At 36.8% G+C, this 144,179-nt stretch overlaps 1 protein-coding gene across 1 annotated transcript; it reads right to left on the bottom strand.

Moving 5' to 3' along the window:
- Positions 1-25,885: 25,885 nt before the first annotated feature.
- Positions 25,886-116,972, bottom strand: LOC133520581 (RYamide receptor-like). Its single transcript, XM_061855088.1, has 7 exons — positions 116,247-116,972; positions 62,675-63,354; positions 62,384-62,582; positions 58,986-59,054; positions 57,298-57,456; positions 55,629-55,716; positions 25,886-26,374 (listed from the first exon to the last, which is right to left on the bottom strand). Exons 2-7 carry the CDS (start codon positions 63,316-63,318, stop codon positions 26,205-26,207), a joined length of 1,329 nt encoding a protein of 442 aa, XP_061711072.1. The 5' UTR covers positions 63,319-63,354; positions 116,247-116,972; the 3' UTR covers positions 25,886-26,204.
- Positions 116,973-144,179: the final 27,207 nt, after the last annotated feature.

Below are 144,179 nucleotides of genomic sequence, written 5' to 3'. Positions count from 1 at the left end.
TATTAAATACTTAAATACATAGAAAACACCCATGACTCAGGAACAAATATCCATGCTCATCACACGAATAAATGCCCTTACCGGGATTTGAACCCGGGACCATCGGCTTCGTAGGCGGGGTCACTACCTGCGGACGAAAAAATGCAAAGTGATGCAATACTTTTGCACGCGAGTGTACTATTTGCACAAGTTGATAAAATAGGAATAAACAAAAATGCACCTGTATTTGACCAATTTTAACAGGAATAATTGTGTATCAAAATAATCCCCAAAATGCGCGAAAAAGCTATAGAAACTAAAATATGGAAAGTCACTTGCGAACATCCACCCTTTTATGAAAATTACATGCTGTGTAACATGTCAAGGGGCGAATTACATTCAAAATTACTTCGTTTCTGAATTCAGGTATATATTTTATGTGAATGTAAATATATTAAGTAAAACGGGGCGGTGCGGCGTGGCGTGACGAAAGCAAACATTTATTTATTTCAAATTCCTATTAACGAAATCAATTTCGGTAAATGAAAGGGTTTTAAAATCGCGGGTGTATTTACTCTTACATTTTGCGAAATCTCGAAACAGCACCAGCGTTGGGATTTACGACTGATTTAGAGTCATAAAGGCTTGAGGCGTATAAACTCGTGAATCATTCGACTCAAGCATCATCGAGGTGACTTCTTGCAACACCACACATATAAGTGCGAGCGAGATGTATAGAAAGTAAATTACATTATCGATAGCGTATATGTCAGTTTTCACACTCTCAGTGACTCATGGTACGGGTACTTATGAAGTTTTTAGTTGATTAGCTCAGTTACATATCATGAATTATTTAAAATATTTACACTTATATTATTTAGACACAGAATCAGGTTTTGGAAATAACTTCTTTGTAGATAAAAATAAACGAAAGCATTGCAGCTGCTATTTTGAAAAAATACGGCAAAGTGACTAGCTATTGTAAGCGTTACATTTTTACACCCGTCATGGAAAACGGAAAGTTAATTCATGTATGTTAATTTAATTAGAAAAAGTTTACAGATACACTGAGAATAAGACACCTAAGTAGGTATATCAGAGTATCTTTTACCTTATGAATCTAATCTAAACTAATCTAATTTTTTACACCGAGGCAGCTGCTTGACCTTTACCAAGCACAAATCTGATTATGTGTGGAATACTGTTCACATTTGTGGGATGGTTTAGCAAAATACCAGCTTGAGGCGCTCGAGTCAGTCGAGAGGATGGCCAAGAAAATCATTAATGAAAACGAACTGACTGAACTGACGAATGCTCGACTCAAAAGTCTGAAGCATCGTCGCGAGGTTGCCAGCCTAACGATCTTTTACAGGATGCATTCCGGAGAGTGTGCCAAGAAAAAAACCTTATTCCTCCGTCTTCATTTCACCATCGGACTACCAGACAATCATCACTTCATGGTAGGTATTCCACAAATACGCACGGAGCGTACATTCCTTATGCGAACTACCAAGGAGTGGAATGCCCTGCTCGAGTCTGTGTTTCCACATGAGTACAATCTGGATCTCTTCAAGACTAAATAGGTATTTCATAGGTAAGCATGCTCCACCGTAGACTGCATCATCAATTTCCATCAGGTGAGATCGTGGTCAAACGCCTGCCTATCCTCCATATAAAAAAAAATCTGAAAATGCTAGGAAGTGGAAACTGTAAAATGTTTAAGCTATACCACTAGTATTAATAACTAATATAATATAATATCGGAGAAGACTCCGAGACCACGGGGACAACGCCGTCCCCGAAACGTCGGAGGTAAATTTAAAACTCAATACGCGATTAAGTCCCGTTTATATTAGTTAATAACGTGAAAAAATCGTGAAAGTTTAAATCAGTGTTGTACTTATATACACTAAAATTCTTCTAATGAGATTGACTCAATACTTACAAACGCCTTCATTCAGTAAGGGTCCGACGTAAATTAAGGTTCGAAAACAAATTGTATTTTAGTCAGACGCGAACTTAAATGGAATTTATTTAGGAAAGAAATACAATTTGTATGAATTATGTGTCATCGGGGTCCTTCTTCTTGTTGACAGGAATTTTTAATTTTTCCCTAGGCATTTTTCAAAGCTTTGCTTGTACTTATAATCATGGTAACCTTGGCTGTTGTATTAAATTTGCTTACAGAACGCAGGCGAATCAAAAATGTTTATAATATATTATAATTATTTTTCAAGGTTCTAACAAATTGGCTACCAATACTTTTACAGCTGATGGTACTCGGCTACTGCAGTATATTTATGTATGAAACATTATAGGTTTTATGATTATTTTTTTTAGAAATTTTTTAAAATTGTTACGAAAGAACACCCTTTTTTTTCTTTTTTTTTTCCGGCAGGATCACAACACTGTGAGTAGGGTCTAGTGTTATTTGGCTGCGGTTTTCTGTAACGTGGAGGTACTTCCCCAGTTGGGCTCTGCTCTAGATCGGGAATGACATACGCTGTGCTGTGCCCTACCACACAAAGCGAGATGACATTCACAATGCCCATATCTCTCTTGTGGACGTAGTTTAGGGACATACCCAGGTCCAAAAACCCAGGGTAAGGGGGTACCCTGTTAATAAGCTAATTAAATAAGACCTCATTGAACAGATTCTAGAACCTCTTTTATCTAACACTTTACTGGCCACTTTACGTTGATAGTGACATTTAACACAAACAATTGTTGACATGACAGAGAGTGTTTATGTTGTATCAGCACATGTTGATTATTTTTAGATTTAATTATAATTATTTTTTTGTTCGGTAATGAAAAAAAAAAAACATATGAAAAACTTGTTCATTTCAATTTTAAACTTAATTATGTTAATGTAAATAACCATGTCTTAAAATATCGGTAACTTTTTTTTTAATTTATTTAAGGTCGCTTTTATCGGTAACTATGTACAATTACATTTAACTATGTAATTGGTTAGCATCTTATATATCCATAATTTGGTCCCTACTGTTGCATTATATACCGTTATTATCTCAAAGGCTGGTTATCCAGGGTTTTTATTTATTTACCTATTTATTTTCTTCTGGGCTGATTGGAAAGATGATTGCGTTTCGTGTTGAAATTCTGTATAACGCGCCCGATATTTCTTTTTACTTATTTATATATTAATTATTGCTGCCTGCTGTGTTTTTGTATGACACAGGAGGCAAACGAGCAGACGGATCACCTGATGATAAGCGATTACCGCCGCCCATGGACACCTGCAACACCAGAGGGGTTGTAAGTGTGTTGCTGGCCTTTAAGATTGGAGAACGCTCTTAAGCTGTTTGTAGTATTCTCGGTCTTGTATCAACTGTAAAGTGTCCTTTGTAAGTTTATTGTTATTTTTTCGGGTCGGTTTGATGTTATTGCTAGCTGATTTAATACAATTTATTATGGTGTAATATTGTATTTGAATATCTGGATGACTATTTGTGTTATTATTAACCTTTTCGACGCTGTGTCAAACACAAAGCCTCTCACTCTGACGTAACGTCATTGAAGTATCAAAACTGAAATTGAACTTTATGCGTAGGTTTATGTTCCTCTATAGTCTGTGACGGATTAATCCGTCTTCGACGTTGGACCTACAGTCACGGATATATCCGTCATTGACGTCAAAAAGGTTAAATGCGTCAAAACTATTTGTGTAGTAGAGAAAACAAGGGGAAGCCTTTGCCCAGCAGCGGCAACAGCGACACTAAATTAGGCTAAGCAAAAATATGCAATATAATTATTATTTTTATTTTACAATATAGTTGTAACGATTATGAATCGTGTCATTCACGATGACGCATGCCTTGACTCTTATTGTCATGTTAAAGGTAAGATTTAACAAATCTGCACGTCATCGTGGATGATACGAACTAAACTAAGGTAATATTTTAGCGTGTAGAAGTAAAAATGTTGATGTAGGTAACATTATTTTTATTTTTTCAATAATATCGATACTTTCTCTTTCTTCTTTCTTTCTCCTGGCTATGTTCCCATATCACTTGGGGTCAGCCCTCCTCGTACGTTTTCACCACAACAATCTATTTTGTGTTGTCACTGCAGCCACATTATTCGCTTTAATGTCTTTTTCGATGGTGCTTTTCCAGTTGGCGGCTGGTCGGCCTTGTGCCTCGCTTCATTTCCTCCATTTGCATTACTGCTCTCGTCATATGGCCCTCGTCTCGCCTCATGACGTGCCCATACCACCGCAAGCGATTTACGCGATCAATAATATCGATACTAGTTAAATAAATACAAATACTGTTACCAAACATATTAGTCAAATGCAAATATTCCTATTGAGATACTCTAAAATATTCTTCACTCAAAAACATAACGCAATGTTGTTTTGCGTGTATGTATCATTTTTATCATAAATATTTCTATGCTTTCTCTAACACAACGAATCCAAATGCAATTTTAATTTGCCTCAACTAAAATCAAAATGCCCTGAAATCGGAGGCCTTTTTATAGGCCTCTGGGTAGCTAGAGGGTAATGGAGGTCATCTTTATTGAGTATATTTCCAATTTCACTTTAAAGGTACGCTAAAAACCACTTCAATGTTTAAATAAATTCCTGGCGGCTTAGAACTTTCTGTCTACAACTAATCCACCACCAGTGGTATTTCACTCAATGTATGGCTACTCGGAGCAGCTGAGCTTGTTAGAGTCTAGTGAACACGAACGCGAAAGATGGCGTCATCGGCGCCACGCGTTAGGGAAGAACAGCGTGATTCGTGTCCTTTCGCAGTCAACCACCGGTTTCGTTAGATAGAAATAATTATGTCCTTCGTACGTACTATTTACTTATTCAGATATTTTGTACGACCACTAATTAATGCGTATAATAAGTAATATTGTCCAAAAGGGAAGTTCGGGAAATATTACCGAAAACTTTATTCCTGCAGCTCATCACTAACTTGTCCATATCGAGGTCAAAGTTAAATTGGTTCCCTTGACCTACACGCGCTTGGGCTTGGTAATGGGTATGAAGGGCCTTGTAACGGTGCCCTGCAACGTTTATCGTAGCCCAGCCAAGTTTACGAGTAGCCGCCGTGAAAACTTTTGACAAATTTATTACTTTTATCGCTATATTCTCGTTGTATCTCCTCTGCCAGCTGATGCAGCAAACTGTTTTTTACATCGATAATATTTATACCAATGAATTATAAAAATGAAGGACGATTCAAACTTTATAATCTTGTTATGGATATGATCTGTCAACTGTCAACAGTGACATTTTTGGTTGAAGAAACATCACTTTGATCGTATCCATATCTGGAGTCTTCCGGTTCCACCGCCATCTTAATAGTTAGCCTCGTGATTAATTCCTTTGTTTTTTGCTAATTAATACCTACTGTTTAAAGTGTAATATTGATAGTTTATCATACAGTAAACGAATGTGGTAGTGTGCAGTGAATGAATCTTGTAGCGCGTTTAACGACCATTTTGGAGGCAACGGCTGGTAGTCCACGTGTTACTTGTAAAGTTCAGCTATCGCATTACAAGAGCTATAAAATCACCGTAGGTACACTGTCTTGTACTAACCCTACAATTTCAGTCGCATTTAAAACTCCTAATACCTTGATACTGGCGAAATAGTCCCAATGGACTGAAATTACTAACTGAATAGTCTCCATAATTTTTTCAACGTCTGGCCTTATTCAACGAGTTGAATACCTTTTGTAGTGGGACGAGCGCTTATAATCGTATTATGTAGAAAGTATCAGCAAGGCTACAATAATTAAACCGATTAAGGCCAACACACATAACCTCGATAGGACGTCGTCTTACGTTGCGGCGTCGTGCAACTTTACGGCGTCGTATCGCGGGGCCAACACACATACCCACGATACGACATCGTATCGTGGGTGTGTGTTGGCCTTTATTCTTTACAAGGCATGAATTTTCTGTTCAATTTTATTTTTGGACAATAATTGAGACACGATTACATTAATCGGAAATTTGATGTCGCATGAAGATTTGAAGAACACGTAACTAAATACTTTCCTCACTGTAACTTACTCGTAAAAACATTTTATGGCTACCATTGACAAATCAATTTATTTTTATTTTAAATAGGTAGCTTTTAACTCTGGCCCCTGGATAAAAATACTTTTAACGAAAAGCTTATGTCTTATAAATGAAATCACAGTAAGCATTAGTAGCAAATTAAGTTGTCTAGAAAATATCGCCTGCCTGTGAGACGGTAATTTCTTGTAGTTCTTTAATAAATCCACTTCCATTTCTCCTAATAGTATTTTACTGTGGGAAAGAAGGTACAATGTAACCACGAGTAAATATTAACTTAACTAAGCTTACGTTAACCTAAATGCCCGGAAATAAGCATTGTGGCATGGATACAACGTAGTAAATGTTTAGTTTTACTTATAAGTTTATGAAATTTATATGTATGTTACTCTGTGAGCTATTTAACTTTTCGTTCCACCATTTTGGTGGCTTAACTATCTAACTTTGTCTAAATTATTTTATTAGGTATTTGTTATACCAGTACCAATAAAAGCAACTCTTTGAAAATTTCAACAGTTTCTATGACACAATTTTACAGGAAATCAAGCAGAAATCCGCTACTTCAATCAAAGACTGCTTTGTAAAAGTTTACGCATGGACGAATCTGCTACAAATTAGATGGAGTTGTTTGTTCCATTAATTAGCTGAGTTTTCGACTTCGTGGAGCTTTTGCGGTATAAAATCAACCAATAGCGTATTGGGCCATGCCTAGTGAAGGGTTCAGTTGCGGATGCTACAAACGAAATTGAAAAAAAAAAACATTGGTGATTGTTAGGCATTTTAATTTATAATTTTGATCACCCGTGGCTCCACATGTAAAGTGTGTTTTTTAGACTTGTCGACTGTAATGGTTGAATTAAGATTTCGTTTACCAAACTATAATTGCTTACTTTTCATGTATGGGCTCACAACTCAACTATAATATTCATTTCGATACGCTGTAGTCAACTATAAAAAAATATTTACCAATCACGTACCGCCGCAGATACTTATCAAATTTCATTAATTATTTAGGTTTTATAGTAAAAAAATATTATTTTAGATGACACGTAGAAAAAGTATTGTATACAATAGTGATATAATCAAGCTTTTCAACCTCGTACTTAGGCAACTCAGCAAGCTTTGTTGCCTAAACAGGTCGGTACTCGACTGAAAACCTCTCTATTTTTTTTTTTTTTTTTTTTGAATCAAAGTAAGATTATAAAAAGCCTTAAACTACTAATCTGCCAAACTGCAGTACAGTTTGTTGGTACAATCAAATTTACTCCACCAACTAGTAGGTATTATAAACATTATTAATAAATGTATCTTGAAACCTTAATTTATTAACACTTAAACTTCCTAATGGTTATATCACGCTATCGCTAAAATACGAATAGGTGACTATCCCATTAGGCAGGTACGATTTTATGCTGTTTTATTTCATATAAATCCATATATTTTTTCGCAATTAAGTGGCCTTGCCCTTTGTAAAAGCCCCTTGCCATTTCCAATCCCATGTTAATACTCTGAATCTACGCGACTTATACGTCATACCCAATTAAAAATAGTAAGGGTTTCAACTCTATATATGTACCTACAAAGTATATATTCTTTATTGTACAAAAAACAAAATGTAAATATGGTACAGGCTAGGCAGTACAAAGGCGAACTTATAAGAAAAAGAGGAGAGGGGTGGGAGGAGGAGAGGGCTTAAGAGAATTCTTCCAGTTAACCTTTGAGTAGATGAGAATTGATGAAGAATGGTAGACAAATACAGCACTAAGTATAATATACTAGAGGAAAGTCAATAAAATTATAAAAGAGGGCGAAAATAAATAAAGTAAAATAAAAATTTGAAGTAACAGTATAACAAATATATAGAATACCGACGTAAGATTAATATATATTTACGGTCACAAACAAGTTAACTCTGGTCCGATTGCCACAGCTTCTGTAACTGTCCCTTAAGCGATGTTACGGTCTGCGATTGCCTTAAGGACCCGGCAACTGATTCCTAAGCTGAACCGCTCGTACCGCAAAAGATAGTACGTTGGGTTTATTCCGATATTGTAGGATATTGTGACAGGGCTAGACGTTGCACCGTTGCACTATTATTTCGTGAAATCTTGAAACTTTAAGCACGTGGACTTCACAGATGGATTATTCATTAAGCTGGAGCCCAATCCAAATTCAAAAACTTGTTACGGGTTTCATCTGGTTTCGATATGACCTTGACGATCGTCTTGGTGATTGGCGCACATCTCACGCACGACTTTCACTTAATTTCACATGCAAAAAATCAGCGTGAGCGATCTTCAAGGTCGTGTCGAAGCAAGACTAAAAACGTAACAAATTGTTAAAACAGAATCGGGTCTTGTTTGCATAGAGAGTTCACTATTAGCGCGCATGCACGTATGTTTGCGCTCTTATCCTTCTGCTGCAGGGTTTTACCGCTTCGCTCGTTAGCTTAGTCTAATGAATAAACACTAAGTGCATAAGTACATTTTGCAAGTTTAAAAGGTTGTTAAAATTATGCATGCATAAATCATAGTGGAATATAAAAGGTCAAGGTGACTGAAAATCAGCGCTGTGGCTTAACGTAGCATGACGCTGAGTGGGGGATCAAAGTCAAAGTCAAAATATTCTTTATTCAAATAGGCCTAGCAACAAGCACTTTTAAATCGTCAAATTTTACAAATATCATCTTAATCTAAATATCAGAGCAATTTATTGATGCAGTTATTATTGTTTTAAAAAAAAAGATCCTTTATACGACCGTTACTTCAGTTTTTTTTTTGCATATTTTCTTTCTTCTTTCAAATGTTAAAGAAAAATTGGATATGTATTGTATAATAGTAGTTTATGTGACTGCTATATAATGAAATGCATTAAACTACGAGTGTGTATAAAAACGAACGAAGTGAGTTTCATAAAAGGATTACACAAGTGTTTGGCATCGTTGTTCTCTCACGGAACTCGCGGATATGAGGTGGCGTCTCCGAAATATCTTTATTTCTTATTTCACACATTTTTTTGGTATAGTTAGTTTATAAACAATCGAACAAACTAATTTTTATGTCACGCATCCGTAGTTTTTTTTTTAATTCAGAGACCACTAGGGCGACGCCGGCCATAATATCATTCAATATCAAATAACATGCGAAATTTCTCAAAATTGTTTGCAATTGACTTCATTTCGAATAAAACGTCATCTAAACTGATATTAAAACAGAGGCTAAATCAAATTGCTTTTTTCTCAGAGATGTTCTAAAGCCGTTAGCCGCTTATCGTTTCTCATTAAATTATAGAGAGGTTTTGATTTGGATGTAGATAATGATATGATATGGTATCAAAGCCCAAGTTTCTACAACTGGCTGTATTTCGCCTCATTTAAACAACATCACTATTAATGATTCCCCACGGTAATCCAACAAAATGTTTACCTTCATAATTTATTCCAAAATTATTTTGATCCCTATATTTATCTCGAAATAGTTGATATGTCTGTTATTTCATCACCTCTAAGACCCGAAGAAAACTATGAGGTTGTAATCATGTAATGTATGTTTGTAAGTATGTAAAGAACTCTCTAAGTGTGGAATTTGTCTGGTGACTGTTTCGGCGTTGTCGCGGGTGGTGTCACTGTCAATTTCCTAGGAAAAAAGAGTGAAAGATTCAACGTTTCAATAGCGATTCATAATTCCGAATGTTATAGTGTCCTATAATACCATGACTTTGACACTGACATCGCTAGCGTGAGCGTAACTTTCTATGCATCTCACTTGTACAGGCATATTAGTGCGAGCGAGATGTATAGAAAGTAAGTTACGCAGACGTTTGCTAATGTGTCAGTTTGACACTGCTAAGGCAGTCGTGGTAAGGCTACTGATGTGGAAAAGTTCAGATAATAAGTAGGAATTAGGTATCTATTTGTTGACAAGTCCGGATGTTATCATTGCCCTAATATCAAAATATCTAGGTGTCACTATGACCAAACTTCCAAAAACCCGACATGCCCCTAATGTTAAATAGCAGTATCAAAATGACAGCAGTATCAATTAAGTATTTATAGATATTTATATATTATATATATCGTTGTCTAAGTACCCTCAACACAAGCCTTATTCAGCTTACTGTGGGACTTAGTCGATTTGTGTAATAATGTCCTATAATTTTATTTTATTTTTTATGTCCAGGTGTCCTATAATATTAATTTATTTATTACGTTAAGAACGAACGTTAAGTTTGAACGTAAAGTGAATAAGTTTTTGGCAAAAATTTCATTTTTGGTACAAGCTTTTATCGATGACTGTACTTTTCTTTCCACAGGCAACTAACACTCATCGAGCCAATTCTAAAAAGTGGCTGTGACAGAATCGGACAGACAGACGGACATGACGAATTTTAATAAGGGTTCCGTTTTTTGCCATTTGGCTACGGAACCCTAAAAACTCCAAACACAATTAGGTTGCGTTGTTTTATCACAGAGTTCCTATGTCCACCTCTTGTCTCCATCATCAGATCAGCTCGATGGTATGTATGCAAATTTTCAGCTCAATCGGAAACCGGGAAGTAGATCAAATTTAACTTGCAAGATTTGATTACAAACAGACAACGGTCAGGTGAAATTATAAATAAATGCTTGTAATAACAATTGAATATTTTAATCGCGGCGGTATTGCGGCAACGGTCGTCACTCAATTTACCAAGGAAATTGACAGTGGAATCGCCCACCTCAACGCCGCAACAGTAATTTATTTTATTCTGTCCTCCAAACGCATGGCCACACGTCCATCCCTACCCTTCCTTGTCATGAGCCCAATGATTATGAGCTTTTCCCGACTATCTGGCCCTGACTGCCTGCTCAGATGGTTGAAGAAACCAAGTACACGTTGGGCGCAAACAGTGGGGAGCCTCGTTTGAATGTTAAGTTCGTCGAGAAAATATAATATTCACATAAAACATCCATGACTCAGAAACAAATATCTTTACTCATCACACATAAATGCCCTTACCTGGATTCGAACTCAGGACCATCGGCTTCACGGCCAGGGCCCACCGACTAGGCTAGACTGGTCGTCAAACAACCTCGTTTTACTGTGGTGTTACAAATGAAACATGTTAATTGAAAGTAAGTTTATGTACTAAAATTGGGAACATATATTATCAAATAACTTATTTTATTTAATATTCTGAATTATGTTTTTTTAAGAAGTCACACTATTATATAAACTAAAAGTTTAAACAGATATCATATACGAAAAAAGTGACCATAGCCTTCAGTGGCCAATGCGGGAATTGAACCAGTGATATCTACCACTAGGCCACCACTATTTCAGTTCGATCAGAAGCTGTTTGTAAACAGCGCTTTAGGTCGAGCTTCGATAATAATTACAGTTGAGCACATTCGTGAGCAATTTATTACGTGATTAGAACAAGTTGTCTAGGACATGTATATTACGTAAACTAAGCGCTTTTCGCCTATGTGTTTTATATGTGGATAAGTACTAATTTCTTCTTACTTCAGTTACTGCTGCTGTATTGCGTTGCGACGTTGCTGCCGATCTCAATGCTGCAGCAAATGTCTAGAATCCAGGCATCAATATTAATAAGTATAACCCGGCCAAAAATTACAGTCTTAATCCGAATCCTACCTTAACTCCACATTTGGACGGCGACTGCAATAGCTAACTAACCATCTAACTACTTCGAAGAGAACTTCGGACTTCTCTTGACACGGCTAGCTTATAGAATTTAGCACTTTGTAATTTTGTAGGTATTCACTAGAAATCAAACTAGTTCATTTCATACACTTTTGATATCGGGTAGTAACTTGGCAAAATATTGAAAGAAGTTGGATGGCATGTTTTCCGCAACTTGGTTTGATATTAGCCCAGTATTTATCTAACAGCCATCGTTTTGGGCAATTTAAAAAACAACGCATTCTTAATCATTACACTGACTGAATTCAGATCAAATTTGGCAACAATCCAAATGTCCAAAACTATGTCGACGAGATGTGTTTTTTTGAAATGGTAAAATTCTTTTGTTTAAACATTGTGAAAATCAGTGTTTATTGTGCCCGTGGTCAGAAAAAATCTACCTTCTTACGCGCTCTGGCATATCGCAAGCCTCACAAAGACTTTCTAAGTAAACCAACTATTCCACTGAAGTAATTTACTAACCTTCAGGGGCACAAAATATATTATGTCAAAGTGTCAGAAAGACGTAACCAAGACGTAACGTTCTTTCCTTCTACCGTCAATAAGACCAATTTGTCATTAAGTCAAACCATTATAATATTGTCCCACTGCCAGAATGGCTAATCTGTCCAGTGTCAAAAAGTTCTAATTTGCAAAATTAATTTGCGAGCGCTTGTAGTTAGCACTCTGTGCCTTAGAACAAACTTTTTTTATGACAGACCATGGTGGGTAGCCGGCCGCCCCCGAAAAATCGGGCCAAGCAGGCCACTGTTATATTTATACCGAAGTTTAATAAAAAATTAAAAAATGTAAACAAATATGACAGCTTTTGGTGGTATTTAACCTCTAACATATATTTAAACAAATAATTGATACAAATAAAATATTTGAGTACATAAATTATTGATAAGATCATGATTGTCATCAAACAGTGCGTGATTACAAAGTATTGAAGGTAAATTGGTTTGTATACATTATTTGCGATTTCTATTGTACTCGACTTTAGTAACTTTGCCGGCAGGCCAAGTAGGTCGCCGGCGGCCCACGTTGATTCTATTGTGGCAGGCTTGTTCGATTTTTTATAACTTTATCAGCAGGCTACATGGATCACCAGCGTACCGAAAGCTTCTGCTTCTTCATAAACATGTGCAATTTTGCATTTCAAGCAAAATTCGATCACCCAATTTTTGGAGCCTGAGATTCAAAAATTGGTCACGCGCTTGTACTCGTGAACTAACTCCAGTCCATACTCGTAGTAGGTGTGTCCTGTAAATCCGTTTGTAATAATAAAATGCATTTATTGTATTTTCCGCCTCACCTCGTACTCGTAGCATGTAGGTACGTACAACGGGCACTCGATAAATTAGGCCCCTGAAAATCGTTTGGTGTAATGTAATCTTTTCCTGATAGCTTTCCGTGGCCATAAATATTTATATTAAAACTTATTTAGCCTTGATGACAGCTGGCAGAGAAAGATTTTAAAATTATTGCTTCGAAAATATCTGGCAGAGTATTATTACTATCAGTAATAGCAATAATTGTTTGAGGATATCATTAAACGGACAGACAGATGAACGGACAGGTGACGTGGAAATTCTGTAAATTTTCCTTTTCTGTCATTTTTGATAGAAAAGATTCTGCCCATATTAGTTAATTGATACTTTACTATGTTATTTCTTATTGATAAAACGGGGTCCGACAACTTTTGTGAAGTTTAATAAAACAACTCACATTTCGTCCTTAGGTATTGTAATATGAAGCTTATTTTACATTTCATTTACCCAACAATTTTTTGATAACATTCCAATTCCGACGGACAAATTGAAATTCAATATCAAAGCGTTTGATAAAATTTCAGTAATTGGCATGAATGCGGCAAGAAATGTAAAAATAAATGTTGGTGTTGATGTCCTCGACAATTGATATGGCCTGCAGCAATGCTGTCGACAGTAATACTGGTCTGCAATGCTGACGCAGTTAGAATGTAATTTTAATGACTGACATTTAAATAACAACTTTCAGATTTTTATATCTCACACTGAGTTACACATCGCTAATGATTGAAATGATATTTATGTGAAATCCACAAGCACGATCAGGATAAAAAGACTGCAAATCGCTTGTTGGGTATAAAATGAAAACAGTAAAACGAATTAATTTAACATCAGGATGACATAAATGAGTTTTTAATAAAATACAGCGCAGGAAAATTCATATGTAAAGAATATGTAATACATCCAATAATATAAATTAATCAGAACGCATTTGAAGGTATTTAAAAAATATAAATATAAATCAATATTATATGACATTATTACACTAATTGACTAAAATCACACACTTAGCTCAATAAGGCTTGTTATGTGGTTACTTAGACAACAATAAATATAATATACAAATACATAAATACCTAGAAAACACCCATGACTCAGGATAAAATATCCATGCTCATCAAGCGAATAAATACCCTTACCAGGATTTGAACCCGGGACCATCCGCTTCATAGGCAGGGTCACTACCCATACCCACTAGGCCAGACCGGTCGTCGGTGGGCGGTTGAAGTGTATTTTCACTATTTAAATATATTTTTCTCCCGAATTGTTGTCCACATTACCACAGTGTAAAAAGTAACAGTGGGCCGACGCCTTTGATGTTTGCGTAAATGCCGACACCGCTCAAGGCCACCGTACCTACCTAGGGTTGTCGCAGACTTACACAACTGACCAAAAAAGGAGGGTAATGTTTTTAGGTTTCATGTATGTATGTATGTATGTGTACTTATTTTACAAATGGCATCCATTTTGGAATTAAAGATGGCGGACGTAATTTTTTGAAAAAGTGGTCTTGGGTGTCGTTTTCTGGGTTTTTGGAGGTGGAAAATAATGGATTAAAAATAAGTAGGACAAAAACAGAATACATGGTCTGCCACTTTAACCGCGTACATCCAACCGATACTGATATCACATTAGACAATATTAAGCTACCACAAGTTAACAAATTTAAATATCTTGGATCGGTGATATCAGACGATGGTACGAAAGACGCGGATGTTACGCACAGAGTCACAGCAGGGTGGAACAAATAGCGCCAACTTACTGGAGTTATGTGTGATGCAAGGATGCCAGTAAGAACCAAGGGCAAAGTGTATAAGACTGCAATAAGACCGGCAATACTATATGGCACGGAAACTTGGGCTGCTAAGAATATACACACACAGAAGCTTCACACCGCCGAAATGCGAATGCTAAGATGGTCGAGTGGTGTCACGCTAAAAGACAAAGTTCGCAATGAATATATTCGAGGTAGTCTAAAGGTGGCTCCGATTGCTGATAAACTCGCAGAAACCAGACTCAGATGGTATGGCCATGTGATGCGTAGGCCAGACGATTATGTCGTGAAGAAGTGCCTTTCCATCGCAAGATGCAAAAGGGGTAGTGGTAAATTATTATGTCCGCCATCTTGGATTTCAAAATGGACGTCATTTTCGTCATTGTAATCCCGAGGACTCTCAAAAATAATTAAAAGATCAAATAATACATGATACATACACAGAAGCAAAAGAAACAATTTCTTGCTTTTTAAATAAAGTTTTAAGCTACTCGTAATTTTTTTAAATAAGCTCTTAACAAGTCCGCCATTTTGAATTTAAAAATTGATATCATATGATATATTTCTGTTTACACTGAAACAAACAATTAGCGATATTTTTGCGGTATTTAAATTTTTACTGGCAAGCGTAACGCTTTTACATCCGCCATTTTGCTTACGTTAGAATGACATGAGAAAATTTATAAACTGAGCACTATACAATGAAATAATATTAACAATATCGATATATACCTTTCCATTGAGCGTGGAAATTGATGAAATCGCAGTTCTTTATTTATGGAAAAAGACGACATGCATTGTCGCACAGCACATGTCGTATATACACCATTTTAATTGTGCACAAATTGATTGATAATTACAAGACACGCGTCAGCCCTCAAAATCATATCCCTGAATGCGAAGTAATACGAACCAAAGGCATACTCGTATAATCACTACGTTTTAAGAGACGGGTCTTCCATACTAGCGAGTGGAATCAGTTTGTTTCGCAAATCATTACCAAAATATACGACAAAGAACTGTCAAAAAACCATAGTACCAACATAAGCGATTTAAATAGTGTAGTACGCTACACGATTGCGATTCTTATCGATATCGATAAAATGGGGAGGGTTGAAACATAAGCTCCTGTCTACAAATTTTGTACTCGAACTCACCTGAGTTCACATTTAGGTTGTATGTTACATAGTGGATAGTTCTTTGAGTGGACTAATATCTGGTCGGGCTTAATGTAGACCCGAATTATCTTAATACAGTTTTTAAGTCGTGTTTTTTTTTATTAAAAGCTTTATTTTCAAAATGATCTGCACATACATGTTTCAATAAATGTAACTTTTCTATGGGAAGATGTATCAGGTCTTCGTTCCCAACAAATTTGACCCACTGCCTGCATCTGAAAACATACAGCCTTGGACAAACATGACATTATCTACAGTTTATATTCCAAGTGTTTGCTAATGAGATGATCAACTGATTATTTAGCGCTAATATGCATCTATAAATCATGTTTGTCGGCATCCAGTTATCAACAACCCTTTATCAATGCTCTAACTTTTTATGTATTTATGTCTGTTAATCATGAGAACCGGTCTGGCCTAGTTAGCAGTGACCCTGCCTATGAAGCCGATGGTCCCAGGTTCAAATCCTGGAACGCGCATTTATTAGTGTGATGAGCATGAATATTTGTTCCTGAGACATGGGTGTTTTCTATGTATTTATAAATACTTATATATTAGGTATATGTAAATATATATACATATCGTTGTCTAAGTACCCATAACACATGCCATGCTTACTTTAGTACTAAGTCAATTTGTGTAAATTAATGTCCTATAATACTTTTTTATTTATCATAAAAACAGAGATTAATTTTCATACATTTTAGGTTAATATATTAAATAATTATTATTATGAGCCCATACTGTCCGACTGCTGGGCAAAGGCCTCCCTCTTATTCTTCCACGTGTCCCTATCCTCGGAAGTCTCCCACCAGTATCTGTCGAAGGTGTATTAAATAATGACTACATAAAAAAATATTTTAACCAATTACCATTAATGCATAAGTACTCCCACAAAACTGTGCTACAAAAAAAACAATATCCTATCCTGCGTTGGCTGTCAACAGGGCGACCCTCTAGGGCCAGCCATTTTCAGCCTAGCTATTCATCCTATTATTTCGGCTCTAAACTCTAAATTCAACGTTTGGTACCTCGACGATGGCAGCTTGGGAGGCAACGCGAGTTCCGTCCTTAATGATCTTTCATTAATCATCAACCAATTCAAATCTATAGGACTAGAACTTAACACAAATAAATGCGAACTGTATATCAATGCAGACACCTCAGATAAACTGCAAATCCAACAAAATTTCGAAAATATCTGCCCGGGCATCAAAATCCAGCAAAAAAACTCGCTCTGCCTCCTGGGTGCACCTGTTTTCGAGGAATCAATCTCAGATTTCATCAACTCAAAAGTACATAGTTTTACAGAATTCTCGGACCGTCTACTGAAAATTAATTCCCACATGGCGCTCTGTATTCTTCGTTCCTGCCTTTTTGTTCCCAAATTTACATATTCTCTGCGCTGCAGTCCTTTATGGAAGTTTCCAAACATTACCGCATCAATAGATTCAATCCTCCACATTCAACTGGAAAAAATTTTAAATGTCAAAATAAATGATCGCCAATTTCTTCATGCTACCCTACCGATCAGATTCGGAGGTCTCGGTACCCGTCAAATATCAAGTGTCGCTTTACCCGCGTTTCTGTCCTCAGTACATAGTACGCTCCCCCTCGTAGGCAAAATCCTTACGCCATCACTCCGTGGTTTCGAGGTAGCGTACATGTCTGAGGCTGAAGACGCATGGAAAATGGCTTGCCCAGGAAGAGATCTACCCATTAACAAATCCATCCAGAGAATCTGGGATCAACCCATCTGTTCACAAGTACATACACACCTCTTAAATTCTTGCTCCACCAGCCAGGAAAAAGCACGCATCCTGGCTGTGGCGGAAAGAGAATCTGGCTCCTGGTTGCACGCTCTCCCCTCATCAAACTTTGGAACATTGCTAGACAACAATACCCTCAGGCTGGCTGTCGGTCTTCGCTTGGGATCCAATATAGTCACACCCCATCGTTGCCCCTGCGGAACTTCTGTGGACAGCCTTGGACACCACGGGCTGTCGTGTTCTAAGAGTGCCGGCCGCCTATCACGCCACGCCTGCCTCAATGACATCCTCCGTCGTGCCTTTGTCAGTGCCAACGTCCCAGCCATTCTCGAGCCACCTGGCCTCGCACGTGACGATGGTAAGAGGCCCGACGGAATGACTCTTGTGCCCTGGAGTGTTGGACGGCCCCTTATTTGGGACGCAACGTGTGTGGACACCCTGGCACCGTCTCATCTCGGCTCAACATCATTGAGAGCGGGCGGGGCGGCCATAGCTGCCGAGGCTGCAAAATGCCGCAAATATATAGCTCTCACTGACCGGCATATATTTGTGGCTTTTGCAGTCGAAACTCTAGGACCGTGGTGCCCAAGCGCTCATAAATTAATTCGGCAACTTTCAACAAAAATTATTGATGTCACGGGGGACCGTAGGGCTGGCTCCTTCCTCGCCCAACGGATCGGCATAGCGATCCAAAGGGGGAATGCAGCCAGCCTTATGGGAACCCTTCCACAGAGTTCTGACCTGGGTGATCTAGCTTAATATAAACATATTGGGCTAGGTCACTCATGTTACCCTTTTTTTTAGGTTTTAATTTTAGTTTTGTAGGTAGTTTTAATTTTAGGTTACATTTTATACTAAGTTTGTTATTATTTAAATATAGTTGCATAAGTTATAGATAATTTATGCATTATTAATCTTCGACGAATTAATTATGGTCATATTGCATGCAAGTTCTCAGGAAATTTCACATATTTAATTTAATTATTTACACTGATATACAAATAAAACTACAGTTATCGATAGTCATAGTACATCCCTAGTTGACAACGAAAAAGAATATAAAATATCTAATTTTCCATGTGTTTATAGCCTGCTGACCCAAAATAAGGTCAAAAGTATCTAAAGCAATACTTACCGGTCTTCATCCAAGGGAAATTTAGCCATAAAATCCCGTTTTTCGTGATTTTCTCGAGTGGCTCGCTTGACACATATTTCACACTTAGTAAACCGTTGTCTCGCTGGCATTGTAACAGACTTGCTCTTTACTCTGATCACGGTTGACTATTTTCTATTTTTTCACTAAATAATAAACAAATTAAATAATGGGATAAGGGCAAGCGAATGATGATGAATAAAGAAATTACACGAAATACTCGAACAAAACATTGAAGCCTTCATAACAAAACAATTAGGCTGACAGTTACCTTGATGTAAACTTGACAGAATAAATAGCACTGACGTTTTCTTTTTCTTCGTTGGCAATGATTTGCGAAACAAACTCCATACAAAACTTTTTTTGTTCCTAGTTGCGTCAGCCTGATACGAACAATGGCGCGTATGAAACTCAGGGACCGCCCCTCCCGCCCCCTGCCCCTCGCATCCCACACGGTTGCCATGTCTAGACGCCTTCGTCAACCGACTGTATTATTTCTCAGTCTGTGACATTAGCATGCATTACATTAAATTAATTCATATTTACGTCAAGAGGCTTCGAAATGGGTAATCTTTTTTGGGCAATATGTGACTAGTAACCAAAGGTTTCGCGCTCAACTCTTCAACTATACGCCTATAATTGCCAACCACATATTGCAGTAAAAAAGTAGCCCGACTATATAAGCCCCTTTAAAGCGATGTTTATTTATAAATGCACACGCAGCTATAAAAGGGGTCGTTGGGTAAATTCCCCTTACCCTGCTTATATTTAGTCTGTAGCATCATGCAGACGCACCACATATTCAAAAAATATATTTACGGTGGCTCTTGTCATTACATTTTTCGTACGTATACTTTAAACCATAGGTATAAAAAAAAAAACAACAAACGACCCCTACCTATATGAAACGACGTGCCTAATCAGTTAATTTTAAATTTGATATTTATTTATGTAGGTGTGAAGGTTACAGAGAGATTAATGTCAGAACATTTTTGTTCCGAAAATATCTCCTAAATTGGACGGGAAAAATATTACCAACAGTCTAAAACAGGCTAGATGACACGTTTTTAATAATTGTTTCAGGCAATCCGGTTTGTCTTGAGGATCAAATGTCTATATGGAACTCACTGAATTAAAGCAAAAAAGTTATTAATGCTTCTCTACGCACGAAAAGCCACTTACTAAACGATACTAAGGCGTGACGTCACAAATGAGTTGAAGCCATCTTGAAGTACGAAAACACGAAAACTGCTATTTTGACGGTGAACGGTCTGCACAATCTACTTTTCAATAAAATGTACGTAATCGAATGGTACCATTTTATTCATTTTGTAAGCTAAAAAAAACTTAAAATTTGAAACTTTGAAAGGTCTTGTATTTTTTATCATTTTCATATATATTTTTGGTGTTCAATTTATTTTGATAAATTGTTCATTACCTATCTATATAACTAGATTTTGTTATAAAACTAAAAATGTGACATCATCATGATAGTTGAATGAAGAAGTCTTATAATCACATTGGACTACTACTTATTTTTACCCCAATTGATTTGTGAAGGTAAGTAAGAGAGTAGGCTGCATTACAACACACTAAAATAATATAATCTCAACCAGAATTTTTTTTTTTCTGAGAATATCGCATCCTTACATGATGTGATTCAATTACAAATCGGTGTGTTGGCATTATATATTATGTTGGAATTTTTTTTTCTATAATGGATATTATTATAAAATAATTGTTTGTACGATAAAGATTGGAGAATATCATTTTATGTGTGTATTTTAGGGAATTTTGAATGAAATTCATTATAAGATTCTGCCATTTTATTTTTCAAATAAAATAATTAAAAATTTAACCATTATGGCTTGTGGGAAATAAATTAATAAGATACAAAAATAAAAAAAAATATACGTAATATAAAATTTAGGTGCAATGAAATTCAAGGAAAAGAGCATCCAGCTAAGGAATAACTCTAATATGATGTCTGTACCTTATAATGGAAACACGTTTTATGACCTACAAGTCTTTTATTCAGAAATATGTAATAATTATAATCTCATAACGACAAGAAGTTCTTTATCTTTATACACTTTTTACAAAAGTTACCTTTGTAAGGTAACAATAGACAATTCAAAAAGGTATTTTTATTTATTTACACGAACATTAGCTTAGACTAACTTAACTATACACATAGATACCCGTATAGATTGTTAATGTAATAATTAGAAACACAAGGAAAGAAGGAATAGGATGATGAGTGACCTTACGTATTTGAAACCATGACAACAGGCAAAATGACTCACAAAACTCAATTTTCACCTTGGAGATATACAACGTATTAAATGAAAAGTTCTAGGATACGAATTCAGAGTTTGATTATTATTCACTAACGGTGTACAGTTCCATTTGGCTATGATAGATGTTCAATATATGTCAATATTAACCTCCAGGGCGAAGTTAATGGTTATTTACGATACAAGTGCAAAAAATAGGAAATTTGTAACAAGTGGTGATAAATTAAAACACGACCGAAGGGAGTGCTTTAAACCGACACGAGTCGCGAATTATCTATTCGCACATGAATCGTACAACGTTTTACAGTACATATGACCCTTTAAATTTTCGACATAATGTCCTAATTTACGCACTAGTGCGGAAAAGTAGCGCCATATGTACTGTAAACGGTTTTTCAACACACTTGCTCAAAACGACGTTTTTATTCCACGGATTGTTGACTCATAATCCTAGATATTAAACACGCGTGCTTTTTCAGTATATTATAACACTCGTGCTTTTTCATTATATTATCCGACTGCGTTAAGAAGGTAACTGATTATAATGCTAAGAATATGCATCGAAACGGAGCCTTCTTAATTTGGTCGAGTAATACATTTTTTTAACCAACTATAAGGTTTCAAATGTTAGTTCAAAGAGGTTTTATCACACCAAACATAATTTATAAATAAAATTATCTCGTAAATTACATTAATGAATAAACATAACATTTTATTGATTTGATCTCCATCCGTCGAATAGAAATACGAAAATATTAGCTTTTTCAATTTTTTTTTCAATGGCTCTTTGTCGATTTCGTCGCGCCTTTGCCTTGCGCGTGCATTGGAATCGTGCGTAAAAAAAATAACACGCCAGTCATTTTCCGTATTTGTCATAAAATTGGAATAGTTTTGCATGTTTTTAGTTTATATATTGACGAAAATGTCATTTTCAAGCATTGAAAATGAAGAACACATAAAATGGGTGCCGCCAGTAATACTAATAAAGGCAAGAGCCGAGAACTGATAGCCTTTAACCATCAAAATCGGGTGATAAATAATTGGCGGCATATGAAACTTTTATTCAATGGAAAATCAGCAAAAACGTCCAGTCTTTCTTGGAAAATGAGTTGGTAGCTTACTTCAATGAACTGGCGAATAAGTGCCTACAAGCCCAGCATGCTTTGGTGCAATTATTCGATGTTAAAACTGTAGGTAAGCCACCATTTTGAAAATTGTACTTTTACTGTTTTGACAAAAAAAAATCTAATTTATAAGTTTTGTTTTTTCCTCGCAAGTGTGTTGAAAAACGTCATATGAAACGCGTCTACTATTGTCATTACACACATCGGCTTTCTTATTGCGCGCTCGCTTACAGCTCGCGCGCACAATATCGCCTCGTGTGTAATAACCAACTTAGCACAGCCGTTTATTTTATTTTTTTTACATATTTTTCAATCGTGGCTGATTGCCGAATAGGTCTTTGATGCCTAACCTGTCAAGAAATTACAAAATGGCGGACGAATGTTTGATATGTCACCGTATTCAAAAATTATTTCGCTTAAAATTTAGTTTTTTCTTCACAAGTGTAATGAAAAACAATGTGTGTAACTCCGGGGGTACGAATATTGCAAACTCGGGTATTTAATCCCCTCCAACCTGCGGCTGTCGGGAATTACCACCCTCGTATCCAAAATTTCACTTACCCCCCTCGTTGCACAATGTACTATAATTTCATTTGAAATATACACTGTGGGTAGATTTATGTACGATATGTGGGTAAGACAGATTATGAATAATAGTCTTAACAATGCACTCGTTGTCTTTATACATCATCCTGCCCAAATAAGTACTATACATGGCGCAGTCGGTACGTATGTTTTTTGTAATAAATTATTTTATTACCTATTTCATAGGTGGGTCAGGCCAAATTTTTTGTTATGTATTTGACGTTTTTTTGTTTTGCCTGTGAAACTTATACACTTCAAGCAAAACATTATTTATGAATATTTATAATTAATACACACAAACTGCTTGATGGGTTCTCGTTACTTTTTCCATTGAAATTATACCTAATACACTGACACTTGTGTACTTATATATTGCACTTAAATTATTTCATTATATTTGTATACAATTTATGGTACGTCACGTTACAATAATTATTATAATATGTTACAAACACGTTCCATATAAAATAATTCCACTTTACCAGTATCTCGTACGTGTATCATTAACAGTGTTCTAATTCTAAGTCATAATTATAGATAAACACTTATATTTAAGTAACGTAAATATTATTTACATCTCTTGTGTACACAAGGCAAAAAATAAACCTTGTCGTTGGAAAATAACCTAACCGTGCGAGTATTAACTCAAACTACTTTACATTCGGCGTCAATAAAAAGGGGATAACTAATAGCTAGACGTCTTGTCATAAGTACAACTGCATGTTCGAAATTTTTTCTCTTTTTACGTCTTTCGAATCAATCGGGAGCTATCGTTTGGTGCCGTAAAATTCGAAATTCTACTACTCTTGTGAATTATCTTGTGGTTATGTCTAGTTGTGTTATGTTAAATAAAGTAATAAAAATGAATTTGAATGCAATACAATAAATAATAGGAATCTGCAACATATCGGAACTCAAGTAACTCGTTAGCAATAAGGACTTGATTGAAACTAGGTACATTTATTAAATGTTTCATTATTTTTTTGTTCAGATGTAAACAGGCTTCTTTAAGTAATATGTGTCAATAAACCTGTTTAAAATGCAAATTAAAAAAAACTGATTTTAAACTCCTACTCAAAGCACTAATTAAAGAGCCATTAGGTTTTTTGAGACTTGTCTTGAGACTCATCTTGGCGCATATTAATGATGGCAGTTATACGGCGTCTAACTTTGCAGACGAAAAAATATTTTCTCTCCTGCCAAGCTGGAGGCCTTATAACCGACATCTTCAAATTTTTCGATGTAATTAAATTTTGAAAAGTTATTAAAGTAAAAAAAATCTTGAGTACACGTGATGTACCGATATAACTTTTTATGAAAAATTGAAGAATAATTTATCTTCTACTTTTTTCTAATCAGAAAACAATACCAAATATGCCTTGAAACGGATCCCGACTATTTTTGTTACACATTGTATACATACATAGCATCGCCGTAACTAACTTTCTTATATTCATTTCATATACCAAGTTACGTTCAATCCAAAGAGAAGTAGTAAACTCTTATGCCACTTTATTATAGGGAAGGGTTCACACAATAACGACAAGCCGTGGAAATCTCAGGATCCACTAACCGTTCTCGAATTGCCTCGAGACATACCCATATTGAATTTTATTATTGCATGCAATTTTGTATCATTTTCTTTTATTTAATAAAAATAACTTCTACTTTTTTGACATAAGGCTATATTTTGAGTGGCGCAAGAGATACCTACGGTATTAGCGGAATTACGATTTAGTTTTATTGGAATCTGCACAGGTTTTATTAAACGTGATATTTCATTGTAACGTCAGAAACGCAGCTGCTGTTATGGGTGTCGTTCGAATTCCATAAGGCGTGACGGCCGCCAACTTTCAAAGTCTAAATGGCATTACTAACGCCGATTGTGTTGCAATTCCCGTATTTGCCCTGCTGACATTTTGCCGAAAACCGCTTGGGGATTGGGGTCGTTTTCATTGTAAATGTGTGCTAACATATTTTGGTAAAAACAAAAATGAAGGTTAGCATAATATGTGGTATCAAATCTTTTTTTACTTAATATAAGCAACTGTTTTTAAATGTACCAAGGAATCCAATGATGAAAAAATACGAGAATGTCAAGGCAATATCCAAGTTAATACTGGATGTCTTTATGCAATATGCTGAAAATTATATATACTGTAGGTATATTCACGTAGTTGTTAATAATGAAATCGATACCTTAGTAGTCGGGTACTAATTATTCGTTTACCACAACTAAGATTTCCTGCACCGCTGTTATCGGAAGATAGGGTTCTATGAAGGCTACAGGTAGCTTGAAGGCAATACTGTATTAGTTGAGTTCCCTGTGAAGGATCAAACCAAGTAAAAATGTGGAATACAAATATAACAGTACAAAAGATCGTGAATCTTTATAGCCCTTTTGAACGCCATATTTTTTTCCTCAGTTAACAGCCAGTTTTATTAACCGTCTCATATTCTCCTTTAATTAATTAACCGCCTTATAAATAAAAATCTGTGTTGACTTTTATTAACGCATCAAAACATTAAATATCATAAATAAAGACACAGTATTATACTGTATAAATATATTCTGTACAAAATAAAAGAAACAAGAGTAGAGATTATCGTAAAGTGAGAGGGATGAGCAAGCTTTTTCAAGAGCTAATGTTTTTTTTTTCTTAAAAAATAAATACTGACGCTGGGAACAGGCGGCAACAAGCGATGAATACAAGTAGGTATAGATGTACACGGGATCTGTAGGTATACACGTACGGTTCTTGCACGAGAAAATAATCGATCAGCACATACGTTTACAGTCGAACACGATCTTTATGTTTTGGCTTATTTATATTATCAGTGTATATTTACATTGTAGATCACTTTACACTATAGTTCTAATCTTAACATACTAATGACATATTTAAATAGCCAACTTAAAAATATTAAGTATTTATTATGTTCGTTGCAAAGCTAGTGAATGCTTCCTACCTACTTAGCTTCCTTTCCTGAATACCATCAGGCAGTCTAATAGCCAATTAGGTTGCCAGTGCATCGTATAATGTATCAGCCTTACTTTACAATTAAGCCGTGTTTACTCTTTCGGGGTCTTGTGACTACCTCATAATACAAAAATAAAGCCCACTTCATAAGTAGGTAAACGTGTAGCTTATTACATAGCAGTAAGTCTGAGATTAATATGTTAATAAGCCGTAGCTATTTTACTGCCGCCCAGTTTTTGAAAAGTCAGATTTTTGTAACGTTTATGCAGTTCCTTTCCTCAGTCTAATTAAAGTGCGTGCGCACGGAGAGCGCGCGCACCGGCGGGGGCGCAGCACGAGAGGCTGGCGCGCGACGTGTGGAGGCGCACGACGAGCACGTCGGCGCTCGCTGCAGGCGGCTCACGCAGCTCGTCATGGTGCCGCGACGTGTTATGCCATTCATGCCGATCATTTCTGAGACAATAAAAACATCTGACGTCAATCGTTGTGTTAGAACATTACATACCAAACTCGTCACTATCAAAGCAACATAGGTAATTAAACTTCAAGCCCTCAATAAAGTACGCCAGTGTCAGGTTTATTCCTATTAAATGTGATTTTGCATGGATTTAACTGATTTTAATTTGTAGCGATGCATTTAAAAGGTTATAATTCATAATGGCGCCTCAAGACACTTGAATGCACGTGAAGTAATCATTTACTCTACCATTTTTTAAGCACGTCGCACGTCATTTTTGAGTTGTTGGAATGATAAATTTATTTTAATTAATTAAATAATAATTCACTTTACTTAATCAACCGACCGAAATCTTGTCACGCTAAGGGTTAATTACCTTATGCAATGTTACTCGTACTTTCCGCTATGATGTTTAATTTGCTTTAAAGCCTGATTAAAAGTTACCTACGAATTATTTATTAAGTAACTGCTGTCTTTATTCTAATAAAGCTCTTAAACAATCTATATTGACTAACTAAACTAAAATATAATATTACAAAGGGTCTAGCAGGCTAAGCGAACAAGAAGTGCCCCCAACGACGGATTTTGTCGATATTTCTGGTAGTGTACTGTTAGGTCCTAAGGATCCTCCATGCTTAACATCAGACCTCGATTCTCTTTTGTTTGCGAGTTATTCAGGATAACATAAAATAATTAGGGTATCATTGAAAGTGTCATATTTTATAAACGATTCAAGTTACGTGAACCAAACGAAATTATATTTGATAACAATAAAAAAAACTACAAAATGCATATTTTTTACCAGCATCCTGTCCTTAAACTTCATTGCAAAAAATAAAAATATTTTTTTCCTTCCAATTTTTTTTTTACTTTTCGCGGAGGTACACCTCCAAAAAAAATATGCATGAGTAGCCACTAATTCCCACTACATACACATATAAAAATATTTGCACAAATGTTCGTGCTTCATGTCAAAAAAAAAACGATTCTCCAATAAGTAGTCACTGGCATTATATGTACAGATAGAAGTACCGGTATCAGCGTAATTCGTCCCATTCGTTTTTCGTTCATTTCTTATGTCCGTCTCATTCTGTGTTCGTCACTCATTCTTTATTCGTCTCTATCGCTATACGTCCCTATCGTCTTAAGTCCAATTATGTAACCTGTCTCTTTCTTAATAAGTCTTTTTCGTTTTTCGTCACGGTCTTCCTATGACTCATTCTTAATTATTCCCTTTCGATTTTGGTCTCATTCACTTATTCGTCTCATTTTTTTTCATGCATTCGTTATTGGTCACATTCGTGATTAGTCTCATTCATTTTCAGTCTAATTCTAAGATCGTTACATTCGTTTTGCGTCTCGGTCGCTATGATTGCAGTTATTTTTTTCAAATGAAATAATGTTTATCTTGAGAAAAATTAGCTATCTTAGGTATCTAAGTCCCAGACCCTTCAGGGCCCTCATTTTTTTTCCGTTCTGTATATGTCCCCTAAACTTCAATTTGTTTATCAATTCCGATCCGGAGGAGATATGAATAGCAACTAAGACCTACGTAGTACCGGACGATTAGCGAACGTGCCCAAAAAAGAACGTAACGAGTTACCACTAAAGACAAAAAAAGAGTGAGACGAATAACGAAAGTGACTAAAGATAAAGTGCGAATGATACCAAAAACGAGAGACACAAACAAAGACATAGTCCTAGGAAGACCGTGACGAAAAACGAAAAAGACTTATTAAGAAAGAGACAGGTTACATAATTGGACTTAAGACGATAGGGACGTATAGCGATCGAGACGAATAAAGAATGAGTGACGAACACAGAATGAGACGGACATAAGAAATGAACGAAAAACGAATGGGACGAATTACGCTGATACCGGTACTTCTATCTGTACATATAATGCCAGTGACTACTTATTGGAGAATCGTTTTTTTTTTGATATGAAGCACGAACATTTGTGCAAATATTTTTATATGTGTATGTAGTGGGAATTAGTGGCTACTCATGCATATTTTTTTTGGAGGTGTACCTCCGCGAAAAGTAAAAAAAAAAATTGGAAGGAAAAAAATATTTTTATTTTTTGCAATGAAGTTTAAGGACAGGATGCTGGTAAAAAATATTCATTTTGTAGTTTTTTTTTATTGTTATCAAATATAATTTTGTTTGGTTCACGTAACTTGAATCGTTTATAAAATATGACACTTTCAATGATACCCTAATTATTTTACGTTATCCTGAATAACTCGCAAACAAAAGAGAATCGAGGTCTGATGTTAAGCATGGAGGGTCCTTAGGACCTAACAGTACACTACCAGAAATATCGACAAAATCCGTCGTTGGGGGCACTTCTTGTTCGCTTAGCCTGCTAGACCCTTAAAACTAAAATTAAACCTAGAAATAAAATAAAATCATCTACTAAAAAATATACTATACATAATATAATATACTATACATTATAATACATAGTAATAGAAAAACAGGCATCACGTAATTGTAATTAAAATATGTATACATATCTATGTCAAAATGTCTAATGTGGGGTTGATTATTAAATTGATCATTGTTTTGTCTAATTATACGACAATGAAACCTGCCAGAATCGAAAATATGTATGTGGTAATGTAATGAAACAAAACGTGAAAAGCCAATTTCAGGAACAATTTCCATTGGTAAATATCGCTAACATTCATTTATTCCAACGATCGTTCGTATTGCCGTGACGTCGTAATATTATTACATTGTAATATGTGTTTAGTAGCTTACGTTACGTACTCGTAGCTGTTCGCGTTTACATTATCTTTTTTTCTGGCCTAGTTGAGATGCTCATTCATGTTTTATGACCTTTTTACTATTTGCTGTTTGTTGCTTTATAACGTAGAATCTGTTTTTCAGCTATTACCAAATTATTTGGGGGCACGGTAGTGCCCTGGCTAAGACATCCTATTCGAAGTGCAAGGGCACTGCCTACCTTTTCTCGAAGCGCTTCGTTGTTTTTTTAATCCTCATTACTTCGGTTTGAATTATTCCAGATAAACAAATTTCTTGGGATATGATGTCGATGACTTATTAAAATACAAAAAGTTTCAATTGCATAGCTCTTACAATTTAGATTTATTTCTAAAAAACCGATTTCGTCACTGACTCATTCACTGATGATCATCAAAATTCTTAGAAAGCTAAAATTAGGTATGTAGATACGCTAGTTTTAGCATGCAAACAAAAAAAAATCCTAAAACATGGAACTCTTAATAGCCCAAAAATAGCCCCCAGCCGCTTAAACTAGAGAATGGAAGTTTGTATGAGACTTTGTTTGATAAGGACTCCTTGTAATAATCTATAAAATACATATTTCAGGACCCACCCTTTAAATTAGGGGGTGGAAGTTTGAATTGTTTTCTCATACAAACATAATTTCATGCTAGATCAAATAAAAGATTTGAGTCTGAGATGCAAAGATAGAAAGAGGGCTATGAAAAAAGAATCCACTGATGTGTAAGAAATATGCCCCAAAAAAAAGAAAGAAAACGGAATGAAATAAAAAAAAATCTTATCATAAGCAACTTACAAAATTAAGTCAATACCACCAAAATCAGTTTCATGTAAAATGTTGCCAAGACGATACCGTATGGCTCCCATGCACTGTCAAAAAGTTATCAGATCTCATGTAGAGCCAAGCTTCTAACTCTACAAGTCCTAACTTCACAAACTATATCTTACTCAAATATGTGGCTTGGCCGTTTCATTACTATAAGAACTATTGCATAATATGCACATTGCGAAATAGCCATTAAAACATGGCAAAGAATGAGCAAGCCGTGTATAGTCTTGCTCATTCTTGAAAAAATGCTTCTTAACCCTTTACCAGGCTAAGGGATATATATTTCCCACATGTAGCACTTCAAACATGTGTTCTATTTTCGATGAGTAAGACTGACATTCCATTGTCATTTTTGAACTGTCAGCCTGGTAACTTTAGACAGGGTTAACTTTAAACAAAATCACAACTTAATATCCTAATGCTTCGACCACGAAAAACTCACAGATTCGTTTTTCAGACAGTGTGTGGCAGTCGACGTGATCATTTACAGGATCCATAGGTCGACAGAGTTGGAGGGCGCACTAGTTTTTACGGATGAGTCTGTCATCTGATATTCCAAGTATTCCGACCAGCCAGCCAAAATCTCGACTTAGTTGACGTTCTCGTGAATATATTTGACAAAAATAATTAAAATACCTAACAATATTTTCCTTTGTCATTTTTGCTGAACAATATATTTTAGACAATGGGTCATGCTGCAATTCAAACAAAACTAAAACACGATTCTATTTATTTTACCAAAAATAAAAGCTAAACCTCCGCTTTCATGTTATTCGAAAAATGTTGACAATGAAACCTTCATAGAGTGATGCTATGGTAGTATGGTATCGTTGCTGAATATTAATAATTCACCTCAGAATAGTAAGAATTGGTGTAGTCAGCATTTCCTAGCCATTTTCGTCCTTAAATTACGACGAGAATTATAGACGAGATAGCATGACATATAACAGGGAATACCAAAATACTGTGATATAATATAATTACACAATTTTAAAGTAAAATTAATAAGAGGCTGGCGATATTGTTAAAATGTTTCTATTGGGGTCATTGCAAGATGTTTGACTGGCTTGATTTTTTATCCTCGTTTGATATGGTAGCAAAAAACATATTTTCATGATTTCCTTTTCAAAAAGTAATAACACTGAGGTGGCAACTATTAATATTTTTTTACACACTTTTAGTATACAATTTTGGGAAAAAATCAAATTATTTTATTACATATTTTGTGTCAAATCGAATTATTTTATTGTTTTTTAAAGTAGCCACACTACAATATATCAATATTAAATAGAAATAGATGTCATATATTAAAGAAAAAGTGACATAAACATATGACATCTACTTCAGTTATATATAACCTCAAACTTAAACTAGACGTAGGTTTTAGTGCTATAAAACTATTCGGAAAGATTTTATTAGTTTAGTCTTCACTACCAGAGTATAATTAATTTTTGAATCTTTTTCGAGCGGCAATGTATTTCGTACATCATGATTACTTGTGACAGTTGTGACGTCGCGTCATTAATGGGACGTTTTAAGTTAAAACAAAGTAGTATACATTGCTTGCTGAATTATTTTGTATAAAAAAATAAAAGTCGTCCATTTTTTATAAAACCTATGAAAGTGTGTTAATTACAGACTAAACTAACTGCCCTTTGATTATGTGGTCGTAACAAAATTACACGCTGTATATGTTTAATGTGTATACGTGTTAAATATTGTAACTTAAATTTGAACCACTTCTCGGTGTCTGCTTTAGATAAAATTTAGCCTACCTCTGTATTTTCGATGACAATGCAATATGCTAACATGGAACTGATCCGATGATGCAGACCTTTCGACTGCAAAGCCAAAGGAACTCTTCGATGGGAAACCGTAAACACATTAAGTTTAGGATCATTTGAAAGGTCTCGAGGAGTTCTTGATAAACATACAAAAGAGAGAAAGCATAGTTGGCAAAAAATATTTTTGTTGGTTACTTGTTTATTTAAACTTCTACCTGAAACGATAGCGCTAAATCTATGTAGTACTAACTTACAAGCTATTCCAATTCATAAGTCACATTTATTTTTTTATATGGTTCGTCATTAGGTAGATGTTATCAAATAACACTATAGTTAGCAAGCTAAGCTAAGTAGGTAAAGGCAGGTGTTTGCGTACTCCCACTATATGGAGCGCAAAGCGCAACTAAATACCAATTGATGTAGGTTGACATTTTATATTGATCAATTACCTGGTAGCTAGTCCTAGTATAAATACCAACTATTCAGGTATAAATAGCGAAAAGCGCTTACGCACAGTGGATCGAAATGAATAAAAAATGGACATTCGCATTTTTTTCCAAAAATCCTATTTTAAAAATTGCTCTTCGGTTGAAAATGATATAAGAAATAAAAAATGTTATATAATTTTTTTCAAAATAAGGCTTATTTTAAGCAGAAAAAAATAAAATGTATTTTTTTTGTATGAAACTGAAAAATAGGTATCTTATTGTAAGAAAACCGTAACCGATCCCGCTTTTAAACCTTTAGAATGTCATTGTCCTACTTTAGAACAGTAGAAAATAGTAAAAACCTTATCTGAGTAGGTGCCCGTTTTTTTTGTAGTCTTATATTAGCTAGTAGAATGGACTTTGAAATGATGATTTTTAATGATTATTTTGTTAGTAGGTTCATTTGGATTTGATTTAAAAAAATCCTGGTATTTCTCAGTTAGTAGTTTCCTCGCGTTGGTGTAGGGAATTTTTTTGTGTTTCACTCGGAGGCAAAGTTTGTTTCACCCTCGTACCTTGAACCCTCACAACGCTCAAGATTCCACTTTTCGAACCACTCTCTATGCTCGTGGTTCAATTTTGGAATCTTTCGCTTGCTCGGGTAACAATATTAGCACGAGTGGTTAACAACAACTTTGACCCCTGTAACATTTTGAAATTCAAAGAGTACTTTCAAGCCGGGCGTTTCTAGCAGAGACGGAAAAATGAAAAAAGGAATGTGATATTATTCCGAGATCAGATAAGGGGCAATTTTCACCTGTGAATTTAAGCTGAACAATGTTACTATCTACCAAACACCTTTAGCAATCCCCGCGTAGGAAGCATTTTAGCCGGTCCATTAGGTCTTTTATGTTAGGTTGTGCATTTAATCCTTCTACAAAGAGAAAGGTTGTTTAAAGGTCCACCAATTCGATAAAAAATAATGTCTATATTATTTTTACATTAAGCTCAGCTCAGTGTAAAAAGCGCTTCGAGGTGTTTTGTAACATATATACGAAAATTTATTTGCGTATATTTTTTTTTAAATAAAAGTAGACAATCCGACACAGCGGGCTGAAACGTCCAAACAGCAAACTCTTACGAAAAGTTACGAAAAAACCTATTCCAAAATCGATTCAATGGTAAACGGTTTTTTCTACTTGTCGACTGTAATAGTTAAATTAAGATTTCGTATACCAAACCATAATTGCGTACTTTTCATGTATGGGCTCCCAACTCATATTTTTTTTCATACTACGTCGGTGGCAAACAAGCATACGGCCCGCCTGATGGTAAGCAGTCTCCGTAACCTATGTACGCCTGCAACTCCAGAGGAGTTACATGCGCGTTGCCGACCCTAACAACCCTCCCTCCCCTCGTTGAGCTCTGGCAACCTTACTCACCGGCAGGACCACAACACTATGAGTAGGGTTATTTGGCTACGGTTTTCTGTAAGGTGGAGGTACTTTCCTAGTTGGGCTCTGCTCTAGATCTGGAATAACATCCGCTGTGCTGTGCCCTACCACACAAAGCGAGATGACATTCACAATGCCCATACCTCTCTTGTGGACATAGCTTAAGGATGTACCTTGGTCCCGGTCAAGTATTATATTCCTTTCGATATACTGCAGTCAATTATAAAAAAAATTACCATTTACATGCCGCCGTGCTCCCATAGGAAAGACTAAACGGGTTTGACTTTGTGCGTCTTTTGTATTACATTTTTGTCTACTGAGATACTTAGCAATTATCATTAATTATTTAGGGTTTATAGTAAAAAAAAAAGTATTCTTTTAGATGACTCGTAGAAAAAGTATTGTATACAATAGTGATATAATCAAGCTTTTCAATCTCGTAACTTACTAAGGTAACTCAGCAAGCTTCATTGCCTAAACACGGTACTCGACTGAAAAACTCTCTATTATCATTTTATTAAGAATAAATAAATAAATATTATAGGACTATAGCAGCCCGCGGCGCTATATCTGCCGACGATAGCTCAATGGAGAAGGCACCGGGCTGTCGCCACCACTCCTACTGCCAAAACCGTGACCACGGCCCTCTACGTCGCCGCGTGAAGAGGAGCGAATACGATGCGCGAGGAGATAGCTAAATAAACTACTGTTTCGCACAAACTGACTTTTATTACACGCGATACAAAGGTATAAAAATACTCCTACAATCCCTACTACGCGATTGAACCGCTTCTGGTTCTCTTCCGGTTGGCTTCTTCTTGGTTTTCTTGAGGCTTCTTGTTGCTGGATCACTCGACGACTGACTACGATTTCTCTCCGTTCCTTCCTCGCTTATATACGAATTTCGTAGAAAAGGAACACCCTTACGATAAGGAGATAAGACGCGTTTCGATTCGTTCTGAATCAAGCCCTCTGATTGGTCGGTTACTTGATTCGGCTTTGTTCGGGTTAAATCGTGTTATCTCGTTATCGTTTACATAACTATAATTCTCACAAATATCTAATTATTGACTTAAATATTGCATAACACGCTAACTCGGTTACTAGGTCAGTGAAACAAAACAATAACACCTGTCCGACTTGCTTACTCCACGAATACAAAGCCTATTGTTCGTCCGCACTCGGAACAATAGCCCGTTTCTCGACGGTTTACGGCATGCTATTATCTAATAGCTAGGATTACGATAATATGACCTATATTAGGGTGTTAAGCAATTCACGCTCTACGATTATATGTAACATTCATTAGTCTAATTAAAGTAATTACTGCGATAATAACCTAAATATATGCGTCTCATAGTACAACTGAGCGTAATCGAATTCTGTACGGGAAATTGACTGACCAATCACGATCGAGATTTTCTGTCTCGCTGTTTTTTACCTTTCCTTGTCTTTATTTGCATGTGATTGGCTATAATTATGAACCAATGAATAAGTTTTCTTTATTTTCTTATTCCTTCGTTCATCTCGCTCTTCGAATAAGGAATTGGGATTTAGGGTTTGCGTGACCTAAATATCGAATAATACCTGATATAACGAACGATTACATAATTCTTATGTCTAATAACAATCTAATTATATCTTTGCCCTACCTAACGGATAAAATCTTTATTTCGAATACAGCCTTAATCGTATTTCAACTTAATTAATCTTAGCGTCATCTAAGTTTCTGGTCGCGTCGCTAACATTTTGTCCCCGCAGTCGAAGACTCCTGGTGCATGGGTTGCGACGCGATGACCGCCAGTCTGCAGCTCGGCCTGCGTAGCGTCCCGTGCCTCGTCCTGACGTCTGCGGAGCGGACCCGTCCATCGGGGCCTGGATAGACGACCTCGACGACTCCTTTGGGCCATACGCTGCGAGGTCCATTGGGTTCAGCGATGATGACCACGTCTCCCGGCTGGATCTGTCGTCCTCCTTGTAGGCTTGCCTCGTGTAGCACGGTCTGCCGGATTAAGATCGGTCGGTACATATCTCCATGCTTGACGATTCGATTTCTCGGTGATCTCGGCTAATCGATGTGATACGAATGGCTTATAATTTCGTGCGTCGTCTTTGATCCATCCTAGTAGGACTCTTGAATCCGTCCAATAAATCACTTCGTCGATGTCGTATCGTTGCTCGTTGCAAATCGTTTCTGCTAACCGTACTCCGATGACTGCCGCTGTTAGCTCCAATTTCGGTACGGATAGTACCTTCAGTGGACAAACTCTGCTTTTGCCCGCTGCTAAACTTACTCGAACCTCTTGCTCTGAGTTTTCTATGCGCCAATATGCTGCAGCGCAATATGCTTCCGTTGACGCGTCGGTGAAAATATGCAGAGTATATTTCGTAGCAGCTCTCGGTGTCTCGTACTGTCGCGGTATGCGTAGCGTAGCTACATGTTTCAGTGCATTCAGCCACTGAAAAAAGTCTTCAGCTTCTTGGTATGGTAGCGGTGCGTCCCAATCCGTTCCTTTTGACCAAACTCGCTGAAATATTATCTTCGCGCTTATCACGAATTGAGCGATAAGTCCCATCGGGTCGTAAATTGACATAATCGCGCTGAGTAACTCTCGTTTCGTCGGTGATCGCTCGTGATTCTTTACTGCGTCCGGTACGCGCAGCATCTTCGTATTGTATCCTAGAGTATCGGTGCTAGGATCCCAAGTCATTCCTAGAACGGTCTGTTGCTTCTCGCCTAGATGCGTCGGTTCTTGTGCGTGAAGCTCTGGCTCGATGCTCGCTAACAGTCGCTCGCTGTTGCTCGCGTAGCCTCGTAGGTGAAAGTTTCCCTCGGCGTGAGAGTCTCGTACCTGCGATGACACTCTCAGTAGCTCATCTTCAGTCTTGTAGGACGCCACATAATCATCCATGTAATGATTATTGTGTATATCGTAGACCGCCTCTGGATACTTGTCCTCGTTGTCGGTTGCGTTACGATTGCGCACTGAATGCGCGAGAAACGGTGATGATACGTTTCCGAAACAAACTCTGTTTAGCTTGTAGACTTGCGGCTCCATGTCTCTTCTCGTACCTCGCCACAAGAATAGCTGGCTCTGCTGGTCTTCGGCTCGAATCTGGATTTGCAGAAACATCTCCTGTATATCTGCTACTACTGCGAAGCTCCATTCGCGAAACCTCAGTAGTATACCCAGTAGGCTTTTTAGCAGGTCTGGTCCCGCTAAAATATAGTCGTTCAGACTATTTCCTTGACTTTTCGCGGCACAATCGAATACGGCTCTTCCTTTGCCTTTATTCAAATTAAAAACACTAAAGTGCGGCAAAAACCAAGTCTTATCGGTTTGCGGTGGTTCCATAATACGCTCGGCATATCCTTTTTTCAGCAACTTCTGAATCTGGGCTTCGTAGTCCTCTGCGAAGTCCTTGTCGCGACGCATTCTCGTTTCCAAGCTATGTAATCTTGAACGCGCCATAGCGTAGCTCGGTGGTAGCTTCACGTCGTCTGACGCCCATAGCTGGCCAACCTCGTAGCGATTTCCAACTTTTCTCACGGTTTTATTAAATATATCGATGGCTCGTTGATCGCTCGGACTCACGTTCTCCTTTTGCGTTACGCCTAACGCCTCGATCGACCAATGTTTCTTCACTTGCTCGTTGAGATCTTCATCCCCCATACGGCAGTGTAACACGGTTTGCTCGTTCGTACGAATGATGCGTGGCATTCTACCGAAAAACGCCCAACCTAGTGGTGTTTTCATAGCGCACGGCTCGTTCTCGCCGCCCTGCCTGATTTCCGTCGGTGTAATCAAGTGACTATAATCACCTCCGATTAACATCTGTGGTACGCCTGTTCCGACGTAGCATTCGTCGCCTAAGTCCGCCAGATGTTTATATTTGAGTAGTTGCTCCTTATTGAGCGACTGTGACCTGATTCCTAGGCCATCTACGGTCTTGACGGTAATCTCGTGTTCGGTACCTCCTTTCGCCGGTCTCACGGTGGCCTTAACAGTCTGTGTTATCGACGTGTGCTTGAGATTCCTTATTCCTCGAATACATAACGGCTCGTCTTGACCCACTGCACCTATCTCATCAGCAACATCTTGATCGATCATCGACAATGTCGATCCGTCGTCGATAAAAGCGAAAATATGCGCTGTTCCTTGCGGGCCTGTTACCGTTACAGGCAACACTTTCAACAACACGTTGTAGTTCGGGGTCGATGACACGTAGACTCGTGGTTCGTTGTCCTCTCGTGGCGTAACTTGCGTAGATTGCGGCTCTTGTGCCGCCGTCGGCTCGATCGATGCTGTAGTAACTCGCGCTACGGCCGCTCGTTGCGTAGCATGAGTCATCGCCATCGCGGTATTATCACGGAGCTCCTGCGTCGTCTCCGCGTGGAGCAGACGATGATGCACGTGCGGACAGCCTGCCACACCGCACCCTTTCGCCTTGCACTGTATTTTGAGGTGCTTCGCGTCCATGCACCTATAGCATATTCGGTTGAGTTTTGCCCACTCCCATCTTGCGCCTATGCTCTGTGCGGCTAGCTTGCGACATTCCGGCGTTGAATGATTGCCGCCGCAATACAGGCACGTCGACTTCGATGTACTGGCTTGACGCGTCGCATACGTCACCTTCTGTGCTGTGGCGTATCGACCTCCGGTTGTGGTAGCGGGAATCGGATAACGCGGCGCGGATGTATTCGTACGAGTGCCGGTCGCGCGCGCGTTCGGTGCTGCTGACGGTACCTGCGCACGCCTCGGGGCTGCGCGGGCATGACAAAACGCCATTTCTTGTTCACTTTCCTCCATCAGAAAGTCAGCAAGTTGCAGGATCTCGGGTTCGTCGGTATCACGATGATTGCGTGCGTAGTCGCACCACCTGCTTCGAATATGGGGCGATAACCGGTCCGTTACTTCGCGAATCAGCAACGGGTTGTCGGCGTAGTGTCTCCGATCTATATCCATAATAGTGGACACTATGTTCATAATTTTGATTGCGAAGCTGTTGAGATCGTTCGCTGTAGGTCCCAACGCTGGCAGCTTGCGCAAATCTTCGATTGCTCTGTCTAGCAATACTTCGCTCCGACCAAACTGCTTTTTCAGTATTCGAATAATCATATCTGGACGAGTTGCGGTCGATAGGACGTGTGACACACATGTCTTCGCGTCCCCGCGTAGCGCCATACGCAGTCGAGCGACGTTCTCGTAGTCGGTAAACTTATATCTTCTCGACGTCTCGGTGTACGTGTTGTAGAAACTTCGCCACTCACTCACATCTCCGTAGAAGTGAGGTAGTTCGAAGATATCCTTCGGTGCCGGTCGAGCCGCCATTTGCATCTTCTCGAATAACTGCAACATAGACTCCGCTACGGTTCCTTCCTGAGTGAGCTGTGTACGCTCCGTGTGCGGCGTACGTGGCTCGATCGGTGGCGATAACGATCGCCGACGGTCCTCGCGGCTCGGTGAGCGACGTCGAATATGCCTCTCTTCCCGCGTGGAGCGCCTTGGAGTCTCGTAATCCGGTGGGGGCTCGTTGGCTAACCTCTTCTTGGACTTGACGGGCTCGGTTAGCGTCTTGTCCTGCGATTCGTCGATCCATGTCAGGATGCGCTGGTGTTGCGGTCCGATTTCGCTCCTATCGGATGCCGCGTCGGATTCACTGGCTTCTGCACGAATTTGCAGCTTCTGGGCTTCCAGCCTCTTCTTCACTAACTCGGCTTCTAACTGCAGCTCCTTCTTCTGAATCTCCGCTAGCCGCTCGCTCGCCTCCAGCTCGGCTTGCGAGAGTCTGGCCTCGATGACGGTACTCGCTTGTGAGCACACGGACTGCGCACGGGTGTGCCTACCCGGAGTGCTCGCCTCCTTTGGAGTATCCTTCGGTCGTTGCGATGTGGTAACGTCTTTAACCACTGTCTTCGAATGACGTAACGGGATCGGTGTAGGTCTCGCAAGACGTCGCAGGCGTTTGTTCAGGTCCCTTCGCCATAGCAACATCGTATCTTGCGAGGGAGACCTCGGTGGCCTCTGGTAGACGTCGTCGATCGATAATGTAGCCGCTGCGCCTAACGGTTCCGCGCTAGCAGCTCGATGGGTGACCGCTGCCGCGTCGGCCGACTCGCCAGGGGGGAGGGGAGGGCGCTCCGCGTCGGCGTCCTCAGTCCTCTCAGCGTGTTCGCGGGCAACCTCACGATGTTGGGCCGCCGCCGCGCCTTCTTCTAGGAAACGCTGCCTGTCTTCGTCGCTCTGTACCGACGTAGCCTTCTTGGTCCGAATTATCGGCATCTTGACGATGTGAAACGATGGGGTTCTTCACGCAGAGTAGAAGCTGATCTCGACGGTCTTGATGGGCTGACAGTTGATCCGGTGCTCGAAGGACCAGGAAAATATAGCAGCCCGCGGCGCTATATCTGCCGACGATAGCTCAATGGAGAAGGCACCGGGCTGTCGCCACCACTCCTACTGCCAAAACCGTGACCACGGCCCTCTACGTCGCCGCGTGAAGAGGAGCGAATACGATGCGCGAGGAGATAGCTAAATAAACTACTGTTTCGCACAAACTGACTTTTATTACACGCGATACAAAGGTATAAAAATACTCCTACAATCCCTACTACGCGATTGAACCGCTTCTGGTTCTCTTCCGGTTGGCTTCTTCTTGGTTTTCTTGAGGCTTCTTGTTGCTGGATCACTCGACGACTGACTACGATTTCTCTCCGTTCCTTCCTCGCTTATATACGAATTTCGTAGAAAAGGAACACCCTTACGATAAGGAGATAAGACGCGTTTCGATTCGTTCTGAATCAAGCCCTCTGATTGGTCGGTTACTTGATTCGGCTTTGTTCGGGTTAAATCGTGTTATCTCGTTATCGTTTACATAACTATAATTCTCACAAATATCTAATTATTGACTTAAATATTGCATAACACGCTAACTCGGTTACTAGGTCAGTGAAACAAAACAATAACACCTGTCCGACTTGCTTACTTCACGAATACAAAGCCTATTGTTCGTCCGCACTCGGAACAATAGCCCGTTTCTCGACGGTTTACGGCATGCTATTATCTAATAGCTAGGATTACGATAATATGACCTATATTAGGGTGTTAAGCAATTCACGCTCTACGATTATATGTAACATTCATTAGTCTAATTAAAGTAATTACTGCGATAATAACCTAAATATATGCGTCTCATAGTACAACTGAGCGTAATCGAATTCTGTACGGGAAATTGACTGACCAATCACGATCGAGATTTTCTGTCTCGCTGTTTTTTACCTTTCCTTGTCTTTATTTGCATGTGATTGGCTATAATTATGAACCAATGAATAAGTTTTCTTTATTTTCTTATTCCTTCGTTCATCTCGCTCTTCGAATAAGGAATTGGGATTTAGGGTTTGCGTGACCTAAATATCGAATAATACCTGATATAACGAACGATTACATAATTCTTATGTCTAATAACAATCTAATTATATCTTTGCCCTACCTAACGGATAAAATCTTTATTTCGAATACAGCCTTAATCGTATTTCAACTTAATTAATCTTAGCGTCATCTAAGTTTCTGGTCGCGTCGCTAACAAGGACATTATTACATAAATTGACTAAGTCCCACACTATTAAGCTCAATTAGGCTTGTTATGTGGGTACTTAGACAACGATAAATATAATATACAGATACATAAATACATAGAAAACACCCATGACTCAGGAACAAATATCCATGCTGATCACACGAATAAATGCCCTTACCAGGATTTGAACCCGGGACCATCATGCAGCTTCGTAGGCAGGGTCACTATCCACTAGGCCAAACCGGTCGTCAAAGAATAATTATTGTCTATTATTAACTAACACAAACGGGACTTAATCGCGTATTAAATTTTAAATTTACCTCCGACGTTTCAAAGGACGGCGTTCTCACAGCAGATCCCCAGCAGAACGCCGTCCTCGACGTACAAACTCAACATTTCATCCACTACGTTTTCATGTATCTATTTGCACCTTATCCGAAAGAACAACTACGATTATCACCAAACTGAAATTAATTTAAATATTGCTCCGGGTTCAAGTTAAACTATACCCACGTTGAACGGGGACGATCAATTAGCGAACTTCGTCCTACGAACTTAGCAGGACGGTAATTCTGCGCGTATTTTGAGAACTCGTGGCGATTTTTAAGGGCTTTTCAACGTTTGTAAAAAATTGTTCCTACTTAGGTACTATTAAATAAATCAATATTATAGAGACATTCTTACACAAATTGAATAAGTCCCACGGTAAGCCAAGAAGGCTTGTGTTGTGGGTACCCAGACAACGTTATATATAATATACAAATACTTAAATACATAGACAACATCCATGACTCAGGAACTAATATCTGTGCTCATCACACAAATAAATGCCCTTACCGGGATTTGAACCCAGGACCATCGGCTTCATAGTCACTATCCACTAGGTCAGACCAGTCGTCATTCAAAAATAATAAAGTCATACATTCAAGACAAACAATGTCTATTGTGCTAAGACTTGATGTGGAAAAACATCATCACACTACACCTTATAAAACAAAGTCCCCCGCCGCGACTGTCTGTATGTATGTATGTTCGCGATAAACTCAAAAACATGAAATTTACATGCGGTTTTCACATATCAATAGAGTGATTCTTGAGGAAGGTTTAGGTGTATAATTTGTTAAGGTTTTATGTAACCCTTGCGAAGCTGAGGCGGGTCGCTAGTTTTGTGATAAGACGGTCATGTTACTTAAGTACAGGTTTAAAGGTAAGACCACCTGATTTTTGTATAACTAGTACTTATAAAAAAAAGACATATTCATGATAGTACAGCTTTTTCTGCGTAAACTAAAATGCCTCTACTCATCTTTTAATTATTTTTCTCTCATATCCAAGGATCATGTATTAAATCTAAAATATTGACAATGTTGTTTCCCTCGGCAATGAAGCCGGTAACAATCTGGCGCAGTAATACTGCCGGTTTTATTCTAAAACATCTTACTTAGGGTTTGGAATATTGGACGGATTCCAATTCTGGAACTGATTTTCGATATTGGGTCTTATTCCGGAATTCCGGAACTGGTTCCGGAATTAGGGTTCATCATATGATTATTCAATTTTTTGGTAAAAATACGACAAAAAATTTGAAATTCTGATACTTACGTATATTAAAGAGAAATATCAATAAATTGAATACTGCCATCTTTGCACCTCTTATTTTAGCACCTTATTACTATGGTCACATTTAATTATAGTCGTTAGATTTGTAGCTGGCCCCTAACGGCTTATCCTTTGTCTATTGTTAACTAAAACCGCGCGTGCCACTACCTTGATTGGAATCCCGAGTTTTTGACTTACGCTCAATAGGAAAAAAATCACGCGCATAGGTCTAAAATGTACTTTAAAAATGTGTAACAAATGATGCACAAAAGTTTTAAATATATAAATTTCTTCCAAAAAACGGCAATAAAATGTCTGAGGGAACGAATTGATTACTCGTTCTTTCTTGTATTTAATCGTACGAATAATTAAAATTAAATAAATATGATATCATTGCTCCCGAGCACGCACTTCCTTCTCGCTCACGCTTACGCTCAGTAAGAGTGAGAGAAGAACACGAACTTACTGGGCCTTAAGATGAATTTGAAATTTTTGAAATTTGCTTGGCGTCCCGAGAACATGCGAAAAGGAATTTAATTCTGCAGGAAAGAAGCAGATGATAACCTGTGAGCCATTTTTCTGGTAGAATAGTATGTGTTTGCTAGGCATAAAAAAAAATTGAACACAATAACTTTAAATCCATGATCAAAATAAGCTCAGATGGCGATGAAACGAGTCAATCCCAGTTCGGAAGTTTGACATTCAGCAACGTTTAAAAGTTTAAGCCAGGCAAAAGCTACAGCTGCTGACTTTCCCGCAGAGTGAAATCGTAAAATAAATTTGTTTCCCAGCGTTACTTGGATCCAGCGAGCAAATGGCTTCGATAGGTAACCTCTGTACGCAAATGTGCCTTATCTAGTAAAGGTGCAACCTACTCCGCTTGAAACACCATTACCGGTGCTGTGAGACTATATATAATCTCGAGAGAGCTTTTCACGTAACGAGATTTGAGAACGTATTAGTTTTACGCGATAATACTACCTACAACGATCAGTGATTAACGTGACGCACGGATTAAACAGATTTAACAAAGAAGAATCTTATTCCAGTACAATTCAGTTACCTTTCAATACACGTTGTATGTTAATACGAATACAAGAACGATTGAGAGTAAATAAAAATGGAATAGTTTTAATTTAAATTATTATACAAAGAAATCATTACTATACCAGTGTCAGTACCTATCTGCAAAAAATACTTAAAACCACAGCAATTACACAAAGAAGAATTTTTAATAATTTAATTTTAACTAAAGATAATTTTATATATATATTTTTTAATTTAAGTAAAATATTTGCATGAGCGATTTAATGCGATTAAATTATTTTCGTTTATATTGACCGAATAAAGTAACTTGGAAAATGTCTATGTCACAGTAAAATTGTAAGAATCCGCCTTTTACAAACGGCATGAAAACGTTTGTAAAATGAGGACGCCGTTTGTAAAATTTCCGCAGGCAAAGTGTAAAAAGTCCGCATTTTGTACTTATAAACTACCTTATGACATTAACAGCGCCGTTTACAGTTTTTGGTCGAATTTGTTGTTTAATTTACCAAGCGTGGCGCTGCTCCATCCATCCATTCATCCCTCCGTCAAATCTGGAGTTCGTCGGACTTATTAGGGTCGCGTGGGGCGGGGGAGTCTTTTGGATCTGGGTAGCTCCGGCGCTGCGGAAGAGCAGCCCTTCGGCCCTAGCGTGACGAAGCAGCTCTCCCTTCGCGCCTTCAATTTGCTCTCTAGCGCAATTTGCTCTCTAGGGGTAAGACAGACAAGGCCACGTAGATAAGGTGCCCTGATCTGGTTTTGGGGGACCTTGATATTTTGGTAGCCGTGAGGATGTGGTATGGTGTAAAAGTTATTATAAATTGATGAAACAGCAAAACATGATCACATCATCATGATCACTCAGACAATCATCACGTTTACGTTGACTCTATTGAGCGCACTAACAATATACCTTCGGTAATTTGCAAAACGTTTGAAGTTTGTAAAATGACGACACCGTTTGTAAAATGCCGAATTTTACAATTTGACTGAGACATATGTACAAAATCTCTTTCCTCCAATATTGAAGTTGTTGCCAGATGGCGTCACTAACATGTCAGGTCTACATTCCATCCTTTTTGTTCAGAGTTCGTTCAAAATAACTTCGTTTCAATAGATGGCATGGTATATTGGAGAAACGGGATTTTATATAAACATTGTCCACTTTCTTGATTTATTTCCCCGTGGTTGTATTGCAATGAGTAGGTAAATAATATTATTTAATACCTATATGAAATGATTCCTTGAATTAAGAATATATGATGATCTAAGTACTTAATACAATATAATTTGGTGAAATATTCATTTGGCTGCCCAAAGCCCTCATAACGGTAATGTCCTGGCCACGACATTATAGATATTAACAAGCATTTCAGCGAGGACTCTCAATTAATGTAATAATCTGAATGAGGACAAGTGGCTCCGGAGCCCAGACATATACCTAAATACACAGACACCTAACTAGGCAAGTCTACTGATCTGGTTTCCTGTGTATATTTTTTCCAATTGTATGACTACGTTCATTTTTAACCAATATCAATATTTAAAAAAAACCAGCCAAATGCGAGTGGGACTCGCGCACGAAGGGTCCCGTATCATTATCTAAAAATCTCTTTTTTGTATGGGAGCCCCCTTAAATATTTATTTTATTCTGTTTTTATTATTTGTTATTATAGCGGCAACAGAAATACATAATCTGTAGAAATTTCAACTGGCTAACTATCACAATTCATGAGATACAGCCTGGTGACAGACGGACGGACGGACGGACGGACAGCGGAGTCTCAGTAATAGGGTCCCGTTTGAACCTTTGGGTACGGAACCTTGAAAATAATATATCAAGGTTACTTAAATACAATTTATTGCATGGTACTCTCGTTTGCGTCTTCTCTGACAATATCTCAATGTTAATCAAAAGCTATTTTTTTAACGCTGCACCCTTAATTACAGCCGGGATACATTTTTTTCATTACTTGATAGTCTTGGTACACACTCAAATAAGAAACGCATGGTTTATATTTTATTTATGCACCCGGGTCGTCAACTTTGATCATATTATCTACCTACGCCTTTATCTGATATGTATTATCCCTGAATCTTGTTGCGTGCTAACCCAAGCTGCGTTTTCCGGCAGGTACACTGTCTTTCAACTATTATATAACTTGTTAGGCCTTCCTGAATTTTGTAATACGTGATGCACGATGGAGATGTCTACATCTCATGTCTACGTATTGCTGCATCCCTGTCGTCCGTTACGAAATTCAGATTGATGTTAACAAGCTCTTATGCCCCAGCGGCCAGAATGTACCATGTCCTACTTCAAACATATACCCCGCCCTTGAGCAACTAAAGAGCAAACGCCTAACGTGTGTATGTCGTCAATTTTGGATATTCTGTAGATCTCATCTGTAATTATACTACAGCCTTTTTAGTTGTTACAAATGTTAGAAAGTCTAAATCGATCAACACGTTTATTTTTGCCGGTCACAAAAAAGTGTGCCGTACACAATTTCGCTCAGAAATGGACATGCTTATAAAATATTATATCAGTGGTTTATATAACAGATTAATACGATTTCATAAAACGCCCAAACCACCCAGACTCCATGGGTCTAGAGAAGGAATAACATCCGTAAATACCTGCTAATAAATATTTCCTAGAATACAAAATTAAACCCAATATCTGGAAGACGAAACCATAAATATGATTGCTAAATTATAATTGTATAAATAGACTGCCAATACTGTTGTGTGGTTTAATTATAGTTTTACTGTAATTTAGTTATAGTTTACTTTGATTGAACGGAAGGCCCAGCCGTACCATGTGTTGACACTTGACGTTTAGGACTGGGTAAACTCGATCGTGGTAGCCGTGCAGAAAATTCCACTCTCTTCCCCATCGTTAAAGTGACATCAAAATCAAATGGGTTGTTCGATGACACCGCAATATTGGTTTATCGTACCCATTTCTTACGGCTACTCGTTGCCTTTTCATGTGCGAAAAAAATGTCAGGAGTCTCGCATCTTTAAATAATGTTTTTGCATTCTGGCAAGGACCAAGGTCAAAGCTTATGGTAATTATAGTATTTTTCAAACAGAAAGCGAACGCTGAGAGATGTCATCTGCATACAATTTATAAGCAAAAACGCCAAATCTCGTAAAATTGTATTAAGATAACATTAATCAGCGAACCCTTCCTGTTTGAAAAATCCTATAGGTAAAAGCCATATTTGAAACTGTCAAAGAGTAGGTATCTATTTTCTTTAATATATAAATTTTCATTGAGTCTCGTACATGCTTTGCTGTTTTTCTCGGGAATTTGTGTTCCTGTCGAAGATTCCAGTTATAAATAAAAATAATTTGAGCAAATCATGAATAATATAAGGCATTAGAATACACGATTGTGGGTTTAAAAAACGAATGAAGTGAGTTTTAATTGGATCACACGAGTGTTTTAAAGCCTAATTATATACTGTTACATACACTATTTTATCTATACACATATTATAAACTTTCTATGGTATATTCACTAACCCAAATTACAACCAACGTTGGGGCATCGTTGCTCTCTTGGCGTTACCGAAATATTTTTATCGCTCATTTTAGTTTCGTGTAAAGTTTGCCAGTGTTTTTTTAAAAACAGAAAACGAATTTATTTTATAATTAAAACTAATTAAAAGATAAACTGTACGTCAAATGGCGGTAAATGAAAGTTTCCACGCATGTCACGAATCCGTAGTTTTTTTTTTCAGAGACAAACTAGAGTGCGAGTTTTGTCAAAATTGTATGCAACTGACATTATATTTTGAATAAAACGGCATCTCGACTGATATTAGAATAGAGGTCAAATCGATTTTGATGTAGTTATGAAGTAATTACAACATTATCACAGATAAGAAATGTGTTGTAACAAAACAGTTTAACGAATTTTGAAGGCATCATAGACGGCTTATGATATCTGTGTAGATATACATAGTATATTGCATTTATAATTCTGCCATAATAACAACCAAATATAATAATGAAATTAAAGGTTCCCCCATACATTTTAATGTTGTCGTTGAATAGTTTAGTAAAGGAATAGAGCGTGCATAAACCATAGAGGGCAGCACCGGAGACGTCAGTTTTTGTTTCCAATTCCAATGTAGCCCACAAGATGGCAAAACCTACTGCACAAAAAAACGGAAGTACGAGAACGGTAGATTGCAGCACTTGCTTTGGCGGGAATTGTCAATGTAGGGGAAACTGGGGAGGGTTGATCACCCCTTTTGATTTTAGACTAAATTTTTTAAACTATTAGCAGTATTGAAAAGCTTTATAGACCATACGATTCAGAATTTATCTATTTATGAATACTTTGAATTAGAACAGAATTGTGCAACAATTTAGACCATTATTTAAAGAAATGCCATAATGTAGACTTTTACCATGTGTCCCCTGTATAAGGGAGACATGTTTACCCCTGGTTGGGAGCCTTGATCCTGGGGGATCAAGTCTCCCAGGTTCTGGGGACACATGGTAAACAGATTTTTACCGTCTCACCATACCAGATTCTCACAGATTATATAGCCCGAATCGGAACTAGCAATGCATCTAGAATTAGGTAAACACACAACGAACATATATATACTGTATCTTCCATACTTAGCAGTTATATTTCCGCCAATAAGATGTCTTGATGCGAAAGGGATCAAGTCTCCCATGCTTGGGGACACATGGTAAATATATAGATTTTAAGTGACAATGCCATACTTTGAGGGTTGATTTCACGTTAATTTATTGAGTTGATCAACAGGAATTTAATCTATTAAGAAATCAAACACATAATGATCCGTATCTTTCAATTTTTAAGAAGAAACTAAAGAACACCAAACTGGTAATCAATTTTACAGTACATATGGTGCTACTTTTCCCCCATAGTGCGTAAATTAGCACATTATGTAGCTATGTTGAAAATTTGAAGGGTTATATGTACTGTAAAACGTTGTAGGATACATGTGCGAATAGGTAATTCGTAACTCGTGTAAAATATCCTATTTTTCGCACTTGTATCGTAAATAACTATTGCGCCATCAAAAAATCAAAAAGAAGTAGCAAACATAAAATTTCTTCTAACAAGTACACTAATTGTCTGTAGAATAATAATTAAAAAAAGTTTAATTGTTTATAAACAAACTTCCAAACAATCATAATGATTACTGTAAATTGATCTTATTTATCATTACCACATTTGGAGACTCAAGTAACAAGCTAACTATAATCTCAGAAGTTTTAACAGTCTAGAAATACCTAAATTGCGAAATTAAACATCTAAGTAATGATCAACAACAATAGCTAATACTTAGCTATATTATATTAATCAGTCTTCATCAAAAATAAGTTACTATTTGGCTTTAAACACTTTAATGGTAATACCAGCTAATACTTCTGATACAGCATTTTTTAATCTTTCCTTATCTATCAGTATTCTTTGTTTTTAACCTTCTCTGGTCGTATATTTTCGACGCATGATTTCCTAAAACAATAAAAAATTACAGCATTATGAAACGTTTTGTTCATTACTAAGTAGACTTGATCCCTTTAGGGGTGACATGATCCCGGGATCATGTCTCCCCCAAAGAAAAAGTCGAAGTCTCCCCATACATACTCAGGTTATAAAACATGGCGTGATCGAAACTTACGTTCGCGTATTTCAATGAAATCAAAGTTAATTAACACTTCAATAAACAACAAATAGAATAATCATACTCACTAAGAGCTTTTCTATTACATTTTACTTAATAAATCCAGTTAAAATTTACCGAAAATTAAATACAGCACGCAGCAAATTTTTCATAGTCCGCCACTTGCAAACCACTGACTTGTTCCAAACGGCGCCATGACAGAACGTGAAGTTAGGAGCGAATTAATGAGTGTTGCTAGCGTAAAAAACTGTATGACGTCTGGTTAAACTTGAAATGAAGATTACCAAGTGTCCCCTAGGGATCGACCCTCCCCACCTTCCCCTACATGTTTATTTTTCCGATTCAGGCCACAAGATGGAAGATCCTCCAACGCGCCCGCGGTCCCTATATGACGTGACGTGGAACTAGTGTCAAATTTTGTTTTGTGTAATAATTTAATTTCCCGTCAAACTGTCACACCAACTAACATCATCACAGCTGCTAAGACAACCTGACATAAAATGTCAAATAACTCACGATGTGTGTACCTATTCGTTGCCAAGTATTATCATTTTGTTTTCGTTTCAAACGTGCCATATGCTTTTTTGTTTATTCTGAGTTTTATTATCATGTAAGGTGAGATAGGATAAGTAAGACGAACACCGGAGCAAGAATAACACCTTATGTAATCGTCATAGTGTTTGTCTTGCCTCTAGCAAAATAAAATTCAACTTAATAATTTACTTGTAAGAGCAGCATTTCCAGCCATACGTACTCCGTGTAAAAAAGTAGGTACATTAGGAGTGTGGTAATTACAAAACTTTTTCATTTTTACCTTTCTGATAATGTTTATTTAATGGCCGTTAAAATAGGGCAACATAACCACGTAAGAGTAAAACTCATCAAATATAAGTTAGTATATTAAACAAAAAACTATCACACAAAAAGCCCGTGGCACTCATTTATTTACGCTGAATTACAGTCTAATGAAAATTTTTAAGATCACATAAAGGGCCTTGTGTCAACTGAACTCTCATTTTTAACCAACAGCGCAAGGCACATTTGCGGTAATGTGTTTATCAGTCTGTTATAATGTATGTCTGTTCCGTAGTGACACTCTAGAGGCCAAACGCGTTGGCCGATTTTGATGATTATTACGTTAATCGAGTTGTCTTAATTTTGTTCTAGTGTCACTAATTATAGGTATAAAAATATAACAGTTAATTATACCTATTTATATTATATTAATATAACAGTATACGTTAAAAGAACTACACAATATCGCGAATTCGCGACAATTAGACGCCATATTGTAAACATTGAATATCGACGTACGTTTTTAAAAGAGAAAATATAAAAATGATTGCCAACTAAATTTTATGTATAACATATCGAACGAAAGGGCTTGTTCTGAGAATTTCAAATACATATTTTTATTGTAATTTAATTTAAATATTTTTGAAGTTATTTAAATACCAAAGGCAAAATCGTGAGTACTTTCTTTTTCAGAAGGTTACTCGTAAACGTGAGTCGATCTTACAATAAAAACCGGCCAAGAGCATGTCGGGCCACGCTCAGTGTAGGGGTCCGTAGTTACTCTTCTGTCACAATAAGCTAAACTGGAGCTAAAAGTATAGTAAATTGTTAACCAAGGGATGAAACGGTACCTTTCACCCGAGTTAAACAAATAGGCAAATTTGCATAATCAGTACCTAAATAAAGTCTTTTTACTATGAAGGGAAAACTTTTTGCGATAACTCAAAAACAGCTAAACTGATCATGTCCGCTATAGTTTTCATTTAATGTCTTTCTTAAGCTCTACTTCCACGATTTTTTTCATATTTTTTGGACCTATGGTTCAAAAGTTTGAGGGGGGGGGGGGGGGGGGCACATTTGTTTTTCTTTCGGAGCGTTTATCTCCGAATATATTCACTTTATCAAAAAATGTTTCTTGAAAACCCTTATTAGTTTTGAAAGACCTTTCCAACAATACCCCACACTCTAGGGTTGAAGCGAAAAAAAATTTCACCCCAACTTTACGTGTAGGGGAGGTACCCTAAAAAAAAAAATTTTTAGATTTTATTGTACGACTTTGTCGGCTTTATTGATTTATATATCCATTCCAAATTTCAGCTTTCTAGCACTAACGACCACGGAGCAAAGCCTCGGACAGACAGACAGACAGACAGACAGACGGACATGGCGGAACTATAAGGGTTCCTAGTTGACTACGGAACCCTAAAAAGTAAAAAATAATATGTGATATTTGGAACCTTTGGGGCGTCTTTTATACGTCGATATCGATAAACTTTGATATATCGTACCATAATTATGTAATGAAATATTATAATCGTCGAAAAAATATTTAATGTTAAAATTTTATTGGAATGATTAAAAATGAAATGAAAAAACCATGTCGTTTAATAATATAATAATAAATAGCTACCTGCTACAGCAGCATCCTATCACCATATTACATTAACAAAATAAGGTGCAAAAACATGGCTCTTTTCGCGTATTACTTTTTGTTATAAATAAATTAGTAAATAAAATAGTCAAAATAAATTAGTGCCACTGAAAATCCGCAACATGGTGAAGTATAAAATATTCTCGAAGGGCTTTACTTGTTGTATGTCGTATTACACCCTTTTAATTATTTTATGATGTACCATCAGCCGTAAAAGTGCATGGAGACTTTATCAATGAATGCATTCATAATTTTTCCGTGCAATTTTGCAGCTCACTGTACGAGTAGGTATATGGAAATGAGCATGTAAGTATTAGTCCCAGAAAACGAGTAAAACGTAATTGCAAAGACGACATAAAGGCACATTAGCACAGTCGTAAAAGATGACAGTCTCACGGAAAGTACTCAGCAGACGCAATTTTGATGCTATTAAACTCACATTGTCTGCCGTAAGTAGTGGAACACCTCGTCTTGCTAACGAAATTTGCAAACACCTAATGGTCATACTCATACTTAATATTGATCAAAGGCGTATAGATGCGTACCTTAGATTCAAGGATTAGGTTAGGTTTTAGGATTGGAATCAGACGGACAGATAATTTTGGCCGTTTTTGCTTAGTGTTAGAAAGCTGCAATTTGGCATGGATATATAAATATAAATACACACCTAAATCAATAAAGCCGACAAAATGGTAAAATAAATATATATTTGTATATATGGTAACTACACGAATTTTTTTCTTTTTAGCTTCAACCGTATGGCGTAGCGTGTCGTTGGATAAAGAGTCATCAACAAACATTTTTATATAAAGTAAATATTTTCGGAAATAATCCAATAATATTATATAACTAATAGTTAGGTTAGACGCATATGTAACGAGCACAAAAAAACTTCCATATTTATTTCTATACCTACGAAGAAACCTGTTATTTTTGATAAATTTTCGCATTCTATTCATCTTTGTCATACTCGTTGTAAAACATGAACTTGTCTCTTTCTCTTTCGGTGAGTGGGAGCTCGTTAGCATGTGCGCATCCCTCGCTTGCTCAGATGCGATTGGCGACTAAAGGCAACTTGTACAATTGGTCACAACTTCACAAGGTAAGTGCTTCAATTTTGGAACGCCTATAACCTATCTTGAGTTATGAAATCATTGAATTATATTAGCTCCCCCCTAAGACTTTTGAACCATAACTCCAAAAATTATAATAAAAATCGTGAAAATAAAGCTTAAAAAATAAAGACATTCAATATACAACCATTGCAAACGTGATCAATTACGCTATTTTTGAATTATAGCGAAAAGGTTTCCCTTCCTCATTGTAAAAATACGTACAAAGCGCTGTGAAGGTAAGTACAACCTTTTGCATGTTATTTACATGGTACTTACTAATAGCACCCATTCATGGAAGAAGAATGTGTTTTGATGTTTCCTCTTCTTCCATGCACGCTTTGCACATGGTGCTGTCTGTTTTACCCGTATTGTGTAGGTGTTTGTTTAGTGTGTTATGTCCTGTAATTAATCTTACTATTTTACGTACTTTTTAGGGTTCCGTAGCCAAATGGCAAAAAACGGAACCCTTATAGATTCGTCATGTCCGTCTGTCTGTCCGATTATGTCACCGCCAATTTTTTTCCGAAACTATAAGAGCTATACTGTTCAAACTTGGTAAGTAGATGTATTCCATGAACCGCATTAGGATTTTTACACAAAAATAGAAAAAAAAAAAACAATAAATTTTGGGAGTTCCCCATATTTAGAACTGAAACTCAAAAAATCTTTTTTCATCAAACCCATACGTGTGGGGTATCTATGGATAGGTCTTTAAAGATGATAGGTTTCTAATATCAATTTTTTCTAAACTGAATAGTTTGCGCGAGAGACACTTCCAAAGTGAAAAAAATTGTATTCCCCCCCCCCTGTAACTTCTAAAATAACAGAATGAAAAATCTAAAAAAAAATATATGATATACATTACCATGCAAACTTCCACCGAAAATTGGTTTGAACGAGATCTAGTAAACTATGTAGTTTTTTTTTAATATGTCATCAAATTTGAAAAAACATTTTTTTTTCATCAAACCCATACGTGTGGGGTATCTATGGATAGGTCTTCAAAAATGATATTTAGGTTCCTAATATCTTTTTTTTCTAAACTGAATTGTTTACGCGGGAGACAATTCCAAAGTGAAAAAATATGTGTCCCCCCTCCCGCCTGTAACTTCTAAAATAACAGAATGAAAAATCTAAAAAAAATATATGATATACATTACCATGCAAACTTCCACCGAAAATTGGTTTGAATGAGATCTAGTAAGTTGTTTTTTTTAATACGTCATAAATGATACGGAACCCTTCATGGGCGAGTCCGACTCGCACTTGGCCGCTTTTTTCAGTTGTAGTCTCGCATACCTAATATACAAAGTAAAAAGCCGGCCACGAGCATATTGGGTCATGCTCAGTGTGGAGTACCGTAGTTATCCGCCCGTTATAATATTGAATAACACATTCTTCTAGACTGCAAACAGTTAGAAGTATACAGGAGCGAATACCTAGGGACTCCGTGCACACTAAAAGAGGCAGTTAGCAACCTAAAAAACATTGCTAGGCTTCGTGGAGGAGCAGGGGAGGTTAGAACAGCACTACCTCGTTTCACGCAAAATAGGCCCAATGGTTGTAGACTTGCGGAAAATGCCCAGAAGCACTAACTAACTAGATATGCGCAAAATATAGTTTATCAAAATATGTAAAATTGACCTTCAGTTTGTCAGAATCAAAATTTATAGCCAGTTTATTGACCGCGGACTTGACGTACGCGGCGCGCGGCGCGGCGAGCGTGGTGACGGGCGGCGCGGCAAGCGGCCACCGCTGTCGTCCAAAATACGAGTAGATTCATTCAAGCCTATACATTTTGATCGTGCTGCTCGGAGCCGGACGGCGCGAGCGGTGGATCGCGTCCAGTCCGCGGCCTTAAATAGTTAATTGTTTCACAAGGGGACAAAGTTGTTGTTTAACCACCAATATTGATACCCAAGCCAGCGAAAGATTCCAAAATTAACCACGAACGTAGCGAGTGGTTTAAGAATTGGAATCTTCAGCGTTGTGAGGGTTTCAAGGTACGAGGGTTAAACAAACTTTGCCTCCGAGTGAAACACAACAATTTTCACAACACACCCGCGAGGGAACTATGAAATACCAAAAAAATCATATTCAAATGTACGTAATAAAAAAATATCATTCAAAATCATCATTTAAAATTCAATTCTACTAAATAACATAAGGAAACAACTCAAAATTTGCATCTAATTACTTTGCCCTCTATGTTGATAAAATACAACGTTCTCATTAGTTTTTGAACAATCAAGAGGGCCTTTACCAGTTGGTGGGGTGAAAATGAAATTGCGGTACCTATTACGCGCATTACCATTATATTAAAACGTAATCTATGTCAGATATTCCTAGCATGTTATGGAATTAGAATATAGCTTACTATGCTATTAGAATAATATAACAGGTTATTATAAGATATCAAATCAACCTTCGTTAACCCAAGAGCAACTGTCTGGATATGACGTATTAAATTCGTAACTGTAGACTCTAGGAAAATCTATACACAATCTGAAGACTTACCTGACATTGGCAACCCATCACACATACTTGATCGGTGACAGGACCGCTGAGTGACTTCCAGTCTCATGCATAGCAGCCCCGCTAATGCCTGAGAACAAAATACAAAGTCTAATATAGATTTTATAATGATTATGGGCTCGATGCGAACTTTAAGATAGGTAGTTCGTCAAATATACACACGATTCGGATTAAGTAGACACGATATGGATCGGATATGTTAATGTCAAAAAGTGACGTTTCTTCAAACAAAATCGTCACTTTTGATACTGACATCCGTTCCATATCTCATAGAGGCCTGATATTTGACGTACCTATTTTAAAAAGAGCCGTATGAGTATGATAGCAGTAGCAAATTAACATTATACAGGATGCTTGATACTTCCATCGTAAAATGGCAGATGGTTTTGAGTCATTTTCTATCTTCTCATGGCTAGATAATAAATAACTCACGTAACAATTTGTAATTTACGCATCTGGGGACCAGAGAGCTGGCAGGTACCTCGCTCAACGCATCAGTCTCACAGTTCAGCGGATTAACGCAGCTAGCATCTTCGGGACCTTATCGCAAGGGCTTTCTTTAGATTTCGTTTAGTTTTTATTTGTGTATCGTTTATATTGAGATTAAATGTTGTTTTAAGTTATTTTTGTGTTGTTTATTGACATGTTTTGTACCTTATTGCAATTAATAAATAATTTACGCAAAGCATGTGTAGAGGAGGAAAAAAAATAGGGTATTTTTTTTCTAGACATGACCAGCTAGCAAATGACTTAACCTATGTCATTTTAATTTAGCAAGCGAGGTGCCAAATATCCTTTACAGTAAACACCAAGTAAGACACATCCTCATATTAATATATACCTACATATCTTATGGACTACACCATAGTTTTCAAAATTATAAAGGTATTTGATAGTCTTAGATTTCATAGGTTATACTTACCATTCTTACCAACAATAGTTTACAAACAAACATACATTACGTATACAATGAAGTGCATTAAAACCTGAATGAGTAATTAAATAACGTCTTTGCTCTTTTGTTTAAAGTAGGCTATGAAACAAAAGAGGGGCACCGAGGTAATTAATGAGATACCTAAATACGTGGAAATTGAATAAGCTTAGGTAGCGCGCGTTCATGTAGCAATAAATGATGTGGTTATAGTAGGAGTGGCTCATTGCCAGCCAGTGGCTCTCGGACCAAACGTACGGCATACCCGGCCACGCGCCTCACTCTTCGTCGCTCACAAGTCTCTCAACCCCTTGTGCCACAATACGAGATGCAGACTTGTTTGAACCCGCGGCGGTAGCGCGCATTCATGTAGCAGTAGATGATGGGGTTGCAGCAGGGATCGGAAACCGGTATTTTTTGTATCGGAACGAAAACGGTATTTTTTCGTTCTTTGTTAATTACTTCATTTCTAATTAGGCAATCTAATAATACGAAGTCGTTATCTGAAAATACAACTGAGTCCTACATTTAGAGTATAAAATAAACCGAAATATATGGTTATTTCTATGTTTTTGCAAAAAAACCGGTTCCGACCCCTGGGTTGCAGTACGAGTGGCTCATGGCCAGCCAGTGGCTCGCGAACCACACGTACGGCATGCCCGGCCACGCGCCCCACTCCGCGTCGCTCACAACACCTGTGCCACAATACAAGATGCAGACCTGTTTGAATCCGCGGCGGTAGCGCGCGTTCATGTAGCAGTAGATGATGGGGTTGTAGCACGAGTGGCTCATGGCCAGCCAGTGGCTCGCAAACCACACGTATGGCATGCCCGGCCACGCGCCCCACTCCGCGTCGCTCTCGTGCGTTGTCCACAAAACCTGTGCCACAATACAATCATTAAATGAAATAAACAATACGCGTTTAAGTAGTATGAAAAGGCAAAATAATATAGTCACCACCCACCTATACATGAATATTACCGCTTTATCGTTTTTTTTATTATTTTCAATATGAGGAAAGTGGGCAGGTCTAGACAGTTAAGATAGACAAGTCATTAAAGGTTAAACCTGTCTTAAACCCTTCTAATTATAAAATCAATAGATCAGGATACGTAGACAAGATGCCAATCGTTAACGTAGCGAACGAAACGCAACTATCTCTGTCGCACAAATAAGGAAGAGTGATAGAGAGAGATAACTATCTACGCTACGATAAGGAGAGTATCACTATAACATGGGCGCTTTAAGGTATTATTGTTTTACGAATCTATTACCTTCCTACCAAGAATTTTGTTTTTTTGTAAAAATAAACGAAAAGTTTTATTAAAACGTATTTTCATCCACTCAAAGCTTTTTTTAGTAAAATTACGGCTTTATCGAATACAATCGAGCCTGTAGGTAGGTACATATTTACCTAAATCATTGCCTAATTTGTCAAGATAACGTCTAACTGTTCCTTTCCCCTTACTTCGAAAAAAAATACAAGGATAAGCTCTTATTTAAGCAGTCAGTTTATAACAGGTAAATAATAATTGGAAACTATAGTTTTATTTACTTTTACTATTTTCAACAAAAAGCATTCTGATTGTTCAAAAACGGGTGAGAAAGTTGCATTTTATCCACATGTGTGGCAAATTTTGAGTTGTTTCCTAAAGCTAACATTAGGTTTTTGATTTTGTTCATAAATATTTCATAACATTAATTTGGATTTGCTTACGATTGATATTTTATAGTTAGAATTTTCTTCGCGTTGGTGTGGTAAAAAATGTTATTTCACTCGATGGAAAAAATTATTTAACCCGCGTGCCTTGAAACCCTCGCACGGCTGATGATTCCGATTTCCGAACCACTCACTATGCTCGTGGTTCAATTTTGGAATCTTTTGCTTGCTCGAGCATCAATATTGGCACGAGCGGTTAAACAACCACTTTGCCCCCTCGTAAAACAAAAAAACTATTATGATATAAAAGGCAAACGAACCGACGAAACGCCAAATAGTAAGCGATTATCGTCGGCCCATGGACCCGTATAGCACCAGAGTGTTTATAAGAGCGGTGCGGGCTTTTCAGATAGGAGTACGTTCTTTTCTTGAAGGTTTGAAGATCGTATTTGTCTGGAAATACCGCAGGCGACAGTACATTCCACAGTTTAGCCGTGTGAGGCAGCAAGTTGCTGATCTAACGCACAGTTGAGGACTGCCACCCATCTAAAAGTGAGGCCACACTGCTGCATTGCGTTGCGTCGCGTTGTTTTCGTCGCAGCATCAACGCTGCGTCGTTTTACATGTATTATTTATGACTTGCGTCGCGATGATACGACGCAAACGCAACGCAACGCACCAGTGTGGCCTCACTCTAATTAATAAAGATGGAAATGTTGTATTTACAACGAATGTAATAAGCACTTACTATAAACACGTTTAGTGGCAACCAGCAAATTGTAAATACGGCTACTACCATCACCATCATCTTGATCATCTACAAAAAACAAAATTATTAAAGCCAATAATGGATAAAAAATATACCTAATTGACTTAATAGTTCTTCCGTTTTCTAAATTATTTGTGAAACAAGCGCAGTTCTGTCTATAGGTAATATTATCAAGTGGTAATATTTTATACAAGTAGACCAGGCAACGAATGCTCAAAAAAGTTATAGAGGGAAATGCTTGAAACACAGTGTTTGACTTCGTAACTTTGTTTTGACTAACTAGGAGGTGAACATATCAAAAGTCACCCCTTGAGCCGGGGGGAAAGGGGGTTTGAAGATCCCATTTTTCGGTTTTTCTGTTAACAAATATTCTTCTTCTCACACCTCCTGACTAGTCCAAACAACGTTACGGAGTCAAAAATTGTGTTCCAAGCATTTCCGTCTACTTATACCTTCTTATTGATTGGCCTAAGGTCGTTATTGAATAGCGTATATGGCACACATACACATCGTAAAATACCCATATTAGACAAGTGCAGTTTTATCTTCAATAATATTATCACGTTTTATTTTATACAGGTCGATATTACCACACAGAGACACATTATGTATTACATAAGTGGGATACCTATTCTATAGCATATATTCTAATCTCCTTTCAAAAACTTCAAACGATTCTGTTTACATTGTGTACGATCATTCATAAATGTACACCCAGCTGCAAAAGTGCACGGCCACGAATGAATTCCATTCATAATGTGTCCATGCAATTTTGCAGCTCGCTGTACAATATATTATTATTGTTGCAAATGTAATCGAATTCAAAATTACAAGTTATTGAGTTTTGTTTAAGTATTCACTTTCATGACACGTACCTACATTTTGATGTTTTATTAAAGTTAGGATGAATACCGCTTAAATACATTCGTGGACAAAGAATACGGGTTAGTACGAAAAACTAGAATATTTATTATTACGCTACGCCTGTCGTAATGACGACAGAAATCTCATACGCTACGCTACGACGACGATTCTTGTGCGGACTTGTTTGAAGTTGTACGTGCTGTAGTGCTCTCGTTCTACGCGCGTATTAGTTACGATACGCTAACGCTTCTCTTACGCTTACGCGCCGTGTGCTGAGGGCCTTATAGTCTGCACACTTACGTCATCTTCGGGTCTCTCAAAGTGGGTTTTTGACTTCACCTGCCGTGAGGTGCCGATTTCGGAGCATGGAAACTATAAATCGGTATTCTCGAGCCGTAAGTTCAAAAGTGCATGGACAAGTTTGGAATGAAATCATTCATAAATTGCCCATGCAAGTTTGAACCTGATGGTACATCTCGGTCTGCCAGTTCGGTTCTGTCCAGTTTTTCGGAAACATTGGGCGACTCTCTGCACTTTAGAAAGTAATACGCCTGTTATTCTCGGTGTACTTCTCTGACTTCTGCCTTTTTCTAACATAGTGACGAATGAACATACGTGTTCATTAATTTGGTGTTCAATCAATGACCATGAGTCAATAACGCAACGCACCAGTGTGTGGCCTGCCTCTTTGGAAGATTTCAGCAACTAAAGATAGACGACAGTGCCTCTAAATGGAACGAACTAACCGCTGGTGTTCCCCAAGGCGGAGTGCTATCCCCATTACTATTCTCCATCTTCATCAACGGTATCACCCAACCCTTGGTCTCATCATATCACTTATATGCTGATGACCTGCAGATATATGCTGCCGGTAGCATCGATGAGTTAGAATCATTGATCAAGCAAATAAACCAGGACATATCACAAATCATTCACGTCAAATTCTGTTAAATTTTGGAACGTGCTACCACTTCTTTTGAGACTAAAAAAACTATGGCTCTCAGATGAAGAACCTACTGACAGGTAGGAAGATGTGTGCGGTCATAATATATTTTATATGTATTCATATATGTATATAAAGATATTTATTTATATATAGTTTATAGAAAGTAATAATATATAATTACTTTAGCTAGGTATAGTTTTAATTACTCTTTTAGGTATGGGTTAACTGGAAGAGATCCCTCTTAGGGATAAGTTCGCCTTTGTACTACCCAAATATTTTCCATCTGATGTAATATTCATTTTTCTCGTACAATAAAGTGTTTACTTACTTATTTTCATAATGACCATGAAAGACAACAATGACTGCCTTTTATCATTATGCTTTGACAGATTGAAAAGCAAAAGTAAAACAAGCACGATTTGAATTTAGATAAATAGTACCTAATTCGATTTTTTTTATTACTTGAACTTTTTCCAGTAACCATGTAAAATATTAAATGTTGCAATTGTTGCATGTAATACGATATTACATTTTTTTTAATATAAAGTTCGTTTCATGCAAGTATCAATTATTAATTTGTAAAATAAAAAGATTTTCGTCATTGACCCGTATTATTTGACCACTAGTGCATGTTGTACAGGGAGACAACGTTCTAAAAAAGTTTTATCTTACAATACATTATGGCAATGATGCTACTAAAATATTAACAATCTATGTAACTAACCTAACCTAACCTAACCTAACCAAACATCAAAGAGGCAAAGTGTTATAAAAATAATTACGCCACTGTTAGGAATTTTTACAACTTTTTTAGACACCGTTTCATCGCATTACTGTTTTTTCTTTTTTGTTTGCGAGATTTTTTTCAACTTCCTAAGCTGCTTGGCAGTAATTAATGAAATCACTCACGCGGCCCACGCACAAAAATAACCAGCCTTGAACTTTTTACATAAAAATAGATACTTTACTTAAAACTGCTTTTACATTAACGTAAATGTTTTATTTAACAACTCTTAAGTGCACGTGTCTAAAATACTTAGCTGTAAAGTATACATTTTATCGATAAGCAAAGGCTCTCTTTATTAATCAAAAATTGATGAGAAAGTTGCATTTTATCCACAAGAGTGGCAAAGAAATTTGATGCAAATTTTGAGTTGTTTCCTCAGGTTGGCTGGTCGAATTGACTTTTAAGTGATGATTTTGAATGATTAATAATATATTTGTAAGCCTTAGTTTGTATTTGATTTGTAATGTGAAAATTTGTGTTTCACTTGGTAGCAAAGTTTGTTTAACCCTCGTGCCTTGAATCTTTGCAAAGCTCAAGATTCCATTTTTTTTAACCAATTAAATTTTGGGATACTTCGCCGGCAGGCGTATCAATTTTAGCACGAGGATTTAAACAACAACTTTGCCCCCGTAACGGCCATTTTAGTACAATTTCAATTTATCAGACTTGTGCGCCATACACAGCAAAGTATTAACGTGCTCAGAAACAAGCTCGATGGTATCGTCAACTGTAGAAAAAGAAGAACTTATAATAGGCGAACTGTAAAAAGTGAAGGGGTACCTTCCGCTTAGAGCGCTGCATGCGTGTATCGCGTGCGCTCTGCGCCTCGCCGGGCGGGCGGCCGCCCCACACGGCGTGCGCGATGCGCGCGTACGTGCACACGAGCGCGCACAGCGGCAGCGCGAACTGCAGCGCCAGCAGAGCGCACGTGTACTGCGAACTCTGCTCGACCCGTTCCCACTGTTCGAGGCAAATATCTCTGGGAAAATTACATAATATTATTTATATAAAACTATTTCAATAATAAATTACATTATTTTCAGTTTTATCAACACTCACGTATTTACTCACGCTTGACAAGTTTTATACCACTCCGTTGGCCTTTGGAGTGTCGATACGACGGGAATTGGAGCAGCTGTGGCAAGTGCTCCTCCCCACACGGCTGCCACCACGAGCTTGGCAGCAGCTTTTCCCAAGCGTGGCCGAAGCGGGCGCATTATAGCCATGTAACGGTCGATAGAGATGGCGAGCAGCGTGTACGCGGATACTAGCACGGACACGGCCTGCGAGTAGTTCACCACCTTGCACATGACGGCGCCGAAGGGCCAGTAGCGTAACACTAACATCGACACAAACGAGAACGGCACGCAGAACAGCGTCATTAGAATGTCCCCCACTGCTAAATTCACTATAAAGTAGTTCGTCACTGTCTTCATGCGCGGTGACGTCTGCACCACGAAACACACTAGCCCGTTGCCTGCGAGAGCCACCACAAACACTGTGCAGTACATAAAGTAAACACACGCTTGGAACAGCGGTGATGTCAGGAAATCCCCCGTTGAAGTGCTCGCTGAGCACCAGCTCTCGTAGTCCGCCCATGTCTCGTTCGTATACACTGAAGAATTTTCCTCGATTGAAGCATTCTTATCTAATCCATTGTTTCTTCTCGGCTCATATATTTCAAATTCATTTTCCGTATGATTGATGCCATACATTATGTGGTTTTTCACATCATTGAGGTTCTCCGAAACCTGAAAAGAAACGTATGTATAAGCGGTTTTGAGTAATAAGCACGTCCGGAGGTCAATTCGAACTTTGGGAATCTTGTCCTGATTTATTATTTACATGTTACTTGATTATCTTGGCAAATGCCCGACTATACTTGCAATATTGATAAGAGTGGGATACACAGCAAACAAAAACAGATTAAAATGTGATCTTTAAAGTTCCGATAGGCCTCCCGAAGTGAGCGTTTTATAATCAGATATATCAGTAAAGCGTGCATAAATTGTGCGTTACGTTGCGGCGGTGTGTCGGGAGCGAAAGCCGGCTGTAAATAATGTTGCCTGGAGCCGTAATTCGGACTGTGTTTACTGTGTTCCAGCTTTTGCAAACACCGTGCTGTGGCATTTGTTTACGCCTGTTTACGCCATACGTCGCGTCTTGGTTTATAACGATACGTCTCATTCATTTGGTTATCTTCATAATGTAATGTTATTTTGATCTGTTTGTTACTAGGACGTTTGAGTTATAAGTTAAAGAGAAGCAGGTACAAAAGTGAATACGGCGAAAGTTGCAAAATAACTGTAAAAGAAAGTAGTAATACATTCCAGGTAATATGAAAGTACAATCAGCATCAGTAGTGAATGAAACAGCGCTCCAAAAGTAGCTGCCACCCGGAAAGGCTATTCTTTTCTAAAAGAGGAAAAAAAAAGTCAAAAATTCGCTCGAATCCGGCTCGAAGGACCAAATTGATGTATGGGCTGCTAGTGCCTCATACACCAATTATATTATGTATGATAGTGTTAATGATAACTCACAATATTACCTAAAATAAACACGTTATTGATACAGAATTACTTTAACTATAAAAGCGAGATATTGTGAATGATGGTGCTAATGAGGACACGCGTGATGGGTGCTAATGATGAACGTGAACTGACTCGTATTTTATTGCTTTACGCAATTGTAAGTCATTTCGCTGAGATGGCAATGTGCGGTATGTAGACCGTACAGATACAATATGGGTCGGATATGTCAATGTCAAAAGTGACGTTTTTGTTTGAAGAAAGTTCGAATCGGGCCATTTATCGCAGTTGTTACTGGTTATAAAGCAAAAAACTAGACCACACATGTTGGCTTGGTAAAAGTACTTCATTTTGGAAAGCAGTGTACATAGATTTAGTCGGAATAAAAACTATGTTCTGATACATAATTATGGTCTAAACGCCACAAATAAAAATGTTATGATTTATACTGTCATTCTTATGTCTCATATATTCATATTCAGACATAGTCATTGCGGGGACAACATTTAATAACAGGTAAGAAGCTCCTATATCGATAAACTTAACTATCGATACTTTTCTCACATTCTCGTACTAGTGATCCCTCCATGTATGTAAAAAAATATGTTAGGAAAAGAACAAACCTGAAACAGAATAATAACTCAATTCCCTACTTTTACTCTAAGCATTGTTGAAACTTCACTCATAATTATTTTTTCTAACCTAGCGATCATTTAAAATAATAAGCTTTCTGTAAACTTTAATTTGTGCAAAAAAAATACACTTACAAACCGTATCCGGGGAGACAAGCATTGATAATATACGCTTCAACTGTAGTTTACTCTGAGAGTACGTCTGAATGTCTGTCAAGTTAGACCAGTTTGATAGCACTAGCTTCCCTCGATACCAATGGAGGACCCTTCCCATCCCTTCCCTTCCCTTGATATCAATAGAGGACTTATTAAACATATAAAGTTTTAATTGCATAGCTCTTATACTTTAGCTTTTATTGATATCTAAATAGCCCCGATTTCACTCACTCAGTCACTCACTCACTGATGATTATGAAAATTCTAGGGTACTTCCTTGACGTCCTAGAAAGCTCAAATTTGGTATGTAAGCTAGTAATAATACACAAACAAAAAAACGATAACTTTAAACTTTTACCCTTTTAAACGGTCAAGCCACATATTTTGACTAAGGTGTAGAGTTTATGAATTTAGGATTTGTATAGTTAGAAGCTTGCTTCTACAAGAGATCTGATAATTTTTTGACAGTGCGAGCCATTTGGTTTCATCCTGGCAACATTTTACATGAGAATGGTTTTGGTGGGATGCCTAATTTCCAAAGGACACGTAGAAACTTATTTTATGCATCGCGGTTAATATTCCTTGTAACTAAATTCTGAATCGCCCAATTACAATAGCAATATTCCCCTGTTTTGGGAATATTCCTGGGAATGAAGGAAATTTCCCGGGAATTTCCCATAAAGGAATATTCCTCTTCCCGGGAAATTTCCCACGGCACATCACTAGTCCCGTTATACAGATACTGCAGACAGCCAACGCACAGCACTTGAGTGAAATGGAATCTACAAAAGTTTGTACCTAAAGCTTCACCAAGAAAAGGTTATTTGAAATTCATCCCCTTGCGAGTTAGAAGTTTATAACGACCATTACTAGGCTTAGTCGTGGATGGATGCTAAAGTACTAACTATGTAAATGAGGGAGAACAAAAAAAATACATTGAAACTGCAACTTCTTGCCAGAATCCCCTCGGAGTGGTGTTCTACCTAGGTTCTATTAAACACGGAACTTTTTCTAGTACAAAGGGTTGATTTTGAACTCCTTCTGTGCTGTTATTAACAAATCTCTTATAATATCAAAAAATGCTGGAATGAGGATTTGAACAGTATAACATGGATATCTTGTTGATATACTCTCGCCATCATGATGTTCATCTCTCTGCTGCTCTGTATTAATAAAGGCATTCCATTTCTAGGATTCCGTACCACAAGAGGAAAAAACGGACGCCTTATAGGATCATTTTGTTGTCCGTCCGTCCGTCCGTCTGTCTCTTATCTGAGGAACGCGTGGAGGTATCAAGTTGAAATTAAAACCATAATATACTCTAAAGTCCACAGTCCTTACACGCTACGTAGAACACACCCATGACTCAGAAACAAATATCCGTGCTCATCACACAAATAAATGCTCTTACCAGGATTTGAACCCAGGACCATCGGCTTCATAGGCAGGGTCTCTAATTCACTATATACCCACTAGGCCAGACTGGTCGTCAAATGGTCTGCTCCAGTATCAAGTACCAAGTAGTAGATACTAATAAAATTATATTACTATTAGACATTATATCATACATATTAAAGCGATCAAGGTGCTCACAAATATTTGTACAAGTGTACATGCGTGCTTTGTACACATATTTGTGAATACATCGGCCGCTCCGATGTATTTTTAAGTGTATATAATTATGTAAATACATAGTTTAATTATCTGCGTTTTAGCTTAGTTACTTTAAAATCTATTTTTGTGATATTTATTTTATACCCTGATATTCTATGAAAATTTAAATAAAAAAGTTAATAATTTGTGCATATTGACTAGTCAATCTGTCCCACAGAAATATGGTTTAGACTTTACCTACTATGTGCAGTAGCACTGACAAGAGCAGCCACTCAAAATACTCCATCAAAAATCACCCCGCTTTTGATTGTACTTAGGTTTTTACTATATTTTCTGACTTGAAAAACACATTATTTTTAAAACAACTTAGTAAATCTGCCTACATCTCATTGAAAGATAACCAAAACGTTTGAAGCATTTTAACCAGAATACGGTTATTCAGGCAAAATCTCATTCTTTCTGTAAACCAGTTTCACAAATTGTCTGATATCACCGGGATTACAAAAATGAATCACGTCCCAAAATCATCAATTTCAACGCTACTGTGGAACACACGTCAATAACGTGCATAACATACTCGTATAACCACCCACATACTGATGTGACACGTGATGAGATGAAGAACGGACGAAGGGTACTTATGCCGGGAGTCGGGAAGGCCTACTCTCCTATAATTTTTAAATTTAATCTCTAAAATTGGAGATCGGTCTGCGGCTCCGGCTTTCTCTGAGATGAAAAAATATCTATTAAGACCAAGGGTAGGTACCATATATAAGCGAGCAGTCAGGCCACCCTTGCTATATAAATCCAAGTGTTGGGGGATGGGAAACACGAAGAACAAAAATCGCATGTTACCGAAATAAGAATGTTGCGATGGGCTAGCGGTCTAACCAGACTAGACAGAATCTAAATTAGGTACATCAGGAGATCTTTTAAAATGGCCGAGATATCACAAAAAATGCAAGAGAACCACCCACGCTGGTTTGGCCACGTGATGCATATTACTGGTAGAGAATGCCTCGTGGCATTAAGTCCGCCTTTTGTACTGTAAGATTTTTTTCTTTTGTGCAATAAAGATTAAATAAATGCACAAAAGTGAGGACAATGTGTCTCGAGAGGTATTACGGACCATGATAGAAGGCAAAAGAGGCAGAGGCCGATGTCCACCAACCACCCGAATGCGGACAGTTAAAAAGATTTGCTAATGAGCAGTACTGTGTTTTATAAATATTTACAATTGTTTCTGTCTTATAGAACATGCATAATAAAAATTGCTTGTTGTTTTTCTTCTTTTTTCGCAACTGTATTAAAAAAAAACGTCATTGCGAGTACGAGTGCAAGACTCGGGACGAGTAAAGAATGACATTACTGCACGTGTATCGAACGACGTTTTTTAATACAGTTGCGAAAAAATAAGAAAAACAACAAGTAATTTTTATTATGCATGTTCTATAAGACAGAAACAATTGTAAATATTTATAAAACACAGTAATATTATTACCTAAGTATCGTTATTTACAATTATTAGTGTATCGTAAATTTTAATTGTATAAAAACAATATCGAATGTTGCCTTTGGAAACTTAAAACATGCTTGCAATAAGAAAAAGCGGCCAAGTGCGAGTCGGACTCGCCCATGAAGGGTTCCGTACCATTTATGACCTACTTATTGAAAAAACTACTTACTAGATCTCGTTCAAACCAATTTTCGGTGGAAGTTTGCATGGTACTGTATATCATATATTTTTTTTAGATTTTTCATTCTGTTATTTTAGAGGTTACACATTTTTTCACTTTGGAAGTGTCTCTCGCGCAAACTATTCTGTTTAGAAAAAAATGATATTAGAAACCTCAATATCATTTTTAAAGACCTATCCATAGATACCCCACACGTATGGGTTTGATGAAAAAAGATTTTTTGAGTTTCAGTTCTAAGTATGGGGAACCCCCAAAAATTTTTTTTTTCTATTTTTGTGTAAAAATCTTAATGCGGTTCATGGAATACATCTACTTACCAAGTTTGAACAGTATAGCTCTTATAGTTTCGGAAAAAAGTGGCTGTGACATAATCGGACAGACAGACGGACATGACGAATCTAAAAAACGCCTCTTCTTTTTCGGCAGCTATTCCGTTCCATTCAGACAACTTAAATTTAAGAACGATTTTTCAATATTCAATATTGAAAAAAAAAGGTGTTATAATGATAAAGAGGTAAGTAATAAAATATGAAATATGCATATAATTATTATTATTACATTAACAATAGGTTTTTATGTTCATTACGACTTTTAAAGGAAACTAACATTAACACTAGTTACATTAATAAGTAGTCATAAATTAGAAGAAGTATAAAAAAATATGGAAAAGTAAAAGGCACTAGTTCGCGAAAACCAACTTACCGCACGCTAAACAGCTACGTAAAGTAGCACTTTTTGAGCAACTGTATTAAAAATAAACAAACATACTTTTATAGTACTCTTTTCGAAATCGCAAACTAATTTTCAAACCAGTATTTACTTCGGCCTACCTTAGATTCTTATTAGACATTTAAATCTTATGATTGACTTATGATTCTTATTAAAATAAATGTGATTTATGCGTGTTTGGACTCTAAGGAAATATAGCGATGTATAAAAATGTCTACCTGAACAACATAAATTTGTCTGAGTATTAGAAAGCCAATACTTCAGAACGTTTAAGTATTGTTAAGTCGAAATATAAAAATGACTATTATCAAAGAATAAAATGTCTACAATAAAAAAAAACGTATAAATATGTCTATTTTCTTTACTTACCATATACAGCCTTGGCCAAAAGTATTGAGCACTCATGCGTTTTTCATATAAAAGTCATAATTTAAAAGCTACATTTATATTTTCTACTATAGGGACCGTGCGCGTTGGAGGGTCTGCCATCTTGTGACTTGGATCGGAACCATAAAAATGTACATTTACACGTCACGTTTTTTCTTGTGCATAGTAGGTTCTGCCATCTTGTGGGCTACATCGGAACAATAAACATCACATTTACGCCTCGCGCCAAAAATCTGACGTCTCCTGTCCTGCCTCCTACAGTTCATGCACGCTCCCTATAGAAAGTTGCATATCTTTCGGAATAATTAGTGATATTTATTGATGTTAAAGGAAATTAAGCAGAAAAAAATACTATTATAGCGGTTTCGCACTACGTCCGATCCAAACCCGTGAAAATATAAAACTATATGATTCTGACTGTACTCGTAACTGGTCGTATAAACCGATCAGGTCTACAATAATATTTTAAGATATATTGATAAAAATAAGTTATTACCTTAAAATAAGATTTTATACGAATCCTTACGACAATATGTTTAAAAGAAAACTTTTTCTTCACGTTCCATTTCTCAAATATCGATATTGGAAGGTCTATTGTAAAACACAACACAACAATATTGTTTACAAAGCTGAAGATACGAATTCATAAAAAAGAACATTTTACTTTGATTAAATCACGTTCTCTGGGCAAGGTTTAAGAAACCAAAATATAAAGTAGATACTTATTCATATCCATGTTATAAAATAAATATCAAATTCATGATAGGTATACGAGTAATATTCTACATATTAATAGGTGTCATGTCATCTTTGCAAGAAACAAGTACATTTTTAGCGATTTATTTATTCCACTTCGCTACCAGTACTGTAATATTTCTAACACGATCAAACTTTTTCTTTAGGGTCATCAGTCAACGTCGTCGGATAAAAGGGTCTATTCAGACAAACAAAGTTTGCAAACGTACGTAAAGAAAAGTGCGCCATTGTAGTGCTAAACGATTTAAAAATAGCAGGATTACAACCCCGACATCCGGTAATGTATATGTATATGTAATGTATATGTAATCGCGGCTGGCAAAACGTCCCACTTTGTCGCCATAAGGGCGCCTTGTCAAGTTAGGTTATAAAGATACAAGCAAATCTCGTACTTATGACATACGACAAAGTGGGACGTTTCACCGGCCGCGGTTACATATATTTATGTTTTTCATGAATATCTGTTCCCGAATTATGAATGTATATATGTACCTACATAAATAATAGTATCGCCCATCGAATGCGTTCCAAATAAGAAGATTATTAAGGTTCCTTTCAATTAGGAACTATGAAGTTTTCAATCAATTCGGACCTTAAAATAAATTGCAAAACAACAAGAACTCTTAGGACCACTTAAACCATTAACCGAGTGTCAAATTGTACTGGTAACCATAGTAACTCCAGGTTTAACCAGTTAATCCTGGGTTAATGAAAAAAGTCAAAAAACATCATGACAGCATCTAAACGCCCAAAAGTTTACAAACCCATCATATTACAGGACACACCAATGGAACAAGTCAAGCAGTACAAATATTTAGGAAGCGTAACCAATGACGCACCGAAGACATCAAGCAGAGAATCGCTATGGCGAAAAGAGCCTTCAGTAACAATAAAAGATCTACTTAATAAAGATTAAATAAATAAGACCCACTGGTACTGTTTATATTTTTAGAAGAGTTGCATTTGATCATAGTCTAAATTGTTCATTAACGTAGTGCTGTAACTGGTCGGCCTTAGTAAAACTTGATCATGTGCTCATTATGTGTGTTTGGTAACTCAATACGAAAAGCAGTCGAATATTTGTCTCTAAAACTGCTAACTACGTTTGCCTTTCAAGTTATCGAACTGAGCCTTCAAACAAAGAGTTGGATCGTTAAAACGGTAGCTGAGATCTGTATCCGACATATGAAAAATAACTGGGTCATTCTCTAAGAATTTTCAACTATAGTTTATTTAATAACTTTTTCAAAATTCTTCGGCGATTTTTAATGACTTTTCTTTGAATAAACGACTGTTATCTTTGAATGATCTTCATAATTTGGGAAAGTCATTAAGGACAGCATTATAAATCGTATTTTTTTACATTAAATAAGGTTTAATTTGTGCTGACACAATGCATATAAAGCGCTTAAGTCTTGATCCTAACTACACGTAGGTACACAAGCGCTAAAACGACACAACGCAGCGGTTATAGATGCCTACCTAAGAAAAACAGTCATTGTGTAAATTTGTTTACAAAATGTAACTTTTGCACGCAGCCGTTTCAATAAATTTTGAACTTTCAATCGGTATTGCGTGAAGATGGTACTTTAAGTTTGTAATTCAACCTTATATTTCTTGTTTTCGCGGTGCCTGAGGATGTTCGCAAGCTCAATCGTCGGTATTATGTTCGCGTCTGACAAATATACATAATTATATCCTCCGGCAGTATCATAGCAAGATTAACGAAATTACCCTTTATACTAAAGAACCGGCTCTAGAGGGTAACCCAATAAAAGGTTCCGGTATTATCTGGTCTGCAGATTGAAAAGGGCAAACCTAAAAGGGTTGACCAAAAGAAACACGACATTTTTGATGGCATTCTACGTAAATCCAAGATTGTTACCGAATATGATCATTAAAAATGAATAAAACATTTTCCCTCCAAATGTTATCCGTATAAGATGTGGCTTTTATAAGTGTTGTAGTCACAGTTGGAAGGTATAATCCCCTGTATTACATTATGGCTAGCCGTTATCAAAAACAGGGGCGTTTTGAAATGCGGTGGTTCAACGATTAGCCTGATTGAATGCGGCTGAATGAAAATCCGCCGGAATGTATTCGGCGCCAAACGTTCTTCAACACGTCTAGCCGTAATGTAATACAGCGAGTCATTAGCCGCCACTTTGACAGTTTTTAGTTCCCATTTTTAGCACTCGTGGCGCTGCCTGACATAACAACAGTAATGGCATCGGATACAGAAAGTGTCCCGCAAAATTGCGAAATTAATAGTGAAATAAACAAAGTAAACATGGTGAATATGTTTGTGAAGAGTGACTTTAAGAACAATCAAAGGATTTTTCTCAATTTGTAATAGTGAATAAATCATGGACAAAGGATCATGTTTTAGAGGTTAAATACCGCTAAATTGGCTATGGATTCTGGTGTTCGGCGGAATCCTACACAATATGTATTATTGACGTACAAAATATGATCTCATGAAAGTGGCCGGTGAAGATTATTTAATCTTGAAAAAGAATCCAGAAGACCCTACTATTCGAGTAGTACCCATGGAGCAGTATTTTTTTTAAGTACTTTAATGGTAACTCACAAAGAAAGTGGCCACGGCGGGCGAGACAACATGCTGTATGCTATCAAAAATAAACTTTATTGGCAAGGAATATCGTTAGTAGGAATCTGTTAGCATTTTCTTATTAAAATTGATTTTCATTAAACATTGTCACAGTTGACGACCGGTCTGGCCTAGTGGGTACCCTGCCTACGAAGCCGATAGTCCCGGGTTCAAATCCTGGTAAGGGCATTTATATTGGTCATCGAATTTTTTTATTACTTACCGTTGCTATATTGTAAAAGAGTAGATAGTTGCACGTTTGCCATGGCGCCCATGGCAATGTTGGACGTCACTATCATTCTAAGCGTTAATTAACATCTTCATCACACTTGCTCGAAAAAGATCTTTTTGTATCGCTAATTCATACGAACCAAATAACCACTCACATGATTCCGATTTTAACGAAAGGTGCCCTGAATTGCTCTGCCATTTCGCAGATACGACGGCACAGTGTCGTGATATCTTCAAAAATCGATAACTTTGCTTCTGCTTAAGCATTTGGAATGATTCTTTCGGTTTTATAATGATAAAGAAACAAAGAAATTTATTTTTTTACTTTAGCTATTTGCTGTTATAATAAAAATAATTATTAAAAATTCACGAAGTTACCCCAAAGGAATAATTTCCGAGTTATAGTAGAAAACTATTTTTAATAAAAAATCTAAATCGATAACTATCTTTTTTTATTCAATTTAAAGAAGGCTTAATAAGCTTTTAATTGATACTAAACACCTTGATAGCTCACCTATAAAATTGCAGAGTAAAACTGATTCAAATTCTGATAAGGAACTTTCGAATTGCTCTACCTGGCGTGTAACTATGTGCTATGTTCGTGATTTTTTTGTGGCTAATTTAGACACTGAAGTACAAAAATATAGTAAAAAACCGTTTAAGACACTAATTACCTTGAAATAAAATACATAATTTATGTAATTATCACAATGATAGTGGCTTTATAAATTAAAATAATAAAAGAGTATTTACATACCTACTAAACTTTGGTGTTTTTAAAACGGCCGATCACCAACAACCGAACTAACTTATAACTACACTAACACGTATAATATATGCCCCATAACATACACTTCACAACAAATTAAGCACAATAAGCAAATAGTATATTAACACATGAAATTATACTGATTACAAACGTAAATAAACAACACGTGATAACAGCGGCGGCCGGCAAACTGACCTGCGCCATGTCAAAAACAAAGATGGCTACCTATTTAGGGCGGAGACACAACAGTCGCGCGGTGCAGATGTTCAACAGAAATAGGAACTTTTAACACATTCACTGCCAGACGAAAAACGGCAAGCTACCCCAGGATCCGGGCAATATATATAAGAAATATTAGTAAATAGAAATTATAAGTAAGTAGTAACAAACACCCCAAAACGCGTATGCAACGTCTAGTGTACCACATGCCTTACGATGTGCAGAAATGCTTTAAGCAACCACAGTTGCTGTGTTTGTACTTACAATTTTCCGTCACATGGTTTGTTCGCTAATCCTGGATAATACACAGTGATTTAATGCATTTTATTGTTTATTAATGTAATTTAATAATCGAACTATTTAATGACTATAGGTTGCTCAAGATATATTTGGTAATCATAGAAATCTAGGGCATTAAAATAGGAAACACGCCAAAAATCTACAGAGTTATTGGTTTGAAGTGAGATTTTATGGTCATCAATATTAAGTAGGTCTAAAATATAGTGTTGGCAACATCAAGTCTACCCTACCAGGCATAGGCTATAAAAACCTGTGCAAACCGTTGCTCGGAACATTTTGCCTTCGGCCGCCGTCGTGATAGCGTGAGCTATTTCGTTATCGTTCCATTCTGTTTCCTATTTTGTATATTGTTATGCTATTTGATTAACAAAAGTGCGATTTGTTCCTTTGATTGTGAGGGGTTTATAAGTATTTGAATAAAATAATTGTGATACGTTATTCTGGCTTGTTTTCGTTCTAAAATCCACCCTGAGATCTTAAATCAGAAGTTGGATAAAGAACGTAGCAGCCCAACATTAAAAAGGAACAAATTTTACATTTGACTACTTTTATGGTGTAATGGTTATTATCGCGTCTTTTTTATGCGTTGTTTACGATGAAATTCCGGTTACATGTGGGTAATCTTTAAAAGCATTCTGTTGCATTGCTTTTAGTGTTCGATTTTGCGTAACGGTGTTGCTTATTGTAGTAAGTTAGTGTTTTATTTCGGCAAATCATTATCAATCGTAGTTTTGTCGTTCTTAGACTTCGATGTTGTAAATGTGCGGTTACCAAAAGTGTGTTCATTAAAATTGATTCTTGATTAGACGTATCGGACCGACTGGTATTTTTTTGTGGTTTAACATCCAGCGACATTGAGGAAGTTACTGGACGCGTGTTCGTATGTGTAGTAGTTCCCGAAATGGCTCATGCGTTAGTTCTCGGTATCGATTCGATTGCAATCGTGACTCGCAGGAATGAGATTGTTGGGTACTAATAGGCGTTCTAGATCGCGTCTCCGTCGTGATTACTCGCGTGTTCGATCGCGTTACCGGTCTCGGAGTGCGCAACGCGGTATTCGCGTAGAAGATCTGCAGATGATCATAATAGACCTCTAAGACGTTCACGTCGTAGTTCCGGTGCTAACAGTAGTTCTCGTTCACGTAGGTGCAAACCATCCGTAAACAAATCACCTCAGTGGCGTTATTGGGAACGCGTTTCATTCATACAGGTCGATCGTACGTACGTAGACCTAGTATTAGTGCGGATCGCGATACTACACAAGGTTCGAGTGTGGTAGTGCACGGCGCGTCTCAAATTGCACAAGCTTGGTAGAAGTGATTAAATTTGCTCACAGATCACATAAATACTGACCCTAGGAAACGTCTTAAAGACTCTTACTCAGGCGGGTTTTTCCATTAATCGTCGGAAATGCACTTTCTTGGTCACTGAGGTCGAATACCTAGATAGGTTAGTAAGTCAAGGTCAGGTAAGGCCGAGCCTTGTAAATTAGAAGCCCTCGTTAAATCAGTGGCAAGGATCAGGAGAGTTCCAATTTGACGATCTTGTTTTTGTAATAAAACATTTTTAGTCTACAGGAAAACTTATTTCTTGACGAGTGGACGCTACGGCCTGAGTCTACTCAGCGGCAGCTGCGGGAAAGAGACTCAAGCGGCATCGCAGCGTATGGTGCCTTGGCGTGGCGAGTGGTGCCCCGAGACATGAGCTGCCCTTTTCAGTGGCATTCGTCGCCTACTGACATGGCGTTCGTCGCCTACTGACATGGCGTTCGTCGCCTACTGACATGGCGTTCGTCGCCTACTGACATGGCGTTCGTCGCCTACTGACATGGCGTTCGTCGCCTACTGACTTGGCGTTCGTCGCCTACTGACATGGCGTTCGTCGCCTACTGACATGGCGTTCGTCGCCTACTGACTTGGCGTTCGTCGCCTACTGACATGGCGTTCGTCGCCTACTGACATGGCGTTCGTCGCCTACTGACATGGCGTTCGTCGCCTACTGACTTGGCGTTCGTCGCCTACTGACATGGCGTTCGTCGCCTACTGACATGGCGTTCGTCGCCTACTGACTTGGCGTTCGTCGCCTACTGACATGGCGTTCGTCGCCTACTGACATGGCGTTCGTCGCCTACTGACTTGGCGTTCGTCGCCTACTGACTTGGCGTTCGTCGCCTACTGACATGGCGTTCGTCGCCTGCTGATCATGCGTTCGTCGCTGGTCTAGCTCGTACGTCGAGCCTATCCGTTCGTCGGAGTACTCGAACAAGCATACTTTGTTACTGCATTCGAGGTTGCCACAGGTGGGCACAGACTTGATGTTCGTCATCGTCTTGCCTAAAGGTCCTGTGTAGGTGTTCGTCACCTGATGACCGTATACCTAACTACGGTCGTAGTTATGTGTTCATCACTGTCAAACTCGTGGTTCGAGTTTAACCGTTCGTCGGTTACCCCATGCATTACGTCATAGAGCCGGCGCTCCGAGCTCCATACCCGGCGGATGCTGCTCTGAACGAGTCTACTGGCGCTACCTTACTGAAGTTGGCTTGGAAGGAAGGGAAACACTTACAGGGCAGTATTCTTTCTTTATTTAAATCTTATAGGAGTAAGCATGCCACGTTATCTGCACTCCGATAGGTTTCTTTTGATATTTGTGTTCTTGTTTAAAAAGAAAAAAAAAACACGTTAAATAGCAAAAGATGTATTGACGAAACATTGAAGTAACATACATGGTAGATGTGGTTGAAATAAAATGTAAGCGTGTGTTATAATTGCTCTCTCCAATTCCAGCTGATGATACTGATGACTGTCCAGGTGAAGCTCTGACGGACCTCGCGCCTGGAGCCCGTACGAGCTGCTCGGAACCGGCCCCTCAACCTTTGACGATGAACGCGCCGGACAGCGCAACCAGCCTATCAGAACCCGGCGCGTGACGAGTGCCCGTCCTTCAGCCATCCACTGCTGGTACCACAGGCTCCGTGGATGTTACTCAAGAGGTCGTGGACGACCTCTAGTCAGGAGAAGCCGTGTTGGCAACATCAAGTCTACCCTACCAGGCATAGGCTATAAAAACCTGTGCAAACCGTTGCTCGGAACATTTTGCCTTCGGCCGCCGTCGTGATAGCGTGAGCTATTTCGTTATCGTTCCATTCTGTTTCCTATTTTGTATATTGTTATGCTATTTGATTAACAAAAGTGCGATTTGTTCCTTTGATTGTGAGGGGTTTATAAGTATTTGAATAAAATAATTGTGATACGTTATTCTGGCTTGTTTTCGTTCTAAAATCCACCCTGAGATCTTAAAATAGTTTTAATCTAATATACCAATAAACGCGGAGTAATTTAATATATAATACTAACAGAAATATGTAAATTTGAACACTTACGGCATTTTAAAATACGCAGCAACTTTTAACACACGCACTTTCCCGAACAACTTGCAAAGTAACATAGATAAAAAATACTGTGGTTATGTCTATGTGGTTGAAACATTTTTTAAATATTGTCACGTTGGTATTCTGTGTTTTAATAAATGTTTACGCCATATCTATGCTGCCCTTCACAGATAAGAAATAAAAAACCGCATACACTCCGTTCGCAACTCGAGTTGCGACGATCACTTTAGAGGTGCGAAATGTTGAAAACTTAGTTGCTGGAATCATGTGAGTGGGTAGTATTAATGAGTTTTACTTTTTAAAATACTGAACTAGAAAATTTATTTTTATTATTTATGTTAAAAAATGATTAATTTAATCGCCGTTTAAAATATTTTTACAAAATATTCAATCGTGGCTGAATGCCGGATAGGTCTGTGCCTTAGACGCCTAACCTGTCAAAGAATGACAATATGGCTAACGAATGTTAGAGACCACCGTATTTGAGAATTATTTCTCTCAAATGTATTATTTATTTATTATTATTATTTATAGTATTTTCTTCACAAGTGTGATCAAAACATCGTGTGTAACTCCGGGAGTCAGAATATTGCAAACTCGAGTCTTTAATGCATTCCAGCCTGCGGCTAACGTGCATCTAAAGACCTCGTTTGCAAAATTTCACTTACCCCCTCGTTGCATAATGGGGTGATTCCACAAGACTGTAACGTCAGTTACCAATTCTTTCGTGTGTTCTTACATTAATTAAGCAAATTTAAGTATCCAGATCTACCTGTAGGGCTACGCCAGACAAACAAACACTTAAATTTGCTTAATTATGTAAGAACACACGAAAGAATTGGTCACTGACGTTACAGTCTCGTGGAATTAGCCAATGTACTATTAGGGCCACTTGCACCAATCACAATCAAGTTAACCAGTTAAACCTGGAGTTACCATGGTTGAGGTTGTGATTGATTTAACCGGTTAATCCCGGGTTAGTGGAATGGTGCAAGTGGCGCTTAAACACTTTAGCCTTATTTAGTTTAGAATAAAGTGTTACTATGATATAATAGTAACACTGTATAAATTATATTAGAACCTACTTAAAAGGATAGTGAACGACCGCTTCTCCATACAAAGTTAGTCCCCATTTTCCCCTTTGCATCTAGCTATGAAATTATTGAATGCTTCTAACTTTTTAAGCGGTCACGTGTCGGTATCCATTTTCATCTTTAAGAAGATTCTGAAGGAACCACGCCAAAAACACGTCTTAATATTGAAAGCGTAATAACCGTGAGCAAATAAATAACTTTCAAAATACCTGTATATTAAACTATGTGTGACTGTATATTGATAAGACACGACACTTTCTTTAAAACTATTTTGGAAGGCAAGATCGAAGGTAGAAGAGGAAGAGGAAAACCACGAGCAAGTTACACGCAGCAACTAAAAGGAAAAGCAAATGTCGTGTCTTACAGGGACCTAAAGAACTTGGCAGAGGACCGCGAAAACTGGCGTCTCCTCCACCGACAAGAGCCATGCTCTTAAATGATGATGATGATGATGATGACTGTATATTGAAGAAATAGGAGAAGTACCAACTAAACATGTAAGATATGTTGTGTTGATTTGCATTAGTGAACCTGTACGGTGAGTGACAGATATATCGATGTTTTATTTTTTCAAGCACTACTTCTTGCGAGGAAAATATCAGTAAGCTCAGTTACTGCAACCATATTGGTATTATTATTTCGTTAATTTGGCTTGGCTTTGATTATTAATCGCATTTTCACCCGTCTAGTTTCAGTTAATAAACAACTAAACAAAACATGCTAAATCACCAAATGCTCATTGTCTGTCCACAACACGATAGGTTTTCCCGAAGTGATGAATTATTTAAGCAATAAACGTTTCCAGTATAATTTCATTTTCTTTAATTTAGAACTTGCGAACTTGTTTTAAAATAACGTCGTAATGAGAACTCATAATTAAATTAATTAATTCATATCCAAGCAACGTATTGCTAAGCAAAGGTGTTGGTAGGAACTCAAGTCTTTTGAGTCTAAATTGAAGAACTCGACTCGTTTTTACGAGGCTCAAAGCTTAAAAAACTTCTGTCTCTTTTAAGTCCCGAATATTTCTTTATTGAGTCTTTCTCCGAATCAAGACAACAATTTTATAGGTTTTACCTAAACTACAGTAAAGGAAAAGAACTCGAGTTTCGTCTTAATTATAAGAGTCTGAAAAACTGAGTCAAGTCTTAACCAACACTACCTAATATACAAATGAAAATGAATCAAGATGACAATGTTCTCTCATTAGCCGCTCTCTAATTGTTTTCCCCGTCTCTGTCTACAAGCTATTAGCTAGGTAAATAATGGTAGATAATATTGACGCATCATCCGCTACTCTTTTCACATAGCTTGGTTGCACGTGCGGTGACATCTCAATACAATTTCGGGTTTCACGGTTATAGGTAGACGTCCACAGGGCCACATCGCATGCATCAAACGCATCGCACGCAACGGATCACCGCTGGCCACAGATGGGAATAGGGTCATTCCCATCTGTCCCCACCGGAGACGGTTGGGAATGAATACAAATAAAATAAATAAATAAATAATTTTATTAATAACATAGTTACAGGTCAGCTACCATTGTTGCCCCACCCCACCCACCTCATACTTCCCATTTGTGCCCGTAGTACACCGACGTCTACCTTATAAATTGTATGGAGATCACAGAGATCACCGTACCCAAGCTATGTGCAAAATATTATAGATATTGATACTGATTGACCCGAACGACTAAGCTGCTTAGCATCAGTGTCGACTACTCTAAAGATGTGAAATAAATTTATACGAGTAGTAGCGGTCGACGCTGCCGACGCCAGCATCAAATGAGTTCGCTTGAAGTGTTTTTCAAGGCTTTGGGTAACAAACATTTCACATTGTAGTAAGAATTTGTTTGCTACAACTATGTATGATTTCATTTCATACAACAAGTCGAGTAAAGAACTCCTCTTAACAAACAACTTTATTCCGACATCTAAACCTTGTACGGTCAGCTGCAGAGAAAAAGTACCCCCCTGCATACAAAACTTTAATGCAAGGGGGTACCTTTTCTCTGCAGCTGACTTACATACAATTTGTATGTTTGACACAGATTACGCTGATTTTAGGACTTTTTTCAAATATTTTACGGCCAATATCAACCATTTTATTATTTTGTTAATAATTGTAATTTGCCTTACTCATGTCACTCCCACGATGTAATCCGTCAACCGATGAACTTTTACAAAGTCGATTTATAATATTAGCTAGTTCGGAGGGCTTACCACGAAAATCGAAATTTCGTTGTCTGCCTCTCTACTGCTTATGCATATTTGAGCACGTTTTTCGCGGTAGGGCCAGGTTCCCGTATACATTTGCACAAGTCATATTTAGTGCCTTTTTATAATTTTGGCCTAATAACTTTTTTTTATACGTCCGTAGGTGCCAAGAAAATACCCCCGTCTACTTTTACGGCTCTCTGTTTGTTGTTTTGTTCGTAACGAATTAATGTACGAAACTCTCCATTATGCGTCGTCCGATGTCCGACATCTTCTTGGCCAGCTATTTAAGCAGAGGGCTCGAAAGAGGATGAATGAAATATGTCGTATTTTATCGATGACCCAAATATTATCAGTTCCTTTTTATTAATAAGTGTTCCGTGAACAGAATTTTGTACAGAACACTAAAAATTACATGTAATATAAAGCCGTTTAAGCCTGCTATTTGTAACCGCTAGACGACAAAGTTATGATTAAGTGTCGTGGGCGAGGATATTTAGGATAATGCGACACTTTGTTACATTTAAGCAGATTCTCACTAGAAATCTATGAAAAAAGGATAGGTATATAATATCAATTTGTCATAGTACGCACCTCTCTCTTTCCTCGCGTTGTCCCGGCATTTTGCCACGGCTCATGGGAGCCTGGGGTCCGCTTGACAACTAATACCAAGATTTGGCGTAGGCACTAGTTTTTACGAAAGCGACTGCCATCTGACCTTCCAACCCAGAGGGTAAACTAGGCCTGGTTGAGATTAGTCCGGTTTCCTCACGATGTTTTCCTTCACCGAAAAGCGACTGGTAAATATCAAATGATATTTCGTACATAAATTCCGAAAAACTCATTGGTACGAGCCGGGTTTGAACCCGCGACCTCCGGATTGCAAGTCGCACGCTCTTACCGCTAGGCCACCAGCGCTTTTTTATATTTCATAGTACGTTTTTTATATTTCATAGTATTTTATTTTCATAGTACGCACCATTTTACATAAACGGCTGGTGAATCACAGTAAAGTAGAATAATCGTGGTATACTTCTAATTTGGTCGCTCATAATGGGACTTAAATAAAAAAAAACTCAAAGTCACTCAAAGGACTATGGAGCGAGCTATCCTTGGTGTTTCTCTGCGAGATCAAATGAGGACTGAGGAGATCTGGAAGAGAACCAAGGTTGTTAACATACCTAGCTCGGAGAGTAGCCAGACTAAAATAGCAGTGGGCGGGACACATTGCGGAGGACCGATGGCCGAGTGGTAACCGCGAACCAGAAAATGCAACAGGAAAAGACCCAACGATGTGGTTAAGGTTGTTTTGGAAACCCTCGGGGGAGGCCTATGTACGGCAGTGGACGTCTTTCGGTTGATATGATGATGATAATGATAAGTTCTAATTTCAGTCTTCATCTATTTCTTTTCCTATTCGACAAAATCCACTTCAATTTTAAATTTATTCTGCCTCCGCCATAGTCGTCGTTGTAGCTCATGAAATACGGTGTTTCGTGAGCAAAAGATTTCCTTTGAGGATTGGTCCTTAGGACCCAAAACAGATTTAAAAAGTGGAGCCACCAAGATTTTTGATGTAATTTTAGGGCTCCTAACTTAATCTTGGCATCTATATTGTTTAATGTACTAAGCCAAGTTTCATTTTCGTATAAATCGAGGATGCTATCTATGAACACCATTCCGAAGTACGAGTAAAACATATAAAATATAAAAAAAGCTTTCCTTTTTATTCTTCTTCACGCTTAAATCGCTGAATCAATTTAGTTGAAATTTGGTATAGGGATACTTTGAGTCCCGGAGAAAAACAAATGATAGTTTTTATCCCAAAAAAATAGGTATCCCTTAAAAGTGAAAGGGGGAGGAGGAAGTTTGTATGTGGAATCAATAAGCGCTGAATCGATTTCGATGAAATCTACATCAACATCTTTGATATAATTGAAAATTATACCAAACTTGATTTAAAACCTAAACTTAAACAATTATTAACCTCAGAAGTCAAAAAATCTGTGTGGCTAGAATTTACGCCGTATTAGACCTTTTTTACAATTAGTTTCTTTAGTATAATGGAATTTATTTTATGTTACCATCTTTATCTGTCTAATATTTTTTTAAGATATTCAGCGGTGTAATAAAACACCAGTAAAATATTGGTATCAACAGAATTAACGAACAATACTGCAGGTCACAAACAAAGTGACCTATTTTTATTACTCAAACATTTATTCAGTTTGACCTATCTGATGTCCTTTTGTGATCAATCAATCTGTTCGACCCGAGTGTCCGAGTGAGCTGAAATGTCGCATTTACCTATTAAAACACATACCTAAGCATATAATTATGTAGGTATAAGTAACAACTATGTATAACAGTAGTACCTGGTAGTGTTACCTGGTAGTAACCAGTCATGTCTGAATGTAATAAAAATTAAATCCTGTTATAAAATGAAACAACTTCATAGTAGAACTAGAATCGTGTAGGTGAGAAATATAAAACTGACACAAGACGTCTGCTGCATGTAAAAATACGCAAGTAAGTATAACGGGTTAGCACTGATTGACTAACACGTTATTTTCTCGCGGATTAGCAAAGTAATATTTCTTGTTTTAATTAGCATGGATTTCCGCAAAGTAACGCCTGATTCTATTAATTACTCCTTAAATATTTAAGGCATTAGGTTTTAAGTTAAAGTCCAATACGCAGTTATGGAACAAGAATTAGAGTCAAAAAGTCTACTGATACACACCTCAAAACATAATTATTACTTATCTGCAATTTTGCTGCATAAGGTCTCAAGTTACTAACCGCCATCAACAAAACGAAACATTTGGCAGACAAAAGTATGAAAAAAAGTTCCGACTTTTTTTCATAGTTTTGTTAGTTTTGTCAAATTAAGGCTTTATGCTTGATTGAAAAAATTATTGTCGTCAAATCCGACCTTCAATATGTATCTCGGAAACTAAACATGATAGATATACCAGTGCCAGCTTATTACAAAGAGAATGTGTTGAAAAGGCCGCCTTTACACCTGTAAGTTACTTTCGTAATATTTATGTAACTTACTTACGGTTGCATTTACACTTAAAATAAACTTACAGTAAAAAATGCTTACGTAAATTTTATGAGTTTAAACTTGCATACATTATTACACGCCCATTTACATATGCAGTATCAGTAATAAAAAAAGTCCACTGATAGTCGCCACGTACAAGCGGCTGCTGCATATATAATTTTATACAATAAAAGGCGAAAGCAAAAGAATGCTGAATAAAAATGCTGGGTAAAACCTTGGCTAGAAAAAAAAGCGGCCAAGTGCGAGTCGGACTCGCCCATGAAGGGTTCCGTACCATTTAAGACGTATTAAAAAAAATCTACTTGCTAGATCTTGTTCAACATTTTACCACTTTGGACACACATTTTACCACTTTGGAAGTGTCTCTCGCGCAAACTATTCAGTTTAGAAAAAAATGATATTAGGAACCTAAATATCATTTTTGAAGACCTATCCATAGATACTCCACACGTATGGGTTTGATGAAAAAAATTTTTTTTAAATTTTATGACGTATTAAAAAAAAACTACTCACTAGATCTCGTTCAAACTAATTTTCGGTGGAAGTTTGCATGGTAATGTATATCATATTTTTTTTTTAGATTTTTCATTCTGTTATTTTAGAAGTTACAGGGGGGGGGGGACACACATTTTTTCACTTTAGAAGTGTCTCTCGCGCAAACTATTCAGTTTAGATAAAAATGATATTAGAAATCTAAATATCATTTTTGAAGACCTATCCATAGATACCCCACACGTATGGGTTTGATGAAAAAAATTTTTTTTTTTAATTTTATGACGTATTAAAAAAAAAACTACTTACTAGATCTCGTTCAAACCAATTTTCGGTGGAAGATTGCATGACAATGTATATCATATATTTTTTTTAGTTTTTTCATTCTGTTATTTTAGAAGTTACGGGGGGGGGACACACATTTTACCACTTTGGAAGTGTCTCTCGCGCAAACTATTCATTTTAGAAAAAAATGATATTAGAAACCTCAATATCATTTTTGAAGACCTATCCACAGATACCCCACAAGTATGGGTTTGATGAAAAAAGATTTTTTGAGTTTCAGTTCTAAGTATGGGGAACCCCCAAAATTTATTGTTTTTTTTTTCTATTTTTGTGTGAACATCTTAATGCGGTTCATAGAATACATCCACTTACTAAGTTTGAACAGTATAGCTCTTATAGTTTCGGAAAAAAGTGGCTGTGACAGAATCGGACAGACAGACGGACATGACGAATCTATAAGGGTTCCGTTTTTTGCCATTTGGCTACGGAACCCTAAAAAATGGCACGAGGTGCGTTTAAAAATCTTTTGAAGGAGTTGAGAATGGAAAACCGAGCCCAATTTTTCAATTTTGTAGGAATGAATGCTACAACTTTTGAATATATTTTGGAAAAAGTTGCACTATCATAAAAAAAAACGATACACATTTTCGACAGGCAATTTCACCACCTGAGACCTGTAAGTTCTCAACTTATCAATTTAGTTCGATAAGCTGTGAGTCGCTTCCGTAAACAAACACGAACGTGTTTAGACCTGTAATTTCCCATTTTACGAAAGTAGTATAAAAATACAGTAAGCTACTTACAACAAGTATTTACACTTGAACATTTATCGTAAGTCGCTTACGTAAGTGACTTACGTAAGCAAAACTTACAGGTGTAAAGGCGGCTTTACCGTTATGTTAAAAGGTAAGTGCACCTCCCTGTTGATTCAGTACGCGACTACGTGCCAATACTGTTAAGCAGGTACATATTATTAAATACGAATGCACCTAAGTACAGTAAATAAAACGTATACTAATACAGATTTACCCACAAGTATACAGATTTATTGCTATTAAAATAACTTTAACCATTTATACCACAAGTGCACAATGGCGAACCTATTTATCCGCTAGCAAGCTTGTGCCTCGTTTTGTATTAAAGTTTCTCTTTTGATAAAACGGTTCAATAAATTAATACTCGATATTTTTTTGTGAAACAATATTGAAGTTAGTTATTGCTCGTCAACCAAATTGCATTCCAACTTGCGTTTGATGAATTGACAACCAGCGAAGCTTAAAATGGGAATTTGGATTTTGTTCTCCTGAGTTCGTGTATTTCGGTAAAAAAAATTGAACAACTTTTTAGGGTACTGTTTTAGACGTGTTGGCGACAGAATTTATAGTTTCGTTATGTCCTTTTATCCGAACGTTTGTCCGTCCAAGTTTCTATGTCTCTTTTTTGTCTATTTTTAAAGCTACAGGTGCTTACTATTACTATTACTTTGTATTCTATTTAGCATTTTCATGAATATTTATTACTGTTATCATGTAGTATACGCATAACTAAGTATATAAAGTTGAATATATATAAGTACGTTCTGTTTATGTATTTTTTAAGTGTGTTTATTTAATTGATAATTTTTTCAGGCGATGTTTTTGTCACTTCTTTTTCTATTATTTTAAATAGGTACATCATACGGGTCAATTTTATATTTATGTTACGGAGTAACTCGTGGTTTCAGAAACATGTTTCTATGTCCCAGCCATTTTACTCATCGCACTGAAAGATTATGTATATATATACATATATATATTATAAAAAACCGATACTGAAAAAACTGGCAAGTGCAAGTTGGATTTGCATTTGGACAGTTCCACGTCATCACATATTTTTATAAAAATATAATCTACGAGTATAATCTCAATGCAAATCAAATTTGACGACTAGTCTGGCCTAGTGGGTAGTATGTAGTAACCTTCTCTATGAAGCTGACGGTCCTGGGCATAGCCCGGTAAATTTATTTGTGTGATGAACACAGGTATTTGTTCCTGAGTCATGGATATTTTCTATGTATTTGTATATTACGAGTATATATAAATCGTTGTCTGAGTAGGTACCCAAAATACACCACGGTAAGCTCAAGAAGCCGAGCTTACCGTGGGACTATATTTGTGTAAGAATGTCCCTATAATATTTATTTATTTATTATTTTATTAATACCCTCTTTTTAAATTGAAGTCGTCTTTACAATTTGTTAAAACCGGAAACCTTATGATTTTATACGATATCTCAATGTTTAAAAATGATTTAAAACGGGCTTTTATTCATACTTTTACTGATACGATTGCATTATTCTATTTATAGTTTTTGTCGAGTGGGTTTAAACTTCTATTGCTTTTCTGATTTAATACATGCCCATGCATGTTGTATACTTAGATACATAAAAAAATACAGAAGAAACATTTTTGTTTATGTTTCATTCTTGTTTGACAAAATGTTAATCAAAACTCATATTAAACATAATAAATATATCAAATAAAAATAACGATGGGCCTTATTTGGTGATCGCATTCATCACTTGAAAATCTGTGAAAAACAGAGAAATGCTATTTTTAAACCGAGCTATATAAATTAGGAGTCTAGTGGTATTGACCACTCGTTTTAAATTCTACTAGTGGAATTTAAATGCCTAGTAGTGGAGTTAGTATTGACGGGAGCCACATGAAATCGAGCGCTCGAAATTCAAAAACCGGTCCCCAGGTACCATACTTACAAAATATTTACAGTTATTTTATAAGTTTCTTAGTCCACAATACTCTCTACTCTTATAAGAGAAGATCGAGAGCCCTTACGTTTCCAGCCAAGCGATTCCATGGGCTGTTAGACTTGTAACGAGCGTAAATTTGTCTCTTTCAAACGTTTGTAAGAATCCGGTTATTGCTGCAGAGGAAGTCTCTAAAATTTCTCACATTTTTTTTAACAAAACACATCTACTACTACGTTGGTAGCCTTGCGGAAAGAGCGTGCGACTTTTATTCCGGAGGTCACGGGTTCAAACCCCGGCTCATACCAATGAGTTTTTGGATACTTATGTACGATACATCATTTGATATCAGTCGCTTTTCGGTGAAGGAAAACATCGTGAGGAAACCGGACTAATCCCAATAAGGCCTAGTTTCCCCTATGGGTTGAAAGGTCAGATGGCAGTCGCTTTCGTAAAGACTGCCTATGCCAATTCTCGAGATTAATTGCCAAGCGGACCCCAGGCTCCCATGAGCCGTGGCAATAAGCCGGGACAAACGCTAGGAGGAAGACACCTGCAATGGTTACCAAATTACAGCCTATAATAGACAGACGGCAGATGGACGAAGAAAGATTAGTAGTTATAGGTAAGTGTTTATAAGGAAGCTCAATAAGAAACGTTCGTTCAACTCAAAGTCCTTTAAGGAAATGTAGGTAACTAAGTACAGAATTGCGACAGGATATTAAAGAGTTTTCAATATCGCCCCCGGGAGGCAGGCTTCCTTATAGGTATTATCTCGTGAGTGTACGAGGACACGACATCTGTAATACACCCGTCATTATTTCATAGAAGTTTGATGTTGAAAGCAACATTTGCAGTCGGTGCTATTGAAATCGCTGCCAACTTAGCTTGGTCTAACTCTAGCGCAATAAGAGCATGTCACGTGTTTTTGACAATTAAAAACCAAGCAAACTATATGTCCTAGAAATTTTATTTAAACGTAAACATCATGTCTTACCTTTGATGTTGAATAACTTCTGGCCTTAGATACAAGATTGTGTGAAACTTCTGAGATAACTTTTAGGAGTTTCCAGCTTATTATCATCCTATGTTGACCTCTTTTTAGGGTTTCATAGCCAAAATGGCCAAAACGGAATCCTCGTCCCCAATTTCATCATATCCGACTGTCCGTTCGCACGTCCGTTTGTCGCACTCGCAGCCATTTAAGGAAGTATAAGATAATTATATTTAATTTTTTTTAATACATATAAATATAATTATTTATTTATTTCAATACAAAAACTATTACATTCTTAATTACTCTAAAAAAAAACATTAAAATGGACTATAAACTAAATAGAAGTAAAAGTAAACAAAAAGAAAGACACAAATACAAAAACTAATCAAACAACCCGTCCCGAGCCCTCCCAGACGCAAAGGTGCCCATCACGCTCGTCGCGTTGCCACGCTGAATCGCGATAGACAGCCTCTGCATCAGGAATGACCCAGAACGAGGGTCATGACCCCTCTCCCTCAACCGCCGCCCCAATTCGCCTAAGAAAATTTTGGCCTCGGCACACCAACATCCGGACGTCTCTACCGCTAACGGGACAAACATATACCTCGACAGCAGCGCCGAGTACTTATCGCGCTTTCGGAGTGCCGCAAATTCAGCCGCCGCTCCTGGCGTCCGGACAATCCGGCCAATGTGCGAGGCGGCAAAAGTGCTGACACAAGTGGCATCCCAGAGAAGAGACTTACCCCTTTCCCATGGTACAAGAGTCAGCCCGTCAGGTCTTTTGCCATCGGACCGGCTCAGTCCTGGAGGCTCCATCAAGCACGGTACATTTGCTGACAAAAGTGCTCTCCTTACAATATCATTTAGGGCATGGTGCCGTGGAAACCTCCCCACACCCCGACAACAACTCAACGCATGGTGACCATTACTCTCAACCATAGTGCCGCAGATGCATATGTGAGGTTCGCAAACATCGCAGCCCAGGCGAAAAGCGACAGCCACCCGCATTGAGTTGTTGTCGAGAAGAGTACCCACATGTGGAGAGGGAAGTGCATGTAACCATGCCCCCACCTCAGGCCTAGAAATAATATATTTAAATTAAATTTGGAACCTAGATTTATTTTGTAAGCCGGTACATCATTTTCGATGTTAAAATTAACCCCAAAGTTAAGTTAAAGGTCTAGAGATAGCACTCGACTTATTTATTTATTTGATAGAAAACATAAATACAAGCGTGATAGCGTCGTCAGAAACAAGACAACGAAAATTATTTTGACCAATTTATCCTAACTATTCGTAGCTGATCTATCAAAGACTACGGGCCCATGTTACACAAGCTTGCATTAAAAATAGAATGCTCTTTTGCCTTTGTTACTTACTTATATAAAGGTTACTTCCGCTTTTATTACAAGTTCCAAGTTGTCCTGAAACGGACTTATTTAACTTATTTAATCTTTACAAAATTGTCTTTGTTATTCTTAACTTTGTACAAGTAAATACTTATATTTTAAATTAATGTGACGTCCTGAGAGCAGCAGCGTTAATACACCAACGTTACTATAGGTAAAAACCTTAAGTAGACGAATAGACATTTATTTTGTTTGTGTGTGTCTTTTAAACATGTATTGTCTATTCGAACACGCCACAACTACATACAACAGGTGACTTACTTAAGTTTTTTACCTATACTAAGCTTACAAATAAATTAAAAGTGGAAAATTTCACTGTCTTAGATGGGACTTGAACCCACGACCACTGGATCACTAGTACAGTGTTCTGCCATTTAAGCTAACAAGACCGTACGCAATACAGCGGATATTTCCACAATATATGAGCCATAGGGAGGCTCTAGCAACCTCTACCGTAAGAGTCTTACACTTCTTAAACGGCTACCGGAGTTCCAAGTCGTATTAGAAATTTACCAGTAACGATTCACTATCCTTATACTAAATAGAATCGTTCGCAGACATTGTTTGGGACAAAGTGAACGTTACTACGAGTACTATAGGTACATGAATGTAAATCTCGATAAATTACGCTGCTGTCGTTGTCGCATTGCTGACGCGATTACATTGTTCAATCCGTTATTTATTTCATCAAAGAGAATGACAGTGAAATCGCTCGTGTCAACGCTGCAGCTGTAAAGCTGAACCGTTAACGCATCTGTAGTCGCAATCCGAATGTCACCTTTAATTGAGTGCCAACCGGCAGGGACATAATAAAATTACAACACTCGAGAGAGCTAAAATTAATCTATTTAAATAAGTTTATCTGTCAAACATTTCATTTTTGATACAAGTCTTTATCGCTGACTGTACTCTTCTTTCAACAGGAATCTAATACTTATCGAGACAATTCTAACAAACTCAAACACATTTAGGTTGCGTTGTTTTATCACAGAGTTCTTATACCTACTCCTACGTCCATCATCAGGGGGCCTAACCAAGATGTCAACCGTTGATAGAAAAGGTCAATCGAAACTTAAATATGGAACATTCACATGACTTTTCGTAGCATCTATCATCCCGATACCACAGAATAAATAATAGTACTTACCGTATAGAAATGACACTTCCTACAAAACCAATCAATAAAACGCAGATTGGAAAAAAAATAAGCTATACAAATTAAAATTCCACGCGGGCTAAAAGCTAGTTCAAAATAACCCTATCACTTTGTCGAATGGATTTGCGACCCAGCCCTATATGGCGCCTTAGGCAATCGAGACCTTAGAACGATCACGACCTTTTTTTATAATCTCAACTCCGACTCGATCTCCAGGCCTATAAATACACCGTGTTTTTTTTATTTCCGTTATTTTCAAGGGTACATTCCTGGGCTTAAATTAAGTAACTTTCTTAAAGACCTGTGTTCTAATTAACTCCATTTCGGAGTAAATCATTTTTTTTTTTCTTATAATGTTTACATATTGATTAATGTTTAGTATGAGTGTGTACATTTTTTGCTACTAAACTTAAATACTATCTCGGACGATTGATGTTCGAAATTACATTGATATGTCACAGTTTTCAATTGTTTGGTTGAATTAAATGTAATGCCCGTGTTATAACAACGCTATATGCAATATTTAATAACTTTTTTATAAAATAAAAAAAAAAAAACAAATTGACTATGCTCGTTAGTTTCCTTAAACGTACTTATCCATGCCCCGGAGTTAACGGAATTCAATAAAAACACGGTCTATAAACAATGTATGAACATTATTGTATTAAACGTACAGACCAAACCAATACGTCTACTTTTCTGTGTATTTAAAAGCAGTATATTATCAGCTTTCCATTATTCGTAGCTTAATTTTTAATGCGTATTAAAATAATGTGCCAAATTAAAAATTATTCTCATTATTAGGTAATGTTGTTTAAATATGAGGTAGGTTTAATAGGAAAGTTTACTGTAAACGCATCATTTTATAATGAGAATACTTGCGATGGAAAATTAGCTAATGGTAGAGTGCCAAATTTGTCGAAACGAGCGTTCAACATCTGCGGGAAGTTGTTGTCATCGGATGTAATCAGATATCAAACGCTAATGTGTTTTCAACTTTGCAGAACAATTGATGTTGAACGTGCGGCCGGAAACGTAATTTTCTGTGAATTTCTGACTAAACCATACGAATATTTAGATACCTACCCGTAACCGCGTTTCTCTGGCATTTTAGCCGTTATAATATACATAGTTTTGTTGATCTTACTGTACCTAAATTGAGTTTCCAAATTGTTGTAGCAATAATATGTTTATGTCTATCTTTAGTCTATATATCTAGGTCCCAACACTGGGAGGGTAATGTCAGCTAACACCTAACATTACCCAGCCAGTGTTGGGTAGACCTTGGGTAGATGTTAACGGGTAAACGCCGAATACAGATTAATGTTGTTTAAATTTTCTGACTTTACCCAAAAGGCTTGGGTAATACTTTAGTTATACCAGGGTAAACTTGAGTTTAATTGATCTTCTAACATTACCCGTAACATACAATACAATGTATAATGAGTTAGTATTTTATCTAGAAGCAAGGAGGTTGGCGTCCTGGTAAGGAAAAATGGTCCTACTAAAGAAAATTGTCGAATAATCGACAACTCAACTCAACATTAAAAAACAAATAAATTAACTTTAATTGAATATAAAAATATAATTTTAATAATTGAATATATAAAAACAAATTCATTTGTGTAAAAAGTTAAGTAATATTAAATTACTACTCCATATTAATGTAAACAAGATTAATGGTTTTAAAAAAATAACGCCTATAACCAGGCGCCAATATTTCTTCTGATGTTGAAATATGATAACAAAATATGATAGATGGCATACGCCATCATCGCCACGCTACAAAGTCGTCCAAGCACAGTAGGCGCGTTTCAATGTCAGCCCGTGATACGACCAACATATGGTCGCCATTTCATGAGCCATCATTAAAACATCGTGAAATACAGCCCCGGCGTTATTCCCAGCACATGAATATGAATGAATTTATTAACAGAGACGTGTTTCTGACGCTGGGTGTGTTAGCACCTCAATCAAATCACGATAAAGCGACTGGACTTGATTTCTGAAAACGTTTATAATTTTACGCTTCAAACAACGTGAAGATATCAAATTATAATTAATATTGAGTTTGTTAGCATTTAATTAGTGTTCATGGAAACGAGACAGATTTTTTTTATAAAATTATGTTAATTTTCTTGTCCAGTGTCAATATTAATAATACTAACCTATGTTTTATCTGACGTGTTTGCTTCTGAGCTCTGAAAAATAACAGTTTTTAAAGACAAAATAAAAGTCAGTACTGAAATGTAATGTTTATAGTCTATAAATATACGAGCATGTCTGAGTATGTCTGTGTCTCTAATAACTTTTTGTTACTAGTCCGTAATTATGTGTTTTTTTCTATTATTACAAATACTACAAGTTTGTCATCTATAACGACTAGGTGGTTTAGGAAATATTTTTTTTATTATAAGTAGAGTTTGTAGAGTTATATAGTAAGATACCTATACCGGGTGTTTCCTGTAACAGGAGCAATAAATTAAACTGTAGGCTGTACTCCTCAAAGTAACCAACATTTGTTCAGCAACTTTTAAAAATAACTTATGTTTTAATTTTTATTACACATTGAAGTTAATTCTAAGACGCAATGTATTGCAATTTTTTTTTACGTTTAAAGCGTGACAAGCAACGTCAAACACACTGATGTCAGCGTACATTGAAAATAATATTAAATTTGTGTGAAAAAGATAAAATCTAAATATTTCATAATTTTTAAAAGTTTTTAATCAAAAGTTGTATCGTTGAGTACAATATATGGTTTAATTATTTGCTCGTGTTACAGGAAACACCCGGTATAAGTTTAGGCAGGGACACATTGGTATCACAAGTTTTCATAAGCGACATGCTTTTCATCACACTTGCTCGTAAACAGTGTTATTGTATGCCAGCATATTGAGATGGAATGAGCTATATTATGCCCACGGGCGGTAATTTTTTTTTAAAGATTATTACGCCCATAGACATTATGTATTTTTCAAGTAGATATAAATGAGTTTTACTTTTAAATTACTGATGTTTATAAATTACTTTTTGTGTATATTTATAAATATTTAATTTGTTTAATTTAATAGCTGTTAAATTTTCAATTGTGGCGCATCGCCGGATAGGTCTGTGTCGATGTTTAACCTGTCAAAAATTAATATTTAAAATGTCACCGTATTTAAGAATTATTTCGCTTAAAATAACTTTTTCCCTCACAAGTGTGATGATAAACATTGTGTGTGCCACGGGCTGTACAAGAATTATGAACTCGTGTTAATTAAGCCCTGACCTTCGGCTTTGGGCTTAAAATTAACACTTGTTAGTAAATTCTTGTATACCACGCAATACACAATGTACTATTGAAGACAAATTATTGTTGGAAATTTAATGACGAATAATTTTGTTGATTGGGAGTTTTGTTGTAGCTTCGACCGTTTTTTCTAAAAACAATAAATAACTGCAAAACTTGATAAGTTCTTTCCACTTCTTTTCTTCATATGTATTTTTATTATTTCGTTAAAATACCTAACTTGATCTTTACTTTAGATCATAAATATTGACGTATAGTTATGGTGGAAAGGGACTTCCTGATACGGGTATTATTAACTACAGGAAGTCTCCGTCATATTCCGTTTCCGTTTTGACGACCGGTCTGGCCTAGTGGGTAGTGACCCTGCCTACAAAGCTGATGGTCCCGGGTTCAAATCCCGGTAACGGCATTTATTCGTATGATGAGCATGGATATTTGTTCCCGAGTCATGGGTGTTTTCTATGTATTTAAGTATTTATATATTATATATATCGTTGTCTAAGTACCCTCAATACAAGCCTTATTGAGCTTACTGTGGGACTTAGTCAATTTGTGTAATAATAATGTCCTATAATATTTATTTATTTATTTATATTTATATTGACAAAAACTTTTGAAGGAGAAAAAAAAATTTTTTTTTAAAGCATAATTCTTATCTAAATACTCATGCCAAGTGTCATGCTTTATTTCAGTTGGGACTGTACTTTGAGGTAAAATAAAAAAACCGGGCCAAGAGCATGTTGGGCCACGCTCAGTGTAGGGTTCCGTAGTTACTCTTCTGTCACAATAAGCTAAACTGGAGCTTAAAGTATAGTAAATTGTTATCCAAGGGGTGAAACGGTACCTTTCAAGCGAGTTAAACAAATAGGCAAATTTGCATAGTCAGTACCTAATTAAAGTAAGTCTTTTTACTATGAAGGGGAAACTTTTAGCGATAACTCAAAAACAGCTAAACTGATCATGTCCGCTATAGTTTTCATTTAATGTCTTTCTTAAACTCTACTTCCACGATTTTTTTCATATTTTTTGGACCTATGGTTCAAAAGTTAGAGGGGGGGGGACACATTTTTTTTCTTTCGGAGCGATTATCTCCGAATATATTCACTTTATCAAAAAATGTTTGTTAAAGACCCCTATTAGTTTTGAAAGACCTTTCCAACGATACTCCACACTGTAGGGTTGAAGCAAAAAAAAAATTTCACCGCCAATTTACGTGTAGGGGAGGTACCCTAAAAAAAAAATTTTTAGATTTTATTGTACGACTTTATCGGCTTTATTGATTTATATATCCATGCCAAATTTCAGCTTTCTAGCACTAACGACCACGGAGCAAAGCCTCGGACAGACAGACAGACAGACAGACAGACAGACGGACATGGCGAAACTATAAGGGTTCCTAGTTGACTACGGAACCCTAAAAACGGACTATTATGTCAATTAGTCTGATACAATAAGAAATTTTAGATTACTATTTATTTTCCGCAAATGTGTATTTGCTTTATTTATGATTATAATCCACCCAAATGAAACTATTCGAAATATTAATTTGTTAAACATTACTTTATTAACCAAATGTTTGCGATACATGGGTTGGGAAATGAAATTAGAAAAAAATTAAAAAAGACTTATTTCGGTGAAATAGTGGTACCATCAGCCGTAAAAGTGCATGGCGACCTTATCAATGAATTTATTCATAATTCCTCAATGTAATTTCGCAGCACACTGTACTTACATATCATAATATTCTGTGCACCGTTAAGCGAGTCCGTGTCCAGAACGGTATTATAATTATTATATATGCCGCATGGCGCTAAACGACGCGGCGCCGACAGTTCGGACTCTGCCTATACGTAACCCATTGGATTATCCCCAGGGGGTCTGACTAACTTTTCTCCCGAAGGCCTGTAATGTAACTAAGTAATGGGGTCCGGTAGGTACTAAATATTTAGCAGAGCAATTCGAACTCCAGCACCCAACAGCACATACTTATACTGGGTGGGCCCTGTAACAGGAGCAAAAAATTAAACTTTACTGCACTCCTCAAACTAACCAGTTCAGCGTTCCACTTTGAAAAATAATTTTCATTTTGTTTTTTAGTGCACTTTAAAATATATTAAAATTTAAATTTTGTTATGTTAAACGTCAAGTCCAAGAATGATAGCGTACATTGAAAATAATAATTAATTTGTTTGAAAAATAGGAAATCAAGATTTCATAATTTTATCTTTTGAGGAGTACAATAAGAGCTCATCAACGTGCCCACTAGCGCCACTGGAGAATAATTGTGATTGTTTAAATTTAACGATAGATATTTTAAAAAGGGGGCCGCTACGTACTGTATTTTGTATTTAAGTATAAAGCGTTAACAATTGGCATGTTGGCAACGCGGACTGCATAGAAATTTGTTTGGTTGGAGGTAATACTACGAACAGAGGTTTGGCAGTGCGACGCCATGTTATGTTGTCCCTTCCTAACGCGTGGCACGTTCTCTTATATTATACAGAGATTGTGACAGCCTTACGAAATGGTTACAATGTACACTTATTTTGTGTAATATACATAATGGCCTTACGAAGTTATTGCAACAAAATAAAATTATTCCTTACGATTTAGCGTACACTCAAAATCGTATACTGTTTATGCAGAATATCGGCAGACCAGCGTCAAAATATTTAGCTCATTGTATGCGAGTTGTTCGAATATTTAAATAAGTGGCTCCATTCAACCATGCCTTTGTTCAAACAACTTTTCAAGTATCTACTCGTAACTTAATTCCAGACTTCAAAATAGCGACAGTTATTAAATATCACTTTGACTACTCATCGGACAGAATAATTGGCGTGTTATATTAGACGCGGCTAATATTCGATGGCAGATTTAATAGAAGAGGACCATCAAATAAAACTTCCAACATTATACAAAGGATGTCAGGCAAAGTTTGAACATCGATCGCCATAAATCTGTTATTTTTCCTTAATACCGTTCCCTATCATTACCATGACTCATTACAAATTATGTATTCGTTATTTTATCGGCTATAATTTTGCTATCTTAGAGAATCTAAGATTTCAAAACTAAAGATAGGCCGAGCGAATATGCACACCAGCGAGCATGTACACAAACGCGATTTGCGTACCAACGAACTGGCCCACTTCGTAATGCTCGTAAGGGCCGTATTTACGAAGAAATGTATAAGATAATGAAATCTAATGGTTTACATCACGTACTTTAAAACTAATAAATAGATAGGTACAGTCAGCATCAATAGTAGTGGATGAAACAACGCTCCAAAAGTATCTGATATTCCGGATAACTTTTCCAAATATAGATAAATCTCTAAAATTTACATTCAAAAGTATATCTTTTACCATCTTAATTGTTCTACATATAGAACCATCACATTTTGTTAAGCTGTTACAGAATGGTAGATACTTTTGAAACCTTGTTTGATCCGCTACTTTTGATGCTGACTGTACCATTCTTAACCAGAGATGTGAAAAATAGTTTATAAAAAGTATTTAAATACAAAATACAAATACTTCCTTGATATACTATTTCAAATGCAAAATACAAAATAGTTTTCAAATTTGTATTTAAAATACTAAATACAAAATAGGTATTTTCAAAATGCTTTTTTAAAATACAAATACTTTGCGATAAAAGGTACTCTTAAATAGTGAATACCTAGTCTGAATTAAAAAGTTAGTATTGCTCGGAATTTACAAGTTCGAAAGGCTTTCTTTATTCTTTAAAAACCGGCCAAGAGCATGTCGGGCCACGCTCAGTGTAGGGTTCCGTAGTTACTCTTCCGTCACAATAAGCTAAACTGGAGCTTAAAGTATATTAAATTGTTAACCAAGGGATGAAACGGTACCTTTCACCCGAGTTAAACAAATAGGCAAATTTGCATAATCAGTACCTAATTAAAGTAAGTCTTTTTACTATGAAGGGAAAACTTTTTGCGATAACTCAAAAACAGCTGAACTGATCATGCCCGCTATAGTTTTCATTTAATGTCTTTCTTAAGCTCTACTTCCACGATTTTTTTCATATTTTTTAGACCTATGGTTCAAAAGTTAGAAGGGGGGGGACACATTTATTTTTTCTTTCGAAGCTATTATCTCCGAATATATTCACTTTATCAAAAAATGTTTCTTGAAAACCCCTATTAGTTTTGAAATACCTTTCCAACGATAACCCACACTCTAGGGTTAAAGCGTAAAAAAAAATCACCCCCACTTTACGTGTAGGGGAGGTACCCTAAAAAAAATTAAATTTTTAGATTTTATTGTACGACTTTGTCGGCTTTATTGATTTATATATTCATGCCAAATTTCAGCTTTCTAGCACTAACGACCACGGAGCAAAGCCTCGGACAGACAGACAGACAGACAGACAGACGGACATGGCGAAACTATAAGGGTTCCTAGTTGACTACGGAACCCTAAAAATGGTGTGTATATCAGTCCTCTAGAGTGCAAATTTTCTGTCTCCTCATGTTTACCGGTTGAATGGACTTTTAAGTGATGGTTTTTAATCGTCAATTATTAAAAGCATTAATTTAGATTTGTAATAGACAGCTATATACCTGTAATGTTTTACAGCTATATACCTCTCGTTGGTTGGGGAAAACGTCTCGTTTGTGTTTCACCAGGTCAGAAAACTTTGTTTACCTCTCGTGCCTTGAAACCCTTGCAACGCTTAATATTCCACATTTTTAATCTCTCGCTACGCTTGTGGTTATTTACGGCGTTACTAAACAGATTCACCAGTTCCATGTAAAAATAATAAATAAATATTATAGGACATAATACTACGTCGGTGGCAAACAAGCATACGGCCTGCATGATGGTAAGCAGTCTCCGTAGCCTATGTACACCTGCAACTCCAGAGGAGTTACATGCGCGTTGCCGACCCTAACCCCACCCCCCTCGAACAAATTACACAAATTGACTAAGTACCACAGTAATAAGCTCATTAAGGATTGTGTTGTGGGTACTAGACAATGATATATATAAATATTTATAAATAATTAAATACATATACATAAGGTCGATATTTAAACGATAGATACAATAACAGCTTCGACAGGAAAACATAACTAAGTATGTAAAAATAGTATTAAGCAAACGCGGATCAGTCCGCGCGATCTCGCCAACTATTACATAAACCCTAGAGGTTTTCAATAGTGGCTTATTGTGTTAAACCCTGTTTCAAAACATTCATAGTGAATAAATAAACTAAAAAAAAACATAGAAAACACCCATGACTCAGGAACAAATATCTGTGTTCATCACACAAATAAATGCCCTTACCAGGATTTGAACCCGGGACCATCGGCTTCATAGGTAGGGTCACTCACTACCCACTAGGCCAGACCGGTTGCCATAAAAGAATGAGAGAGTTGCAAGGATTGTAACGTCAGAAGAGATTGTAACTCCTACTTACTTTACCTAATAAAAAGTATTTTGTATTTTGAAAATAGAAAATAGGTCCCAAAAACTATTTGAAATAAAATACAAAATAGTTTTCTTTAAAAGGTATTTAAATACAAAATACAAAATAGGTATTTTGCATTTTGTATTTGCATTTTAAATACAAGTATTTCAAATAAGTCACATCTCTGTTCTTAACAGTAACGAATTAAGAACATTTTTTTTTTATAGGAAGTATATTTTCATTTGTAGTTTTACATGTATGTAAAATGTTTAATTGTTGGTGCAATAAAGAATATTTACTTACTTACTTACTTATTTTCATTGAATTCACAAAAACGCTAAAACATACAAAAAAGTTGTTGATTCATATAGATGCACACAGATAGAGAAAACAGGCGTGTTCGCGTACGCACTACAGTGGGATATGAAAGAGGAAATTAAATAAAATGGAAATAAACAATTTAAATTTTTAAATTTTGCGCATTTTACGTCAAAAATGCGACAGTTACGAAGAAAGTGGCGCCCTCATTTATTGTCTACTATTTTATGTCGCGCGGCACGTCTAGTTAGGTTAGACGGTAAAAGCAAGAGAGTAGCAAATAAGTGGATGGGCATTAAGCGAATGATTCAGTACACTTTACCACGCAAAGTCCAACGTGGGGCGAAGTTTCCGAAAATAAAAACAAAATGCGTGGCCGTTATTTTTATCTGGTTTTGTTATTCGCTTTTTGTAAAAGAATAATGGCCAAAATACGATAAAGTCGGTTTATTAATAAAGACACCTTAATAGACACCTAAATTAAAAAAAAAATGTAATGGGTTATTCATATAAAGAGATAAGTAACTTTCATCCTCATGGCAAGCGACAATGTAGGACGTCCATATGAGTCCAATAAATAATTCTTCCAGAAAATGTATGCGGGTCAACTTCATTTACAATTTAATTTATAGTTTGCTTTTATGATCAATGACTCACAATATTTGCATTGTTATTAACAAATACCTATTATTGCCTTTACAGTTATAAAATGTTGCTTAGTTTCGAAATTCAATATTGAATTAATTTTACTACGGTATGACTAGTATGATGATTATCTATCGATGATGTAAAAACAATTATACAGGGTGACCTTAGCCATTGGACAAACCCTGAAATCCTACGTAGGGTTACTTCTCAGGAATGCTCTGACGTTTTTTTTTTTTTAATTTGAACAAAAGATAAAAAAATATTTTTTCGAACAAAAGTTATTTGCAATAATCGACAACAAAAAGAAACACACTGTGTTAATCTTTGACAGTATTTTTGACAATTTGTTCGAAATATTTGATAATGATGACATTTTTCAAAAGTCAGAAGCTTATTAGTGTCATAAATAAAAAAGATAATCAAAAAGGTCGAAGAAGGTTTCATACTATTCTTTGAGGGAGCTAGGAGCTACTAACACATACAGGCTGCTCCAAAGTAAAAAATGGTAATTTGTTAATTTCTTCGAAACCGCTACACCAGTTGTGATGATACTTTGTTAACTAGTTCTAAATACCCTAATGCATATGTACTTTTCGGCTTTGTCCAATGGCTAGGGACACACTGTATAAACACAATCGAGATGCAGGTAAATACACTCGTAATATGAATTTTGTGGGTACCAATACAGACCTAATTGAATATCGTTCTAAAGTTTCATATCATAACTTTAAAATTAAAATCTTATGAACTATTAAGCAATGTATTGATTCACAGAATCGTTAATGTAAGCATAAGTTAATTAAGTAAACTATGAAGAGTATTGTTTTTTTTTTTTCATCACACTTGTTCGAAAAAGATCTTATTTCATGCAGGTGTACTGAAGGACAAAGGCTTATATTGATCCCGTGGGAGTTATGGATTGTGAAATAAGACTATAACTCCCTAGGGAGTTATAGCTTTATTTGTTGTTACTAATTCACACGAATTAAGTAGGTATAAATGAGTTTTACTTTTAAATATTAACGTTTATAATTTATTTATTTTTTCTCTGTGAAGGAAAACATCGTGAGGAAACCTGCATACATCTGCGAAGAAATTCAAAGGTGTATGTGAAGTAACCAATCCGTATTGGACTAGCGTGGGGACTATAGCCCAAGCCCTCTCGTGCATGAGAGGAGGCCTGTGCCCAGTAGTGGGACGTATATGGGCTGAATTATTATTATTTATCTTCTTGTTTAAAATTTAATTTGATTAATTTAATATTTTAACATAATTTTCAATTATGACTGAAAGTCGGATAGGTATGTGCCTTCGATGCCTAAATTGTCAAAACGTGACAAAGTGGCTGACAAATGTTTGAAACGTCACCGTATTTAAGAATGATTTCGCTTTAAATTTCGCAAGTGTGATGAAAAACATTGTGTGTAACTCCGGGGGTAAGAGTATTGGTACTCAAGTCGTATAGACTCTTGTACAATATTCCACTTACCCCCCTTGTTGCACAACGTACTATAGAATAAAAGTAGGTGCGTATGTGTAGGTATCTACTATTCAAACCTACGTACCTCTTAAAATTGGTAGGACAGACACGGGAGGAGTATGTATCTAGTTGAAGAAATAAGGTATAAGTAAATTGCTGTGTAGCTTTTGATTTTTTTGATTTTTTTTTCTTACAATTAACTAATTAGATATCACAAAAAAGAGTTTGTTTATGCCTTGTTGATGCAACGGACAGGAACTTGGTAACTTATCCATTTGGATAAGTATTTACCATGGGGTAAGTTTTTTTTTTTTCTGTGCCCTTATAATCACGGTTAAACTTTTTACTTTAAGAAAAGATGAAAGTAATTACTTTCCGGTGCATGCGACACTAAACTCAAAATACACCACTTCTCAATTACTACCAATATTATAACAAACTATTTTCATAACGAATGAAACTCAAATGAGCTTGTTACCAAAATGAACCGTTCTCGATTTGCACTTTCCTCAATATGGGTCAATTCCAAATAGACTCAAGGTCATAAAAACCGGTACACAAAAGGCTCTTTTCCCAAAATACCCTAAATTTGAAATACGGGAAAGTATCAGAACACCCGATTTTCATAATGATTGATTCACAAAACGTCATGTTCCCAAAATACACCAAATTCACGATTGTCATACTTTATACGGGTACGTTGCCTTTTAGGGTTCCATATGAAATATGTATTTATTTATTTAATCTTTATTGCACAAAAGAAAACCTTATAGTACAAAAGGCGGACTTAATGCCATGAGGCATTCTCTACGACAAAATTACGACATACACTAATATACACCGTGCTTTTTTTTGATTTGCTTTAATTACAAGGGTGCATTCCTGAGCTTAAATGAAGTAACTTTCTCAAAGACACCGGTATTCTAATTAACTCCATTTCGGAGATAATCAATATTTAATTTTTATCTTATAAAGCCCTTACGAGTGTGTACACTTACCTTAGGGCCCGTTAACATACTGATTAGTGTTTAGTACGGGTTAATACATTTGCTACTAAACGTAAGTACTATCTCGGACGATCGATGTTCGAAATGACATTGACATGTCACAGTTTTCAATTGTTTGATTGAGATAAATGTAATGCCCGTGCAACAACAACGCTATATGCGACATTTAATTACTTTTATAACAAAAAAATGTAAAAAAAATATTAAAAAAAAAATTTTTTTTTTGAAAATTAACTATGTCATGTAGTTTCCTTAAACGTACTTACCAATACCCCGAAGTTAACGGAATTCAATAAAAACACGGTGTATTTATTACAATTTGCTGCAAAATAGTATCCAAAAATTAAGTGAAATTAAAAAAAAAAACGTTACCGGGCTCTTTAATTCGTATCAAATTCACGGCACTTATGTTTAGTAAAGATAGTTTTTCAGCGAAAACTATTTATGTTGAAAGTACTTGTAATGCACTATTCCCTTGATTTTTCAGATTTTTGGTAAGCTCGGTATAGTAGTATTTTTCTAAGATGTCAGTATTGCCTTATAGAACTATATAGGGCAATGCGGACGACTACTACTGCTCAAAATTTTTCGAGGAAGGCGATTTCCTCCAAACATATACATTGAATCAAAAACTTTTTTGTAACCTCCCTATCCTTACGATTTTTAGGGATCCGTAGTTAACTGGGAACCCTTATAATTTCGCCATTTCCGTCTGTCTGTCTTTCTGTCTGTCCGTCCGCAGCTTTGCTCCGTGATTGTTAGTGCTATTAAGCTAAAGGTTGACATAGATATACAAATTAATATCTTCGGCCACATACACATTAAGTGGGAATTACATTTTTTTTCGCTTCAATCCAATCGTGTAGGATCAAATGATGTCGCGGATGCGAAGCAACATGTAGTGCGATTCGCACATTTCCAATTATTAAAATTTTTGTTCTCGTGACTAAAATTATACCTGTGCCCGTCATAAAGGAGAGCGGGCGCCCGTTTTGGTTCTCAATAAAAATAATTTCGGTGCTGGAACTCCTCTTGGCCATGGCGAATCTCAAGAAACAATAAATGATGAATCGATTCCTTTCCTAAAATATGACAATCAAGAATTTAGTGTATTTTGGGAAAAGACCGTTTTGTGAATCAATCATTATGGGAAACGGGTGTTCTGTGATTGAAATTTAGAGTATTTTGGGAAAAGAGCCTTGTATCGGTTTTTATGAGCTTCAGTCCATTTGGAATTGGCCCATATTGAGGAAAATGCAAATCGAGAACGGTTCATTTTGGTAACAAGTTCATTTGAGTTTCATTCGTTATGAGAATAGTTTGTTATAATATTGGTAGTAATTGAGGATTGGTGTACTTTGAGTTTAGTGTCGCATGCACCGGAAAGAGTAATTAGTATAATAGGCCCAAAACCGTGAACAATATCAAATGAAAGACGCACGATTTCCTGGACCTTTTTAGTGTTCCGTAGTCAACTAGGAACCTTTATAGTTTCGCCATGTCCATCTGTCTGTTTGTTTGTTGAAAATTTGTTGTTTGTTGAAAATACCCCTACACGTAAAATGGGGTTTATTGTTTTTAGCTACAGTCCTATGTTGTGATGTGTCTAAAGGTCATTTTTTAATAAAGTAAATACTTTCGGAAACAATCGGTCCGAAAAAAACAAATCATGCCTTATTAGTAAAGACGTACAAATACAAAGCGCTGCGAAGGAATTTTTTTGCTTGTTATGTTATGTACGTGATACTTACTAATACTAATAGCCTCCCTTCAAGGCAGCCTATTGTGACGGGCGGGTAACTACGGAACCCTACACCTGAGCATGGCTTGACATGCTCCAGGCCAGTTTTTTTCACTAAGTAATTCACATTGTTTCTTCGAACGCAAGATTCGGAGACTAATCTCTAAATATAGTTACGCATAAATATCCTCGCACAATAGCGAATTTATTTGGATCATGGTCTATAAGTACTTATTGTAACATCAGGGCGATTCTTCTTACCCGTAGGTTGATCTCCTGATAGGAATGATTCACTGTTTTGTTTCTACCACAAATCCGGGTGAAGGTAAAAGTATTTCCTACTTATCTCTCGTTTCCAGCTATCCCACGTACAGATCGTAAGCCTGAGGTATTACTTAAAAATTTAACCACGTATTTCTGACAGTATTTACGAGAAAATAATGTTATCTTAATATAGCGATATTGTGTTTTCCTTTTTTTACCAAAAACTACGCCAATTGAGCGGAACCAGCCTACTTTTTGTCGGCCTAACCTCCCGATATTATGATTGAGTGATTTACCTTAGCACCGCGAACAGCCATATGATAAACGAATGATAAATAGCTGCGAGTTGGCCACGATTTTTCTTATAAATTTTCGAGTCCGTGTATAAACATTTTCAGAAGTGTATGGAGAACTGATTATTATCAGTGTTAGTCCTAAGACATTTTATTTGATAAATTTTATATATCTCTCTAAATCAAAATCCATTATACGTTGACAGCGCGATCTAGGACCACGGCACTCAGCTATAACGAAAGTGGAGGACCCGCGCTAAATCGCCTTTTCATACAAACGTAGTCCTCATTTTCTCCATGGATATTAACACTATTGATATAGTTATTTACGATACAAGTGCAGAAAATAGGAATGTGTATGGTACAACGTTTTACAGTACATATGGCTCTTTAAAGTTTCGACATATGCACGGTAAGTGCTCATTCCCGCAAGCGTGCGGGAAAGTAGCACCATATGTAAGTACTGTAATAGTACATTACTATAGAGGCCGCGAAACGTAGGGTTGCAGGCCAAGTAGATATAGGATAGAGATACGCGGCCGGCAACCCCGTTTCTCGCCGAGATTTGTATAGTGCTTTTCTCAAACTTGCAATTAAAAGCAAAAAATGTAGTTACTTAATTTGTTTTGTGGCGTCCTACTCGGCTCACTACTATACCAGCGGTGCCCTGCGCGCGTAAGTCCGCGCGCCTGCGCGATGCGCCGTCGCCGTTGCTTAGCAATGAATATGCATAACAACGGTGATTTGTTGTGCACATTCGTTGCTAAGCAACGGTAGCGTACCTATATTTGTTGATGGTTGAATGCCAAGATTTTGTGTCACAATTTGACGTTAAAAAACAAAAGAAGGTTGCTTTACAGTCCTAGGCGTGTAAGGCAGTATGAAATTCCTTTACATATCATCTTCACTCATCGCACCTGATATGTAGTATTTCCGGACCTAATTTGACGTAAGTCATGTCATCATTTCATAGCAAGTTTGAGAAAATATTATTACACAATTTGATGTATTTTAATCATAGCTACGCCCGATCGTTTGATGTTTATCGACTTTTACTTTACTTTTTTTTTACTTTTAGGGTTCCGTTTTAGGGTTCTGGTGGCCTAGCGGTAAGAGCGTGCGACTTGCAATACGGAGGTCGCGGGTTCAAACCCCGGCTCATACCAAAGAGTTTTCCGGAACTTATGTACGAAATATCATTTGATATTCGTCAGTCGCTTTTCGGTGAAGGAAAACATCGTGACGAAGCCGGACTAATCCCAATAAGGCCTAGTTTAATGGTTGAAAGGTCAGATGGCAGTCGCTTTCGTAAAAAATAGTGAATATGTCAATTCTCGGGATTAGTTGCCAAGCGGACCCCAGGCTCCCATGAGCCATGGCAAAATGCCGGGACAACGTGAGGAAGAAGGAGGGTTCCGTACGCAATGGGTGAAACGGGACCCTATTACTAAAACTCCGCTGTCTGTCCGTTCGTCCGTCAATCTGTGCGTCTGTCACCAGAGGGCCTACCGCGAAACACGTTCGACGTGTTGCCTCTCTGTCACCCTTGTAAATTCGTACATAAGTATGACAGGGAGGCAACACGTCGAACGTGGTTCGCGGTAGGCCTTCAGGCTATATCTCATAAACCGTGATAGTTAGACAGTTGAAATTTCAAATCAAAAGATTGATTGATTGATTGAAACTATAATATTAAATGGTGTGGACATTTTTCTATTTAGTTACTATATGTGTTACTAAAAATAGTTGCTTTATGAGCATATTTTGCATGTATAACGATCCTAAAATGCATTATTATTGTTTATTTATTTTGTATGTGGATAGCTTTGCACTTTGTAACTTAGATAGAGGTGAATAAAAATTTTCTCAATCTCCCGTAAATGCTGTAAAGGGTTGGTAATGTAAATAAGTGCGAGTTAAGCTGTTGCTAATATCATATCTGTATCAAATCGCGGTAATGCTCTCAGTATCTACGGTACATGTACAATACCTATTTGTAGGTAGCTTGTTTTTAGTGTAACTGTTTAGTAGAGTGGTTAAAATAGTATACATGTGATTGCTACATGATGAAAAGCATTAAAATAAGAGTGTGGGTTTATGAAACGAATGAAATGAGTTTCCTAAAAGGATCACAAGAGTATTCTAATGCCTTATTATGTACAGTTACATACACTGCTTTATCTATCAATATCATAAGCTTCAACAAAACTAAGTAATTTTATACTCAAAAGTAATTTAACGTCAAAATGGCGTTAATGCATTTTTTTATATTTGGAGCATTAGCAACTCGGCCATCAGCTCCGGTAATGCAAACTTTTTCGCGCATGGCACGCATGCGTTGATATTCAGAGACAAACTAGAGTCGGAGCCGACTGCCATATCAAGTAACATGTGAAATTGGCAAAATTGCTTGCAACTGATACTTTATTTCGAATAAAACGTCATCTCGACTAATATTAGAATAGAGGCCAAAAAAAATTTATTTTTCTACTCGTCGACTGTAATGGTTGAATTAAGATTTCGTATACCAAACTGTAATTGAGTACTTTTCATGTATGGGCTCCTAACACAACTATAATATTCATTTCGAAACTGTTTAGTCAACTATAAGGTAACTATAACAACATTTTAGTCTATAATTAATTAAAATCAATCACAGCTCACTGCGGTCAAGAGGACAAAACAAAACGATAGCTCAAATGAATTATTTATTTTAGGTTGTATAGTAGAAACAATTGCTTCATAAGTCATAAACGCACATGTGACACCCTTAATATAGCAACATCCATAGACTACGAAAACCGCTTACCATTGCTTGTTAGTCTCCATAGGCTACGGTGGCCAAAATCGAGAAAAAGCTGTCTAAAAATGAATTTAGCAAGGAGCAAGTACCAGGGCCTCATGAGTTACGAGAAGGTGTCGTTGCCCACCCCGCCGTGTCCCGGCGGCCGGGGCGCGTACGAGTATGAAGGTATCGCGGCTGTTCGCTTATCTTAATAGCTCGATACTTTTGGCTTGTTTACCTGTATGATTTTATTAGTTTAAAGTATTATTTTTATTGACTCGTAGAAAAAGTATTGTATACAATAGTAATATAATCAAGCTTTTCAATCTCGTACCTCACTTTGGCAACTCAGCAAGCTTCGTTGCCAAAACACGGTACTCGACTGAAAAGCTCTCTATTATATCACGATTGTATAAAATACTATTGTTTCTCGGAGATGTTCTAAATTAGAATGTAGGTAATTAAGATATTGGTTATCGATAAAGTTAAATTTTACTCGTTTGGCTAAATGCGCCAGGAGTGCGATGCCATTAAAAAAAAGTAAAGATAAAATTACAATGCACCAAGTACAGATACAGATTTAATAATTTCACTGATTCAAAGCGCGCGGTTTTATGCGATAAACGCAGCGGTAAGCGCATTGTCATTAATTTTCCAATATTCCGTTGATCGCATGCGTTCAACGCTGCGTTTATCGCATAACTGCGCGCTTAAAAACCTTAAGTTTGGGTACCTTTGTTTAATTAATTTAAGTATATATTTAGATTAATAATATCAAATCAATAACAAATATTTGAAATCTGAATGATAGCCAGGAACTTTAAGCATATTTTTTTTCCTCTCAACCAGAAAGTTCAACCTAATTTTCCGCTCCAAGAGTTCTCAAACATGCCTTTGTAAACTTGAGTATTATGGCACAATTTAGGAACATAATATCATTGTGATCACCAACTTACAAACGTTTGAAATATTCATAAGAGCCTAGATAAAGGATGACTCACGCTAGAACGGCCGGGACCCGAGCTGGGCGGGGCTTCCTTTTCTATGACAGATGACGTGACGATTTCTATAGAAAACTAAAGTGTCGCACGCCCCGGCCCGGGCTCGGACCGTTGTAGCGTGAGACATCCTTAATGAAGTACGCGAAAGAGAAATAAAATCGGGACACATTCAAGTTTTCATTGTTATTATTAGGTAGGTATATTTAGGTACTAGTAAGCGTAAATTTACTTGCACAACTACAAGTAAGGTAGTTGAGGCATATAAGGCCCAGCGGGTAACAAGGCCCAGCATTCAAAAATAACACTTGCACTAGTATGATTTGTTCAACACAACATGCACACGTAGAAGTAGCAGATATAAGGGGCTGGCAACAACGCTTGGCATCGCATGCGCCGCTTTTTTGTCAGTAGCATCCATACTCAGAAAGGGAGGATACGGAGTTTGTTATCATCGAATTTCTTATTTTAATCGTGTTTTAATGTATATGGATGCGAACAGAAGTTATCTGTGTGAGAAAGGGAAAATGTATAATTTTATGTATATTTTTATATAAAATATTCCCTATTATTCTTGAACTTGTACTTGTTGCTTATTAAACGGATGATATTAAATAATTAATTTAAATATTTTAAGATAAATTGAGCTTTTCCGATCTCTTAACAAGGCCTAAGCAATTTTATTAGACTTTTTGATGCTTTAAAAGTCTTCAGTTAAATTAAATATATAACAATCAGCGTTTTTCTTTTAATTTTTCTTTAAAGGGTTATGTTAAAAGAGCTATAATGAAGATTAAATTTTAATTGTAGCCTACTATTTTCGAGTAACATAGACAATTTCCTATATCTTTAGGATGGTAAGGCCCAAAGCGAACTATTTCCACGAATTTAAAATATCCTCATGTTGTAAAGATACCAAATATTGTTATTTGTATAACATTAAAGTTAAAAAAAATTAAAATCTGTTATTACTATCATAATTTATATTTTGTTCGCGAGCCATTAAGGCTTTTTGAACACTAGCAAGGTATTAAACCTTGCTAGTGTTCAAAAAGGCCCTACTCAGAATGAAAGGAATAACACTAGACCCTACTCATAGTGTTGTCTTCCTGCCGGTGAGTAAGGTTGCCAGAGCTCAACGAAGGGTGGGGGGGGGGGGGATTTAGGGTCGACAACGCGCATGTAACTCCTCTGGTGTTGCAGGTGTACATATGTTACGGAGACTGCTTACCATCAGGCGGGCCGTATGCTTGTTTACCACCGACGTAGTATTTTAGTATTTGAATAAACCTATATTGAGTAAGTTTTACATAATCTCCTGGTGATTTTAAAAAATATTTCATTTTTAACTTATATGCCTCACTTACCTTATTAACATTTCGCTCACTCTTGTCCCACACAACTTTTCCTACTGAATAATGCTTTCTTTCATATGTTACCTGTTTACGTAATGAGTTGTAGCTTTAATTCATAATATAGGTATGTATTCATACCGTTACCAAAATGTACATTTTACATGTTCTTCTTTGATGTTGGAAACAAAAGGGTTGTGTAACATGCATGAGCATACAGAAAGTACGGCTTCTTACCTTAAACGAAGCTATTAGGCAGATTTCAATAACAATTATTTGACATCAACATTCACGTCATCCCACCAACAATCCGGCTATAGATCATACATATCCATTTATTATTTTATACTTTTACTGTGAGCATGGACAAATTTTTTGCAACTATAGGATTTATTTTAGGAACGGATAGACTATTTAGATAGGACTAACTAGTGTTTATAGACGTACTCTATCAATCACGGCGATACAATCATAATATTAACTGGATCAGAGCGTACGCTAACTTTTATAATCTATTTTATTATGTTACGGGTAATGTTAGAACGTTAATTAAACTCAAGATTACCCTGGTATAACTAGTAATACCCAATGCTGGGTAATGTTCGGTGTTGCATCATCACTTCTGACATTACCCTCCCAGTGTTGGGTGGACCTATTTGTATACGGGTAAATGCCGAATACAACTTAAAGTTGATTTAATTTTCGGGCTTTACTCAAAAGGCTTGGGTAATATTATTTAAATCAGGGTAAACTTGAGGGTATACGTATACCTATACATTATAGGTATAAGTAGATGTAGAAATGTAGATATCGTCAATTCGTCACGCGCTGATAATATTGTGCCGGCTGGCACAAATAACAATTTGGGGCCAATAAGCAGGACATCTACAACCAATATCACGCCGATCACATTAATGGCCTATTTCGGAGAGACCTTAACAACTAACGTGATACAAATCCTATATTATCACCTGTGCCTCATTTGCCGTATATAAGTATAGGTAATCCCGGATAGGATAGTATAGGATAGTCTTATATCACAGTCTCGTGTGGTGTGTTAAGGGCGTTATAAATAGTTTAAGCTTTATAATGCAACGCTTAAATAAAACCAGTGCTTAGGAGCTTATTAAGTTTTCTTAGTGAGAATTTCTCCCAGGTTCCGGAAAAACAAATTCAACAAATTCGACTGTAAACGCCAGACAAAGGTTTCTGAATTTTCGAACATTTTTGTGAATTCGCGTTCCTACCTTAATTACGAAAGTAAAATTGTTTTTAGGTTTAAATAATAAATACCGCCACACCGGCTTTTAGGCGGATTTCAAACTAAGCTAATATTATAAGCTTCTGAAAAAAAAGAGATTTTGACGGCGAAGAACGCTTAAGAACCTCTTTTTTATGTAGGTAGGTTTAAAACGAAAATAGACTCAAAAAAACTGGAGCGATATCCGTGTTGGTGTGGCAGGTATATCAGCATAAAGATTTACCAATACCTATAATAAATTATTGTCTATATCTAAAACCATTAAATATGTATTGACGGTTGGATCTCATTTCGGGCCACTTGCACCATCCCAGGAACCCGGGGTTGACCGGTTAAACCTGGAGTTACCATGGTTACCTGTACAATTTGAGTCGTGAAGGTTATTTTATTTAACTTTAATTATTATTTAAAAATTACGAAGCCTGTTGCATACATCATCATTGTTTTGTTTGGGCCGAAACATGTTGCTGATTTGTATTTGTGGCCACCTGGATATTTACATATTATTAACTGGATAATTTTTAAGGTTTTGTTTTGATCTTTTGATAAATTATTATAGTATTTAAGCGTTGCGTAATCATATTAAAACTAGGTACTTTTAAGAGTCCGCAGCAGGCTCGGCCGATTTTACCTTCCCATACAAACGGAGTTCTGTTCTCATTTTAAAACTACGTTTTGGGTTGTAATGAAACTTTGCATATACGATGACATGACGTATATCTATGCTTCTAATAAGTTTAAAACTCCAGCTTATAAAACAAAGGAAATAGGGCAAAAACAAGTTTTGTATGAAAAACTTAAATTCGCTATGTTTTTTAACTATGGTATCTGAAGCTACATAAACTAATTACAGGCATAGATATACCTTATCCTATTTTAAGTACAAAGTTACAGAGCAATCTAGCGAGTCGTTTTAAAATGAGAACGTTACTATGCTTGTATGGACAACCGAGCTTGCTAAAAGTAAAAAAGTTCCTAACATAAGTAAGGATACGAGTTATTAATCAAACTTACTTTATCCGATCAAAACGTCTGCCCTTGTCAATAAAACATTGTATTAGCATATTTGCTCTGTGACTGTAGCGCCACCCTGGCGGTTATGGGACGCATTAAACCGGCAATTGACAGCTGTCTGGTCAAATAGTATGAAGATATCGTTCCATGAAAGTGTTTTTTTCCACGCTGTGCGTGATCGTCTTTTTAGGGTTCCGTAGCCAAATGGCAAAAAACGGAACCCTTATAGATTCGTCATGTCCGTCTGTCTGTCCGATTATGTCACCGCCACTTTTTTCCGAAACTATAAGAGCTATACTGTTCAAACTTGGTAAGTAGATGTATTCTATGAACCGCATTAGGATGTTTACACAAAAATAGAAAAAAAAACAATAAATTTTGGGGGTTCCCCATACTTAGAACTGAAACTCAAAAAAATCTTTTTTCATCAAACCCATACGTGTAGGGTATCTATGGATAGGTCTTTAAAAATGAGGTTTCAAATATCATTTTTTTCTAAGCTGAATAGTTTGCGCGAGAGACACTTCCAAAGTGGTAAAATGTGTGCCCCCCCCCCCGTAACTTCTAAAATGACAGAATGAAAAATCTAAAAAAAAATGTGTGATATACATTGCCATGCAAACTTCAACCGAAAATTGGTTTGAACGAGATTTAGTAAGCAGTTTTTTTTAATACGTCATAAAATTTAAAAAAAAATCATCAAACCCATACGTGATAGGTCTTCAAAAATCATATTTAGGTTTCTAATATTATTTTTTTCTAAACTGAATAGTTTGCGCCAGAGACACTTCCAAAGTGAAAAAATGTGTGTAACCCCCCCCCCCCCCTGTAACTTCTAAAATAACAGAATGAAAAATCTAAAAAAAATATATGATATACATTACCATGCAAACTTCCACCGAAAATTGGTTTGAACGAGATCTAGTAAGTAGTTTTTTTAATACGTCATAAATGGTACGGAACCCTTCATGGGCGAGTCCGACTCGCACTTGGCTGCTTTTTTTATCCTACTTCGCACTTCTCATATACCCAATATGGATGTATGAAAATATAACAACATATTTCCCTAATTGAGGATTGTATATTTAACATAAGCTAACCAGTATACTCGAACCACTTTACCATATCATGATTACTCATGCAGTAATTTAATCCTGAAATTAATTAGTATGCTACTGTGATTATAGTTGTTAGCCAATTTGATTGTACATTATGACTGACCAAAATTATATACTTGACTCCATCGCATTATAATAAGGTTACTTAACCTATATTGTGTATCTAATATCTACACCTATGTTTTGCAAACAAATATACTTATTCTTAGTTTACATAGCAGTTTTTATTAATTTCTTCTTGAAATTCGCTGATTTCAGAAAGATCATTCATTTGGAACAAATGTATTTATGTACCTTCTTATTGAAACGTTATCAAAGGCATTACTTCAATTCCTGGCAACAAACAAACATCCTTTCTAAACAAAGGGATGGAGTGCTATATTTTGTAAAGTAAAATGATACTAATAAATAGGAGAATACTGTTTAAACAATAGCATACCCACATGTGCCTGGAAATTAAAGACAAAGAGTCTAATAATAATAATAGGGCAGCTTGTGGCGAGCTGAATGGGAAGCGAGAGTCGGTCAGGCCCCTCCGTTCGGCTTGCCTTCACTGGCCGGTTGGAGTGAACATTGAGCAGAGGCCGCAGGACTCTCACCTCTGGCTTGCCTTTACCGACCGTCCAGAGTGGGGTGTCAGAGCTATATGCTCGCAGGGTGGAAGTGAAATATGTATAAGACGCGAGTTAGCACAGTGGCTGCTTACAGCCACTGGGTAGAAAGCAGCGCACATCTCTCCACACCCTGAGCCGCTCACGCAATGTTGTCCCCTTGTCACTCTGTGCGAGCGGCCGTTTTCGGGGACCCGTATTGTGAGTTGGCGAGTCACCACCTGTCCATTTTTTCGTATTTTTAAATATGATCAGGGCAGGTGCCATAGTCACTTCCATAGTCTCGGTTACCAATCAACTAGCAACTCACCTCTCTCTCTTCTTTTTGTACCTTTTTCTTACAATAGTCCTATACATACTAACAGGGGCTTGTCCTTGGTTGCACTGCTATAGTGTGAACAGGGATAATCGTCGGTTGGTGTCACATTACTTTTAGAGTAAATTGTCTTATTACAAGGGGACTCTACGTGTTGGCTTCGGCCCCAAACACGCCTTCCAAACGCCCGGGACCCCATGGTCCCGAGGATTTGTAAGAGACATATATATAATAATAATAATAAAATATGTATTTACCTATCAGTTCACAAAGGATTTGTAATAATTTTGAAATAAAAAAAAAACAAAGCCAATAGGTACATATCATACATATTTGGCGAAACTGTGTGCTTAAAACCTAATCAAATATACTTAGGTATTTTAAATGCTAAATGAGTCACGAACTCAAACTTACTTAAAACAAATTATTTATAGGAGTACGAAACGTCCCCATCCTCATATAATTACTTACTTAATTCTTTTAAATTACTAAAATGGTTTTTACGTCTCACAGTGTTTTACTTTTAAGGTACGGATATGTGGTGAATTGCAAAAAAGTAGTTAAAGGATCTTTAAGTAATTTAATTATCTTTAAATTAATGAAATAAGTACCTACATATACAATAAAATACAATACAATTTATATAGTTAATTTACGTAGCAAAGTGGAATTATTAACTTGAGGCTAATTATAGGTACTTTACTAAATACGTATTTTTTTCCTGGAATTCATCCGTATCTACTTTTAATTTGAGTTCCGCCAAAAAGTTTAGGGTTTGTTTAATTAATGAAACGAGAAAAAAATTAATAGAGACTCCTTAATTTAAAGAACTTTGCTCCATAACTTCAGTTTATGAAGAGTGACATTTTGCCTATCCTCTTTGAAACGTATACCCAATAGAAACTGAATCCCAACTTTACATAAACTGAATGAATTGTATGAAAATACTCGTTATTATTTGTTAAGTTTTTTTAACGGGTAATGTTCATTTTATGTTTATATCAGAAATTATAATAAAGTAAGTTTATGAACAAATTTTTTACACAGGCTTTAATTGACCTGTTGGAAACGCTAAAACCAAAGAATTCAAAAGCGAGCTTTTTCATGAATTGAATGGAAGACTAAACTATTTTACAGTTTATCATAGTATTTGCAACTGTAAATCAAAACAATTTTTATTTCTTTCAAATAATTTTAAATGCGAACTATTCTTACCTGAAGTTGACCATTGGCACTAAAACTGCACTATTTAGTCCACTTTTTTCAACTTCACTTTTATATGTTGAATCACTAGAGTTGTGCTTTCGTAGGAAATGATTTGTTTCTGAGCGGTAAAGTTTGACGGGCACGAGGCGGGCGGCTGGCGCGGCAGAGTTAAGACTCTGGCCCGCGAGCCCGAGTAGACTCGAGCCACGGCTGTCGACGGCCGCGCACCGCTCACGCATCCATGTGAACACCGTTTACGCTGCAACGCTTTTATTAGGTTTTATTTTACTTTATTTGTTAGTTTGGCCGGGTTAACATTGTATTGTACATTTGTAGTTCCTATACAGAGATGTGTAGGTACATAAAATGTGAATGGGCGTACATAAGTACAACTAGTACGTTATTGAAAAGGCCAATAGAATGTGAGCAGTAAATGATTTTGTTTGAGATATTAATCCATATTTTACACTTTCGGTTGAAATATTAACTACTTACATAGTTCTGTTTAAGCCTCCTACGAAAAAATAATCTCACCAATTGTTTAAAAAGTGATAACATTTTTGCATACACCTAGAAAGAATGTTATTTTCACTGCCGTTTAAATATACGCAAAGAAGTTTTTCGTGTATACAGTGTGTATTTTTGATATAACTCCAAAATTAAACTAGACGTAGGTTTTAGTAAAGATTTTTTTTAAATTTAGTCTTAACAACAAAGCATAATTAATTTTAGATTTTTTTTTTTCGAGCGTCAATGTATATCATAATCATGGTCACTTGTCACAGCCGTGACGTCGCGTCACTAAATGCGACGTTTTGGGTTAAAACAAGGTAGTGATACATTGCTTTCCGATTTTTCTATAAAACCTAATAAAGTGAGTTCATTAAAGCCTAAACTAACTACCCTTTGATTATGCGGTCGTATCAAAAATACACGCTGTATGTAAGTAAGTACTTAATAATGCTAAAAAGCGGTGAAACATGCATATACGTATGAAGATAGAACTGCTACAAACCTAATGAGCCGACCAAAGTGCTTTCTACGCGGGGGTTTGGTTGATGTCGACTAATCAGAGCGCAGAAAGTACCTAATTTTGTTCATACAACAAAAACAATATCCTTCATATAATCACCATTGACACATTTCCGAACAGAACCGAACCCTGAAATTAAGATACCATAAAAATGTAGGTACCACAAATAATTGACAATATCCACGTATATGGTCGTCCCATGAGTGCGAAAGAGGCAGACTACATCAAGATAGTGTCATGTTCTGTGTTGGATTGCAGTGTAACAGGTCCAAATAATCCAAGCAATTACTCAGTTTACAGGCAATTATAATAATCCGGGCGAAATTTTCCAAACAATATTTTGCAAAATTAATAGCATAAATAGCATTAGAAGCCGGCTTACACGGTCAAGTGTTTTTATTCCGTAATCAGTTAATATTTTATCATTTAAGTGAATATTAAAGATCATTTTATATAGACTCTGGTGGCCTAGCGGTAAGAGCATGTGACTTGGAATCCGGAGGTCGCGGGTTCAAATCTCAGCTCGTACCAATGAGTTTTTCGGAACTTATGTACGAAATATCATTTGATATTTACCAATCGCTTTTCGGTGAAGGAAAACATCGTGAGGAAACCGGACTACTCCCAACAAGGCCTAGTTTACCTTCTGGGTTGGAAGGTCAGGTGGCAGTCGCTTTCGTAAAAACTAGTGCCTACGCCAAATCTTGGGTTTAGTTGTCAAGCGGACCCCAGGCTCCCATGAGCCGTGGCAAAATGCCGGGACATCGCGAGGAAGAAGAAGATTAAAGATAATTTTGTGTAGGTACAAACCTAAATTAAGATTAATTATTGAAATAATAATTTTCACACTCGACTTAAAATAACAACGATTATTGGACTTTTTTTAAGATGCACATGTTAACGGTAAATTTTTACTACGATCCTTGATTTATTTACTGGGAAGTATTGAAGGACCCGTCGTACAGTCAGCATCAAATAGATAGTGACGGCCAAAGTGGCCAAATATATCGAGAGACATCATTTCATGGTAAAGCTATCTGTGTCTGTGACGAGACGGAGCGATAATACATATTAATAAATAAATATTATAGGACATTATTACACAAATTGACTAAGTCCCACAGTAAGCTCAATAAGGCTTGTGTTGAGGGTACTTAGACAACGGTATATATAATATATAAATACTTATATACATAGAAAACACCCATGACTCAGGAACAAATATCCATATTTATCACACGACTAAATGCCCTTACCAGGATTTGAACCCGGCACCATCGGCTTCGTAGGCAGGATCATTATCCACTTGGCCAGACCGGCCGTCAATTAATATACCGTAAGATACCGACAGATGTCTTATAGTATAAGCACCACACACGCCAACGATACCAAAATAGGAGGGTGGATTGAAAATTCGCGGCCTGAATATTAAAAACAAAACAGAGGTTTTTTTTTTATTTAATATTATTTTTCTACATAGCCCCCTCGAGTTGAATGCACTTGTTCCATCTGGATTCCAGAGCCATTACACCACTTTTGAAGAAGCTTTCCTAGAGACCTTCAAAATAGGCATCCACCTCAGCTTGGACCTCGGCGTTGCTTGAAAATTTCATACCACCCATATGTTTTTTTTTAAATTGGGGAACAGATGAAAGTCCGATGGTGCTAAATCGGGTGAATAGGGTGGGTGGGGCAATAATTCAAACCCACATTTGGCAATCTCCGCCATCGATTTTAGTGACGTGTGAACACGTGCATTGTCCTGGTGGAAGATAACTTTCTTTGTCAACATTCCAGGCCTTTTTATCTTCAGAACCTCGCGTAATCTGCGTAATAACTCGCAATAATAGTCGGAATTTATAGTTTTACCTCTCTGGAGATAGTCAACCATTATTATTCCCTTTGCATCCCAGAAAACAGATGCCATGTCTTTATTGGCCGACAAAATTGCTTTGGCTTTTTTGGGAGGCGGAGATCCAGGACGAACCCACTGCTTCGATTGCTGTTTGGTCTCTGGTGTATAGTGGTGGACCCACGTCTCGTCCATAGTTACAAACCTGTCCAAAAAGTCTTGAGTATCGGCTTCATACAGGTCTAGACATTCACGTGAATTAGTACGGCGAGCGATTTTTTGTTCCACTGAAAGAAGCCTCGGGACCCATCTCGCCGGCACCTTGGAAAAACCTAATTCGTTGACTATAATATTTTGAGTTCTTTCATAAGAGATGCCTACGATGTCAGCTATTTGAGGTGTGCATGATAGTATAAGATATAGATATAAGTTGACGATGTACGTTGAGTTAGTTACAATACAGACGCTCGCGATTAAGCACTTGTGTTTGATTACACCTCTCAGTCCCATACATGCCACACTTATATCTATATCTTATACTATCACGCACACCTCATATTTCCCTCACCTTTAATAGCCGGTCTTTCATTATCATTTCGCATATAATTGCCACATTGTCCGTGTTAGTCACCATTGTTGGCCTCCCGGGACGAGGGTCATCTGCGATACTATCTCGGCCACGCTTGAATTCAACTACCCATTTTTTCACCATCGTATATGATGGACAGAATTGCCCTAATGTACTTTGCATATCATCGTAAATTTGCTTCGGTGTCAATCCTTTTTTATGCAGGCAATCCATTTTCACGATATCTACCGACACGTAATTTTAAATATGCCGTAAAATTGCTTTTAAATATAGACGCCAATTGAAATTACGCGGGAAGACAGTTGAATAATGACGGTTAAAAATGCAGAAAAAATTAAAAAGTTTTTTATTTTTATTGGCCAGGCCACGAATTTTTCAATCAACTCTCGTATATATAACACCTACATTGTGAGAGAGACGAAATATACCAAAATATATATCGCAAGCTACGTGTGGACTCTGTCAAATGGTACATAAAACATATCGTTATTTGCCTTGCTATAGTAAACACCCCTATAATGGAACCGGCACCAGTAATGAAATGGTATAGACAAATCCTGTAAAACAAGTATTTACCATCAGTTTTTAATCGCTGGCAACATTTTACCATAAACAAGAGCCAAATAGCTGCTTACGTTTAATTTTTCATTGATATTTGTTATTTTGAAAATGAATGGCGCCATACATTCCATGGCTGGAACAAAAAACCACAGTTTGAATTGGTTAATAATATTGAAACCAATTGCAGTAGCTTTAATTAAATACATAGAAAACATAAAGGATGAATTGGACATTCGACTTTTAAAGCGTAAAGCGGTAGAAATTTTACAGGTGTCGGTGAAATATCAAAAACACTCCAATTTTTTTTCTTCTTTTCTTAACAAATATAACCTATGGAATCGTTTTCAGTCTGGTTTCCGCCCCGGGCATAGCACTCAGCTGTCAGCAGCAATCAACTTTAGTCAAGGTAACTGATGATATCCGATTTAATATAGAAAACAAGGAGCTAACGGCTTTGGTTCTTTTAGACTTCAGTAGTGCATTCAACACCGTGGATTTTGATGTGCTTCTCGCTATTCTACGTAATTTCAATCTGTCCCCATTAACTCTGTCTTAATTTCGTGGTTATCTATTTGGAAGGTGCCAGCGGGTTATGGTCGAGGATACTGTTTCCTCGTAGTGTGAACTGACCGCGGGGGTCTCTAAAGGCGGGGTACTGTCCCCTTTACTTTTCTCGATATTTATAGATAGATTCACAAAATCATTTGTCTCCTCGTACCATCTTTATGCAGATGACTTGCAAATCTACTCAGCGGCAAGCATAGATAAGTTGGGACCTTTAATAAGCCAAATTAAACGGGATCTGGATTCCATCCGCGATTGGGCATCATCATTTGGCCTTATGGTCAATACGAAGAAGTCGCAGGCAATTTAGATTGGGAGTCCTCACTTCATCTCCAAGTTGTCTAAAGTGACAATACCTGAAATCATCTTCGATGGAACTGACATTTCTTTCTCGCCTACCGGTCGGAATTTAGGCATTGTCAAATTGTCATTGATCAGACCCTTTCGAGGGCTCTCCATGTGACTGAAACCAGTAGGAGACTCTTTGCTTCCCTGCACTTGTTTCGTCGTCTCCAAAGCGTCCTCCCTATTCACATAGAAGTAATGCTAGCACGTTCTCTTTTGATTCCACTTCTGGATTATGCAGATATCGCCGTGCTAGATCCCACTGAGGAACTACTTGATAAGCTTGAACGTCTGCAAAATGTGTGTATCATATATTTTTGGGTTACGAAAATTGTGTTGTTGTTTAAAGTGTAATATCGACAGCTTATTATACAGTAAACTAATGTGGTAGTGTGCAGTGAATGGAGAATTAATCTTGAAACGCGTTTAACCACAGTAATCCACGTGCTCCTGAATTAATCGACATTCATGCCAATATCATTTCTTCCTATTCGCAATTCTACACAGTCTAAATTCCTCACAGTAAGTATTTAACCACATTCGCTATTGTGCACAGTCATTATTTGTGTACAGTAGCGATTCAGCCTTTTCGCAATTCTGCACAATCTGAATTCTACACAACGGCATTTCACCACAGTCGCTACTGTGCACAGTCATTATTTGTGCACATTAGCGATTCTCCCTGTTCGCAATCTCGCACAATCTTAATTCTACGCAATATCATTTAATCGCATTAATAGTTTATTTTTTCGTTTTTAGTCGATATATTTAGTCAACTGTAATTTTTTGGGTTTGATGGTACCTCAAAAGTTTAAATATAGTCAAGTACAAGTCAGACTCGTGCATGAAGGGTTCCATACCACTAGAAAGTGGTCAAGGGCATGTCGGGCCATGCTTAGTTGTAGGGTTCCGTGGTTTTCCGACAGTCATAGTAAGTGATTCCGATTTAAAGTGAACTATTTGATATATGCTATTGAGATTACATACTAAAAAAATCCTACGTTATGACGGGTATCATATTACAAATTATTTTCTGACCTAAAAACCTTCCTAATACCTCACACATCAAGGTTTTTATGGAATAAAATACCTCCTGCCCTATAACATATTACCCTAAAAAAATCATTTGCCACTTTTTATTTTACCACTTCCGCACGTTTAATATACAAGGTGTTACAAACTGTCAAAAAGTGATAAAGATAGACAGTCGCGTGCATCCAAAGGGGTTGCCGGCCGAATGCATATAGTTATGAGGCAGGCAACCTTTTTTCACGCCTAGGTATGTATAGTGCTTCTCTCAAACTAGCAATGAAATTAAAAACAACTATTAAATAAGAAATATTGTTTTCAATTATTTTTTTCATTTCTGAATGTCATGATGCTGTGTTCCTATATCTGTGAAATGAAAATTAAAAAATAGTACTTAGTCGGCCTAGGCCTTTAATTTAATTGCCGGCTTCTTAGATGTGCTCCGCCCGAAATGAAATGTTTGAAGCCTAAAATACCGAACAGAATGACAATATTTCATTGCATGCTTGAGAAAATGATATTGCGTAGAATTAAGATTGTGTGAGATTGCGAACAGGGAGAATCGCTAATGTGCACAAATAATGACTGTGCACAGTAGCGACTGTGGTGAAATGCAGTTGTGTAGAATTCAGATTGTGCAGAATTGCGAAAAGGCTGAATCGCTAATGTGCACAAATAATGACTGTGCACAGTAGCGACTGTGGTGAAATGCCGTTGTGTAGAATTCAGATTGTGCAGAATTGCGAAAAGGCTGAATCGCTACTGTACACAAATAATGACTGTGCACAATAGCGAATGTGGTTAAATACTTACTGTGAGGAATTTAGACTGTGTAGAATTGCGAATAGGAAGAAATGATATTGGCATGAATGTCGATTAATTCAAATTTTAGTCGCATTTAAAGCTCTTAAGACCTTGTTACTGGCGAAATAGTCCCACTGGACTGAAGCCATAATTTAAAAAATAGACCTAATATTTGACGTATCTTAAGTTCGAATCGGGCCGTATATCAGTATTTTATTAAGATTAAGTAGGTATATCCATTTTATGGTCTAGTTGAATACTAGTGATGTACCTATACTATACCTAATGCGTCCTTGGTGAAATTGTATCAAACCCTCAATCTCAATTTTCTTGGAATTGTAAAGAAAGCGCATTATTCCCACCGATGGCTATTATCGCAGTTCCGGTTGACCTTACGTTCTGCCTGACAACATCACAGATAAATATGGGATCGTCGTTGATAACAAGTTTATTTTTATATAGGTACTATGTATTTATTAACGCTCATAGTATAATTTTTCAAATCTTTAAAACAATTCAATCGTATAAACGATATTTGTCACACTTACAATGCTGAACTGATTTTATTTGCTTGCATAAGGATGCATAATTGCAACTTTACCAATTTTAAATAGGCACATCACTTTTGAATTAATTGTATCTCTAATAAAGTACAATAGATAAAATCAATATCAGTTTAGGAAAAAATACATATACTTGTAATTACCGCTATTAATATACTTGAATTAATAGAACTTAAATAAAACTATGAAAAATAACAATATTTATTACCTACTTAATCTTCAACTAATCGTCTCAACACGACTGAAAGTAATTTTAAACTCATTCTTGTGTCGTTATTTATTAGAAACACTTACTGAGGTCACGCCAAGCAAAGACTGCAGAAATAAATCACAGTAATACTCGAGAATTTTTGTACAATATTCAGGAAAGACGGGGGACACCCATTTAAGTGATACTAGTTAACACGTGGGCGGACAAGATACATTTTTCTTAGTAAGCTTATGAAGTGCCGCTAGTTTTTTATATGAGAATGAAAATAAAAAGGGTTTGTTTAGGGGACTCCCTCTGGTCGCATAACAACTTTTGTCATATTTATTAATTGTAATAACACTTTATGCATAAAATTGTAAGTCATAAAAATCTTAAATCATAATTATTCCTGAGCATAACTGGGTTTTTGTCATAAATGAGTTATGTCGTAATTTTTATAGTCATTAATTTAATTAATGACCATGCCGCAGGGGGATAGTTTTTAATTATTTATTTTAAGATTAGTTTTATTTATTTTTAGATTTAGATTTTAAGTTTTATATGTATTATGTTATTAAATTATTCCTAAATTATATAATTTAATTAAATTAATTAATTTTAGGTTAGGTTCGTTAGGTATGCACAAAAAATTTATGACAACTGCTATGTATCTCATCAAAATTATGGCTAAAAATTTATGACATAATATAATATGACTTTTCATATGTATGTGCAATGAAGATTATGACACAAGTTCATCCCTTGGTCGAACATGTTTGAACGACCTGATGAACAAATTTATTGACAAGTTAATAATAATAAAAAAAAATATATATATATATAAGTAATACAATTAACTAAACTAAAACTACTATGTAAAACTGCGTATTAAAGATATAACTTAAACTTGTATGCAACCCAATATGGACCCTTTATGTAGGGATCCTCGTATAGTCGACTGCAGCAAAAATTTGGGTTCGAATCCCGGTAAGGATATTTATTTGTGTGATGTTCCTGAATCTTGGGTGTTTTCTATGTATATAAGTATGTAAGGTAAGCTGGCATCCGATATGAGTACGCAACACCAAAAGCCATGAAGCTGTTTAGCTTAATTTATGTCGTATTTTGAGGTAAATGGAGGTTAGAAGTGCTATGCGAAAAAATCGAAACCCAATGAAAATACAAACACTACGTAAGTTTAAAGAAATTTGTCTTAATAATTTTTAGCATTATGGAAGTATTTTTGGGACAAGACTGAAATTATTTTGAAAAAAGTGAAGTATATAGTTAAATCTCAACTTACTTTGCCTATCGCGAGAGCAGTTCCGGTCTTTTATTATGGGGCAAACCCTGAAATCGCGAAAAATTTGGCTGTTTCATACATTTTGCTAGTCTGATGTTGAAATTTTCAATGGGAGAGGCAATTTTTTTTCGCGATTTCGGGGTTAGTCCCATAGTAAAAGTTACTCAGTATGACCTAACATTAATGGGCCACTTACTTTACCTTTCGTGCTGTTATATACTGTGCAAGAAAAAACGCAAAGGTGATATATATTATTGATCGGTACTGTATGGGGGTCAAGAAATTTTTATTTGTAACTTCTGCAAGTTGAATATTTCCCGATCCGCGTCTCGATTGACGTTATGCGTAGTCGTATCCAATATGCCTTATAAAAGTACGCTGTTATTATTTTGAGAAAATTATCTAAATTTTGTTACTTTTTATATTACCTTATGAAAGATTATGAATTGTTATACGAAATAATGGTAAAGCAGATTACGTAGATACATTTTTTTTTTTACTTAAGTGCGTACTCCTAGTCACCAAAGCTGGTCTAGACCAGCTTACTCTATTTATCTATTTAAGCATGTATATCGTTGCCTAGTACCCAAAGTACAAGCTTTACTTAGTTTGGGGCTAGGTCGATCTGTGTACATCGTCCCCAAATATTTATTTATTTATTACACAAAGTTGATATCAAAGATATATTGCCTTATTACAATATAATATTATTATGGTTTAAGATTGTCAAGTACAGTCACGTCTAAAATCGGTACGAAAAATGTGCCAAAAAAATGTATACACTACCTTAATATATGCACAATAAAGTCGTGACCGTACAATAGGTATCACTACAACAGTTTCTGCTGGTTTTAGTGGCACTAAAACGGCAATAATGAATTTGTGCAATAAAAAAAATCTTGTTCTAGCTGGACCCAATGGTGTGATAATGTCGATAGAATTTAATTTTTAGTGAAATCTAGGACAGATCTATTTTGTCTCACGATTGGTAAATATCCAATGATATTTCGTACATAAATTCCGAAAACCCAACAAGCCAGGGTTTGAACCCGCGATCTTCGGATTGAAAGTCACACGCTCTTACTGCTAGACCACTAATGAAATGTTGAACCGATGAGTACATACCAAATATCAAGCCATGAATACCCAAGCAATAATACTCGTACTACTTTTCGTCTCAACACTGCCCATTCTAGGTTGTTAGAGTATCTCGCACAGACACCAAATCGCCAGACGTACCTATGACTACTGTAACCATGAATGTAGTAACTGGATCAGACAAGCGGTGGGGGGTAATAACCGAACGGGATAGTCTTATGTATCTTTCAGTAGGAGTAGCAGACAAAGCGTTATTCTTTTTCGTCCGTGTCATAGTCTTGTCGTAATTTGGTCGGGTTCATTGTTACCCACCATACTAAATTTATGGTGACAACATTGTCAGGAATCTTAAAAAAAAGTCATTTAATGTCGCAAAAAAGTAGTGCACACAGCAACGGATAAGCAAACAAAAAAGACACACAAGCACAATAGGGACAATAGGGTGTACGTCCAATAGGGTTGTTGACTGTAAAACGTGTTTTTAATTTTGTCGCACTGGCGCACTGTACCTCACGGGCGCGTTTTGCATATCTATATCATCATCTTCCTCGCGTTGTCTCGGCATTTTTGCCCAGGCTCATGGGGTTCTGGGGTTTGCTTATTAACAACTCATCCCAAGAATTGGCGCAGCCACTAGTTTTTACGAAAGCGACTGCCATCTGACCTTCCAGCCCAGAAGATAAACTAGGCCTTATTGGGATTAGTCCGGTTTCTTCACGATGTTTTCCTTCACCGAAAAGTGACTGGTAAAGATCCAATGATATTTCGTACATAAATTCCAAAAATCTCATTGGTACGAGCCGGGGTATAAACCCGCGACCTCCGGATTGAAAGTCACACGCTCTTACCTTGTCGGAACCAGTCCCAATTTCTCGACTGTATGCCATCTTATAAATACTAGTTAGGCGTCTTTGACCATAGCAGTGACTAGACTACTTTAAAAAACAAAAATATTTCATCAAATAATTTGAATTTTCCCAAAGTTGTACTGAAACCTTTGTTCAGTTTCAGGCTTTCAGTCTATCTACAATGGAGTATCAGTGGGTCCGTAACTGCACTATTAAAACAAAACTTATGGCTAAATACAGCAAATAATGAGGTGTGCGATTTTGGGTTTAATTAACAAAGGCTGTAGTCAAGCTCGAAAACCGTATCAATTATTACTTGGTGTAATTATCTATAAACTAAATAAATTCTCGCTCGCTGCGTAATTATTAGAAACCCTTGAATTTAAATGGGCATACTTGAAATGAAATCACGTAGAATTTATTAACGCAGGTAGAATAATTCAGCACGTAAATTATTGTGTTGCAAGTTCTTTTATTTGTTAAAATAAAGATTAAAAATAGAATGGAATGTAAAGCCTTTTTATAGGCCTTTAGGCTGGTTGATGATACAGAGCTGTTCAAGTATTAACTTTCAATTAAATAGGCGAGGACCCAATTCATAACCGCGATAATGACCTTTTTGGACCTTTCGCAATTAACTGGGATCGTATTTATAGCCTCCATTTGATACATCGATATTGGGCTACGTGTACGTCCCTTTTAAACCTTATACATTCGAAATTATTTCATATCAATTTTTACTCAAAAGTATCGAATGTTATGTTAACTAGAATCTCCCGACCCACACTCCTTTACTATATGAAATACTATTACTTATTCTGTACCTTTGTCACCGCTTCGGTGTTCTGCCTTTTCGCCGAAGTTTTATTGACCGAATTTCGCTTTTCAACCAACTTTTCGCTGATGATTTACTTTGTGTATAATTATTGTTAAGTAGATTATAATTATGAGATACAACCTTTGCAATACAATCCTTTCGCCAAATTAATACGATGACGTCTAGTCATTTGACATACAAACTGTGAACTAACAGCGAGAGAGCGCTAGAACCGACTTTTTTGCATCGAACGATGTTAGATTACAAAAATAACCTTTTTATGTTTCGTACCTATGAGACTTACAAAGTCATTCTGCTACATAAAACATTGCGTTTTAAAAATTGTATTTTTAAGTTGTTTTCCAAACATACAGTTGCTAACTGTTAGGCTGGGAAATAATACAAATTATTATGTTGAGTTGCTATTTGATCATTAGACGAAATGAAATAATGCGAAAAATTGTTTGGAAAATGACATTCGGCAAAATAATTTTCGGCAATGGTTTAGAGAACCCACCGCATCAAACAACGAATCGATTGACACCTTATTGAATCAAAAATTTTGACATTACGGTGGAATATACGACACAAAAATAACTATTATTTACTGCTAATCCTAAAACCCTTTCCCTACAGGCCGATTCTAATTTGACGGTTTTAATCTTGTTTTGATACGACCTAGACAATCGCTTACACGGATTGGTGGACGCGAAATGCAATGAAATTCGTGTGAGATGCCTAGCTACGATCGTCATTACCGTATTGAAACAATACCAAAGCCGTAACAAATTGTTAAATCAGGGACCGCCGTGTAATGGGGTAAACATGGGAGGATTCCCGAATGTCTCCTGCTTCCTGTAAATGTGCATCTGGTCTTCCGCGATACAGGCCTAGCCCAGTGCGGAGACTCCTATCAAAGTCAAGCTTTTGCACCAACTTTTAACAGAAATTTGTGTATACTTCATCTGTATTCTTTCTGTGCAATTCAAATATTATGTTTTTGTAATTGTCTCCCGTTGCCGCATTCCTGACGCGATACGGTCGCACAATTTACTTATCAAAGAAATTGACATTAACGTCACCATATTTTTGTTACCGCAACGCTGAACCAGCAACGCTTCTGCAGAAGCCACCCGGATTTCACCTTTTACGCTCCTTATTTGAATTTCGACGTTCGTTTTGCACGACATTTGTAATGGATATAGTACTATAAATAGCTCTAACAGCGAACCACTGCCTCTCTATTGCTTGAATATTATTTTAAGAGTGATAGTAGTATAGTATATTTTATAGTCTTTATTGCACACCTCAATAGAAATATAGAATAGAAAGAACACAGCATCAAAAGTACAGGTACACAACCGGCGGTCTAATATTTTCGATGTTCGCTGTAGAGCTTTAGCTACTTTCCGCAGAATGTCACTATTGAGATCCAATTAGTGGTTAAGCGTAATACTTAGATCCTGTTGCGGATTTCATAATTGGTCGGTACGGGTTAGTCAACGGCTGATCTGGCACGTTTCGTTGTATTTTCGGACCCGTTATTCAAACCGAATCTTCCGGTTCGAATAACGCTAGAGAGCTGAATTTTTTAAGGTACTATGTAGTCAGTAGACTTAACAAAAATACCAAGTTTTATTAGGCTATCTATCATACTTAAAATTTTATAGATAGCTTAATTTTCACTCGTCGAGCCATATGAAATTCGTGTCATAGAAAAGTTGGACTACTTCCTGAAGGATGGACTAAAACATGTGGTCATGAGAAATCTGTAACTTTCACCCTGCAACTCCCTAAAATGGGGATACCATGGGGATACCTAAAAATACCGACAAACCTGAAAACATTGGTTCCTGAAGTCCTAGAATCGTGAAATTTTGTGTGGTAGCAGTGATTGGAATGGTAATAAAAAAACAACAATAAAAAAATACAAAAAAATCAAAGTGCTGATTTGAACCGGGTTCTCGTAAAGCAGCCAAGTAGCGCCCTCTATAGTATTGCCACTGTTTCGCCACATGGCGCCACTTTTTGATATTTAACAAATTGAACACATATCAGTGAAAGAATAAGGATCAAAGTCAAATGGCGTTCTAAATTTTTTTATTATTTGTCGAAAGATAGCAGTAAATTTACTTACAACAAACACAAGTGACCAGACTTAGAAAATTGAAAAACGAATGGTCCAGTGAGCTGTAGACCTTTGTTTTTATACTACTTCGGTGGCAAACAAGCCGGGCCAGTGCGCCGTGTGCCCGCCTAATGGTAAGCAGTCTCCGTAGAATATGTACGCCTGCAACTCCAGAGGAGTTACATGCACGTTGCCGACCCTAACACTCCGCACCCTTGTTGAGCTCTGGCGACCTTACTCACCGGCAGGAACACATCACTATGAGTAGGCATAACCTCGCGAGCATAAGCTTTAAAGTCTTTAAACTGAAGAACTACATATATGGCTCCGCTGTAAATATCACACTTTTTGCCAAAATAGATTTAAGCAATATTGTAAGCGTCCTGAATAAATTTATTTTATTTCTTTCTTTCAAAATTTCAATAACGGAACCAAGTTGATCATTTGATAGGTTTTTAAAATTAAGATTAAGGATTCCAAAAGTGACATTAGACATATATTCTCGTGGTCAACATTTGTAACCCAAGATGATGGCTTTATAGAGTTAGAGCTTGTAAAGTTAGGATTTATAGAGTTAAAGGGTTAGGATTAACGGAGTAAAAGTCTTGGTATTAAGAGATCTGATGACTTTTTAGTGTGAAAACTATAGGCGCATAAGTCTTGGCAACACTTTACATGAAATGGTTTTGGTGGACTCTATATTTGTATTCCCCTGGCAAAAGCTATTTTAGTCTCTGATTTAATGTTGTATGTGGTTTTGAGAAAAGTAACAAATAAATTAAGAAGTAAATATGTATAAAAACAACCCATGAAAAATATAGATTTACATGAATTTAGGAAAGTATACAAACAATTTTATTAGGCTTAGTATCCTGTAAAAATAGTTGTAAGTGTGGTAAATAAAAAATAAAATAAACAATTGGCATGTTGGCTATGGCTGGCGAGCATTAACGATGGGCATGTTGGCTACACGGGCTGTAATGTCAGTGACAAATTAAATTATCTTGATATTAAATCGTATTATGTCTTCATTGTGTATCTAATTAAAGTACCATTTTGTAATTAAATTTATGTAGCTGTTCGAGGAAACCTAACACTATGAACTTAGTAAGATACATGTTTCCAGAAATTCGTTCAAATTAGAATCATATTGGTATCAAAGAAAACGTGCTCAAAAGTCTGAGAATTGAGACTCAAGCAATACCGTGCCAAGCCAAGAATATATCTTAAAATCCTAAAATTTAGGTAATATAGCAAATGTTTTTCTTTTGTTCTCTTTTTGTTTTTTTTTTGTCGAATTTATTTCTGTTAGATTTGGATAAAATTTGTTAGGTTTAAAGAGCTCCTCCTTTCCGGCGGAATAAAAAAAAATCCCAATTTATTCTAATAGAAATGTGTGAACTATTATACTACATACATAAACAAAAATTTCCATGCCTTTACCGGGATTCGAATTTGTAACGATAAAGTTAAAAATACTACCTATTTCTTTTATCCAGTTAGATTTTATCGGTTACCTAGGCATTTACACTGTCGTACGGTCATTTACTTCACTCTCACACTAGGCGAGGCACCTGGACGTTAGTCTAGGCCAATGATCAGCGAAGATGCCCACTTTTTGATCAATATATTACCTTGGGACAGAAATGTTCTCAACGAACGCATAAAAATTAGATTTGAATTCAATTAAACAAACAGAATACAACCCCCTGACCTCGTTGGAACGTGTAAAGGGACAAATTGTCGGTTGTCGATCATGTCAAGCTTTAATATGGTGGTTTGTCAGTCGAATGGTTTTCATCGAATTTGGTCGATAATTAATTACGGCATGTTTAATTGGTGTTTTGCTCGTGCTCGCTAATAATATATTAAATTCCCAGTGCCAGAGTCACTCAGGCATATTTATCTCTGGTTTTTTCATCTTGTTAACGGCGACTACACAAACATAATCTTGTAGCTAAAAATATACACCAGCAACTTGCTCTTCTTTACGGTCTTGTGAACCTTGAAGTGCCGTACTACTACAAGTAAACACCTTCGCCTGGTTTAAAAATACAGCTAGATTTTAACGAACTTCGTTGTAGTTGAAGGGCCAAGTGGATCTTGTTCAAATGGAATAAAATACCTGTTTATGGGATTGTTGAATAGCCGGGTAAAAAGGGAATATATTATTCAAGCCTGCAACTGCAACTATGTAAGCTCATGTTACCTAATTAAGTAATTTATTATTTTATTAATATTAAAAAAAAACAAATCTCAAAGCATACACAAAAAATAAACCAGCATTTTGTCTTCATGAGCTATTACGCTTGCTCACAATTGGTTGTACTACACAACACGCTATAATATTATAGTTCCAATTAGTCGTTTTTTTTAATGCAATGAAAATGTTGCTATTACAAAAAAAACACAAGACTTTTTTTTATTTATTATTTATTCAAATACAGTGATATTCTTATAGACATAAAGTCGTAGCCCCACAAAACTAAACAATAAGTTTGACTGTGCGGTCGTCAGTGTTTAGTTATATAACTAAAATAACTTATAGTAATTAATTACTACAATGTATGAAAATGGTTTTTAACATAGATTTAATTTAGTCTTATTATTTTCACGTCAAAGCTTCAGGTAAACTATTAAGTAAGCATGGAATTCTTTTCCTAAGAGTTCTATCCCCGTAGTCGTTATTAATTCTAGGAACGGATAGTTTGCCTAAGTCACAGCCTTTGTAATGTAAGCATGATTAATTGATGTTAATGTTAAGGAATCCGCTGAGATAAGCTCTAGGCAGCTATGGGTATTGATCGCAAGTAGGTATTTATGTTTTAAACTAACTGATAATACATTGCAACTTTTGTATAGAAGCCTGTTACCTTTACATTTGAGTTTAGTTTAATGGTTAACAAGTAAATTAAAAAAAAAACTGATCTGCATATTCTCTAATTTATTGATATTGGTATGATGAGGTATTTTTAATTCGAAAATTCCATCTCATTAAAATTACTTTAATTAACGAATTCGTCACAAAAAATACTTGACATCACTGAGTTATTCTCCAAAATCTTGGTAATAAGAAATACATTTACATAAAAATCATGACAGCAAGCCATGTCTTATTAGGTTTAACTGCCGCTGCTTACTCGGGAATATCTGGAGTACCTACCTAATAAAGATTGACATGGCTCCAGTGAAATTGTTATTTATTCAATGTGTCATTTCACGCGGTCTTTCTTACTCGTAAAATGTGCCTACTTTCTGGGATGTATTTTGTGAGCCCCTAATTAGTTTAGAAGTTAAAATTCAAAAAATGTATTTTTAGAAAATGTGAATTTACAATCGATACATGTAACTAACAGCGCGGCTTACGTGGGCGATAACTCGCGAATTCGACGTGGCGCGGCGGCCCAACGGCATTCGGAGATCGCCCACGTAGGACACTTCCATAAGTATCAAAGGATTGTATTCACCCGCGCCGCTTCGCGTTCGCGAGTTATTCGGTCAGGTAAGACACTGCCTTAAAGTGAAAAAAAAAAATGTTTAGTAAACATCATCGTGTGGCATGTCATTTTTTTATACTACGTCCTTGGCAAACAAGCATATGGCCCGCCTGATGGTAATCAGTCACCGTAGCCTATGTACACCTGCAATTGCAGGAGTTACATGCGCGTTGCCGACCCTAGCAATCTGCACCCTCTTCGAGCTCTGTCATACGATAGGTCTTTAAAAACCGGCCAAGTGCGAGTCGAACTCTCTAAATTCTAAGTACTTCGCACATAATCTAACAATGTTTTGACGTAAAACGTAAGTGAAACGTCTTTAAAAACTCGTCAAAGGTGGCGGATCGATAACTAGATGTTACAAAAAGTGTTATGGCTCTGTGGCTTATATCTCCGCAACTGTAAGAAATATATTATTATTTTATTATTTATTAATCAAGCAGGCAGTTGAAACAACTGATAATTGCCTGTATCTGAATGATCTTCACTTAAAATTTGTCTAGTCTGTTCTTAAACTAATTGACATTCAGTGCTGAGATCACGTCTTCTGGTAGTTTGTTCCACGATTTGACTGCTGAGAAAATGTCTGCGGGGGTTGTTTAGCCAGTTCAGATATTAACTAATATATTGGTGGCCTCGCACACGAGTGTTACTATAGCGCTTGTACAGGTCTTGAAACTGGTCAATATGATTGTATAGTTTTAATGTCAATATTTAAACAAAACCTAGCCATTACTTGGAATAAAATGTATCTCTGATATAGATGGCAGTGATTTTGCACTAGTATGGCACATTTAGACCTAAAATTACCTTTGACATTATGGCCATAGACAGCTGTAGGTAAAAGTGGTGTCATTTCATAGATTTTACTTTGATTCAATGAAATAATACGAAAATAAAATACATGCAATAATAACAAGATGTAAATATAATGTGACCTGGGTTCCGGCAGAAAACCAGTGCTTTACTCGAAAGAATGAAGAGTATCACTGAGCTGTGACCCTTTTGTCCTGTTGCAACGCACACAGTATGTAGGTAGGTACTTTTATTTTATTTTATTGTTTATTAATTATTCCTATTTTGTTTTCTCAATTTTTTTTTTGTGCCATTTTTATTTTGTTCCTGTAATAATTTGTGTTCTTTATGATGGTTTAAACTTTATATTGTGTGTTTTTGCAGCTGCCAAATAACCCTAACTCAGTCTAGCGCCCGCTATTTAGACTACGATTATACCTACTACCTACTACTAGCGTAACGAGCTTTGGCAAAAGACCACACTCCTCTCTGCGATACGAGTGTCACTCTGTCTACTTCTATATATTTTCTATTAAGTGAATGTATCGCTGCACGCTGGTCTATTCGAGCATTTTGTAAAACTTATAGAACGGCCCACACCTCGGTACCATCAAAAGCTTTTTTATAGTCGATAAAAGCTAGCCACAGCGTCATTTAATCATCCGTGGCTTTTTCGATAACTATTCGCAACACTAGTCCTTGGTACTGAATCCACTTTTGAAATATTTTCGCGGGTATATAACTACCCGTGAAAATAAACTTATAATAGGTAGTACTTGCCCTTTTAAATAGTATAGGATGACGATGGTATCCGTCTTACTTCGAGGAATTTGTTAAAAACTTAATTATGTTGTGTAGGAAACACATGTGGGTGACATGTGTTTCCTACACAACATTGAAACAGATTTTTTATCTATATTTATTATAACGTCATTTTAAATAACCACTAAATAAAAAATGCAACTGTTTACCTAGTTATTACGGTTAATGAGATAATCTGCTGACAGAGAGACGGAAGAACGTACGACTTCACATAAGGAGCACTTCTATTTTTTTCTTCATTGGATCGAGCCCCCGTAAAGGTTACAGTCGGCTTTTGCGTCAACTCATTGGTTGTATGGATCTCTAAAAATTATCCTGGCACACGGTTGCCACAAATACAAATAGCCAGTTATCAAGTTTTTAACACGTAATTTTGTTGTATGAAAAATAATTTAACTAGTTGTTTATTTTTATCAAAGAAAACGGTTTAAGAATAGAAAGTAAAATGTTCTGATGGTCTGTGAATGATAGCTCTTTGACAAATAACTTTAAAAATATTTACGAGAGCTGACGTCAATAAACTCAACTTTATTACATTAATATCATATGTTCCTGCTAGCTATAAATTCTGAATAATAATTCACGCGGAGATGCTTTTACCGTAGCCATGTTAATCCTGCTGGAGCCCTACCAAATATATGTTGGACAAAGCAGCTTTTTACCCTGCGGCGGTCAAAAGGTTCTTTGTAGGTGTGGAGGTGTGGATGTGGCAGCTAAGTAAAAATAAAACTTTTATAAAGCACGGGTTGTTTAACTTTGAATGTACTCCGTACGCATTTCTAATATGTAGTGTATACAATAATACAAATTGTTACGTTACTTACATGTTTAAGTGACTTAAAATATTTACGCCCGTAATCTCATATTTTATATTAATAATATATAATACTGTTAATATTGTCCCAATATAAATCTGGCTGTTTAATATTATTGGACCCAAAACCGATATTCAATCATAAACGATGATAAACGAAAGCATCACGTATATTTAATATGGGCGTCTCAACGCTTAATATTCTCGACCCTGAAGTCAAATCGTAAGAATTCGACGCTCTTCGCTGAAAGTGAAGAAAAAGCTACATTATACCCGGCGTGTAGCTGATTGATTGATTTATAAACGCATATAAAGCCACGCAGCAACGGTTTTCTTATCAGAAAATTTACGCGCTCTTTCGTGTATCGTGCTCAGAATCTAGCAATATATTATGTTCCGGGAATTTATATTTTAGCATATCGCTGTTAGCAACATATAATTATTTCAGTCTTACTGAATTTACATATATGTAGGTATAGAAACCAAAATTGAAATGGGGTTGATTTTATTATTTCCCCAGAGTTTAAAAAAGAATATATAATTAATAATAATAAGGATCTGTACATATGTAACAAACCCGAACTAGAAAAAAAATGTAGCAATCTCATAGCAAATAAAATAGGGATAAACATTTTTATACGAAACAAGTCAGAGACTTTGCACTGAACGACGCATTGTTATACAAAAGAAGAATTTTACCATTTTGTATGATTGAACCACGAAGTCGCCCGTTTTGAAATGTTGTCGCTATTTCTGCATGGCGTATCCCATATGTGGAAAAATTTTCTTATAAATACTAGCAATGTGCATCTTGCCCAGGGAGACAACCTCACTTATGGATTATTTTAGGGACGTTTTAAGTCTTATAGGTGCGAGTATCTATAAAAAGTTAATGAAATGGAATAACGACATCTGTCAAAAAGCTGACGAAAACTGGATTTGTGGGGAATAAACCTATCACTATTTAGCAGAGATCTATAGCACAGTTAAACTAAGAAAGTGTATACTAGAAATTTATTCAGTGTTTACATGAGAACTGTTATTGACCGGCTGACATACATAAAAGTAAACAAACAATTCATAGAACCGTTGCTACACAAATACAAATTTGACAGGGTTCCGTCTAGTGCCAGTACTGTGGCCCCTTAAAATAGGCGTAACCAGATTCTACAAATATCACATTAACATAATATTTCAATACGCCCCCTTAATGTGCATATTCAAAATAAACGGTAACACAAATAAAACATATAAAAGCAAATCAAAGTGATATCAAAGAACAACTATAAAAAAATAAACAATTAACAAGCAATGCCCAAACCGCGCATGCACATATAGTGCTTTTCTCTAGGCAGAGCCTTCGTTAATATGTCGGCGAGCATTGAGTCGGTCGGTAAGTACTTTAACTCAATACTCTTATTGTCCTTTAATACACTTCGTACAAAGTGGTACCTTATGTCAATGTGTTTACTCCGAGAATGAAACATTGGATCGTTCGCAAGGCAAATCGCCCCCTGATTATCTACATGTAAAGATAATGGTGCAAACTTACTTAACCCAACTTCAGTAAGTAAGCTGTTCAAGTAGATAGCTTCCTTCATTGATGAGGCTAGACTTACATACTCTGATTGACAGCTTGAGGTGCTGACACATTTCTGCTTCTGCGACTTCCACGACACACATCCACCTCCTAACATGAAAACATAACCGGAATAAGAACGCCTATCTATCAAACATCCTCCCCAATCAGCATCCGAGTAACCATGCAAAGATTTACCTGTCTTTTTGTAAACAAGTCCATATTGTTTTGTATGCTTTAGGTATCGCAGCACACGCTTTGCAGCATTCCAACATTCCTCATTAGGGCAATCCAAGAATTGACTCAATACAGCCACGGTATTCGTAATATCAGGTCTTGTTCCCGTAGAGAGATACATCAGTGAACCTATAATGTCACGATATGGGTACTGTTCACTGTCACTGCACTTATTTACAGATTTTTCAATCTTTTGCTTAACTTCCATAGGCGTAGATATTGGTTTACTTTTATCCATATTAAATTTGATTAATAAATCATCAATGTATTTTTCTTGTGACAATTTCATGCTTTTGTCATATCTGTCAAACTCTATGCCTAACATATATTTCACAATGCCATAATCTTTCAATTCAAACTTAATGGCCAGTTCCTTTTTGAAATCTTCGATGCATTCACCTCTTTGCGAAGCGACGAGAATGTCATCCACGTAAACTAATACAAAGAGTTTAGTTTGCGAATCTATATTTTTAAAATAAAGACAAGGCTCATTTAAAGATGCTTGTAATCCCATATACTTCAGCTGCTCGTCCAGTCTGATGTTCCATTGTCGACCAGCTTGTTTAAGCCCGTACAGCGATCTTTTGAGCCTGCACACACTGCCTCCAGACCTCAGATCACATAACATCTTGCTAGCTCTTTCATGTATAAGTGAACCTGGCTGCTCCAATCGTGTTAGATCTTGTAAACATTCATCTAGGAGATCTGGCACCTTCATATATATTTCCTCTTCTAATTATCCATTTAAATATGCCGTATTAATGTCCAACTGATGAATTTTAAGATCCAGCTCCACTGCAAGTGCAACTAATAGTCTTATCGAGTCAAGCCTAGCGACTGGCGCAAAAGTTTTCTGATAATCGATGCCGTAACGTTGGCTAAAACCTTTTGCCACTAGTCTGGCTTTCTTCTTCTCAGTTCTATCGATATTCAACTTCTTTGTTAATATATATCGGCAACCAACAACATTTCGACCCATAGGCTTCTTGACAACATCGAAAGTATCGTTTTTGATTAAACTTTGAACTTCTGAAATTATTGCGTCTTTCCATCCTTTTCGTTCGTTACCGGATAAGGCCTCCTTTAGAGTTATTTCGGCGACTCCAACGAAATCCACACAGTCTTCATACTCTCCAGTCGACTCAACGCCTTCTTCCGTAGAAACCTGTGGCTCTACATCAACCATGTTGTATATCTTCCGTGGACGCCCAACATGACCTCGCTCCAGTCGTGGTCGCCCTGGACCTCTCTTTACTATCCTCCCCCCATCAACATGAACATCGTCTTGATGATGATCGTGTTGAGATGGTTCCATGACAATATATGGATCGTCTGTCATTTGGCGGGTTTCAACGGGAACATCATCTCCTCCTTCAGGTTCTGGATTACGACTACTCGATGACTCGATGCACTCATCCTCGTGATTGGAGATATGTATTACCGGATTTTCACTAGTTTGAGTCGGATGGAACTCTACATCTACCGATACAGGTTGATTTTGAACATTTATCGATTCTCCCAAGTCGATTTCAAAGGGGTCAATCTTCAGGTTCACGTTTTCTTTACCTTCACTTTTTGCTTCGTGAAATTTCACATCTCTTGACATGATAACTTGTCGTTGTTTTGGCATCCATACTCTGTAACCCTTGCGATCTCTAGGATAGCCTACAAAGATTCCTTCCAGGCTTCTTGGTGCGAACTTATCTTTCCCGGTTGACTTGTCCAAGACGTGTACCTTAGACCCAAACTTGTGTAAGTAGTCTACCTTGACAGGTCGTTCAAACCATTTCTCAAAAGGTATCTCACCTTCAAGACTTCTGGTCGGACAACGATTTCTTACATGGCAAGCTGTTGCTACAGCATCTGCCCAGAAACCCGGAGAAAGTCCTGACGAAATCAGCATACGTCTCGCCATTTCTAACAAGGTCCTGTTTTTTCTTTCCGCAACCGAGTTCTGCTGGGGTACTCCAGGAATTGTCAATCTTCTTGCTATTCCTTCTTTCTTCAGGAACTCGTCGAAATCCCGATTACAGTATTCGCCTCCGTTATCTGTATGGAGATAAGTTATTTTACGTCTGAATAGATTCTCTACGTGATTTTTATATACCTTGAATGTAGTGAAGACTTCACTTTTCTTGCTAAGAAAATATACTTCACACCATCTCGTATGATCGTCGATAAAGGTTACGAAATATTTCGCTCCATTTATTGACGTATGCCGCATGGGTCCTACGAGATCAGAATGTATGATTCTCAACTTTTCATCGCATGGCCCACTCGATCTAGAAAAAGGCAACCTACTCATTTTTCCTTTCGCACAAATATCACAATCGTACAACTCGGCTACATCTGTCATCTTTAAGTTCATGCCAGATTTGTTTAAGACTCGGACAAGATCTTTCGCATTTAAGTGACCTAAATACTCATGCCACGACCATACGTCAACCTTTCGCTCAGAAATCGCTGACACTCCATCACAATGTTCCTCGACGTAATATAGATTACCTTTACGATTCGCGACAAGTTTAGTGTTACCATAGCTATCGTGAACACTAGCTATGTTTTTCTTGAACGTAACGCTATACCCTTGATCAGTAATTTTAGCTACTGAAATTAGGTTACATCGCAAATCAGGAACAAATAGAGTATTTGGCAGTTGCACTTCAGTTTTAGAACCATTATTACATGAAGAAAATCTTACTGTCCCCTTACCTTGTACGTTTGTGCTCGAATTTGTCGCTAAATTTAGCTTACCGGGCAACGGTAGTAATGTAGTACCAAATTTATCTGTATCGTTGCACAAATGTGACGTACACCCACTGTCGACGATCCAATTTCCATTCTCGTTGCAAACAGCATTAACATCTGAAACACAATTGAATGTTACAAAATTGGAATCAACATCTGGTAATTCATTTAAGTTCGACACATACTTTGCACTATCATTACGTTGTACTTTCATCTTCTGTGTACACTCAGAGGCTTTATGTCCATGCTGGTGACATTTGAAACATTTATACTTAAATTTCAAATTAGCCTACTCAGGGGCATCATATGCGTGTTGACGATGCTCTATTTGTTTCTTAGGCTTAGAAGATCTCTTTCCTTTTATAAGAAGTGCCTTATCTACACTTTCTTTATTATTTCTGGAATGTTCCTCTTCTAATATCTTAATTTTCAATGCGTCTGGTTTTGGCAATGCATCTCGAGATTCTATGGCACATCTAAAATTGTCAAAACTGAACGGTAAACTATACAGAAGCATTATAGAGATCAAATCATCATGCATTTCAATATCCATATCCGCTAATTGGCTTACTACATCGAAAAATCGCATGACATGTTCTCTTAAGTCACCACCTTCATCCAATTTACGCAGTAACAACTCTTTTAATAGCGTAGCCTTTTTCGCAGGTCCCTTGGAAGCATGAATGTTCTGTAACTTTAACCATACATCACGCGATGTCTTACAACCTCTCAAATGTCGTAATTCGCTCGGGGTTATGGATAAAATTAGGTCAGACTTAGCTTTAGAATCGCCAATTTCCCATTTTGCTGCTTCGGCTACCTCAGCTGGTTTCTTGATACTCCCATTAACGTATCCCCAGGCGTCGTTTTTTATTAACACTGCTTCAACTTGGATCTTCCATGTTTCATAATTACTCTCGTTGAGTTGATCAATTTTTACAGTACTACTCATTTCCGCTGAAAATTTCTTTCTTTTACCGTTAACACTATTCTTGAATCGTGCGTAGGCTACATAACCACTGTGGGGAATAAACCTATCACTATTTAGCAGAGATCTATAGCACAGTTAAACTAAGAAAGTGTATACTAGAAATTTATTCAGTGTTTACATGAGAACTGTTATTGACCGACTGACATACATAAAAGTAAACAAACAATTCATAGAACCGTTGCTACACAAATACAAATTTGACAGGGTTCCGTCTAGTGCCAGTACTGTGGCCCCTTAAAATAGGCGTAACCAGATTCTACAAATATCACATTAACATAATATTTCAATAGGATATTATAGTGTGGAAAAAATTTATGGATGGAAAGTGCCTTAAAACTGACATCTGTTACCAAGCTGGCGAAAACTGAATATTTATTATGGTTTATTGGCAATGGACCGACAGCCATAGAGAAATATGGATGAGGATGAAAAAACAGTTATTTATGCAATAAAACAGCAAAGCTCAGTATTTTTTCGAGTGGTAATTTTGATCGTTGATCTCATGTAGCACATACAACTTTTAGATATATGAGACGGAAATATCGCCTGAAAGAATAGGTCGAATGCGATGCGTGACGTGATGATATCAAATCGTGCCACGTCCTTTAACGTCACAATAAATTCTCATCAATTATTAAATTCGTCAATAGGTACCTACAGGCAAATGAGTGCACAGTATTATCCTTTACGGGAAATGAAATGAAACGAAAACCTTTTTATTTCAGGCAACTAGAGGCCCATAGATAAATACCTTATAAGTTATAACTAACATACATATTATAACAATATATTTTAAAACTTAATACTACAAATCACAGTATGGTCGCGATGCATTACGCAATCCCGCAGTGTCAGGAAGCCGGCCGCGGAACCGCCGAAACTTGATACCCTTCGGCCAAAACTCCTCCTTGTTGAAGGTCTCCAGACATTCAGTCGGAACGCTCACCACAAACAAATTAAAATCGCATTGTGTCGAGATTCCAACTTTACTACCATTTTGTCTCAGTCCTCATTTAGTTTTAACATATACATATAGCGTTTTTGAAAAGTGAAACCAATTTATAAGCTTTTAACGCATTTACTGCCAACAACTCGCCAGGCGGGCGCTTAGTCCGTAGTCGCTTTTCGCTACATACGCGTTCTCCCATGTTATCGGCTACATTCGTAGCGCGTAGCACGCGCTGGCACTGAATGTGTTAACACATTTATCGCTGAGCTACGGTCGTAGCGCTACGTCGTAGCCGATAACATGGCTTTCTCGGTATGTAGAGGACATGCTTCGTAAGGGCAGAACGGCATCGTGTCGTGATTAGCGGTGAAAAAAAATGCACATACCTAAACCTACCTTCTAAGCCAAGGCCCCTCGGCAAGGTGCCCATCACGCAGGCAGCGTTCCCGCGCTGAATAGCGATAGCAATCCTTTGCGCGAGAAATCTACCGGCACGAGTCCCTTTGTCTGTGTCAAGACCCTTTTTCTTAGGAACGCGTTCTACTGTTACTTGGAGCTGTGAAACAATCAAACTTAAAAAAAACGCAATTAAAAGATACAGCCGTTTATGCCGCAAATTTCTGCAAATTTTCGACACTCGCAAGGGAATCAAAACCTACAGAGTACTGCCCGTGAACTCAGAATCTTGAAATTTGGTACGAAGCAACGTCTTACAGCACAGATAAAGGAAAAATTGCGAAAACCGTAAATTTTTAGTTACATCATAGAATAATATATACCTACAGGTTTGTACGGAACCCTTGGTGCCCGAGTCCGACTCGCAGTTAGCCGGTTTTTTTTCCAATTTCTTTTGATAAAGAAATGTGTGGAAATGTCGAGTAAATAGACCGAAGCACGTGTAACCTCTGACGTCGCGTGGAGCTTGTTTGCCGTCCCCTCTTTCATTGACAAAGTCAGAACAGTTCCTGCGGGACCGTTTCCGCTAAATAATGCCAACTCGGCGGGAACTATTTAAACTTGCTCTCGCCATGAAATAGCTTGTGTAGTCAACACAAACTTTAAGAATTTTGTCACGCAGCATCTTAAAAAAGTAACAAACATCATGTCAAATTAACATATTAATGAAATATTTTCGAGTAATTAAAAGTAAGCAATTACCCAAGAGTGGACTACTTAGGTATAGGAAAATCAAAGGAAGCTCCAGAGGAGATGGTATTTTACATTAAATATCCTTATCAAAATTAGATATAACATTAAATTTGCCTTTATACCATTGAATTGTGACAATCATTTTATTTACTAGCATAAATGAAAGTTACCTACATTATCATAATTATGATTATAAAAACATGGTATTGGTAGGTGTGATGCGGAGGAATGAAAGTCATGTGACGAGAAAGGTATAACGAATGAATGTGGAGGGAAGTAATGGAAGATGAAAACCCAGGAAAGGTGGATGGACTGTGTGAGATATGATATGAAACGAACGCGAGTGAATGATGAGGGGACGGGCGAGAGAGAGGTATGGAAGAAAAAGACATGCTGCGCCGACCCCAAATGAATGAGATAAGGGCAAGCGAATAATGCGCGAATATGCGAATAAGCGAAATCACAAATTTACCCACTGTTTTGACTGGCAATGAGGCTGATACGAACTTAGGTAGACCTCGCTGAGGTACACCTCACTGGTAACTTCTATAATAACTTGGGTACATACGAGCCAGATAACATTCAGTAATGGTGACATTTAGATCACGACTGTTACATTTTTACTTTTGCAACGTTT

Source organism: Cydia pomonella, chromosome 8 (assembly GCF_033807575.1).
Source record: "Cydia pomonella isolate Wapato2018A chromosome 8, ilCydPomo1, whole genome shotgun sequence".
In the NCBI taxonomy this organism is placed as follows: domain Eukaryota; kingdom Metazoa; phylum Arthropoda; class Insecta; order Lepidoptera; family Tortricidae; genus Cydia; species Cydia pomonella.
Note: the sequence above shows the minus strand (reverse complement) of the source record. Positions and strands in the feature narration are given on the sequence as shown.

Excerpts from the sequence above, each read along its gene's own strand:
- LOC133520581 (XM_061855088.1), bottom strand. The coding sequence starts at position 63,318 with ATGTATGGCATCAATCATACGGAAAATGAATTTGAAATATATGAGCCG. Across the intron at positions 59,055-62,383 it reads TGCAGCGCTCTAAGCGGAAG|ATGATCAAGATGATGGTGAT; the intron begins GTACCCCTTCAC and ends TGTTTTTTGTAG. Across the intron at positions 55,717-57,297 it reads ACCGCCGCGGATTCAAACAG|GCATTAGCGGGGCTGCTATG; the intron begins GTCTGCATCTTG and ends TTTTGTTCTCAG.